The sequence below is a fragment of the Notolepis coatsorum genome, assembly GCF_963971535.1.
Source record: "Notolepis coatsorum genome assembly, chromosome: 1".
In the NCBI taxonomy this organism is placed as follows: Eukaryota; Metazoa; Chordata; class Actinopteri; order Aulopiformes; family Paralepididae; genus Notolepis; species Notolepis coatsorum.
In genome coordinates this window covers 1,332,103-1,476,281 of record NC_140165.1, presented here as the reverse complement: position 1 = coordinate 1,476,281, position 144,179 = coordinate 1,332,103, and the positions used below count along the sequence as shown (strand labels likewise).

General features: G+C 44.8%; 3 protein-coding genes across 3 annotated transcripts in view; all 3 read right to left on the bottom strand.

The window, feature by feature from the left end:
• Positions 1-26,401, bottom strand: part of prkag3a (protein kinase, AMP-activated, gamma 3a non-catalytic subunit) — a gene marked incomplete at its 5' end in the record, with an annotated part of 36,415 nt that extends 10,014 nt beyond the window's left edge. Inside the window, 8 exons of the mRNA XM_084329024.1 lie at positions 1,939-2,104; positions 7,257-7,383; positions 10,451-10,505; positions 11,076-11,121; positions 16,459-16,517; positions 18,453-18,534; positions 19,287-19,387; positions 26,365-26,401. Of these exons, the coding sequence (XP_084185150.1) occupies positions 1,939-2,104; positions 7,257-7,383; positions 10,451-10,505; positions 11,076-11,121; positions 16,459-16,517; positions 18,453-18,534; positions 19,287-19,387; positions 26,365-26,401 (673 nt within the window). The remainder of the gene's footprint in view (positions 1-1,938; positions 2,105-7,256; positions 7,384-10,450; positions 10,506-11,075; positions 11,122-16,458; positions 16,518-18,452; positions 18,535-19,286; positions 19,388-26,364) is intronic.
• A 13,347-nt stretch (positions 26,402-39,748) lies between these two features.
• Positions 39,749-65,718, bottom strand: cnppd1 (cyclin Pas1/PHO80 domain containing 1). The gene is made up of 8 exons (XM_084334849.1): positions 65,552-65,718; positions 62,631-62,733; positions 60,147-60,228; positions 57,216-57,336; positions 50,202-50,330; positions 47,801-47,862; positions 46,882-46,999; positions 39,749-41,095 (listed from the first exon to the last, which is right to left on the bottom strand). Exons 1-8 carry the CDS (start codon positions 65,612-65,614, stop codon positions 40,403-40,405), a joined length of 1,371 nt encoding a protein of 456 aa, XP_084190975.1. The 5' UTR covers positions 65,615-65,718; the 3' UTR covers positions 39,749-40,402.
• A 13,006-nt stretch (positions 65,719-78,724) lies between these two features.
• On the bottom strand, positions 78,725-142,352 carry abcb6a (ATP binding cassette subfamily B member 6 (LAN blood group) a). The gene is made up of 18 exons (XM_084316380.1): positions 142,221-142,352; positions 139,121-139,307; positions 134,771-134,863; positions 132,461-132,653; positions 129,096-129,217; positions 127,114-127,223; positions 126,794-126,859; positions 126,475-126,600; positions 124,702-124,778; positions 123,011-123,074; positions 119,596-119,681; positions 110,224-110,281; positions 109,385-109,489; positions 106,657-106,831; positions 103,224-103,336; positions 85,581-85,675; positions 82,257-82,325; positions 78,725-81,644 (listed from the first exon to the last, which is right to left on the bottom strand). The coding sequence occupies exons 1-18, from the start codon at positions 142,260-142,262 to the stop codon at positions 81,488-81,490; spliced, it is 1,938 nt and encodes a 645-aa protein (XP_084172506.1). The 5' UTR covers positions 142,263-142,352; the 3' UTR covers positions 78,725-81,487.
• Positions 142,353-144,179: the final 1,827 nt, after the last annotated feature.

Sequence of the window (144,179 nt, the reverse complement as noted above, 5' to 3'; positions counted from 1 at the left end):
ACAAAACAGCACAACGTAGAATCATATTAGCACGGACGGTGCTGGGAGTCAAAGAGAGAGGTAACCTATAGTAGCCTGAGTCGGGGAGAAGAAAACACAAGTCAACGCTGGGAGTAAAATGTCAGCGTGGTAACGGAACACTGCTGGAGCGGAGTCAACCTCCCGTCAACTGTTGATATTAAACACCGCAGCAGCAGGAGGTCTGAACACGGTCCATTTAGAACGCTGTCGTCTTCGTGATTGATTGATTTGATCTACAGCCCCCCCCCCCCCCCCCCCCCCCGACCCTATAGGTTACCTAGGTGACCGTGCCTTTGAAGTTACCACTCTGACGCTGTGGAACTCTCTTCCTGTCGGCATATTATATATACGTTCTCCGCAGTCTCTTTAACCCTTTCACTGCCACACACTACCCAAAGGGTTAGCCCTCTTCACTGCGCACCATACGGAAGGTTAACCCTTGCACTGCCACGCGACGAAGGGTTAACCCTTTCACTACCACACTACAGACGGTAGTGAAAGTGTTAACCGTCTGTCGTGTGGTAGTGAACGGGTTAACCGTCTGTCGTGTGGTAGTGAAAGGGTTAACCTTCTGTCGTGTGGTAGTGAAAGGGTTAACCGTCTGTCGTGTGGTAGTGAAAGGGTTAAAAAGCAGCCGAAGATTAATTTATTCAAACTGGCCTTTGTTTTGTTCTTTTTTATGTTTTTGTTAAAATTCTTTGTTGCTCTTTTAAATTATTTTTTACTTATTTTTTACACTTTTACTCTTTGTGAAGCCCTTTGTGACTCTGCTCCGTGAAAGGTGCTTTACTAAATACACTTTACTTACTTATTTACTCTATCAATTGATAAATGTCATATTTAAGCCTCGTCTTTCAAGTTTCAAGTTTGTTTATTATTTGTCACAATACAGAATACTTTATGATGAAATGCTTATTTCTGTATGAGCCCCTGAGAGTGTGCTACATACAGTAAAAAGAAAGTAAGTTTAAAAAAAAAAAAAAATTATTAAGAAGTAAGTAAAAGTCAGCGGCTGGGTGGCGTAGCGGAGATTGTGCTTGTCACCAATGCAAGAGACTCCGGCCTCAAATCCGGGTGTCAGCATTGCCACCGGCTTGGGCCAGTCGTCATACTATCTCAATTGGCAGAGTTAGCGGGTGGAAGTCGATGGGTGGGGATTGGACGTTGTGGACAGCGACTCCTACAGGTCGGTTGGGGGACGCCTGCACAGCAGAGACAGGAAGTAGCGGGGGCAGTGTGAGCCTCCCACGCGTTACTCCTTCTATTCGAAGCCTAACCGGTTCATGCTTCCGCGTTCACGTTTTGCGCTCTGATTGGCCACTGATGTTTCTGGTCGCACCAATCGTGTGACGGCAAGTTCTTTCGCCGGTTAAGCTTAGGCACTCTTTCGAAGTTGGTTAAGGTCAGAGTTTGTCTTAGAGCAGGGCGATAGAACGCCAGCCCTGATTCCAAACTCTAACCTTAAAGGATAACTCCACTATTTTGGGAAATTAGCTTATTTAACATCTTCCCTGGAGTTAGACAAGAAGATACATACCTTTTTTGTCTCTGTGCGTGCATTTTAGCTTTGGGAATAGATGCTCCGTTAGCATAGCTTAGCTTCATCACTGGAAGTGAGGCAGGACAGTAGCCTTACAGTGCCTTACAGTGTATTGCAAGGTCTGACATTGACCAAACTTGATATGCATGACCTTGGTGGGCTCTAGGTCAACTCCTGAAAAGGGGGTCAATGTCAGACCTTGCAATCAAAAGTTAGGGGCGCACTGAAATTATGGCAAGGGTTATTAGCCCCCTAACTTTTGATTGCAAAGTCTGACATTGACCCCCTTTTCAGGAGTTGACCTAGAACAGCGAGGTACAATGCAGAAATGAGATGGGGTTAAAAAGTTAAGGTAGGGTGCAAATGAGGTGGGCTACCTTGCTCATCCACCACAGGAAGCGCAGACACCCCTCGCTCTACGAAGACACACAGGGCATCGTAGATGGAGGCCGTCTGTGGGACCATGGCGATGTTGTGGAAGGTTCCTATCGCTAGCTCCTGGATCGGCCTCTGCATGAACCGGGGCTTGGGAACCGTCATTCCCTGCGGAGGGAGAGCATCCAAGACGTGGAGAAGATAGATAGATAGATAGATAGATAGATAGATAGATAGATAGATAGATAGATAGATAGATAGATAGATAGATAGATAGATAGATAGATAGATGAAAACTTTATTGCCATTTCAACACATGGTTGATTGGGATTTGTCTTGGTGCCAAACATACAGTACATACAGTATAAAAACACACAAGAATACATGCGATGCAATCCCCACAATAGAAGTATTACACAAACAATAAAAAAAATTCTACAGTACCTAAAATAGCTCAGTGTTCCAGTTTAAAGTGCATATTGCCTTAAAGTGCCTGTCCGCTGGTGCTAGCCCTTGTTGTGCAAAGTGCCTGAACATTTAGGGCTTGAGTTCAGGTGACGGACAACCTCGGGATATGTACTGTTTTTAAAACGAGATGTCCTACAGCTGAGACTTTGGAGTCTTCTACCGGAGGTAAGGGGGTTAAAAAGGTCGTGAGCAGGGTGAGAGGGGTCACAGATCACCTTCTTCCCTTTCCGCCTGATTTGTGTGGCATATATGGAGGCCACAGAAGGGAGATCACAGCCAATGATTTTTTGACGCTGTGCGTACAGTCCTTTCTAATTGTAACAGCAGTGATGTACCTGAACGATCGTTTATGAACTCGTTCATATTTTGGGGCGACCGTGAACTGAACGTAATTGTGAACACGTTCATTCTCGGCGCTCTATCACAGTATAACTTCGTTCAAAAGTGTGTCAGATTTGGGACGGTCGCGTGCGCCTTTTTCGGGTGCGGGGGGAGGGGTAGGGGGGGGGGGGGGGGGGCTTTTTGGGGGGTTTTGGTGATCAAATATTGAACTATAATAATCAGTGCAGGAGCTCACTTATCCTTGAAAGACACTTTTATCACCGACTTAAAAGGCCCATACATCTCCATAAACGTTCAGGGGGGAGGGAATAAGTGCTTACCCTACAGACCCCAAGAAGTGCTGTATATTCTGTATTGTTTAATATAAATGCATTTTTTATTCCAATCCCGATTTGTATTTGAGATTCCCAAATCCCATCGGACTTGACTTCTTCGTGTCCCTCAGTGAGTGCAATACCAGCATTCGACTGTATGCGCCACAGCGCCACAAGAGATGTTGGAAGCCGGTATTGCACTGGGAAGTGATGAGTGCTTCAAATAGTTTTGACTTCAGGAGTTGACTGTATTGTTTATTATTGGTTATTACTAGGGAATTTCTTTGCTCCCGATCATGTGATTTTGAGTATCTGCCGATACCGATCTTTCCCGATCCGATCTTTCACATTAGTAAGTTAACCAATTTAACGCATTTTTGTCAGAAACAGGCGAAGCGAGACAAGCCCCCCTGTTGCCTCAATAGCCCCAGTCGAGCGCGGCGGCTCACATTACATTCACCCTGAGCCCCTGAGAATGCACATTAGTATACATTCACAGTGTTCGACTTACGTAATGATTTGCTCCATTTTGGTCTGAAACGCCGACGATAATCGTCACAAAGCGAATGTTGACGTTATCCAGGTGAACGTTCTTCATTCAAGCGAGGCGTTGCAATCAATACAGCTGCTTGGCAAAGCACCAGCCGCCCAGTCCCCCGTTCCTTTGCTCGCTCTAGTCAACATAACGTGACGTATTAGATTGGTCGTGTTGAACGCAGCTCTGTTCTTTCCTCCACGTGGAACGTCCGCCTTGCAAACATTGCAACTGGCTATTGGACTGGCTTCGGTTTCAATTTTTAAATGCTTCCAAACTTCTGACATTTTGTCTAGCTGCTCCGAGTCATCAGGTGGACCTGCCGGTGTTGCGGGAGCGACGCGTTGCTATTTACGCCTCCATAGAGCTCCATTATACCTTTTAGTCAGGGGAGTGTCATGGTTTCTCCATAGAGCTCCATTATACCTTTTAGTCAGGGGAGTGTCATGGTTTCTCCATAGAGCTCCATTATACCTTTTAGTCAGGGGAGTGTCATGGTTTCTCCATAGAGCTCCATTATACTGTTAGTCAGGGGAGTGTCATGGTTTCTCCATAGAGCTCCATTATACCTTTAGTCAGGAGAGTGTCATGGTTTCTCCATAGAGCCCCATTATACTTTTAGTCAGGGGAGTGCCATGGTTTCTCCATAGAGCTCCATTATACTGTTAGTCAGGGGAGTGCCATGGTTTCTCCATAGAGCTCCATTATACTGTTAGTCAGGGGAGTGTCATGGTTTCTCCATAGAGCTCCATTATATCTTTTAGTCAGGGGAGTGTCATGGTTTCTCCATAGAGCTCCATACCTTTTAGTCAGGGGAGTGCCATGGTTTCTCCATAGAGCTCCATTATATCTTGTAGTCAGGGGAGTGCCATGGTTTCTCCATAGAGCTCCATTATACCTTTTAGTCAGGGGAGTGCCATGGTTTCTCCATAGAGCTCCATTATACTGTTAGTCAGGGGAGTGTCATGGTTTCTCCATAGAGCTCCATACCTTTTAGTCAGGGGAGTGTCATGGTTTCTCCATAGAGCTCCATTATACCTTTTAGTCAGGGGAGTGCCATGGTTTCTCCATAGAGCTCCATTATACCTTTAGTCAGGGGAGTGTCATGGTTTCTCCATAGAGCTCCATTATACCTTTAGTCAGGGGAGTGTCATGGTTTCTCCATAGAGCTCCATTATACCTTTAGTCAGGAGAGTGCCATGGTTTCTCCATAGAGCCCCATTATACCTTTAGTCAGGAGAGTGCCATGGTTTCTCCATAGAGCCCCATTATACCTTTAGTCAGGAGAGTGCCATGGTTTCTCCATAGAGCCCCATTGTACTTTGTTAGCACAGTAGCTCACGCAGGTAGGGGGAAACTGTACTGCTGATTGGCCCGAACGCGGTATGTTTATAAACCAGGAACCCGTCTAACCCGTCGTACCCGTCGTACCCATGTTACGACCAAGCCTATGTGACTTGCCCTAAGGCCTCAATTGTCACAGGAATGTGGCTCGTTTACCCCGGTAGGCCTTGGTTGTAGCGTGGTGGAAAACAGGAATCGGACAGTGTGTCAATCACAAACCACCAATTAGTGACACCACACTTAAACCACCATGTGAATATACACCACAGACAGCACTGTAGTTCTCAGGTATCTGAGACATTAATCACTGCAGAGTATTCTTGTCAGTACGGTACGCTTATACATGTTCCAACGCAGCCGTTCTGAGATCAGTAGTCCAAAAAAACTACAAAACGAGACATCCACCATTTGAAAAATCAGATCACAACACTTAACAATTGCCGGCAAGTGATACTCAGTATTGCACATAGTCAAAGTTATTAGTTATTTGAATTTTGAATTTGAAATATTTTATTTCGAACATGTAAATAAATACAAACAATATAAAATCAAAAAAAATCATTCATCTCAAGAAATTAAATGGAACAAATATATATATAAATAAACAAAAGCAAAACATAACTCAATTTACATGTTCGAAAAGTAGGAAGAAGTATACACTTATTTAATCCTACCCTTTTTCCACTACTCAAATGAGTGTACTAATTTAAAACCTTACAAAACAAACAAATATATATATATATATATATATATATATATATATATATATATATATATATATATATATATATGCAAAACAAAAAACAAAAATTATATATGTAAAACATATATTTGGTTATCTTAACTCATTCAGCGCCAGTCACGATGATAGTCGGGGTAACTCGACGACTGTTCAGCGCCAGACCCGAGTGTAGGAGCCAATTTAGAAATGTCATGTGACTACTTATGTCAGCTGGGTAGAAGGCAGCTCCAGTGTTGTGAATGGAACCAGGGTAGTTAGTAGCGTTATAGTTTTTTGACCGTGCGAACAGCGATTTAACATGTTATGTTTTTCTTTTATTTATTAAATGGTAAACTGTGGTCCTGTCGTGCGCGTTCAGACTCCCGTTATTGACCTACTCTGCTTCAATGGTGTGCGAAACTCACAGACCTTCGGATATTACACCTACACCGAGTATAGTCGGGTTTTAATCGTTATATCTTTTATTAGCGATATCCATTCATTTTCATCCATCCAGCCTGATGTTATCGTTGGGAATGGGTCTGAGCTCGCAAAAGGGCAAATACCGCAGCCTTCCAGCTGGTATTGCACCCCATTGGGAATGGTGTTGTTTCTTTTCTGGGACGATCCGAGCCGTGCGGGCGGGGTTTAGGTGCTCAGGCGAGGTAGGCCTTTGCAACGATGGCATTGAACAGTGACCCCCGCCCGCCCGTCATTGTGTAACAGTCGGTAATGTGGTACGGACCTCCACGAGCAGTATTTGGAATGACGATCAGATAATTGGATTATTTCTTTTGCATTACATCAGATACAAGGTAAGATTCGATAATCAGGCGAAAAATGACAACGTGTTTAGTGTATTCCACTAAAGGGCTATTATCGCGGGGCGGCGTGGCTCAGGGGTAGAGCGTGTCGTCCAATGATCGAAGGGTTGGTGGTTCGAATCCCACTCAAGCCCATGTCCATCCCACTGCCGTTGTGTCCTTGGGCAAGACACTTAACCTACTTGCCTCGTATGAATGTGTATGCATGTGAATGAATGTTGGTGGTGGTCGGAGGGGCCGTAGGCGTTGATTATTCGCCACGCTTCCGTGAGTCTGCCTCAAGGCAGCTCTGGCTGCAATTGTAGCTTACCACCACCGGTATGACTGTGTATGAACGAATAATGGACTCTGTAAGCGCTCTGGGGTCTCTGGGGTGTCACAAAGAGCGCTATATAAATCCAATCCATTATTATTATTTATTATCGCGTCTTTTCCTGGGATGACTAGAAATCACCAAAATTATACTCGTATTCAAAACGGTATCAAACGGAAATGTACCAATGAAAAAACAATCCGTTTTGTGCATGTTGACTGGAAGCAACTCACTGACAATCGACAGGTGTATTAGACCCATAGCTATAATTTAAGATATATTTTTAAGCACTCGCAAATCTCGCAGTCCCCCCATTGATTAAAGCGGTGGCTTTCTAGCGCCATCTCGCGGATTAAGCTCCGGCGCTGAATGAGTTAAAGACTGAATCTGTAATCCAAACATAAACAAATAGCCCCACCACAAAAAAAGTAATAGTGACACATTTTAAGCTTTGCTCACAAATATGTGGAGGAACTTCAGGATCCTCTTGTGGGTCAGGATGTGTAAGACGTTCCCAGACGCCGGGTCAACGACTGGTAACCGGTGGATCCTGTTCCTCAGGAGGGAATAGACGGCCTCAAACAGGCTGCGGAGAGAGGGGGGTGGAGTGATGAGGAGAGGAGAGGAGGAGAGGAGGGGAGAGGAGAGGAGAGGAGAGGAGAGGAGATGAGAGGAGAGAGGAGGAGAGGAGAGGAGAGAGGATGAGAGAGGAGGAGAGGAGAGGAGAGGAGAGGAGGGGAGAGGAGAGGAGAGGAGAGAGGAGGAGAGAGGAGGAGAGGAGAGGAGAGGAGAGGAGAGGAGAGGAGAGGAGAGGAGAGGAGAGGAGAGGAGAAGAGAAGAGAAGAGAGGAGGTCAGGAGAGGAGAGGAGAGGAAAGGAGAGGAGAAGAGAGGAGAGGAGAGGAGAGGAGGGGAGGAGAGGAGAGGAGAGGAGTGGAGAGGAGAGGAGGAGAGGAGAGGAGGGGTGGAGTGATGAGGAGAGGAGGAGAGGAGAGGAGAGGAGAGGAGAGGGGAGGAGGGGAGGGGAGAGGAGAGGAGAGGAGAGGAGAGGAGGGGAGAGGAGAGGAGAGGAGAGGAGAGGAGAGGAGAGGAGAGGAGAGGAGAGGAGAGGAGAGGAGAGGAGGGGAGAGAGGGGGGTGGAGTGATGAGGAGGAGAGGAGAGGAGAGGAGAGGAGAGGAGAGGAGAGGAGAGGAGATGAGAGGAGAGGAGAGGAGAGGAGAGGAGAGGAGAGGAGAGGAGAGGAGAGGAGAGGAGGGGAGAGAGGGGGGTGGAGTGATGAGGAGGAGAGGAGAGGAGAGGAGAGGAGAGGAGAGGAGAGGAGAGGAGAGGAGAGGAGAGGAGAGGAGAGGAGAGGAGAGGAGAGGAGAGGAGAGGAGAGGCAGAGAGGAGTGGAACAGAGCTCGCCAACTAAAAGGCTGTTGTGGATGAAACTTGCCACATAGGCTGACAGCAGGTCAGGGACATGATTCCTGGAATATTATAATTAAAGGTCAAAATGTTGAACTTCATAACTCCTACGTCATTAGTCAGATTTCCACAAAGATATTGACCAATGGACATCAAAAGGGGGTGTAGAACAAAGTCAACAATGTTATGTACTGATGTATGCTGATGATACAGTGATCTTTACACACGGTCAAACCACAGAAGAGGTTGCAACAGAATTGTCTAATGTCATGGTGAATGTCACATCCTGGCTTAAGAACAGCTGTTTACAATTGAATGTCTCTAAGACTGTCTGTATGTTCTTCTCCAAGGGCCACAGAGAAGTTGCAGAGCAGGATATCTTCATCTCCGGTCAGAAATTACAGGTAGTATCAGAATATAAGTACTTAGGATTACACATAGACCCAAACCTTAGCTTAAAAAATCACATAAAAAAAGTCTGCAATAAGGTAAAGTTCAGCCTATCAAACTTCAGGTACATAAGAAACTTCCTTTCAACCGAGGCAGCAAAGCTATATTTTCATTCAATGGTTCCTTCCCACATCACATACTGTTTGATAACCTGGTCCAATTCACATTCCACCATTCTGAAACCACTTCAATCACTATACAAACAAGCAATACAAATTCTAGACAAGAAACCATTCAGGTACCATCATTGTCACACTCTAAAAAAATATAATCTACTCAGTTGGGAAAACCTGACCCTATATCAAAACGTCTGTCTAGTTTTTAAAATAAAGTGTGGATTGGCTCCTCCTCCTTTGTCCGGTTTCATCAACCTCAAGTCTGCCTCAACCAGGAACACTAGAGGTGCGGCAAAGGGGGGACTGTACAATCCCTTTCAAAAAAAGTGTATTCGGCCAGGCCGTCTTCTCATACAGAGCATCCCACCAATGGAACTCAATTCCTCAAACAATTAGAGTGTCCACATCATACAATTCATTCAAGTGCAGGGTTAGGGAATGGCTCATTGAAAACCAGAACTGTCAACACTGAGGTGTCTGTGTGTGTATGTGTGTGTGTGTGGATATGGTGCGTCTGTCTATGTCTGGGTCTCTTAATATGTCATGATGTGCTCTGTCCTTGTGTCCATGACTGTATTGTGACCTGTATCCCTATCGTATGTCTATGTGCTTTTGTTGTGTTTTTTTTTATTCTAATGTTATTTATCTTGATTTTATTCTGTTTTTATTGCTAACCCTTTTTTTTACACAGGATTTTAGCCTGTACCTTCTGGCAGGGGGACTGCCAATGGAAATTAGCCTTTTGGCTAAAATTGGGTGCATTTACATCTGTAAAATGTTTTATTAACTGTCCCCCTTGAACAAATAAAGTAAACCTAAACCTAAACAGCTGTTGGGCCAATCAGAAAACGTGCAGGATATGTCCACATAGGTACCCGACACATACCCTGAAAGTTTAATTCAAATCGACCACGAGGGGACGCTACATATTAAAAAGGAATGGGCGTGGCACAAATCAGACTATAGATCAAACCGTTTTTGTCCAATCATTATCAAAGTCACAGGATATGGGGCGCCAGGGTGGCACAGCACGTAACGCACTTTTCTTTAATCTTTTTCCCCCTTCTTTTTCCGTTTTTTTCTCCCCTCCCAATGTTAGTCGTTATGACAATTACCAATCCCCTTCCTGGTCGTTGCGCACTCTACCCCCTACCGTCGGTCCGGGAGGGCGGAGACTATCACACGCTTCCTCCGATACATGTGTACCCAGCCCACCGCTTCTTTTCACCTGGCAGCGCGGACTCTCACTGGGGGAGTGTAACGTGTGGAAGGGTCACACTACCTCCCTCCAGATCCTTCCCTCGCTGTGCAGGCGCCCCGACCCGGACCCACCCACCGGCTTTCCCACCCGCTGACTCTGCCAATTGAGTCAGTATGACGGCCGGCCCAAGCCGGAGGCAACGCCGACAGCCGGAGTCGAACCCGGTGTCTCATGCGTTGGTGACGAGCGCAATGTCCGCTGCGCCACCCAGCCGCCCCGGGAGAACTTAACCTTCTAATGATGATGCTACAACAATGGCTACCGGCCACTGAAATTGTGGTCGAATTCTAAGAAATAATTCTGAGAAAACATTACAAAAGAAACTAAAAAGAAAAAACAACTAACACCTTTGAAAGAGTTCAAAGCGACACGCGTGTGCGTGTGCGTTAGTGGCGGCTGTGTGCAGAGCTGCTGACCCACCTGGCCTCTGGAGGGACGCTGATTAGGATGTTATTGGAATACCGCAGGTACACGTCTACAGAGAGGGAGAGACACACACACACACACACAGGGATGTCAAAAGTGCCACATTTACGCCTCAATTCCCCACCCATTTGTACAATTAGTGCCTAACCCCGATCATTTAACGGCGATACTTGTACAAACGGGTGGGGAATTGAGGTGTTAAATGGGGCACTTTTGGCTTTCCATACTTCAGCGCGGTTTACTTTGAAATAGGGATGTCCGATATCATCGGCCTACCGATATTGGCATTAAAATGTGATATCGGAAAATATCGGTATCGTTAAAAATATTTTTTTTTTTTTTTTTTTTTTTTTTTTTTTTTACATTTCTATAACCTTTATTTACCCAGGCAAGCAAGTAAGAACCAATTCTGATTTTATTTATTGTCAAAAGTATGCATAATGTTGTGTTAATTCCACAACAAGAGATATGTAATGTTAATTACCTGAAATTATTCAGTTTTCTGGGGGGGAAACCCTGCATATATCGGTATCGGAAATTAAGAGTTGGACAATATCGGTATATCGGTATCGGTAAAAAAGCCAATATCGAGCATCCCTACTTTGGAAGGAAGTATCACCTCGCCACGTCTCGATCTTGTGATTCTCCAGCTCATAGATCTGAACCTGTAGAGGGCGGCAGAGAGCACACGACGGGTATCAGGTTAGAGAACGGAACTCGTTGACGCCCGAATAGAGAACGCAAAACGAGAAGAAAACGCTCGTTCGGCGCTTAAAGGGGGGAGTTTTGCCCAATTTAAGAATTCATACAGGCCATAATAATGCAGGACCTCTTTAGAGACGTCTTTATTTGGCATGCAACAACATGGGACATGCAATGGGCGGCACACACACACAGGAATACACACACACACATGCATTGTCTTTCTCAGGGTCGCCGATTGAGCTCTGTGCTTAACCCATCCCCTCGTCCTTCCCCCTCAAGGGCAGGACAGGGCGTCGGCGAGGGCCGCGCCCGGGGACCAATCCAAGTGCTCCTGCCCGTCTTCGTCAGGGACGATGGGGAGAACCCTTGCGAGCACTGGGGAGAACATGCAAACTCCACACAGAAAGGCCCGGGGGATACCCCCCCACCTGGGTACCTGGCAACGCGGCAACCTGGTCCCCAAGTGGGAATCTAACCCTGGACCTTCTAGCTGTGAGGCGACAGTGTTAACCACTACACCACCGTGCTGCTATTCCTGTGGTCTAAAGCAGCCTATGTTTGTTTAAAGTGGTGTCTAGTAGTGAAGATGTAGTGCCAGGGAGTTGGTTTAAAGTGGTGTATAGCAGTGAAGATGTAGTGCCAGGGAGTTGGTTTAAAGTGGTGTATAGCAGTGAAACTGTAGTGCCAGGGAGTTGGTTTAAAGTGGTGTATAGCAGTGAAGATGTAGTGCCAGGGAGTTGGTTTAAAGTGGTGTATAGCAGTGAAACTGTAGTGCCAGGGAGTTGGTTTAAAGTGGTGTATAGCAGTGAAACTGTAGTGCCAGGGAGTTGGTTTAAAGTGGTGTATAGCAGTGAAGATGTAGTGCCAGGGAGTTGGTTTAAAGTGGTGTATAGCAGTGAAACTGTAGTGTCAGTGAGTTGGTTTAAAGTGGTGTATAGCAGTGAAACTGTAGTGCCAGGGAGTTGGTTTAAAGTGGTGTATAGCAGTGAAACTGTAGTGCCAGGGAGTTGGTTTAAAGTGGTGTATAGCAGTGAAACTTTAGTGCCAGTGAGTTGGTTTAAAGTGGTGTATAGCAGTGAAACTGTAGTGCCAGTGAGTTGGTTTAAAGTGGTGTATAGCAGTGAAACTGTAGTGCCAGGGAGTTGGTTTAAAGTGGTGTACATCAGTGAAACTGTAGTGTCAGTGAGTTGGTTTAAAGTGGTGTATAGCAGTGAAACTGTAGTGCCAGGGAGTTGGTTTAAAGTGGTGTATAGCAGTGAAACTGTAGTGCCAGGGAGTTGGTTTAAAGTGGTGTATAGCAGTGAAACTGTAGTGCCAGGGAGTTGGTTTAAAGTGGTGTATAGCAGTGAAACTGTAGTGCCAGGGAGTTGGTTTAAAGTGGTGTACATCAGTGAAACTGTAGTGCCATGGAGTTGGTTTAAAGTGGTGTATAGCAGTGAAACTGTAGTGCCAGGGAGTTGGTTTAAAGTGGTGTATAGCAGTGAAGATTTAGTGCCAGGGAGTTGGTTTAAAGTGGTGTATAGCAGTGAAACTGTAGTGCCAGGGAGTTGGTTTAAAGTGGTGTATAGCAGTGAAACTGTAGTGTCAGGGAGTTGGTTTAAAGTGGTGTATAGCAGTGAAGATTTAGTGCCAGGGAGTTGGTTTAAAGTGGTGTATAGCAGTGAAACTGTAGTGCCAGGGAGTTGGTTTAAAGTGGTGTATAGCAGTGAAACTGTAGTGCCAGGGAGTTGGTTTAAAGTGGTGTATAGCAGTGAAACTGTAGTGCCAGTGAGTTGGTTTAAAGTGGTGTATAGCAGTGAAACTGTAGTGCCAGGGAGTTGGTTTAAAGTGGTGTATAGCAGTGAAACTGTAGTGCCAGGGAGTTGGTTTAAAGTGGTGTATAGCAGTGAAACTGTAGTTCCAGGGAGTTGGTTTAAAGTGGTGTATAGCAGTGAAACTTTAGTGCCAGGGAGTTGGTTTAAAGTGGTGTATAGCAGTGAAACTGTAGTGCCAGGGAGTTGGTTTAAAGTGGTGTATAGCAGTGAAACTGTAGTGCCAGGGAGTTGGTTTAAAGTGGTGTATAGCAGTGAAACTGTAGTGCCAGGGAGTTGGTTTAAAGTGGTGTATAGCAGTGAAGATGTAGTGCCAGGGAGTTGGTTTAAAGTGGTGTATAGCAGTGAAGATGTAGTGCCAGGGAGTTGGTTTAAAGTGGTGTATAGCAGTGAAGATGTAGTGCCAGTGAGTTGGTTTAAAGTGGTGTATAGCAGTGAGACTTTAGTGCCAGTGAGTTGGTTTAAAGTGGTGTATAGCAGTGAAACTGTAGTGCCAGTGAGTTGGTTTAAAGTGGTGTATAGCAGTGAAACTGTAGTGCCAGTGAGTTGGTTTAAAGTGGTGTACATCAGTGAAACTGTAGTGCCATGTGAGTTGGTTTAAAGTGGTGTACATCAGTGAAACTGTAGTGCCAGGGAGTTGGTTTAAAGTGGTGTATAGCAGTGAAACTGTAGTGCCAGGGAGTTGGTTTAAAGTGGTGTATAGCAGTGAAACTGTAGTGCCAGGGAGTTGGTTTAAAGTGGTGTATAGCAGTGAAACTGTAGTGCCAGGGAGTTGGTTTAAAGTGGTGTATAGCAGTGAAACTTTAGTGCCAGTGAGTTGGTTTAAAGTGGTGTATAGCAGTGAAACTGTAGTGCCAGTGAGTTGGTTTAAAGTGGTGTATAGCAGTGAAACTGTAGTGCCAGGGAGTTGGTTTAAAGTGGTGTACATCAGTGAAACTGTAGTGTCAGTGAGTTGGTTTAAAGTGGTGTATAGCAGTGAAACTGTAGTGCCAGGGAGTTGGTTTAAAGTGGTGTATAGCAGTGAAACTGTAGTGCCAGGGAGTTGGTTTAAAGTGGTGTATAGCAGTGAAACTGTAGTGCCAGGGAGTTGGTTTAAAGTGGTGTATAGCAGTGAAACTGTAGTGCCAGGGAGTTGGTTTAAAGTGGTGTACATCAGTGAAACTGTAGTGCCAGGGAGTTGGTTTAAAGTGGTGTATAGCAGTGAAGATTTAGTGCCAGGGAGTTGGTTTAAAGTGGTGTATAGCAGTGAAACTGTAGTGCCAGGGAGTTGGTTTAAAGTGGTGTATAGCAGTGAAACTGTAGTGCCAGGGAGTTGGTTTAAAGTGGTGTATAGCAGTGAAGATGTAGTGCCAGGGAGTTGGTTTAAAGTGGTGTATAGCAGTGAAACTGTAGTGCCAGGGAGTTGGTTTAAAGTGGTGTATAGCAGTGAAACTGTAGTGCCAGGGAGTTGGTTTAAAGTGGTGTATAGCAGTGAAACTGTAGTGCCAGGGAGTTGGTTTAAAGTGGTGTATAGCAGTGAAACTGTAGTGCCAGTGAGTTGGTTTAAAGTGGTGTATAGCAGTGAAACTGTAGTGCCAGGGAGTTGGTTTAAAGTGGTGTATAGCAGTGAAACTGTAGTGCCAGGGAGTTGGTTTAAAGTGGTGTATAGCAGTGAAACTGTAGTTCCAGGGAGTTGGTTTAAAGTGGTGTATAGCAGTGAAACTTTAGTGCCAGGGAGTTGGTTTAAAGTGGTGTATAGCAGTGAAACTGTAGTGCCAGGGAGTTGGTTTAAAGTGGTGTATAGCAGTGAAACTGTAGTGCCAGGGAGTTGGTTTAAAGTGGTGTATAGCAGTGAAACTGTAGTGCCAGGGAGTTGGTTTAAAGTGGTGTATAGCAGTGAAGATGTAGTGCCAGGGAGTTGGTTTAAAGTGGTGTATAGCAGTGAAACTGTAGTGCCAGGGAGTTGGTTTAAAGTGGTGTATAGCAGTGAAACTGTAGTGCCAGGGAGTTGGTTTAAAGTGGTGTATAGCAGTGAAACTGTAGTGCCAGGGAGTTGGTTTAATCGAGGGATACCCAAACAGTTTGACACAGAGGGCCAATCAATGGCCACATGGGGGGGGGGCGGGTCAACTGGACAATGATTGACTGACTCATCACAAACCCCGGGCCAATCACAACCGTCGCTTTCCTCTGACAGACGTTGTTTGTCCTCGGAGAGCCAAGAACAATGTTGTGGAGGGCGGGCCAAGCGGTATAGCATCACAACTCAGTGATGTCAACTTAGTAGCACACAGGGGTGTAAAAAGTACACAGAAATTATACTTAAGTGAAAGTATGGGTAACGTCTGAAAATCGTACTCAAGTAAAATTCAGAGTATCTGGCTAAAAACACACTTTAATCCCCGCTTTCTAGTCTTGCACACAGTGGCATTATTTCAGTAAAAGGCAAGGTATGGCGAGGAGGGATGGAGGAGGGGGGGGGGGGTGAAGGGGGGGTCTCCCCTTGGTGGATTTTTTTTGTCAAATCAGTTGTGCAATAGTCACTTTTGGTGAGTTGTTTCTATACAATTCAGTTATATGACACTTTGGTATGACACAGGACTACACAAGCATTTTTAGTATAGAAATGTGTCAACAGACTAAAGCAGGGAACCACAATATTTTGCATATGAATTATGCAGAATGTAATATCATAACTGTCTATAACTTTTCTTGCAATTGAGCCAATTTTCCTTAGGTACGGTTTTGAGGTGTGTGTTCAGCAGAATGTAGAATCAAAAACACATTCACAAAAAGTATGGGTTACTGAATGCTGAACTTTGATTAAAAAATGTCCCTATGTCCATTTTCCTTTTTTTGGGGGCATATTTCAGTTAGTCACAGTAAAAGTCACATAGTAAAAGTGAGATAATTGACAATATCAAAACATGCTAGGGCTGTACCGAATAGTTCGAAGCTTCGTTCATAATGTTGACATTCGAATTCTAAATCAACATAAAAAATTGTAATAAAAAAAAAAAAAAAAAAAAAATTATTTTATTTTTTTAAATGTTATTTGCCAAGGTTGGCGAGTGCCATACCAGAACGACGCCCCTGCTTGCACAGCATGGGTATGGGCGGGTTAAATTTCCATTGACAGGGATTTGATTGGCTGTTTTTAAATAAAGCGCGGCCGCAGGATTAATAACGTTAAGCGTTAGTTCAACCAGAGAAACAAATATACTAATTAAAATAGTTGGACCTGCGAGATTTGTACTTTGTACTTTGTGTAGGTCTGCTTTTTAAATGTAAGGAGTAAAAAGTATCTTTTTTCCCCCTTTGAAATGTAATTGAGTAAAAGTACAAGTATACAAACCTAATAACACTCGCGTAAAGTACAAATCCCCCAAAACAGTACTTAAGTATTGTAACGAAGTACAATTACTCAAGTACTTTACACCCCTGGCACAAAGCATGGTTTAACCTGAACACAAGGAGGTTCGCTGTGTCCAGACTCCAGACACTCACCAGGGGGGACTTGTAGTAGCGATGGAGAATGTTGATGAAGTCTGTGATGGTGAGCATGCCTGTGGGGCGGCGACAGAGAGACAGAGAGAGAGTCATCACCACAGACTCGTAGAGACCCACTTTAACCACACAGTGTGGCTGGACATCGCTGTGTGTAAATTGTGTAATTGAAGTCAATGATGTAACATTTTACATAATACATTATTCAGGGTTCCCACAGACATTGCGAAATGAAATTCAAGGGCTTTCAAGTACTTTTCTAAGCACTATTTTCCATTTTAAAAGGATACGATTCACTTTTAAATGCTGTTTTTATTGAAAAGAAAATGGGATCCAATAGGTATGGCTTAAAAACCAATTTCTGACAATTAGTTACACTTTAGATTAAAAAAGTATATTTCTTGATTGAGAACAATTTGATCATGGATGAACAAAACATTCAATGCGAATGGTTGATTTGAATTTCAAGGACTTTTTAAGCACCTTGTTAATTTTTTTTCTGTTTTCAAGGAATTCCAGGCCTTGACTTTTTTAGTTTTTTTTTAACAAAAATCAAGCACTTTAAGCACTTCAAGGACCTTGTGCAAACCCTTATTATAGCAGTGGCTCTCAAACCGTTTTTGTGTCAAGGACCCCCAAATTCATACATAATTGGCCAAGGACTCCTGTTTGATAAGATCTTGTCCCAGGGACCCCAGTCTGACAAGATATTTGATGTCACATTATGATTTAATCCAGAATTCCATAACTGTCTATATTGTAGGTGGAGAGATAACAGAGGAGAGAGCAGAATAGTAATTATTTTTTGTTTGTTTTTGATCCACTTTTTCTCCTATTTTTCTATTTTCTCCCATCCCAATTCCAATGTGCCAATTCTCCCCTCCCCTGTCTTGAACGTTGCTCGCATATGCCCCCCACTGGCCGGTTGTAGCGAGGATAGAAGCCTTGCATCACGTGTCCCCTCCGACCTGTAGGAGTCGCTGTCCACAACGTCCAGATTACCACCCGTCGACTTCCACCCGCTAACTCTGCCAATTGAGTCAGTATGACGGCCGGCCCAAGCCGGAGGCAACGCCGACAGCCGGAGTCAAACCCAGTGTCTCTTGCGTTGGTGACGAGCGCAATGTCCGCTGCGCCACCCAGCCGCCTTAGAATAGTCATTCTTATACATTCATTCACTGTACTAACTTCTAGCGAAGAATATATTAGTGAGATTAATTCACATAATTAGTGAAATTAAAGGTGTTATAGATAACATTGAGCCACTAGGTGTCGCACTAGAGCGCCAGCGTGTCATCTATCCAATCAGGTGCTATAGATAACATTGAGCCACTAGGTGTCGCACTAGAGCACCAGCATGTCATCTATCCAATCAGGTGCTATAGATAACATTGAGCCACTAGGTGTCGCACTAGAGCACCAGCATGTCATCTATCCAATCAGGTGCTATAGATAACATTGAGCCACTAGGTGTCGCACTAGAGCACCAGCATGTCATTTATCCAATTAGGTGTGTTCCACGTGAGGAAACAGGAAGATACAGAACAGGGGATACATGCCTACAACATGTAAACAACAACATTCATTTTGGACCCGCAACACTTAAAAAATATTATAAAGTCATTAATCAATCATTTTGGGGGGAAAAGCAATACGTTTATTCTACACCTTTCTAAAAGATATGTGGATGTATTATTTATTTTAAATAATTCTCTACATAACATTTTTATCTATAGCACCTTTAATTAATTCATATTCAACATTTTCCCCCTAAACCGGACACCACCTTGATAACTACTGCACTATAGTACACAGTATGTCCTTGTGAAACGCCATCATGGTTTCTCCACCATTTCTCGGCCACTATACCATGTGACCACCACTATACCATGTGACCACCACTATACCATGTGACCACCACTATACCATGTGACCACCACTATACCATGTGACCACCACAATAGCCCGAAACCACAGTAATACTTCCATCTTACCCACAAACCTCTGCAACTTGTTGTCCCATAAAGGCGCGGCCCTCAAGCCATTCTCCACCAGTGCGAAAAAGGCTGTCTTGACCTGCGGACACAATAGAATTCACACAAACAATCTCCTTAACCCTTTCACTGCCACACTACAGAAGGTTAACCCTTTACTATCACACCGCAGACAGTTTAACCCTTTGTCGTGTGGCGTGTGTGAAAGGATTAATTTGCCCCGGGGCTTTACGAGAGTGCCAGTGTCGACGCTTTGCTGCAGCTCTCGGCTCAGGACAGGACGACGTACGTGTTAACCCTTTCACTACCACACTACAGAAGGTGAACCCTTTCACTGACACACTGGAGAAGGTGAACCCTTTCGCTACCACACTACAGAAGGTGAACCCTTTCGCTACCACACTACAGAAGGTGAACCCTTTCGCTACCACACTACAGAAGGTTAACCCTTTCGCTACCACACTACAGAAGGTGAACCCTTTCGCTACCACACTACAGAAGGTGAACCCTTTCACTACCACACTACAGAAGGTGAACCCTTTCACTGCCACACTGGAGAAGGTGAACCCTTTCGCTACCACACTGCAGAAGGTGAACCCTTTCGCTACCACACTACAGAAGGTTAACCCTTTCGCTACCACACTACAGAAGGTTAACCCTTTCACCACCACACTAAAATAGGCACCTGTACTTGTGTTGGTGGTTATCAAATATGACCAGAACATCCGCTACGCTCTCACCTGTAGAGTGGTATCAAATATGACCAGAACATCCGCTACGCTCTCACCTGTAGAGTGGTATCAAATATGACCAGAACATCCGCTACGCTCTCACCTGTAGAGTGGTATCAAATATGACCAGTTTGCAGCTGGTTGGAATGACGTCGTAGCAGCAGTGAGTTTTCATGAAGTTCATGTAGACAGCGGCGTCTTCTCCTGAATAAGAGGCGGGGCATAAAGACAGCAGGTCATTAACCCTTTCACTGCCGCGCGACAAAGGGTTAACCCTTTCACTGCCACGCTACAGAAGGTTAACCCCATTTACTATCACACTACAGACGGTCGTGTGTAGTGTGATAGTAAAGGGTTAACCTTCTGTAGTGTGGCAGTGAAAGGGTTAACGGTTGGCTTTGAAAAACAAGAGATCTCGTTTTTGGCGTTCAATGGGTTAAAGGAGACGTGGATCATAAAGACAGCAGGGGACACATTATCACAGCAGCTCAGTGAAGGAGACGTGGATCATAAAGACAGCAGGGGACACATTATCACAGCAGCTCAGTGAAGGAGATGTGGATCATAAAGACAGCAGGGGACACATTATCACAGCAGCTCAGTGAAGGAGACGTGGATCATAAAGACAGCAGGGGACACATTATCACAGCAGCTCAGTGAAGGAGACGTGGATCATAAAGACAGCAGGGGACACATTATCACAGCAGCTCAGTGAAGGAGATGTGGATCATAAAGACAGCAGGGGACACATTATCACAGCAGCTCAGTGAAGGAGACGTGGATCATAAAGACAGTAGGGGACACATTATCACAGCAGCTCAGTGAAGGAGACGTGGATCATAAAGACAGTAGGGGACACATTATCACAGCAGCTCAGTGAAGGAGACGTGGATCATAAAGACAGCAGGGGACACATTATCACAGCAGCTCAGTGAAGGAGACGTGGATCATAAAGACAGCAGGGGACACATTATCACAGCAGCTCAGTGAAGGAGACGTGGATCATAAAGACAGCAGGGGACACATTATCACAGCAGCTCAGTGAAGGAGACGTGGATCATAAAGACAGCAGGGGACACATTATCACAGCAGCTCAGTGAAGGAGACGTGGATCATAAAGACAGCAGGGGACACATTATCACAGCAGCTCAGTGAAGGAGACGTGGATCATAAAGACAGTAGGGGACACATTATCACAGCAGCTCAGTGAAGGAGACGTGGATCATAAAGACAGTAGGGGACACATTATCACAGCAGCTCAGTGAAGGAGACGTGGATCATAAAGACAGTAGGGGACACATTATCACAGCAGCTCAGTGAAGGAGACGTGGATCATAAAGACAGCAGGGGACACATTATCACAGCAGCTCAGTGAAGGAGACGTGGATCATAAAGACAGCAGGGGACACATTATCACAGCAGCTCAGTGAAGGAGACGTGGATCATAAAGACAGTAGAGGACACATTATCACAGCAGCTCAGTGAAGGAGATGTGGATCATAAAGACAGTAGGGGACACATTATCACAGCAGCTCAGTGAAGGAGACGTGGATCATAAAGACAGCAGGGGACACATTATCACAGCAGCTCAGTGAAGGAGACGTGGATCATAAAGACAGTAGGGACTCAAAGTTGTGAGCGACGCACTGCTCTGTTGTTCTATGAGGTCATTTAGAACTGTGTACTTTGTAAAGAAACTCAAAAAGTGTTAACACTTTGAGTGCCAGCGACGAGATTTATCGTTAGTTCGTGTCAACCGTTGAGTGCCAGCGACGATAAGTCTTGCTGCTTTTTTTTTATTAGCGATTTATTTGAATTCATATTTCATCAATCTAGTCTCACGTTAGTGCTGCAAACTCTCTCTGAGCTCCATTGGGAAAATACCACCCCCTATCGTCTCTCCGGTTGTACTGCACCCCATTGGATTAGACTGAATGAAACACATGGGGGGGGGGGGGGAAATCCAGCTTCCTCATTTTACTTCTCGGGCAAACCACCCGAGAGGATCAGATTAATTGCGGACCCCAAAACAGCGTGGAATATATATTTCCAGTATCCAGCGTTGGATCAATAAACGCGATCGATATTTGGAATGGCGATCAGGAATTGGAATAATCTTTTTGGAGAACATCTGATCTTAGGTAAGGAATCTATTTTATTAGGATAATCAGAACTTTTTTCACAGAGATATCAGCGTGTGCCATATGTGTGTGTGTGTGTGTGTGTGTCTGTGCGATCAGGAAATAAGAGATTCGATTTTTCAGCCCGCTTATATAGCGTGCATAAGTACACATATACTATCGATAATCTAGCGTTTATTTGAAAACGATTAATAAATAGGCCGAAAAATTACAACGTTTTTTGTGTATTCCAGAATATTCCAGTAAAGGGCGTTTATCACAGAATCTTTATATTTTCCTGAAACTTTAAAAAAACTAGTTTTTCAAAATGGTATAAAACGGAAATAAACCGATTAAAAAAACAATCCGTTTCGACAATGTTGACTGCAAACAAGTCATTGATAAGCGACGGCCAGATTAGACACATAGCCATAATTTAAGACATAGTTTATGCGTTTGCAAATATGAGAGCTCTATCATTGAAGTGGACGCTGGCATACGGAGCCCTTTAGTGCCCTGCATGGCTGGCATCCAAAGTGTTTTTTTTTTTATCCACTTTTTCTCCCATTTTTCAATTTTTCTCCCATCCCAATTTTCATATCGTCCAATTCAACCCTCCCCTGTCTTCGAACGCTGTTTCTTGCCTCCCACAAGCCGGCTGCAATGTGGACTAAGTCATACATAGCACGAGTCCCCTCCGGTACTCGAGGTAACAGCAGTCGCATCTTTCCACCTGCGCAGCGTGATCTTTCAGCGTCAGGGGTCTGCGCTTTGGAGGGGCGCCGCCCCCATCGCTTCTTGATTCTACTGCGCAGGTGCACCAACCGAAATGTAGGAGTCGCTGTCCACAACGCCCGATCCCCACCCATCAGTTTCCCTCCCCGTAATACTGCCAATGTGTATTACTGTGGACGACCAGCTAAACTGAAAGCAATGTTGAGAGCGGGGCTCGAACAGGAGGCATCCTGTTCGAGCCCAGTCTCCAGCATTCGTTGCGAGCGCCTTGCCCACTGCGCCACGTAGCCGCCCTACTGGCATCCAAAGTGTTAAGAGCGATGCACTGCTCTGTTGTATGTTAGAACTTTGTAAAGAAACTCAAAGTATTAACCTGTTAAGCTGTAAGGTCCCCCAATTGGGGGACCCTGCTTTTCTTTATCATAAATTGATCAATAGAGACCGTATTAGATCCCCATGTGGGGTATCATTGGAAAGCCACACTCATTGGCTACAACCCTGTCCAAAAACTTTCGAGATTGCCAAACGATTGACGGAGCTAGAGCCCCTGGAGGTCGGGGGTGGTAATGTGTACTTTGGTGCACGCCTCACATACCGGTATGTAACTCGAGAACCGCTGAATGGATTTTGTCACCTGAAAGGGCAATGACTGGCAACAAATAATTATGTCGTGAGGGGCCACATGTTAACATGTTGGATGTTAAGAGGTTAATGTTTTTTTTCTTTTTAGCCCAGAGTAACGACCATAACCCTATCAAAACAGCAGTCAAAGTGTATATTTAAATTTTTACCGATGTTTTATAAGATTTATCGAAAATAAGAATTTATCGAAAAAATGCTAATATCTCTTTTATCGTAAAACCGTGAGGAAATGACTAAATCCAGATGTATCCCTGCCATTGGAAAGAGGAGCCTTTCCCCTATCCATAGATGTATGATTTGGCCATAATAAGGTCAAGTTCAAGGTCAAATATGAATCTATAATTAAAATGGATTATCATTTATTACTGTATCTACAAATCCTTCTGTTTAATCATCTTCCCTTTATTCATTTGCTTAGATTGTCCGTACACTTGATCTTAAGAAGGTGGTGAATGAGCTCACTGAGCCAAATCAAAAGAACCTCAATGTTCTCATGGTGTTATTCACCGGCCCAGATGCAAAAATAAATCATAATTTATATTCTCCTTTGTTTCATTACAATTTACTCAAGCATAGTAACAGACACAATATTGCTGACACTGGAAATACATACCCCCAAGTCCCTAGATGTTCCTAGATACCAAGAACATGCAAATTGACCTTGTAGAAGTGGAGCAATCTTCCATACCTTTAGGCAAGAGTTCTTAAAATAGGGCTACAGCTTAACAGAAGACATGGATCATAAAGACAGTAGGGACTCAAAGTTTGAGAGCGATGCACTGCTCTGTTGTTATTGTATATTAAAAAATTTTATTGAACTATTTTATCACACTTTTTACTCTGTTCTATTTTATTATTTTTAGTATTGCCTATTTTTAAACAGAATCAAACCGCACTTACTCTGTCTATTCTATTTTATTATTTGTATTACTGAATGAAACGGTAAACAGAAAGGCCTATTGGGATGCTAGATCCTAATGTGAAACACTGTGATTTACCTCACCTTGCTACCTCTCTATCTTTTTTATGCTCGCTTATGCCTGTATGTTTTACTGCTGTGAAGCACTTTGAACTGCAATTTCTGTATGAAAAGTGCTATACAAATAAAGTTATTATTAATAAATACAGTAGGGACACATTATCACAGCAGCTCAGTAAAGGCGACACTCAGTTCACACTGCAGGCAAGAGTGGCCAAAATCTGATTTATTTTGCTCACATGCAACTCAGATCTGTTTTCCTAACACGAGTGTGAACGGCACAAGTCACACGGAAGCTGATCTGTTCAGTTCCGGTTTGGGTCACGACCGTCTCACTTTCATAACGTGGCTCTAAAACAGATACAGGTCAGATTTTTTTCTGACAGTCATGTCAGAATTCATGCGACTTTCACGTCACTCTAGATCAGCGGTTCTCAAACTACGGGTCACGACCCAAAGTGGGGTCGTGGTGGGTGCGTGTATATTTTCCCCAACGGAGTTTCACTTCCGCGTTCGGTTTGCGCGATCTGATTGGCCACTGACGTTTTTTTCAGTGCCAATCGCGTTACTCCTAACAATCGCGCCAGCAGGCTGTTACCCTAACCCTAACCTTAACCAACTAACCCTAACCCTAACCTTAACCAACTAACCCTAACCCTAACCTTAACCGTTTCCCGGCCAACCACGGAGATGTCCGTGGCAAGGTTGTTTTGGCTTTTATTCCATTGTAATAAACTACTCGATGTCACCGAGCAGCACTGCAGAAGTACCCTACTCTTTGAATACGAAAAAGTGCATTACCGGCCAGATCCTCTTAGGGGCGCTATCTCGATAATGCAGTGTTCCCTGTGGCAGAAGTTGTTTTGTTTTTTCTGGATCTCCAATGTAGTTTTCTACTAACATGAAGCGATGCCTATAGCCTGTTGCACGGAATACGTTTTGGGACGCGGATTTCAGTGTGCAGTAAAGGAATATATGATCAGGCAATGGACATATCGATCTACGAGATGGCGACCGATAACTGGGAAATCCTTTGGGGGATCCAACCGGCCCACGGTAAGATCTTTTTCACGTAAATGACATGCTGATCAGGCCTCGTTATGATAGCCATCGACCCGATCAGCGAATGTGGCTACTGAGGCTAACGCGGTTATTGGTAATCAATAATCAGAAACGATGTCCCCCGCCCCCCCCTTTCATGCATTCATGGTGGACCATCATATCGATCATATGCAGTTTTATTTTTAACTCTAGCTTCTCTATAGCCGAAATGCCATTGGATTTAACGTTACTAGCTTAGCGCCCTGTATCTCGCCTTCCAGGAAATATACCAGCCGAAACCCCTTATAGCGCTTATATTCAAGATGCTATAAAATGAGAACGTATTGATGAAAAAATTATTTCTTTAAGTCATTTTGAAGGGACGGTTTATGGTCTCAATTGACAATGAGAATGGACAGATAGCAATACTATAAAGTATAGATTTAGCTCTACAAACAGCCTCACGGACTATGCAAGTCTGTTTAGAAATGCTGGCCGTTTAGCGTGAGATTAGACGGATCCAAGTGGCCGGGAATGTGTTAACCAACTTCGAAAGGGAGCGACTTCGAAAGAGTCGCCAAGCTTAACCAGTTTGTTAGGAGTAACGCGATTGGCGCTGAGAGAAACGTCAGTGGCCAATCAGATCGCGCAAACCGAACGCGGAAGTGAAACTCCGTTGGGGAAAATATACACGCGTCGTCGTGGGTAGGTGACAGTGAAAATAAAAAGAATTTGAAAAATACAAATAAAAATCTTTTTGTTTTGTTCTGGCAACATATTTTGGCTAGATATGCCTCGTTTTATAAATGTGTATTGATAACATAGTGCCGTAATTAGATCTAATAAATATGCATGATCAAGTTCAACAACGTGTGCTTTTATTTTGATATTCCTCAATTCCACGTTGAAATTGGGGTCGCCAAAAGATCTTTGAGAACCCCTGCTCTAGATTTCACATTCATCACAATTCTGCGCTGGCGGGAGTCACTCAAAACAAACATGGAAGACAGCAGTGAGGGAGGTGGTCAGTGGAGGGACAGTGAGGTGTTTAGCTCACATAATGTTTATTATACATAATAATAATATTATCTGGTCAACTTATAAATTAAACCATAAACTGTGACTTCAGTGTCCCTCCATGTTTACTCTTTAATCTTTGTTATTGTTCATGTTGCGCTGCATGCGGGGTCAGAGGTCAGGGGCGGTGACCGGTTCACACTGGAATCTGATATTGGACATAAATAGAATAACAACAACAACGTGAACAACAGCCAAACAAAAGAAATCGGATCCGAGAGATAATAAATCAGAATCGAGCACATAAAACTTGCAGTGTGAACGCAGCCTGTCGACACACGCACACAGACATGCGTAAAAGCACACGAGACATGTATGTACGCACTATGCGGAGACACACACACACACACACACACACGGTGCTTCCTATCTCCACCACCTGCAACCTGCAGTTCCTTCTTCCTCCCTCGGAACAAGACCTACGGGATCAAAAGAAGCGGGGGGGGGGGGGGGGGGGGGGGGGGGGGCAAAACGGGCTGTTTTGAAACCCACAAACGGATCACTCATTTTGCCCTGGTCCCAACTAATAACCCCCCCCGCCCCCCTAACTATTATAAGTATCCTATATATATATAGCAAGCCCCTACCGGTATCAGGAGATCCATGGTCCAGTCTGGCTTCCATGAAACGGTTCTGGCTAAGGGAAAAACAGAACGGAACCCAGAACCTGCTTCAGAGCGTATCTCCGGTCTCTCTCTCTCTCTCCGGCTACATGCATGGACCTCGGTTAGTCCTTTCTCACAACACAGCAGCAGTCTGGTCTATATTAGGAGCAGCGACTCTCGAGTGGTATGCAGTGTAGGCCAGGGGAACAAGGGTTGGGTGGGGGGGGGTCTGGCACAGGCACTATGTGGGAGGGACACTCCGTAATGCCTCGCATGGTTCATGTCATTCTCTATAGTAGTTCTACGCTTGCAGGCTTGCATGACGCTTGTTTACCATGGAGCTTTCCCCCCCCCCCCCCCCCCGCACCTACTGTACAGTTCCCTCCCCCTCGTATGTATATATTCACTGTTAGGATCTGTTTAACAGTACTGTATATTTGCATATCTCGTATGTCACAAATGTAACGGTACTGTATAGCTGTAGGTCATAAATGTCATGATTAGATTAGATGATTAGATTAGATTCTTATATCTGTATGTCGTCATAAATGTCATGAGTTGAAAATGGGGGACCCTGATGTAAACGAGACGAAAGTCTTTCTCTGGTCTGCATCCCCTTAACAATTGTGTGTATTGAGCCGTACTGTATTGTACCCATTCTGCCAATCTGTTAAATAATTTTTTTTCAATCAATCAATCAAACGGCGTGGAACAATCTCCAGTCCGATCTGAAGATTTTCAAAGCTAACACTGAATGTATTTAAGGCTGACGGTGAAGCCTATTGTATAACCACGTTGTCTGTGTGCAAATGTTTTATCTGACCATTTTGTAACATTACTTTTATCTGTAATGTCTCTGTGTGTATGTTGAAACTTTGTGTCGCTGCTATTCTTGGCCAGGTCTCCCTTGTAAAAGAGATCCTGGATCTCAATTGGGACAAACCTGGTTAAATGAAGGCTAAATTAAAAACCTACTACTACATCATGTCCGTCTGTCCAGCATATTACTTATCCAGTAAATAAGCCTTCCCGACTTATTTTTGTTGATATATTAACTCGTGTATATATATGAAACACTGTGGTCTCTCTTCCTGCGCGGTGCCCTGGGGGGGGGCTTTAGAAACCTGGCATTCCCAGCTCTGAGGGTCGAGGCCTCGGTTGCCTCAGCAAAAAGGAACGACGACCCCCGCATGCTTTTTTGAGAACGTTCTGTTCGGCACACAGCTGTTCTTCTCTCCGCTCCTTCTCGCCAGATCGCTGAGTCAGCGGTTCACCTAGAACCTTTTTTTACCGTTTGGCAAACGCCTATAAACAGAGGGACGCTCTGTTCTCGCCCCCCCCCCTACAGAGTCAGGACAGAACGGTGAACTTCTGAGACGTAATGATGATTTCTTATTACGGTTACCGTCTGTAGTGTGATAGTAAAAGGTTAACCTTCTGTAGTGTGGCAGTGCAAGGGTTAACCGGCTGTTGTGTGGCAGTGAAAGGGTTAAAACACTGCAGGAGTGTTTTCACACTGAAAACACCCGACAGTGTGAAAGGGTTAACCTTCCGTGGTGTGGTAGTGAAAGGGTTAACCGTCTGTAGTGTGGTAGTGAAAGGGTTAACCTTCTGTAGTGTGGTAGTGAAAGGGTTAATCTTCTGTAGTGTGGTAGTGAAAGGGGTTAACCTTCTGTAGTGTGGTAGTGAAAGGGTTAACCTTCTGTAGTGTGGTAGTGAAAGGGTTAATCTTCTGTAGTGTGGTAGTGAATGGGTTAACCTTCTGTAGTGTGGTAGTGAAAGGTTAACCTTCTGTAGTGTGGTAGTGAAAGGTTAACCGTCTGTAGTGTGGTAGTGAAAGGTTAACCTTCTGTAGTGTGGTAGTGAAAAGGTTAACCTTCTGTAGTGTGGTAGTGAAAGGGTTAATCTTCTGTAGTGTGGTAGTTAAAGGTTTAACCTTCTGTAGTGTGGTAGTGAAAGGGTTAATCTACTGTAGTGTGGCAGTGAAAGGTTAACCCTCTGTAGTGTGGTAGTGAAAGGGTTAACCTTCTGTAGTGTGGTAGTGAAAGGGTTAATCTTCTGTAGTGTGGCAGTGAAAGGGTTAATCTTCTGTAGTGTGGTAGTGAAAGGGTTAACCTTCTGTAGTGTGGTAGTGAAAGGGTTAATCTTCTGTAGTGTGGTAGTGAAAGGTTAACCTTCTGTAGTGTGGTAGTGAAAGGTTAACCTTCTGTAGTGTGGCAGTGAAAGGTTAACCTTCTATAGTGTGGTATTGAAAGGTTAACCTTCTGTAGTGTGGTAGTGAAAGGTTAACCTTCTGTAGTGTGGTAGTGAAAGGTTAACCTTCTGTAGTGTGGTAGTGAAAGGGTTAACCTGTAGTGTGGTAGTGAAAGGTTAACCTTCTGTAGTGTGGTAGTGAAAGGTTAACCTTCTGTAGTGTGGTAGTGAAAGGTTAACCTTCTGTAGTGTGGCAGTGAAAGGTTAACCTTCTGTAGTGTGGTAGTGAAAGGGTTAACCTTCTGTAGTGTGGTAGTGAAAGGTTAACCTTCTGTAGTGTGATAGTGAAAGGTTAACCTTCTGTAGTGTGGTAGTGAAAGGGTTAACCTTCTGTAGTGTGGTAGTGAAAGGTTAACCTTCTGTAGTGTGGTAGTGAAAGGGTTAACCTGCTGTAGTGTGGTAGTGAAAGGGTTAACCTTCTGTAGTGTGGTAGTGAAAGGTTAACCTTCTGTAGTGTGGTAGTGAAAGGGTTAACCTGTAGTGTGGTAGTGAAAGGTTAACCTTCTGTAGTGTGGTAGTGAAAGGTTAACCTTCTGTAGTGTGGCAGTGAAAGGTTTAACCTTCTGTAGTGTGGTAGTGAAAGGTTAACCTTCTGTAGTGTGGTAGTGAAAGGGTTAACCTTCTGTAGTGTGGTAGTGAAAGGTTAACCTTCTGTAGTGTGGCAGTGAAAGGGTTAACCTTCTGTAGTGTGGTAGTGAAAGGTTAACCTTCTGTAGTGTGGTAGTGAAAGGTTAACCTTCTGTAGTGTGGTAGTGAAAGGTTAACCTTCTGTAGTGTGGTAGTGAAAGGGTTAACCTTCTGTAGTGTGGTAGTGAAAGGTTAACCTTCTGTAGTGTGGTAGTGAAAGGGTTAACCTTCTGTAGTGTGGTAGTGAAAGGTTAACCTTCTGTAGTGTGGTAGTGAAAGGTTAACCTTCTGTAGTGTGGTAGTGAAAGGGTTAACCTGTAGTGTGGTAGTGAAAGGGTTAACCTTCTGTAGTGTGGTAGTGAAAGGTTAACCTTCTGTAGTGTGTTAGTGAAAGGTTAACCTCCTGTAGTGTGGTAGTGAAAGAGTTAACCTTCTGTAGTGTGGTAGTGAAAGGTTAACCTTCTGTAGTGTGGTAGTGAAAGGGTTAACCGTCTGTAGTGTGGTAGTGAAAGGTTAACCTTCTGTAGTGTGGTAGTGAAAGGTTAACCTTCTGTAGTGTGGTAGTGAAAGGTTAACCTTCTGTAGTGTGTTAGTGAAAGGTTAACCGTCTGTAGTGTGGTAGTGAAAGGTTAACCGTCTGTAGTGTGTTAGTGAAAGGTTAACCTTCTGTAGTGTGGTAGTGAAAGGTTAACCTTCTGTAGTGTGGTAGTGAAAGGTTAACCTTCTGTAGTGTGGTAGTGAAAGGTTAACCTTCTGTAGTGTGTTAGTGAAAGGTTAACCTTCTGTAGTGTGGTAGTGAAAGAGTTAACCGTCTGTAGTGTGGTAGTGAAAGGTTAACCTTCTGTAGTGTGGTAGTGAAAGGTTAACCTTCTGTAGTGTGGTAGTGAAAGGTTAACCTTCTGTAGTGTGTTAGTGAAAGGTTAACCTTCTGTAGTGTGGTAGTGAAAGAGTTAACCTTCTGTAGTGTGGTAGTGAAAGGTTAACCTTCTGTAGTGTGGTAGTGAAAGGGTTAACCCTTCTGTAGTGTGGTAGTGAAAGGTTCACCTTCTGTAGTGTGGTAGTGAAAGGTTCACCTTCTGTAGTGTGGTAGTGAAAGGGTTAACCTTCTGTAGTGTGGTAGTGAAAGGTTAACCTTCTGTAGTGTGGTAGTGAAAGGGTTAAAAAGCAGCCCCCCCCCCCCAGAGGCATTCAGTCATGTAACCTGGGGCACCAACCAAGGCAGGGAACACAGGGGGGGGGGCTGCTGCAACAACAGCAGAGTGTGTCGACAGCTCGCTCACAGATGGAGTATCAATCAATATGAAAAGGCACAAAGCCAGTAATAACTATTTTGGGATGGCAGTCTATCGCTCGAGTAGTATCACTGTAGTATCACAGTAGTATCACAGTAGTATCACTGTAGTATCACAGTAGTATCACTGTAGTATCACAGTAGTATCACAGTAGTATCACAGCTGTATCACTGTAGTATCACAGTAGTATCACAGCTGTATCACTGCTGTATCACTGTAGTATCACAGTAGTATCACAGCTGTATCACTGTAGTATCACAGTAGTATCACAGCTGTATCACTGTAGTATCACAGTAGTATCACAGCTGTATCACTGTAGTATCACAGTAGTATCACAGCTGTATCACTGTAGTATCACAGTAGTGTAGCAGGGTGGATTATCCCTGCTTCGTGGGAACAGGTGTGCACAATCACTGGCTAGAGAGACACAGTAGAGCTCTGTCTGACTGCACCTCCGTCTTTGAGTCTGGAGCTTCAACTGGCAGTGTGAGTGGATGGGGCCCGGGATTTACCAACCTGGTCTGGTACTCTGGTCTTCCTCCCCTGCAGCAGGGCGGCCAGCAGTACTCCCCAACACGCTCCCACTTCCCCCAATTACTCCTGTAACCCTCCCACACCTAGTGACTGAATTGTGAATAAATAACTTGGTACCCTCCCTCAGTGACACTAGAAACCTTACAATAAAAAGGGAAAGGTGGAATAGGAAGGGGTTAATTGTATTAACGTTACCCACACCAAAAGAGTTGTTAAACGGCTCATGAATGGACACGCACACAGAACTCCCATCTAATTCTTTAATGCTAATTATACTGGTCAGTTACAAAGAGTTAAAAGCACTGGGTCGAATAGAATGAAATCTTACTATTACCCAATTTGTAACTCAATACCTTATGTCCACATATATTCTACACACACCTCTGTGTTAGTGCCAGGAATAATATACTTTAATGCATTTGACTCATCGCCCACGTCTGGGTCAGTACCATGTATAAGACCTCTAGTCTGTAACCTCCCCACTGGGGAAGGGGGAATTAGATGGGAAATTATTATTAAAGACACAACACGTTATCACACTCAAAGGAAATTAAAAAATGTGGGCCCACAATACCAAACAAGAGTCCTATACTAATGCCGGCATATATTGTTGATGGGGTACCCCTATGAACTGTAGTTAGCAACGTTAACTTCGCCCGCAGGCCGCATCACACTGTGCAATAAGATCCTGGGCACCGAAGCCCTAATGTACTCAACCAAGATGGCGGCCTCGCCACGCCACCACCGTCCGGATAGCAAGATGGCGTTGAACGCTCTCGGCACGGGCGCTAGCAAGCGGGGCTGGAGCAGAGGGGCAGAAGCTGGCTGAGAGCGTGTGCTGGGTGATGGCGACCTCTGTTGAAGACAGCCGGTGCAGCGCCGACGTTGACTGGTTGTAGACTGCTGGTGCGGAGTCGACGCGCATCCATACCTTGCCCTCACTGACACTGAAGCTACACTCTGGGTCCCAACAGCCCTCCTGCTAGCCGTGCTATATAATAACGCAGGGTGTCTCTAAACACCGGTCCTCTTCACGCCACGCTGGCGGGGCACCGCACTAGAGGGGATATCTTTAACTTAAGCCACAGTTGGCTATACCGCCTTTCTTCTAGGATAACTCGTTGTATATCACTAGGGTTATTCAGTGGGGGAAACATGCAATGCTCCACTACGATTACTTTTATAGGATAACCCGTCACATACTCAAGTTCAGTTCGTCCGCCCGTGCTTCACAACGGGGCTCTCCGAGACACGTCTGTTCACAACAAAGTCCAGACTCGAAGAGGCTCGTTCTTTCCCCTTCCGTCTCCATCCTTGCCTCCTTCCCATCTCTCTCGGACACTCTCTGCCTGCCACCGCCCCCTGCTGGTACCGCCAACTAGTCACACAGGGAAAAGAATGGTAGAGTATGATCCAGTAATCCTGTTCATAATCCATATTCCAGCGAGTAGAACAAGGAGGAGCCTGCGTCATTGTTCGAGGGAATATTAATGGAAACGAATTAGAATGTCTTGGTGCACCAGGGGAGATAAAAAGGCAAGTCAGCACTTCTGAATAATATTTTCAGGATGCTACAGTAGTATCACAGTAGTATCACTGTAGTATTACAGCTGTATCACTGTAGTATCACTGTAGTATTACAGCTGTATCACTGTATCACTGTAGTATTACAGCTGTATCACAGTAGTATCACTGTAGTATCACTGTAGTATCACAGTAGTATCACAGTAGTATTACAGCTGTATCACTGTAGTATCACAGTAGTATTACAGCTGTATCACTGTAGTATCACTGTAGTATTACAGCTGTATCACTGTAGTATCACAGTAGTATCACTGTAGTATCACAGTAGTATCACAGCTGTATCACAGTAGTATCACTGTAGTATCACAGCTGTATCACTGTAGTATCACTGTAGTATCACAGTAGTATCACTGTAGTATGACTGTAGTATGACTAGTATCACAGCTGTATCACTGTAGTATCACTGTAGTATCACTGCTGTATCACAGCTGTATCACTGTAGTATGACTGTAGTATCACAGTAGTATGACTGTAGTATCACTGTAGTATCACTGTAGTATCACTGTAGTATTACAGCTGTATCACTGTAGTATAACAGTAGTATCACTGTAGTATGACTGCTGTATCACTGTAGTATGACTGTAGTATAACAGTAGTATCACTGTAGTATGACTGCTGTATCACTGTAGTATGACTGTAGTATAACAGTAGTATCACAGCTGTATCACAGTAGTATCACTGTAGTATGAATGTAGTATCACAGTAGTATCACTGTAGTATGACTGCTGTATCACTGTAGTATCACAGCTGTGACTGTAGTATCACTGTAGTATAACAGTAGTATGACTGTAGTATCACAGCTGTATGACTGTAGTATCACAGTAGTATGACTGTAGTATCACTGCTGTATCACTGTAGTATCACAGCAGTATGACTGTAGTATCACTGCTGTATCACTTTCACTGTAGTATGACTGTAGTATCGTTGCTGTATGACTGTAGTCTGTGTTTTACAACATGTTGATCAAGTTACATTGGCTGGAAGACAAATCTCGATTCTAAAAGATGGTCTCAAACAGTTTTCATTTATATATATATATTTATTTTTTATTAAGGTCGAGTATTTCTACAGATTTGTACACGTGTATTTTACACGGCTTACAAAAGTAAAGGAGATCATGCTGGTTCAGATTTCAGGTGCTTTTCATCAAGTCAACAGACGGCTCGATTTCCAGAAAATAAAAACAATTGCATCCCGGGGACCAAACTGCCTTTTTTTTATTATAAGAAATGTAAAAACAAGTCTTTAAATGTGTCCGTGTAAAAACAAGTCTTTAAATGTGTCGTGTAAAAACAAGTCTTTAAATGTGTCCGTGTAAAAACAAGTCTTTAAATGTGTTGTGTAAAAACAAGTCTTTAAATGTGTCAAGTGTAAAAACAAGTGTTTAAAACACCACTAATCCCCAGACGGTACAATCGCTTTACTCTGTGGGGCATAGGGTTGGGCATCGTTTGGATTTGAACGATTCCGGTTCAGATTCTCCATTTCGATTCCTGTTCTAAACGATTCTCGATTGCGATTCTTTGAGGTGCAGGTCAAAACAGGTCACAGCTTATTTCACAGGAGATTTTTTTTTTTTTTTTAGAAAAATCTAAAAGAATTTTCATACTATTCACATTGTCAGTTGACTTGATAGTTTAATTTGGTTGCTGTACTGTAACTAGGGTATTAATTAACAAAGTAAATATATATATATTTTTTTTTTAAGAATCAAAATTAAGAATAGAAATGCAAATATTCCAGAACCGGTTCCTATTAGAACCAGTTCTCGGTGCCCAACCCTAGTGGGGCAGATACCGTTATTTGAAAACGGTGTGATTTCTCAGAGACAGGGAATAGGACTGCTGCTTTGAAGAGGAAAATGAAATTGGGAGGGATTTCCGTCATCTTTGATATTATGGGATGTACCGTAGGTGCAGTTATGACCGCTTGCTCCCGTCTCAAGAGTGCCGTGTCGCGTCCACACGCCGAGGTTACCAGGGACGCACCGATCAGACGCCTCCAGTCCCGGTATCGATACCCGGGCTTGGGGTATCGGCCGATACCGAGCACCGATCCGATCAATTACTTTCAAGACTTGGACCGTCGATTTTGGAGTCAATATCACGAAGAAAATATTAGATATAATACATTTCTGGCACCTTTCTTGGTATGGTAATTTAGTATCTGCTAAGTTCTCCCATACCGATGTTTCATCTTCAGCCTAGTATCGGTGCATCCCTAAACGTTAACAAATGCAAATTCATCTCATGCTGCCCTTCAAAACAGACATGGGCAAGTGCTGTTATACCATCCACCCCCCACCCCCCCCCAAAAGAAACCCCAGCAACTAAACAAAACACAGAAAGAATTTTACACCCTGGTTATCTAAAACTCAGCCTTTTTCCCCGGATACAGATGATGCCTCACGCAGAGGGAAGGAAAATTATAATTATAATATCATTTATTTTAAAAGGTGCTATAGATAACATTTATGTAGAGTAATCGTAATTTTTTTTATTAAATAAAAAAATACATCCAGAGATTTTAGAAAGGTGTGGAATAAATGTATTGCTTTTCCCCACCAAAACATTATTGATGAATGAATTTTATCATTTAATAAATGTTTGCGGGTCCAAAATGAATGTTGTTGTTTTCATGTTCCCGTGGAACGCACCCGATTGGATAAATGACACGCTGGTGCTCTAGTGCGACATCTAGTGGCTGAATGTTATCTACAGCACCTTAAAAAAAGAAGGGAAAAAAAGGAAATATCTTTCTTAATCTGTCTGGGCAAACTGTTATGTTGATATTCTCTGTTGTGCAAATATGAACTCTTAAAGAAAACTATTCACCAAAATTTGCAAATACAAGATCCACGGCATGTTATGTTAATAAATAAAAAACCGAGCGAAAGCAGACTGTTCTAGAAAAACGAGTTCTAGATAACGAGGGGCAGTGCAGTCTTGGGTCATATTCGCACGGCTGCCATTTTGCTCTTACGTCACGCTCGGGATTCCCACTCCCACCGGGGAACCCCAACCCGAGCGTGTGGCGGCGAGAGCGAAACGGCCGGGCCGTGTGAATGCGGTGCATCGTTGGGAGAGAGGTATAGAACGGAAGTATGACGACGTTAGCCTAACTCCCCTTTCATATTAGGAAGCGTAGAAAACAACCCTAGTTGTTCAAAATGTCCGTGAAAAAAGTCCGCCTTCTTTGTCCTCGCTTGAGTCTCCTCGCTGGTCGAGGGAAAGAAGGACTCGGGGACAACCCCCCCCCCCCCCCCCTAACGCTTCCTTTTCGACGGTAATGACGGCGGTCATCTCAGTGCTGGTGGCGGAGGTCGCCCCCTGGTGGCGCGTGTGAGCGGCGGAACGCGGTAAACCTATAATAACTAAGGCTGAGAGACCACTTATCCATTTATCAATAATTATCGATAACTGCGTGAAATCGATTAGTGGCGTCACTTATCGATTTTTTTGCATGTGTAAACAATAAAAAAAAAGTATATAAGTTTAAAAAACCTTTTTCTTAAAAAAGAAAAAAAACGTATTTAACGTTCGTTTGTGTGTGTGTCGTGGGCCAACTACAGCATCGCAAAACCTAGTGAGTGCACATGACACACACGAACTAACGTTAAATAAGTCTTTTTTACTTTTTAAGAAAAAAGTTATTTTTTTAATAATTTTTACACATGCAAAATATTTTAAAAAAATCCATATTTATCGATAATTGTGTCCCGATTTATCGATTCTTCCAAATGGCATATCGTCTCAGCCTTGATAATAATGCTTTGGAAAGTTGTCATAAAAAAGATGCGTCGAGGAACCAGATGTCTTGTTTTTGTCCTACAGAGTAAACGGGCCCTCTACCTTCATCAAAACATGTCCAGGGTGCCGCCTCACGCGCCTTGAGGGACGCCCCGAACACCGAATCCTAAACGCTATCGGGCCGATACAGAGATCCATCGCTTTCACTTATCAGTATAGACTACTCGATTCACTGAACAAAGATCATTTAAGATATAAAAACACCACTTCTCTCCATTATTAGAAAAGACCAAACGTGCTTCTGTGTGTTTAAAAAAAGCAGCAAATCGAGTTTGCTTTGTGTTCTCTGGCACGTTGCGCGCGTGTCTCTCGGTATCAGATTTCTATTATGGTGGAGGTTCTCCGACACGCCCGTCTTCTGGCGTCGTGAGGGAACTTAGAATAGAACTTAGATAGAACCGAACGTCCCGTTAATAATGAATGGCTACTGGCCACTGAAAGCTATGCTGGACAAACATTCCAAAAAGAAATTTAAAAATAAAAAACGTCCACCCGAAAGAGCTATAAAACAACGTCCCCGATACTCAACCAAGAAGCACCACTTCACCGACATGTCAAGTAGCAAAGCTATATTATTATAGCCAAGTTATTAACAAAACTCATGACAAAAAGTCCCCAAGCCAAAAAAATAATCAAAACTTAACTTTCCAATGCAGACGGTAAACAGACCGTATGTGCGGGCAAGGAAAACATGCCAAAACCTCTCACCAAACCAGGAATCTCATCAAGGTTACAACCAAACCCAATAGTCACACCCTATTTACATTCAATTTGACCCAACTACTATCAAGTAAAACATGAGCTCAGATACGGAGGGCACCGGCTCTCAGAAACCAGGGCAATATAGTCTCAATATTCCTCCTCGCTCATCTTGGTGCGAGTTTCTGTTCTCTCGTCTTTTGGGACGATTCTGCCGTCTAGATTCATAAACGAAACATGATTACGTCCAATTTTTTTCAACAAAAAAAAAGAATCTGGAAGAGGTCAAGTTGAAAATGACAAGTTTAAGCTTCGACACTGTATCACACTTCGCCCTGCAGTCCAATATGACAAAGATGATGATGATGACTGGTGGTGGTGATTCTCCACAGGTGATATGGTTTGACGTTACCTCATACTGCCACAGCCCAACTTCTTCATTATGTACGGCGGAAACGGCAAGAGCCGTTCATTCTTACAACTCTCATAATAGGGCTGGGCGATAAAACGATAATTATCGCGATATATTTTAATAATCTATATCGATCGATAATACAAAAAAAATATCAATAAAAAAATATATATATATTATTTTTTTTTTTTTTGTGTGACCTGCAACAGGGCAGTTTTAAAACCAGAGACAGTGGACAGACTTGTCTTTCTTGCCTGCAACTTAAAGTAATGGCTTTGCTTGTCCAAATGACAATACTGACCAAATTGAGATACATTTTTCTCTTGTCCATTTATTTTGTTTGCTTTCTAATTTAAAAGCAGAGCTAGTCTCCAGTCGCGATTCACGGTGCACATGTGCAGTGGTTTGTCCACCAAAAAAGCACCAGAGGATAGAAAATAAACTAGCAGAGCCAGAACTGTTCAACTCCCCTGGAGCCACAGCCAGCAGAGAAGCCGGTTCACTTTCGCTTTCAAACCAGCTGCAGCCTGAGAACTGGAGTGCGAGGGGCTGTAACACTAAAGATGGCGGCAACGACAAAGAATTGCTGCAAAATAAACATAAATCAGTTTTTTTCTTTTTTATACTTATAACAATATCGATAATTATCGATATCGAGTGATGTAACATGATCATATCGTTATCGCGATATCATTTTGGGCCATATCGCCCAGCCCCATCTCGTAGTGATGCATCGTGAACTGTAAGAGCCACATTTGCCCCTTTCAACTCGAGCCGTCGTTTCAAAGCTCCTCGTACAAAAAGCCTCTCGATCGCTCGTCCGTTAAAGATGTACGTCGCCCGGGTTTGTAAAAGTAGAGCAAAAAGGGAAAACGTATTATATGACGGAGCGGACAGTGACTTAAACACTAGTAAGAGCCGGGTTCAGCTTCCGGTCCATCGCCACGACAACCGGTGAAAGGCGTTATACGGCCGCTTGTCGAGATCCGCGGTCTTGTGCCGCGACTGCTGCTAGGCAACGGTTACCATGGTGATGTCGCGCGCGGGGGGGGGGTGTTGGGAGGACATAGATGGTTATTTTCAGCCAACGCTTAGAATCTAGAGCAGTGTTTCTCAACTAGTGGGTCGCGGGGCCATTTTGAGTGGATCGCGGATGTGTGTGTTAAAAAAAATATATATGAAAATATAAAAAAATAAATCTTTTTTATTTCCACTACCTATCTTTGTGAAAGTGGCTTCTCAGCTCTGGTCCAGCTGAAGACAGAGCAGAGGAACAGATTGGACATTGAGCATGACCTCCGAGTTGCTTTGTCTACCATCACCCCAGACTTTGAGACTCTTGTCAGGAGCAAACAACATCCCCAGTTATCCCATTAGTTCCCTGGGATGTAAGAAGTCTGCTAAGAAGGATAATTATTTATTATTTTATTTCATTGTGTTTTTAGCCCTTAGTTGCACTTCTGTTGCAACCCCAGTTATCCCATTAGTTCCCCCAAACTTAAGGTGTGTTATGTTAAGCTAAGAGATCTGCTAAGAAGCATATTATTTATCATTATTTTTAGGGATGCTCGATATTGTTTTTTTTACCGATACCGATATTCCGATATTGTCCAACTCTTAATTTCCGATACCGATATCAACCGATATCAACCGATATATGCAGGGTCCCCCCCCCCCCCCCCCCCCAAAAAACTGAATAATTTCAGGTAACTAATAATTTCACTGGATATATATATAACAAATATTATTATTATTATTGTTTTTTTTTTTTAAACCGATACCGATATTTTCCGATATCACATTTTACTGCAGATATCGGCCGATAATATCGGACATCCCTAATTATTTTATTTCATTGGGTTTTTAGCAATAGTTGCACTTTTGTTGCACTTTTTTGTGTTTTATTTCATGTTTTTAAAGATTGTGTATTACTGCAATTTTTTTATTTTTTTACATAAATCATAAAGTGGTTCAAAATGTTGTGTCGCGACTTAATGACTAAGGAAAATGTTGGGTCCCGAGGGTTGAGAGCCACTGTACTGTAGACCAGTTGAGAACCACTGCTCTAGAGCAGGGGTTCCCAAACTTTTCAGGCCAGGGCCGAGAAAATAAGGCGTCAGAGAGCCGCGGCCCAATGCACATCGTCTGGCTTTTTTTTTTTTTTTTTTTTTGTCATGCGACCGATTTTTTAAGCCAAATATCACTTCAATCCTATTAAGTTAGTTCAAGTTAGTTATTCATTTATATGTGCTATTTATGAGAGGGCTAACTTGTTGCAAAATAATAATGATAATAATAATAGCCTCATTAAAATACTATTGTTGCTTCGGTTGTTTTCAGCGTTTTATGTGCATAATCTGTTATTTAGTTTGAAATGTTCGTTGAAATAAGTAGATTTTTCGTTTTTGTTTATTTATTAAGTTAATATAAAACCATATAGTCACATTTTAGAATACTATAGAATAGAATTTTAGAATACAACTAGAAACACTGTCCTGGCCTGCTTCTAAGTTCAGTGGCCTGACAAAAAAAAATAAATAAAAAAAAAATAATAATAATAAAAAAAAAAAAAATGTTTTTATTTTTATTTTTTTTAAATCATCTCGCGGCCCATCCGTGGCTGCTCGCGGCCCACCTTTGGGTCGCGACCCCGACTTTGGGAACCACTGCTCTAGAGGAGGGGGGGCGTGGGGGTAGCACTAGCAACGTGACCCGTTAACAAAAGGACGCAGCCAAACTCAGTGAAATCAGTGATGGTGGTCGACGGCGGCGTGCAGGGAGGGGGTTGGGGGCGTGGCTCTAGCCGGGCATTAGCAGAGTTTGGGCTTTGTCCAGAGGCAGGGCAGGATGGGCTCCGGGTGGTGACAGCGCCCCTGCAGGCGGAGAGGAGGCATGCCCCCGACGAGGTGAGAGTGCAGGCCCGGGGGGGGGGCGCCGAGGAGGCCGCCGGCGGAGGAGGAGGACAGCCACGGTGTGCCGCCCTGACGAGCGGCCCGGTGCCGCGGGGCGGAGCGAGGCGAGGAGGAGGAGGTGGTGTTCCGGGGTGTTCCGCACTGAAGAGGAGGGAGGGAGCCCAGGCAGCCGGGGCAGAACAGGGAGCCGACCGTCCAGCCGCGAGGAGGACCGCCGGGGTCGTCGTCCTCCGGGTGGATGTGACCCAGCGAGGTGAGCAGGGAGCCCCAGAGACACAGGATGGAGGTGGGGGAGGAGGAGGAGGGTGAAGGGTGCTGCCGCTGCTGCTGGTCCATCCCGACGTCCCGGCTCTCGTTACCCTGCAAGCAGCAGGGGGCCGGGGTGGGGGTCGGGGTGGGGGGCTCCGGGTGCAGGGCGGCCGCGGTGGTCTGGACGCGGGTGGGGATGACGGGGGCCGGAGCCAGGGGGACCAGCAGGGGCTGATGATGATGAGCGGTGGTCCTGGCGAGGCTGAGCTGGTGCAACACGGCGCTGGTGGCGATCAAACCGGCGACGCTCGTCAGGTAGACCAGGCCCAGCATACACGCCACCTGGTGGAGAGAGACACGTCAACACAACGTCAACACTGGCTCTATTTTCAGGTAGACCTGGGCCCCGTTCCCCGTACCTGGCTAACTGAGTTAGCCGGATAATTTCCAGTATAGCCTGACTTAAGCCAGACCTTTCCATTCCCCGACGCTCGATTGTCTAAATCACCATGGTAACAGATCAAAAAGTTTGAGCCTGGTCGAGAGCAGGGTTAAATTCAGTTAGCTGGATGAACCATGGCCACGCCCCCGCAAATAAATGCCAGCTCGCTTCCTGAAATGATTCTCACAGTCTAGATCTGCATTATACCATTCTGAATTATGTTCTTGTGCTTCATTCTTCTAGAGGGGGCTTTTGAAATGTGAAATAGACCCAAAATGCTGATACTAAATTCACGTTGTCCTAAATAATGCACGTTATATATACCGTGGCGCTCGCTAGGTGCGATGTACACATTATGTGGTTATTTTAACAACGCGCAGCATTGCAAATGTGAATCCCGCTGGGATATTTTTAATGATTGAAACCTATCGCTCGTTTGGCTCCGATTCCTTTCATATTCTCCGCTGTGGGAGCGCCTGGATTGTGTTTCATTCAAGCATAAAATTGAAGTGTCTATGCGTGGATTGTGGTTTTTGTGGATTATGAATTACGAGGAATCTGAGGATTGTTGAATTGTATCATCACTCACACGTTGTTGTGATATTGTAACTGGGATTAATGCATTCGAGAATAAAGAGATAAAACTTCATTCAAAAGAAAAATATTCTAAACACGGGTCTCTTGTCCATTGATGGATACACAATGAATATATCCCGTCTGGCACAGTGGTCCAACGGCCACTGTTCACTCCTGGCAAGCGGGCGACCCGAGTTCGAGACCCCGCGTTTCCAATATAATTTTTTTGGAATATAATATTAATGATTATACGCAAAAGTAGCCTAGTTTTAAGTTAGAATATTATAAATCTACATGCATTGAGGATGTCATTCTTTATATAGCTCTCAACGTGCACCAAATTGAATTATTCCTACATTGCAAAAAGAAGGAAAAGACTAGGAGAAGTGGGATTCGAACCCGGGCCGCCTGTGTGAAAGTCAAAAGCAGAAACCGTTACACCACAGGGCAGATAAGTAAAAGTTCCACCATACATCAATCAATGGGTAAGAGAGCCGTATCCTTATTCTGTATAACAGTTTAACTAATTATTTTCGCTAGCAAGATCTCATTTGATTATCCATTCCATAAACCTACTGCCAGCAGGCAAGTTTAAAGAAATATAATCTGATTGATTGGGGTAATGAGGGACTTAAAATTAGCCTATAGATAACGCATTTAACTTGTCGGCGAGGCTATTAAGCCGTACTGCAATCTGTTAATAAAGTTTTAAATCAATTAATCAATCAATGTCGTTAGAAAATCAGGATCTCTGCTATCGATACGTGCTGGCTTTTCAACTGAAGCGGCCGCGCGCACTTATCCTGGGTCTCAAGTCTGGTTCGAGTTAACGAGACTGAATCCACCTTCGAGGAACAGGAAAATCCCGGCTTCAAACATCGGGTTAACTGAATCTGGATAATGGGACTCTTGATCGACTTAGTTGAACCAGGTACGGGGAATAGGGCCCAGAGGCCCAGCATACACGCCACCTGGTGGAGAGACACGTCAACACTGGCTCTACTTTCAGGTAGACCAGAGGCCCAGCACACACGCCACCTGGTGGAGACACGTCAACACCTCTACTTTCAGGTGGACCAGAGGCCCAGCACACGCCACCTGGTGGAGAGACACGTCAACACCTCTACTTTCAGGTAGACCAGAGGCCCAGCACACACGCCACCTGGTGGAGACACGTCAACACCTCTACTTTCAGGTAGACCAGAGGCCCAGCACACACGCCACCTGGTGGAGAGACACGTCAACACCTCTACTTTCAGGTAGACCAGAGGCCCAGCACACACGCCACCTGGTGGAGGAGACACGTCAACACCTCTACTTTCAGGTAGACCAGAGGCCCAGCACACACGCCACCTGGTGGAGAGACACGTCAACACCTCTACTTTCAGGTAGACCAGAGGCCCAGCACACACGCCACCTGGTGGAGAGACACGTCAACACCTCTACTTTCAGGTAGACCAGAGGCCCAGCACACACGCCACCTGGTGGAGAGACACGTCAACACCTCTACTTTCAGGTAGACCAGAGGCCCAGCACACACGCCACCTGGTGGAGAGAAGACACGTCAACACCTCTACTTTCAGGTAGACCAGAGGCCCAGCACACACGCCACCTGGTGGAGGAGACACGTCAACACCTCTACTTCCCCTCCACGTTGGAAGAAACCACAGTTGCTATGAGCAAAAAACAACAACGGTTGCTATTATGCGTTGATATTATGAGAAATATATCAACAAACATAATCATTTGACGTCTTATCACTGGATCTTGCCTCGCTTGTTGACGTGTTGTTTTGTTTCCTTGTCTATCCGTTGGTTGTTTATATTTTCTGTTTATTCTATACTTTAGAACTCGTCTTTGTTTCTAGCTGCGACTTACTGTGAAGCTCTTTGGTCATGTCTAAATGGAACAGTGATATCACGTGTTCCCAGTGTTTCACCTGCTCTACCACGGCACAGAAATTAGGCATTTTCTTTAGAGCGTGGTAACCAATGGTTACAGGCAGCCATGTTGGAAGAAAAATAACTACATTCAGCATTCTGTGCAAGGCCTCTATTACAGAGTTTTTTTTGTTTGTTCCGTATGCCTGTAATTTAACTACATTCTTTCAATCAGTCTGTATAAATGAATACTTCCGAGCGAGGGCGCCGCTATAATCAGTCGAGTTTCAAACCAAATACACACCTGGGTTTACATAGACGCAGTGGTGCAGTGCTCATCGTGGGACGCGGTAGGACACCGCTCCACCTCCTGTCTGAGCAGAAGCACGCGCACACAAAAATGCGTTCCACAACTTTCACTCGACTCGTCGTGCCGTGCACAAAGTACCTGGCTACTTGTCTTTGCATAACAAAGAACGAGAAGAGCAAAACCAAAATACAAGCCCTGTACCAATTGGTGGGGGTTTGCTTGAGCTGTGGAACCTCTCACTATATGTGACAAATGGTCCCGACTGGAAGGATGAGACATTTCTTAAGTTGTGCTTCAGAAGGAAACTGTCCTCCTCTGGAGATACGGGTGTTGTACACAGGGCTAACATTTTCAACAAAGGCAGATATTGATTAAATAGCTTTGATAAAGCAGGTCTCACTGTACCCAGTGGTGGGGGCTTGCTTTGAAACCACTCGGTTACATTGTTCATTTAGTTTGTATTTACTTTTCTAGTTTAAGCTAATTCAATTAAAGAAATTGTAACTACAATATAACTACAATTACATTTAAAACATTGGTTTGTTTTTCCACCATATCGGTTGACAATATAATTTCTTTATATATTGAAGGCTACATCCTGCTACCTTATGCAGCTTCTCTATTTCAAGGCAATATTTACAAAAACTGAAACTAGTAATTTCCTATACAAACATGTTTCCTACTATTTATGCACATAATAATCGTAATGCTGGTCGGAGCTGTTCTGTGCGCAGGCGAGGGGACATTTATGCGCATGCGTGCGTGACGTCATTAAAACAGTGCAACCCCTTATGAAATCACCACTGCATAGGGATCTGAGTGAGGGGTCAACATACACACCTAGGTTTACACAGGGATCTGAGTGAGGGGTCAACATACACACCTAGGTTTACACAGGGATCTGAGTGAGGGGTCAACATACACACCTAGGTTTACACAGGGATCTGAGTGAGGGGTCAACATACACACCTAGGTTTACACAGGGATCTGAGTGAGGGGTCAACATACACACCTAGGTTTACACAGGGATCTGAGTGAGGGGTCAACATACACACCTAGGTTTACACAGGGATCTGAGTGAGGGGTCAACATACACACCTAGGTTTACACAGGGATCTGAGTGAGGGGTCAACATACACACCTAGGTTTACACAGGGATCTGAGTGAGGGGTCAACATACACACCTAGGTTTACACAGGGATCTGAGTGAGGGGTCAACATACACACCTAGGTTTACACAGGGATCTGAGTGAGGGGTCAACATACACACCTAGGTTTACACAGGGATCTGAGTGAGGGGTCAACATACACACCTAGGTTTACATAGACGATCTGAGTGAGGGGTCAACATACACACCTAGGTTTACACAGGGATCTGAGTGAGGGGTCAACATACACACCTAGGTTTACACAGGGATCTGAGTGAGGGGTCAACATACACACCTAGGTTTACACAGGGATCTGAGTGAGGGGTCAACATACAACATTTAAGTACATTTTCCAGGTTTTCCTAATGACTGGAAACCAGGAGGAGTGGGATCCGGTACCTTGTAGGGCTGAGCCCAAACGTTCAAACCTTCGAACCTTCGTTCGTTATGTTGGCATTCGAATTCTAAAAAACATTAGAATTTTATATTTTTAATAAAAAAAATTTAATCTTTTTTCATTCTGGCTTTTCTTTACAGTTGCAGATAAAGATTAGGATACACTAATATTATAGTATTAAAAGAAACTGATGAGTTATATTCTACTGAAGCGTATTGCTGCCACACCAGAAACCGAAAAAAATATTCGTATCACGTTATAACGTGATAACTTCTTGTTTTAACATAAAACGTTTCACGTTATAACGTGATAACTTCTTGTTTTAACATAAAAGTTTCACGTTATAACGTGAAAATCATGTTTGAATAAGGAAACGGTGTGCGCCGTCTGCATGATTTTTTCCGTAGCCGTAGTTTGCGAAGACGCTCTCTGATTGGCTAGCCCGCGTACAGCGAAGACCCTCTCTGATTGGTTTAGCTCCGACGGGCTCTGGGATAGAAATGTCCGCCGTGTACACACAAGATTGTTCACACATTACATATAATATTCTCCTAGAATACATATTTATGGACCACCAGCCCTGATTCCAAACTCTAACCATAACCCACTTCGAAAGAGGGCCAAAGCATAAGCACTTCGAAGCAGAGAATATATATATGTAATGTGCCGCACATTATTATGTGCGTCGGACATTTCTATCCCAGAGCCAGATTCCTTCTTCCTTCTGTACAGCCCCATGCATTTTAACACCCTTCTAGTGTACGCATACTCATCACAATATCATCCACCGTGCTCAATAATAGCATAATATCGCCATGTCTCAACCCAAGCATGAAGTAGAATTTAATCAAATCACGTACACGAGCCATAATTCCTAAATGTTCCGGTCTCGCAGACGGCGCACATCGTTTCCTTATTCAAACATGATGTTCACGACGTGAAACGTTTTATGTTAAAACAAGAAGTTATCACGTGAAACGTTTTATGTTAAAACAAGAAGTTATGTTATAACGTGAAACTTTTATGTTAAAACAAGAAGTTATCACGTTATACGGATATATTTTTTCTGTTTCTGGTGTGGCAGCAAAAATACGCTTCCGTAATATTCATTAAAGAAAGTTGATTTAATTGATTTAGTTGGGCTGGGGCTTCTCCCTGGGCTGGGTCTGGAAAGTTGATTTAATAAAAAAAAAATTAAAAGACTCATTTAAACAGATTAATCACTTTATTAAAATTGAGGATTTAGTTTGAGGATATTTATTAAAAAATAATAATAATAAAATAATTTTTTTTTAAACAAAGGTTCAAACGTCCGTTCGAAAAACCCTGACGAAGTTGGAATCCCAAAAGCGGGCTTCGGGGACGGCCTCAGTACCTTGGTGACGTGCAGGTAGAGGGCGGTGAGGGCCTGCCTCCAGGCGGCCTGCTCCAGCAGCACACACAGGTCGGTGTAGGTGAACCAGCCGCGCCGCGTGCCCTGCCGCTCCGCGATGCTGCCACCAGAGACACAAGGCAACATTAATTACTCAAGGACTTTCAAGGACTTTTTTTTTTTTTTTTTTTTAAAGAACAATCCTATATTTAGGTCTTAAAACCAATTACCGACAATTAGTTAACTTTAAATAAGAAAATGCAATTTCTTGATTCTGAAAAATTGTATCATGGATGAACAAAACTTTGAATCATGGATGAACAAAACTTTGAATGCGAATGGTTGATTTGAATTTCAAGGACTTTTTAAGCACCTTGTTAAAAAATTTGCTGTTTTCTAGGAATTCCAGGCCTTGAATTTCTTTTGCCAAAAATCAAGCACTTTAAGCACTTCAAGAACCTTGTGCGAACCCCGATACTTCAACGTGACTCGATTCACTGTTTGGACACAGAAGCCAGTTCTATTGCACAACTGTTTTCCAGATTCTAAAAGAATAATAATTTCAAGTTACTTGGGAGGGTTCTCTTGTTGATTTAGATTGCCAAGTTTTTTTCCATGAAAAACCTACACAGTGCAGCTGAAGTTTCTTTTATTAGTTGTCATAAAAAAATACAGAATACTTTTATATGAAATGCTTCTTTCCGTTTTGCTCCCGAGTGTGCTAGATAAAAATAGATAAGTATAAAATAGAAAGTCAAAAGTACGTAAACAAGTGTAAACAAAAGTGGTACGAGTTGTAGTGCAAATCTCTTTACCGATAAATATAAAGTGTTAAAGTGTCTAAAGTGGGTGCTACAGTGAGCTGTTTATTTGAAGCTTTACACATTAGTGTGGAGCGATTGGTGTCGAGACGACCACCTACCTGGTTTCTAGATGAGCCAATAAGTCAAAGAAGTCACTGGGCTCAGTGAACAGACTCCACTCCTGTTGAGACAAGGAACACAGGGTTGACGTCAAGGACATCGTGTGCAGACATCAGGTGTTGTTGCCATGGAAACACACACAATCACTCACGCTCTCCGACACGCACTATTTAAACAGGACCACCTAAAAGCCTCTCTGTACAGCATCGTGAGGCGCCTCCTCCACGGAGAACTCGTCGTCCATAAACCTTTATTAGATACGTCTCTCTGGTTTAGTTTGGAGTTTACCCTCAGTTCCATAAGGTCATTTAACTCGACAACAAATCCAATATTTCAAGACACACGTCTGTTGCGTCGTGTCAAGACGGCGCCCAGGCGTCGGTATCATGGTTATCTGAAGTAAAAATAAAGACAATGGTTTACACTAGGGTGGGGCTGGGCGATAAATAGATTTGATCGATTAATTCGAATTCATGATTTAGGACGATGTTTAAAAATGAAAATCGATTTTCACTTAATTGTTCTTTTATTTAATATTTCTTTTCTTTTTCTCAAGAGTCACCTTTTATTTGACAAAAAGTGATGTTTGGTGAAAGTTAGATTTGCACTTTATTAATCCCAATAGGGAAATTCATTCTTGTTTGATGATCAAGAGGCACCTGCTGCAACGTCCCTCATATGGGACGTTTTTCGGATTTTTTGCAACCGGCACTTTTATATATATTGTAATACAATATATATATCGAATTGAAGGCGAATTTGTCGATAGCGGCAAAATCCAACAAAATCCGTTCAGCGGTTCTCGAGTTACATGCCGTTACTTGTGCAAAGTACACGGTATTGCGCAAAGTACCACTCCCGACTCAGGCTGCAGTAGTTCCGTCAATCTAGATCCGATCTCGAAAATGATTGTGGATCGTTGTAACCAACAAGTGTGGCTTTCCAATGATACCCCACATGGGGATCTAAATTAAAAAAACAAAAAACACAAAGAAACACGAAAACAGGAAGAGCAAAACAGCCGAATTAATTGAAGTCTATGAGAAAACTGAGTTTTTCTTTGTACACAGTTTACCAAAATCACTCCTAATCCCTCATTTCCGAATGGATCTTTATGAAATACTACCTCTGGACTACTAACTACTACAGAAAAACTTGAGTAACACGTTTTTTTACAACTCAAGTTCAGACCTATGGCACTCTATTACGTTAGCACTAAAAGTGAATTTTTTTCAGACTTCAGAATGTCATCTTTCAAAAGAGACCAGGCTCATGCATGTGCTATAAGTATAAAGTATGTTGTTTTGGTTTGCAAAAAAGTATGCAGTCCTCAAGTTCAAGTTAAAAAATTGCCACTTTTCTGCCCGCTTGTTAAAGTTGGGTGAAAAAGCAAGTTATTGCACTATTAATCCCAATAGGGACATTCATCTTTGTTTAGCAACCTTTTATATTATATATATATATATATATTATTATTATAAAAAAAATGTAAGTGAAGATTTTTGAAAGTTAGGTTTGCACTTCAATTCCAATAGGGAAATTCATCTTAGTTTGATAATTGTGTCAAATAAAAACAAAGCTTATTTGAATGATTTCCTTGGCGTTTCTAGTTTTTTTAAGAGAAAGAAATCGATTAAAATCGTAAATCGGATGTGGTGTGAAAAAGTCTGAGATAAAATTTTTTAGGCCATATTGCCCCCCGCCCTACACTAGGGATGGGCGTGACTAATCCATTACTCGCCGTTTACACTGAACGCCAGTGTTTTTTGAGGGTGCTCGTTACAAGGAGAGTGTAACAAAAAAACAAGAGTGGCTTGTGGTTTGTGACGGCGGCCCACCGGCTACTAGTGTTGTCACGATACTGGAATTTCGAACTTCGATACGATACCTTGAAAAGTATCGATATTCTATACCATTTTCGATACCACAGGGAAAAAGGTTCAATCTTAAATGTAAAAAAATATATATATATATTTTTTTTTAATACATTTTGCTTTTGTTGCTGGTTTATTCTCCTCAGCTTCTCTCTGGTACTATAAGAGAAGATAAATATAACACTTTTAAAACCCTTTGTTTATCTTTAGATCACACATTTAAAAATAACTGTTCATCTCACTTCAATCATTTTTATTGCAGAACATGGTATTTTCTCAAGCAGACAGATGTAAACACTAATCTGTGTTGCATCTACCTGACAAACTGAACTGTTTGTATTACAGTCATATTCCAACTTAACGCACATTTAAAAAAAAAAAAAATGAATAATTAAATATCGATATTTCGGGAAATGAGTATTGAAACAGTTTTAAATATTCAGAATCAATATGTATCGATTTTTCGATATTTTTGACAACACTACCGGCTACACATCAGAGCAGAATGCCACCCGACCCGACTTACAATGGCGTTGAGGAAATTCATCTCCAGGGCGTTGACCGTCTGGACGTCCAGCTTCCCCGCCGCGCCCCACTCGTCGTTGAAGACCTCCTCGTCCTCTCCCTCGTCGTACAGGTACTTGCTGGCAACCATCTGTGTGGGACAGTCGAGGAGGTGGTCAGAGTATGTGCAGCGTTTCCGTTAGCCGGTAATTACCGGTATTTGACCGGCAAAATCTGTTGAAGTCCGACATATTTAATCTCTCCGGTCATAATGTCCGGTGAAAATAATTCCCTCTAAACACAATTAGATTATTTGAATTGTATTAAAATAGGCTAAAATTAAATAGCCTATGCGATTAACAAAACAATCATTACATTTGTCGTTGCTTCACCAAGCAGCCGGTCTAATAATGACATCCTGTTGTCAGCGCGAGCTGGCTGCTGATATATTTGCGAGAAGCATGGCTTGGCAGGGTGCAGTACTCCAATTCAGCCATTGGCCATTCAGCTGTTGGGTGGGGGCGCTGCTGACACCGCTGCTCTGCTCTGCCTGCTCCATGCTTCACGTAAATATATCAGCAGCCAGCTCGCGCTGACAACATGATGTCATTATTAGACCGGCTGCTTGGTGAAGCAACGACAAATGTAATGATTGTTTCGTTCATCGCATAGGCTATTTAATTTTAGCCTATTTTAATACAATTCAAATAATCAAATTGTGCATAGAGGGAATTATTTTCACCGGACATTATGAGCAGCACCAAGTCGTTGGGAGGTGGAGATATACATCACGGCGCAAACCCACGATAATGTTGCCGTCTCTCTCTGCCAAATTTCTCAGTTCTTCGCTTGATATAATTAATACAAATGTCCAATATAACGGAATTCGTTAGCTCATAAAAATGTGATTATAACAGACTGCTGTTTATTAAGGTCGGGCAGACTGCCCACCGACACCTCAAGTCGGCAGCAGCACGAAGTCTCGAGGGACTTATTTTATTTGGAATATATTAATGACTGTATATACGCAAAAGTAGCCTAGTTTTAAGTTAAAATATTATAAATGCCTTGATGATGTCATTCTTTATATAGGCCTATAAATTGTTTTTAAGCTCAATAAACTCTGACCGGAATTTATCCCATTTGTCCGGTAGATTGAAATCTACCGGACACTCAGACCTGCAAAACAAAATTCTAACGGAAACCCTGGTGTGCACACACACACACACACACGACGAGATGACCAGTCAATTAAGGCCTCGCACAGAATGTTTGTGTGGTTGTCTTTCAATGGCGTAAACACTTTGGAAAGAAAATGCCTAATTTCTGTGCAGTGTGGTCGAGCAGGTAACACACTGGAAAAGCCCGGTTACTGTGACTTGTTGACGAGATCCAGTAATGACACCACATTCTTAACAGTTTTGTTGATAAACACCATTGTTTCGCACATAGCAACCGCAGTTTTCACATAGCAACCGCAGTTTTCACATAGCAACCGCAGTTTTCACATAGCAACCGCAGTTTTCACATAGCAACCGCAGTTTTCACATAGCAACCGCAGTTTTCACATAGCAACCGCAGTTTTCACATAGCAACCGCAGTTTTCTTTTCCAAAAATTGCCATTCGGAAGATTTCGTGAAAGGGAGTAAGATGTGGCCGTTATGGGTTTTTAAAAACAACAATGTTTTTACGATGATGTTGAGGAATATTTGATATGATCATAGATGATATGATGATGATGATAAGAAGAGGTGCTTGAACCGCCGACCATAAAAGAGCTCCTTCTACTTTTTGTGAGTGTTCCACTCTGGTCCGACTTCGGACCACTAAAAAGGAGGCCTTATCCGGAATGTTTAGAATGATTGATTGATGCCCATTCGGTCTCCGTGTTGGCGGAAACAACGGTTGCCATGTACAAAACAACGGTCGCTTAAATCATTTGGTGTTTTATTACTAGACAGTAATGTCATGCTTCTCCGGTACCACTGCACAGAAATGGGGCGTTGTCTTTTTTTTTAATCCACTTTTTTCTCTTCTTTTTCTATTTTTCTCCCATCCCAATTTACCCGTGCCAATTCTCCCCTCCCCTGTCTTGAACGTTGCTCGCATGTGCCCCCCACTGGCCGGTTGTAGGGAGGATAGAAGCCTTGCATCACATGTCCCCTCCGATACACGTGTAGGCAGCCCGTCACATCTTTTCACCTGCCAGCGCGGACTCTCATTTGGCGAGGAGTAACGTGTGGGAGGCTCACACTGCCCCCCGCCATTTCCTGTCTCTGTTGTGCAGGCGTCCCCCAACCGACCTGTAGGAGTCGCTGTCCACAACGTCCAGATTACCACCCATCGACTTCCCACCCGCTGACTCTGCCAATTGAGTTAGTATGACGGCCGGCCCAAGCCGGAGGCAACACCGACGGCCGGAGTCGAACCCGGTGACTCTTGCGTTGGTGACGAGCGCAATGTCCACTGCGCCACCCAGGTGTTGTCTTTTGAAAGTGGTTGCCAGCCAGTGGTTACAGGCAGCCATGCTGGAAGGAAGAACTTCACACAAACATTTCGTGCAAGGCCTCCATTGACCACCATTTAACCAGCGCTAAAACAATCACTTTAAACTAAATGTCACTTTAAAAAATGGAAAGTCACTTTAAAAAGGAAGGAGGTACTGTATAGTATAGATACATTAACACTTTGAGTGCCGTTTGCAGTAAACATGTACCATGTATTTTTTTTATACCATTTTGAAAAACACTCGTTTTTTGAAAGTTTCCGAAAATTTCAGAAGATTCCGTGATAATCGCCCTTTACTGGAATACACAAAACACGTAATTTTTCGGCCCATTTATGAATCGGTTTCAAATAAACGCTAGATTATCGATAGTATATGTGTACTTATGCACGCTATAGAAGCGAGCTGAAAAATATATTCTCTTATTTCCTGATCGCACAAACACACACACACATATTAGACGGCGGGCCGAAGGTCTCTAGAGGCTTCCGTTAATGAAATGATTGATCTGGTTAAACAGACTATATGTTATTGTAATATGAACTACATAATATACTATAATAACACATTTCCGTTTGTTGGCAACGGTTGTTGGGTCATATCTTTATGAAATTAATGTGTTGATAAGATAAAAACTACCTACGTTTGTGAAAAGGGGCGTTGCTGCGGAACCAATCAAAACGCGTTACAACGTCAGGTGACTTGATTTCTCCCAATGACATTCCTCAAGCTCCGGAAACTAGGAAGTAAATTTGCGACTTGTCTGTTGACAACACTGGATAGCTCTGCATCGGTAAGCTCTCAATACTCATATACATTACTATTGAAATGCATTTTTACTTAACTCTACATCATTATTCAAACGTGATAGGAAGTTATGAGTCATCAGCTGTTTATATGCATCCGTTTTGACTTCCGATTACACAAGTCATTGGAAAATATTGTAGCCAGCTCACAGACTAACGTTACGTTAGCATTTTAACTTTCTCAGATAGCAATCTAACATTACGTTAGTGTAAATCAAACAACTCTAACCCAATACTAATAATAGTAACTTGTTTCACATTCTTGCTGTGTGTTACACTATGGTATAGCGGTATGTGTTGTTGCTTGTGACGTTGTACTGCTACATATCTATTTATGACATACCAGATTTGTAAATACAGTACTGTTTGTCACAAGACGTTGTCACAACAGTTACATATGTACAAAATATACTGTCTCATAAATATACTCTTCCAATATATAAATATACATATAAATATATTGTTTTAGATGCTGTTGTCACTATGAATTACAAATGGGGGGCCCTGATGTAAACAAGACAAACGTCTTTCTCTGGTCTGTATCCCCTTAACAATAGTTTGATATTGGATGGTCCCCGTGCTGTTGTTTACTGTCTATCTGTATGTCATGTATGTAATAATGAATTGAAAATGGGGGACCCTGATGTAAACAAGATGAAAGTCTTTCTCTGGTCTGCATCCCATTAACAATTGTGTGTATTGAGCTGTACTGTACTGTACCCATTCTGCAATCTGTTAATATGATGAATAACGTTATCTATTGTAGTAACAATGTTCCAAAATGTATTGATTGTTTTTCTGTTTCCCCAGATGCTCAACCCTGGACCACACGACAGATATATTCTAGGCCTAATTAACCCTAGCCTGAGGGTTCTATAGTAATCAATCATGCAAGCTCAAAGATTGAGCTCTTGAGGTGACTGCTCTATATCAAGAACCATTATCAGAGTGGCAACTGCAGGACCTGTATTTCCCAAAACAATGAATATCATGATTGAATGAGAGGCCATGGTAAACAGCACAGTGAATAAACAATGTGCAGTCCCTTTATATATTGTTCTGGATAGAAGTGGGGCCAGGATAATCTGCAAGAGCTCAACTTTTGAACAAGGATGGTCTCACATAAGCTGTCCGGGGACGACTCACACAGCTCTCTACTCTCTGGGCCCTGGACTGGACACCCCTCCACTGTACTAGTTACACATTACACACATACAAATGACAATAACACTATGTAACAACCATCAAATGCACTCACAGCACACACATCCACACGCACACACTCACTATTAAACAAACAACTGACTGCAGCACCCACTTTAGAACACCTAAACACACTTTATATTTATTGGCAAAGAATTTGCACTACAACCCATACCTCATTACACCTTACTGTAAATTGTACCTCATCCCATTTCTGCATTGTACTGTATAGTATATTGTATTGTAACTCAGTTACTTTTCTACTCTGCATTGTACATTGTATGTATATATTGAACAATTGTCTACGTACTTGACTTCTATTTTATACTTATCTATTTTTATCTAGCACAATCTCTGGAGCAAAACAGAAAGACGCATTTTATATAAAAGTATTCTGTACTTCTGTATGACAACTAATAAAGAAACTTGAACATCAAAAAATCAACATTCTGTTCTCTATGCCAGGCTAGATCTGTCCTTGACTCATGTTACAGGATTAATACACACTTTATACACAAATTGCATATAGCATTCTCTTTGGTAGCATTCATTCTGTGTTTATTGTGTCATACTGGGGAATAATATTCATATTATTATGTCCTATTGGGGACATAATTTAAAATTCTGAGCAATTCAATCGTTTTTTTTTTTATGGAGAGGACGTCTGACATTAATTGAAAACTGTATTAACAGATTGCAGAATGGGTACAATACAGTACAGCTCAATACACACAATTGTTAAGGGGATGCAGACCAGAGAAAGACTTTCATCTAGTTTACATCAGGGTCCCCCATTTTCAATTCATCATAACATATATGACATGCATGACATACAGATACAGTAGGCCTACTGCTACATCTATACATTTAATTATGACATACCAGATTTGCAAATACAGTACTGTTTATGATACAAAGAGTCCAGAAAACAATTGCAGATGGGATGCAGACCAGAGAAAGACGTTTGTCTTGTTTACATCAGGGTCCCTCATTTGTAATTCATAGTGACAACAGCATCTAAAACAATATATTTATATATTGGAAGAGTATATTTATGAGACAGTATATTTGCAGTCCAGAGAAAGACTTTCGTGAGAGACCAACAAAGTGAGGTATGTAAAAACTTGGAATCAAATTGTGGTCGTAGATCTAACGTTAATATCACGTTAACAATCTAATGGCTAGAAAGCTCACCTGACGTCGATATGGCTTAATACAGTGCGAAATACAATCTTATATTAAGAAACAAAACACAAGTTGAACATAGTTTTGAACGTTTTATTACAATAGTATTTAGGTCGGACCGTCGGATCTAACGTTAATATCAACCATCTAAAGCTCATCTGTGACGTCGTTATGGTTAATACAGTGCGAAATACAATCTTATATAGTAACAAAACAATACACAAATTGAACATAGTTTTGAACGTTTTATTACAATAGTATTTACTGTCATGTTGCGATGTATAATACAGCTAGCGTTCCAGTCAGATTCTCCGTTCTTGTTGACAATTTTGGGGTCCGTACTTCCCGTTTCTGTATCCTGATTGGTTTATCAGCTAGAGGTGTCCCAAGATATGCATGAGCAAACATTGAATCTAAATGCAAGATTACGAACACCGATGACCAACAGACGGCTGGCCAACAAACGTATTTTGACTCAACATAATAATTAGATATTACACACAAAGAATTGTGTAGTCTGCCAACATGGATCAATCAAGTTCACTTTAGACTGACTCTGCCTCCCATCTATATGGCACACGCTGATATATAGGTGAAAATAGCTCCGATTATCCCAAGACTGGTAAAATAGATTCCTTACCTCAGATCAGATGTTCTCCAAAAAGATTATTCCAATTCCTGATCGCCATTCCAAATATCGATCGCGTTTATTGATCCAACGCTGGGTGCCGTCTCCGCTGTTGATGGTGGGCAATGACTTCGATTGTCTCCGGTTACTTGTCTGACAAGTAAAATGTGGAAGCAGGACTTATTTTTCTCCATGCGTTTCATTCAATCCAATCCAAAGGGGTGCAGTACCATCCGGAGAGACGATAGGGGGCGGTATTTTCCCTGTTAAGAGTTCAGACAGATCCCCACTGGTAACGTGAGGTTAGATTGATGAAATATGAATGGAAATCGTTAATAAAAAAAATAACGATTAAAAAACGGCATACCCCGTTTTTGGCACTGAGCGGTTGGCATGAAATAACGAATTATGCCGTGGCTGGCACTCAAAGTGTTAAGAGTTAAAATTGTAAATTGTATAGTAGTGTACATAGGAACCATTTTCTTTTTATCATGACCATCCGCATTTCACTGTATGCCCTGGTATGTATGTGACAAATAAACCTCTTGATTCTTGAGTGTTGTGTGTGTATACTGTATATATATATATATATATATATATAGTTACAGTAAAAGCCTGCCATCAGGGCCAAAATGAGGCGTGGACAGACGACACGGAACACTTGAGCCCCGTTTTAGAGTGACCTTTGACCCCCGGCGCACACATACCATGGAGATCAGGAAGAGGTCGGAGGAGGAGATCTTCTGGAGGTACTCGGGGTTCCTGTGGCGCAGCCTCTCGATGTAGACCAGGGCGAGCATCATGGCGCACGGGGAGATGCACGCCTCCCTGGAACACAACCACCACACCAGGGTTTAGGGCTGTGCCCAATGTCATTTTTTTAACTTTAAACTTTACTAAACTAAATCCTCAATTTGAATAAAGTGATTAATCTGATTAAATTGGTCTTTTTCTTTTATTAAATGAACTTTCTTTAATGAATATAACTCATCAATTTCGTCAACATAAATAATCCAATAAGGGCACGGTTGGTATGAAAGTGACGGTGACGTCTTATAGTATAATATTATAATATTAGTGTAGCCTAATCTTTAACTGCAACTGTGAAGAAAACCCCCTAAACAGATTGAATAGACAAAGAAAATATATATATATATATATATATACACACACACACGTATATATTATTATTTTTAATTAAAAATTAAAAACTCTAATGTTGATTTAGAATTCTAATGTCAACATTATGATCGAAGCCTTGAAGCATTCGGTGCAGCCCTAGCAGGATTACAATCTCCTCGTTAGCAAAGTATATTTCTGCATATTCCAGGAATTTGTCCATTGCTTGACATAAACACTAAATCAATCTGGCCATTTTTAAAACATTTTAAAGTTAATAAGAATATGTGTGGTTGATTTAACCCATCATTAACTATTTAAGAGGAGTGAACATCCATAGTCCGGCCCCCAGGGACCAGGGACTCCAGTTCTAATGCCAGTGCCTTGCTCAAGGGTGACGTAACAGGAGTCTATTTTCAATTATACAACGGCATGCAAATTTCTCTATTCTGATTGGCTGAAACAGTCATTTTACACGTCTCTATTGGCAACAATTCCACGCTGCTGGCCCAGGACCCGCCCACAACCGAACCACATCACATCACTCCGCCGGATCACAAGAAGGTGGACAATAATCTTTACAAATGGATATGTTGATAGCGACTAAACGACTAAATATCAAGCGATTCTGTCACAGTGAATGTCTTAGTCGTTTAAACAATGTTGGATGATGTAATTGATTAGTCTTGAATCATTCTGTAACAAAAGAAAAATCGCGGATTGATTGATTGATAAATTTTCAATTTTTTTTTCAATTTCTTTTCCTTTCGACTGTCAGCGCTCGCTCTAGTCTCCACCCACCGCCACACACCCCCCCACACACACACACACACTCTGCCTGCAACGCGGGGGATAGTCAGACTGAGAGAGAGAGCTGGGTGCTGCGCTGTTCTAAGTGAGCATGGCCTATTGAGTTGATTGATTGATTGCTAATTTTATTACTGTACGCTTGGTTTCCAACTGGTTAAGTTTAGGCCCTCTACAGTAGGTTTAAAAAAATAAATAAAAAAATAGGGCGAAGAAAACGTTTTTTTCCTATAGGGCAAAGAAAACCTTTTAATTTGTTTTACCTACCTTCTATAGAAGCATCTAAGAATGAAGTTCTATGGAAAGTAGGTCTGCATTCCCTTAACAATTGTGTGTATTGAGCCGTACTGTATTGCACCCATTCTGCATCTGGTAATAAAATGTTCAATCAATCATTCCAATAATACACAGTTGGATGTGTTAGTTGGTTGGATGCACTTCAAGCTGCTTCCACATGAGGCAACTTCTCTCAATCATTCCAATAATACACAGTTGGATGTGTTAGTTTGGTTGGATGCACTTCAAGCTGCTTCCACATGGAGGCAAATTGTCTTTTTTGTAGTTGTGGGAACTACTTTTTCTGGCGGATGGTTTTTTCAATAAATCTTCGATTAATGTGTGTTTATTATATAGAAATAAGGTTGGATTAATGTGGCAGTTGTATAAAAGCTTTACACCACTTGCAGTCGTGATTTGTGAACAATAAACCATGCCTAGGGGGGTCTAACGACCCTCGGCTGCGCCTCGGGCTTAACAACCACCCCTAGGCATGGTTTATTGTTCACAAACCACTCCTGCGCGTGATGTAATGCTTAAGTGAAGTGGAAGAGAGGAGACGAGAGCTGAGCCCTATGAGTGGGAGGAGCCAGGGCGGGCGGGGCTGTGAGTGAGTGAGTGAGTGAGTGAGTGAGTGAGTGAGTGAGTGAGTGAGTGAGTGAGTGAGTGAGTGTAGCTCCCACCGACAGCAGCTAGCATGTGTCACTATTGAAACCATTTCAAATATTTCAGTTTCGATACATATAGAAAAATCATTAGTTGTCAAATGCAGGAGTGTGTAGCCAGCATGCACGTCTCTTTATGGTGTGGGAGGAGGAAACCGGAGAACGCTGTACTCCGGTTTCCTCCTGGTTCTCTGGTTTCCTCCGGGTTCTCCGGTTTCCTCCGGGTTCTCCGGTTTCCTCCTTGGGTTCTCTGGTTTCCTCCTTGGGTTCTCTGGTTTCCTCCTTGGGTTCTCTGGTTTCCTCCTGGTTCTCCGTTTTCCTCCTGGTTCTCCGGTTTCCTCTGAGTTCTATGGTTTCCTCTGAGTTCTCCGGTTTCCTCCTCCCACACCATAAAGAGACGTGCATGCTGGCTACACACTCCTTCATTTGACAACTAATGATTTTTCTATATCGAAACTAAAATATTTGAAATGGTTTCAATAGAGACACATGCTAGCTGCTGTCGGTGGGAGCTACCCACACACTCACTCACTCACTCACTCACTCACTCACAGCCAGGGGGCGAAATCAAATAGTCATGTGAAAACCGAAAATCATGATCCAATTCTGAGCGGAGTTCTCACTCGCTGTCCCCCCCCCCCCCATGTGCTTTAATGTATCAATGTACTATTTCAAGGTGCATGTTTAGTATGATAACGATATGATAGTATAATAAAGTATAGTTGGGAACAGCTTGGGTTTCCACTCTGCTTTAAACACACAAGAACAAACCTGGCGACATGGGCAGCATATTTCTTGTGGAGTTTTCGTATCGGGCTCGGAGCGGACTTCTGCAGGAACTCAACAGCAATATCTGTGACGAAAGGAAGTGGAGCGAGTCAAACAAGGGGCAGGCTAGCATGTGACGTGCCAAGATAAGAGGAACTGTACTGTCCGTGTTACAGGGAGGTTAGCGTGTTGCGACGGTTACAGCATCGCAAAGGGATAACAAAACTAAAAAAACTACATAATATGAAAGTCAGTGGTTAACTTTAAAAACAACACTGGTGGGTTAGCTAGCCAGTCTTCATGTATGTGTACATGATGTTGCTCAAGGTAAATTGAGCAACACACACGTGACCCAGATATAGTCTAGTATTGCACACCGGCATTTCTTCAATAATAATAATAATAATAAACCACATTCACACGGTGGTCATTTAGCTCTTATGTCATGCTCAGGTTGGGTTTCTTGCCACTGGGGAACCTGACCTGAGCATGACATATTTAAGAGCAACATGGCAGCCATGTGAATATGGAAGGACTGTCACTGAACCCCCCCCCTCCAATATGGGAGGCCCCAGTGGGAATCTAACTCCCAACCCTGGAAATGTCAAAACCATGTTTCAAGTTTCTTTAATAGTTGTCATACAGAAGAAGTACAGAATACTCAGAGTGCCAAGCACATTACACAGGACCACACATTTTATTTTCAAAAGGCCCATCTAAAGCTTTTGCCTCGTCCCTGCTGCAGGTAACAGAGGCCTTGCATGGGGGGGACCCTGATGTAAACAAGACGAAAGTCTCTCTCTGGTCTGCATCCCCTTAACACTTTGACTGCCGGAAAACGCTTTAACACGTCATTCCCGGCCATGCTCAAGTTGCCGGAGGACGCTCGTCCTTATATCAATATTTAAAAAATCTGCGATCGGATTCATATTTCCCCTCCGCTGGCCTGAGATCCACCAGGAGGACCCACTGAGCTCTCTGGCGGTTCAGGAGCGCCATCTGGTGGCCGATCGGCGCAATCGCCAAACAGGAAGTGCTATGGAGGTTGTGCTGGTCGGCCAAATTACTTCCGGGCACTCTGTTTGGCTACCGGGATTCGATCTCGACACAATACATAGCGATCGATTGCCAATAACTCGATAAACAACATGATTTGGACATATATACTATTATACAAGCTGGAAATGGACCCGATATTTCTACATACCATAATAGGTAAATGACTGTTCCGCGCTCATCGCCCCAACGGGGCGAGGATACGGTAAGATTCAGCGTTATTTTTGATCGTATTCCATATAAACTGTTATGATGAACATATCACCCACACTAGATGAATGATATAACGCTGCCCACGGAATTATAAACGATCCCCGCCCATCCGGTCATCATCAGATCATACGTAGATCATTCTAGAAGTACGTCCAGTTGAAATTTTTTATATCGCCCCGATTGCCATCAAACTGTATTTCATCATCAATATAATGCATTTGGGGCTATATATCACGTTCTGGAGAAAGCTGCAGAAAGAGATGAAAACATACTTATACATTAGACCATACTTTACTATGAATATGTGAATGAAAAAGTTTAACGTTGCTACACAATGAACAATACATATAGGACTTTGAATGGGCCCTAATAATGGCAATGTAGCAATAGAATTTAAAAAGTTATAGCCCTGCAAAGAAGGGGAATTTCTCCATAGACAAATAGCGCTGGCAATCCACAGTCATTTTCCGGATTTCTGGCCGGCACCCATAGTGTTAACAATTGTGTGTATTGAGCCGTACTGTATTCTACGGTTTGTACCCATTCTGCAATCTGTTAATACAATTTTCAATCAATGCACAGAAATGTGTGTGTAGTTCTTTATTCCAACCTGGCAGTGTCTGTAACCATTGGTAACTAAATTCTAAATAAAATGCATAATGTCTGTGCAGTGGGTAGAGTGGGTCAAACATTGACCAAGCATAAATATTACAGTTCCCCCGTGACTCATTTACAAGATCTGACACAAATGAAATTACATTTGTGTTGATGTATTCTCATAATATATCAACACATAGCTACCGTTGTCTCTTCCGACATGGAGGGGAAATGGGCCTTTGAATGAATTAATGGGCATTTTTATTAACAGATTGCAGAATGGGTACAATACAGTACGGCTCAATACACACAAGTGTTAAGGGGATGCAGACCAGAGAAAGACTTTCGTCTTGTTTACATCAGGGTCCCCCATTTTCAATTCATAGTGACATTTATGACATACAGGTATATAGTACTGTTACGTTTGTGACATATATGATATGCAAATATACAGTACTGTTACCCAGAGATCCTGACAGAGAGTATATACATATGATGGGGAGGAGACTGTACATTAGGAGTGGGTGGGAGAAAGAAAATATATATACATACGGTGGGGAGGAGACTGTCTATATTATGGTTCACAATCAAAAAGTGTCAAATGTAGATAACGTCCATCACCTGTAACGGGGCACGAGAGGGCGTCCAGGGAGACGTCTTGGTCCAGGCCATAATACAGTCGCTTCCTGACTCTCTCAGACAACTTCTGGTGTCCAGGAATGAACTGTAAACGACAGATTGATTGATTGAAACGTGTATTAACAGATTGCAGAATGGGTACAATAAATACAGTACGGCTCAATACACACAATTGTTAAGGGGATGCAGACCAGAGAAAGGCTTTCGTCTTGTTTACATCAGGGTCCCCCATTTTACATTCATCATAACATATATGATACGCAGATACAGTACTGCTACATCTATACATTTATGACATACAAGATATACATATACAGTACTGTTTTTATGTGTACAAAAGGAGTCTGAAAAGAGAGTATATACTGATTGATTGAAAACTTTATTAACAGATTGCAGAATGGGTACAATACAGTACGGCTCAATACACACAATTGTTAAGGGGATGCAGACCAGAGAAACACTTTTGTCTTGTTTACATCAGGGTCCCCCATTTTCAATTCATCAGGACATATGACATACATGACATACAGATAGACAGTACTGCTACATCTATACATTTATGACATACCAGATTTGCAAATACAGTACTGTTTGTGATACAAAAAGAGTCCAGAAGAGTGTATATACATTTGACGTAAAAACTGTACATTGGGGGAGGTTGGGTAGGCGGGGTAGGTGGGGGGTAGGAGGGGTGGGGGGGAACACTGTACAACTGTACAAGCAAAACTGTACATTGGAATATTGACAAAACCATACTTGGTCATTTACTGTACATTGAGGGGGTTGTGTTAGGACATTTACATGGGACAGTTTCGAATTGCAGTCTCCCGTAGGTGTTCTTTGAGTGTTTTTGAAAGTGGGTAGTGATTCCCATTCCTTTACAGCTTTGGGTAGGGCGTTCCACATTGATGTGGCATAATTGCGAAACGTGTTTAGTCCCTTGTTTGAGCCGAATCTGGGTTTAACATGATTTGTGGAGCTCCCTCTGGTGTTGTGATCGTGGTATTGACTGACCTTTGGGAAGTATTTTGACATGTACATGGGTACCTTGGTCGTGTAGTATATCTTGTAGACCAGGCCCATTGCAAGTTGCTGTACTCTGTCGTCTACTCTAAGCCATCCTAGGTTGTCAAAGTGGGCAGGGGTGAGGTGGGTTCTAGGGGTAAGGTCAAGCATACATGCATACTCTTCCTAATTTATGCAAATGACATGTCGTCAGCCTGTGACTGCAACTTGTTCCTGTTTGCGGACGACTCAGCCCTGCTGGTCTCTGACAAGAACAAGTTGCAGGTTGAAAAAACCCTCACTACGGAACTAGGCAAAATCTGCATATGGCTCGCTGATAACAAACTATCATTACACATGGGCAAAACAGAGTCCATTCTCTTCGGTTCAAATAACAAACTCAGCAAGACCGACGGCTTCTCAGTTACAGTGGGTGACAATATTGTCACAAGGAAAGACGAAATTACCTACCTGGGTTCCATCCTAGAGGCAAATCTTTCTTGTGACAAAATGGCATCCAATGTAATAAAAAAAAGTCAACCAACGAACTAGATTCTTGTACCGGATCTCCTCTCTGGTAAACAAGAATACCCTGAAGACTCTGGCAGGAGCACTCATTCAAGGGTCAGACTATGCGTGCACCTTATGGTACCAAAGCACCTCAAAGGCACTAAAAAACAAATTACAAACATCTCAAAACAAACTGGTCAGACTACTACTTGACCTGAACCCCAGAACCCACCTCACCCCTGCCCACTTTGACAACCTAGGATGGCTTAGAGTAGACGACAGAGTACAGCAACTTGCAATGGGCCTGGTCTACAAGATACACTATACGACCGGGGTGCCCATGTACATGTCAAAATACTTCCCAAAGGTCAGTGAATACCACAACCACTACACCAGAGGAAGCTCAACAAATCATGTTAAACCCAGATTCAGCTCAAACAAGGGACTAAACACGTTTCGCAATTATGCCACAACAATGTGGAACTCCCTACCCAAAGCTGTAAAGGAATGTGAATCCCTGCCCACATTCAAAACCGCTCTTAAAGAGCACCTACGGGAGGCTGCAATTCGAAACTGGCCACCATAAATGCCCAAAACCCCCACCACCTCCTAATAGACAGTCTCCTCCCCACCGCATGTATATATTCCCTCCCCGCCGTATGTATATTTCCCTCCCACCCACCCACCCCCTCCTAATGTACAGTCTCCTCCCCATCATATGTACATACTCTGTCAGGATCGAGGGGTAACAGTACTGTATATTTGAATACTGCTTGTCACAAATGTATCAGTACCAAATACCTATATGTCCCTATGCCATAAATGTCATGTATGTTGTGTATGTCATAAATGTCTATATGAATTGAAAATGGGGGACCCTGATGGAAACAAGACAAACGTCTTTCTCAGGTCTGCATCCCCTTAACAATTGTATGTATTGAGCCGTACTGTATTGTACCCATTCTGCAATCTGTTAATAAAGTTCTCATTCATTCATTCACACATGCCAATTGTCAACAATATGAAAGTTAAACGTTAAACACTTACAGTAGCTTTAGATGATGTTGTTGTCAACACTGGTTATTATTCCTGTCTGTTTTGACAGTAGCTAGCTAAGCTAAGCTAGCTATCTGGTGTAGTAAGAGTTAGTTAGATCAACTGGCTGATTTTTTTTTTAAAGAAACCACTAAGGTTAGCATCATCAAGCCTGGAACTAATGAAAACCATCACTACCACCACCACGACGACAGATATCAGTTGTATTAATCTAAATAATAAACTAAACAAGAGGATAGCTAGCTAGAAGCTAATCATTCTTTCTGATGGGAGGGGCGACGTCATAATAACAAGGCGTTGGTTGTCTGGTGTTCTAGGTCCAAATAACATACCGTAAACTCCTGGAAATCGGAGAATTGAAACGTGCTTTCGTTAAACAACGCGTCGAAATCCATGCTGTCTGTCTCTATTTGAACATCAGTCGGCGAGACGAGTTGCTGCAGCTCAGGAGGTCAGGAAGCACTGCTTGTCCTCTTTATTTTCCCTTCAGGCCCCTCACTGCTGCTGTGTGACCACGCGCCCTGACGTACTGCGACGTACTGACGTCACTGCTGCGTGCAGGCGGGGAGGCGCGCAGGCGCAGTGCCACGGGCTGCCTGGTGGCGGCAATACTAGTATGCAGCTGTAACCTCGTTCCCAGCTTTATCTGGTAAAGCACTACGGCCGAAAGTGTATAGGGAGTCCCATAGATATCTATATATAGATATCTATGGGGAGTCCCGTCCCGCCCGCCCCTGAAATCACGACAGGTGCTCGTGAAAATGCACTCCCCCCAGAAACAACCTCGCTATCGCCTCCCTCGACAGTTCTTGTGTGAATTGCCCAGCCCTAACTTGGCTAACTAAATGACCTCGAAAATGGAACAGACACTTCACACGTTTCTATAATTGTTTTGTTGAAAATGTCCGCTGATAACTCCATTGTCTTGTTTTCGAGATGTACGAGTGTCTGCTTGTTGTTTGTTTCCCTGGGGACTATAAACAGATGAGGGGGTGCCCGCAAACCGGAAAGCCTGTAGCCGGTATTTCTGTATTTCCGATTAACACTTTAGGAGGCATAGCTTTACCAGCCTAATGCAGCTGCAGAGCCAGCGGCGCTCTTGATTGATTGATTGATTGATTGATTGATTGATTGATTGATTGAAAACTGTATTTAACAGATTGCAGAATGGGTACAGACAGTACAGTACAGCTCAATAGCATCACACCTGGACAAGAGGCAGGGGAACTATGTGAGAATGCTGTTCATCGACTACAGCTCAGCATTCAATACCATAGTCCCCTCCAAACTCATAGCCAAGCTCAGGGACCTGGGCTTGCCTTGAACTATGACCTCTGCCAGTGGGTCTTGGACTTCCTGACGGGCAGACCCCAGGTGGTGAGAGCAGGCAACTGCACCTCCTCATCCATCACTCTCAACATGGGGGCCCCCCAGGGCTGTGTTCTGAGTCCCCTCCTCTACTCCCTGTACACACATGACTGTGTGGCACAGCGGAACACAATCATCAAATTAGCTGACGACACAGTAGTGGTGGGCCTGATCTCTGCAAACGACGAGAGGGCCTACCTGGAAGAGGTCAAGGTCCTGGCGGGATGGTGTCAAGAGAACACTCTCCCTGAACGTCAGCAAAACAAAGGAGATGATTGTGGACTTTAGGAGGTCGGGGGTCAGGGACTACAGCCCCCCCAGCATCGACGGGGCACCGGTTGAGAGAGTGAACAGTTTTAAGTACCTCGGAGTCCACATATCCGAGGACTTGACATGGACCATCGGCATATTTAGACCACTTTTACTGGGGCACGTGCATCAGTTGACATCAGTTGTGCCCCAGTAAAAATGTCCCCAGAAAAATAATAATAATAATAATTATTATTATAATTTTTTACTTCGCTTTCAAATATTATAGTGAAATATTTTGCACTGTTGTCGCATTTATCTTGTTGAAATCCTCCAACAGGCTCTTTTTTGTAAGTTGACTGCTTTGCACACCCCTATGATAGCTAATACATTGCTGCTGGCGGGACAAAACCTCCTAACTCCATTTACTTTTTTTTCTTTTTTTATCAACTCAGTAGATCATCCTCCATGTGTGTGTGGTTTTACAAAGTCTACACAATGGGAAAGCATTAAACCAATCATCTGCCTAAACCTCGTAACTCTATTCGCCCTCAAATCTGTGTTCGTTTTTTTCATCTGCTGAAAAGTTGGGTTTTTGGAGTTATGAGGTTTTGTCCCGCCAGCAGTGACATGGTACATCCCATGGTGCTCAGCTGTCAGCAGTCAGCTGGCCTCGCACAGTTCACAGGTAATCACACAGTGGTTGCATTCTGTCATGATGGCAACCCCGCTAAGAAAGTTAAAGCAAAGGAAATTCGGGCATTCCAGCCGTCATGGACAGACTACGGGTTTGTGTGTCAGAAGGATCGTGCTGTGTGTACTTATGTTTAGAAAATGTAGTTTAGCGCCCCAGTGGCGAACCACATAGCGCGCTCAGCCGCGACACGGGCGACCCGGGTTCGATTCCCGAATCCGTCGTTATTTCCCGGATGTCTTCCCCCCACTCTGTCTCCCATTTCTCCTCTGTCTCTCCCTACTGGACTGCCCAGTAGTAATAAAGCGATAAAAAAACACCAAAAAAAGAATCCTAAAAAAAGCATCAAAAAAGTTTCAAAGATCAGGCGGATCAGGCAGAATCTATTAAACGTGCCATGGCCAGGTATGGGAAGCAAGCCAGCACCCTCAAAGTGTTCACGACTGCTAAAAACTACGCAACTGAAGCAAGCTATCGCATCGCATTGTGGGGCGGCGTGGCTCAGGGGTAGAGCGGGGCGTCCAATGATCGAAGGGTTGGTGGTTCGAATCCCGCTCAAGCCCATGTCCATCCCATTGCCGTTGTGTCCTTGGGCAAGACACTTAACCTACTTGCCTCGTATGAATGTGTATGCCTATTCATGCCTCTTTGAACTGCTGCGGTCAGGCAAGCGATACCGGAGTCTCATGGCAAGCACAGAGAGACTCAGAAGAAGCTTCTATCCCCAGGCCATCAGGATGCTCAACGAACAATAACACTATGTAACCATCAAATGCACACAGCACACACATCCACACGCACACACTCACTTTAAACAAACAACTCACTGCAGCACCCACTTTACCCACTTTAGAACACCTAAACACACTTTATATTTATTGGTAAAGAATTTGCACTACAACCCATACCTCATTACACCTTACTGTAAATTGTACCTAAATTGTACCTCATCCCATTTCTGCTTTGCACTGTATAGTATATTGTATATTAGTATATTTGTATAGTATATTGTATGGTAACTCAGTTACTTCTACTCTGCATTGAACATTGTACATATGTACATACTGAACACTTGTGTCTACGTACTTGACTTCTATTTTATACTTGCTATACTTATTTTATTTTATACTTATCTATTTTTGTCTAGCAGTCTCTGGAGCGTAACAGAAAGAAGCATTTTGTATAAAAGTATTCTGTACTTCTGTATGACAACTAATAAAGAAACTTGAACTTGAAAATACACACAATTGTTAAGGGGATGCAGACCAGAGAAATACTTTGGTCTCAGGGCAGCGCCACCCACCCAATCATAGCTGTCAGCCATCCCGTTTTTCCCGGGATTGTCACGTATTTCAACCTTCCTTCCCGCCGTCACCTCCGTGACGACAGGTGGCAGCAGTGTAGATTAGAACGTTTGCACAGGAAGTCAGACCGGAAGACGGTTGCTACCCGAAGAAGAAGAAGACCAGCGACCGGCTAAAGGAGGGGTAATGTATTACATTCTACAACTACCTAGAAAAAGGCAGAAAAGTGATACCGGCAAAGTGGGGTTGTTCCCGGAGAGCTCACTCTCGGCCGTGGTTTCTCAGTGTATAATGTATGGTGCTCTCCCTCAACATGCGAATAGGGTGAGACAACACCATTCTTTAGTCCAAATAATACCCTACTTTATACTATATTATTGTCATTCGTTTAATGTAAAGTCAGTCTTACATTGGCACTGCTTTAATGTTGCATTTACCCATAATCCATTGCTGTATTAGACGTGCCAGTATAACTTTTGTAATATGAATGAAGAGCAAATGTAAAGTGAATCAATACACAATGAAATAATATCTTTATTGTTACGGACAGTGTCCTTATGTGTATATATATATATGGGGGTTATGTATGTTATCTGTTGTGTGTGTGTATATAGGCATGTTTTGGTTGTTCTGTTTTTGTCTCCCTCCTGTGTAACATATCCCATTCTCAGGTGTCTCCCAGTTGCAGCACCAGCAGCCAGCTGGTCAATCAGCAACTCACCCCAGTGCAACGGCAGGTGAGGCTGATCTGCAATCAACATCCACTCTCCCTTTATATATCCCATGTTGTGCAGTGTTAGTTAGCTCTTTTGGCTCATTGTGGTGGTGGGTGTCTCTCTGGTGATAATTCTGTGTGTTGTTAGGTATATAGAGCAGTGGCTCTTCAGAGGTAAAAGCTCTGGTTCTTAGGTATATAGAGCAGTGGCTCTTCAGAGGTAAAAGCTCTGGTTCTTTGTATAAACAGGTAAGCTATTAATTATGTGCTGCCTGCGTGGACCAAACCCTGTGTGGGGTATATATACTGTTGGCCCTGTTTTGCCATTTGCCACTCTGTGTGGGGTATGTATATTGTTGGCCATTTTAGATTCATCCTACACTGAGCTATATGGTTAGAGTGGTGATTCATCCTACACTCTAAGCATTGGGGTTAAAGTGGTGTTCATCCTACACTATGAGCTACATGGTTAGAGTGGTGTTTCTTTATATAAACAGATAAAAGCTCTGGTTATTAGGTATATAGAGCAGTGGCTCTTCAGAGGTAAAGGCTCTGGTTCTTAGGTACATTTGGTAGAGCTGGTGAAAGCTCTGGTTCACTTCATTGTTTTGGTGTTCTTTAGTTTGCTGTACATTTCTGTATTAACCCTTTGTATATTTGTTTCCCTTGTGTCACCCAGCCTATGGTGATTGCTTTTCTTTGTATTAATCTTTTGTTTCGCACACAGGGACATTGAGGACAGGAAGATACCCTGGGTCTACATTTTGCATCACGTAGGTGACCTGATGTTAAAGACACCAGCTTTAGAGTGAGCACCACCACCTGTACTTTTGGGCGTGCAGCGCCTGTAAAGGGGGGTGGGTTTTCATTTCCTTTTACTATTTTATTTGGTGCCACTAGGTAGTCCTCCTTGCTCTCTGTGTTGCTGTGTTTTTGTTCATTTGTGAAATAAATACTATTATTTTGCAAATTGTTTCATGGTTTTGTGTCACTGCACCCTCACCTAACGTGTCTGTGGCCTTGTGTTGCGTCCCCTTACTGGGGTGCGTAACATTTATCTATATCACATGTCAAAACTACTTTAACCCTTTGACTGCCACACTGCCACGTGACAAAAAGGGTTAACCCTTTCACAACCACACTACTGAAGGTTAACCCTTTCACTGCCACACTACAGACGGTTGTCCCTGCATGGTGGCAGAAATGCAATTGGGGAAACCCAGAAACAGCCCTTTCCTCCATGAACTATAAACGTTTGTATCGTGTCATGATATTAGGAAATATATACAAAGACAACACAAACACTCACCCTATCACCCACTTTACTCACTTTAGACACTTTAACACACTTTATATTTACTGGTAAAGAGATTTGCACTACAAGTCATACCTCATTGCACCTTACCCTAAGTTTGTACCTCACTGTTACTCTTTTTACTCTGTATTGTATATTGTGTATATATGTATATTGACTGAACACTTTATTTGACGTACTTTTGACTTTTTCTATTTTACACTTTTCATCTATTACTGTATGAAGCACACTCCCAGGGGCTCATACAGAAAAAATCATTTCATGATAAAAGTCATCTGTATTTTACTATGACAATTAGTAAACAAACTTGAAATTCTAAAGAATTGTCTACCATGGAAACCCTGCGGACAGCTGATTGGAGAGAGGGGGGGGGGGGGGTTGGTCCTTGGTTTCAGCTTGCAGCTGTCAATCATGGGGCTTGGTTATAAATAATGTATCCGACAACATTCGAGGCGATAACAGGGCCTTGCAGTTGCTGGGTCGTAATTCATATTATTACTCCTATAGTTTGGCAGTTTGACCTTTGATCTTGAGAGAATTGCGCGCTATAGGCAGGTGCGCCCGCTTTGGACGGATTAATTTGCACAAACTCTAATGAACCCTTTCACTACCACACTACGGAAGGTTAACCCTTTACTATCACACTACAGACGAAGGGCTAACCCTTTGTCGTGTGGCAGTGAAAGGGTTAACCTTCTGTATCGTCGCAGTGAAAGGGTTAACCATCTGGTAGTGCGGCAGTGAAAGGGTTAATTCATTACGGCGCACAAGCCGCTCCGACGCCTTCCAATCAGCAGCGACCCTTCCCATCATGCACCTCACCTCACCTCATGCACCCTTCCCATCATGCACCTCACCTCACCTCATGCACCCTTCCCATCATGCACCTCACCTCATGCACCCTTCCCATCATGCACCTCACCTCATGCACCCTTCCCATCATGCACCTCACCTCACCTCATGCACCCTTCCCATCATGCACCTCACCTCACCTCATGCACCCTTCCCATCATGCATCTCACCTCACCTCATGCACCCTTCCCATCATGCACCTCACGGCTGCTTACGCTCCTCTACATTGGACATTTAATTGAATGCCGCTGCAGTGCTAGACGTGGCTGCTTTGGGTCGGAACGGACCGTGACTTTGGTCCATCAGGCACGTGAGAGGGATCAGAATCAACAGGGCAGGACGGGACTAATGATTTATGAATATATATTTTTTTTTATCCACTTTTTTCTCTCCTGTTTTTCTCAGATTTTCTCCCATCCCAATTTCGTCGTTATGCCAATTCCCCCCTCCCCTTCCTGGTCGTTGCTCGCATGTGCCCCCCCACTGGTCGGTCTAGGGAGTCCTGAAGTCTATCAGATGCTTCCTCCGTCACGCATAGGAGACGGCCAGCAACCTCTTTTCACCTGCCAGCGCGGACTCTCATTGGTGAAGTGTAACGCGTGGGAGGTCACACTACCTTCAACATATCCCTTCTTTGCTGTGCAGGCGCCCTGACCGACCTGTAGGAGTCGCTGTTTACAACGACCAGAATACCACCCCACCGGCTTCCCTCCCGCTGACTCTGCCAATTGAGCCAGTATGACGGCCGGCCAAGCCGGAGGCAACGCTGACAGCCGGATTCGATACCAGTGTCTCTGCGGTGGTGACGAGCGCTTAGACCGCTGCGCCACCCAGTCGCCCCTTATTAATTTTTTTTAAGTGAATTTCTATTCATACGTATTTTAGCCACCAGTTGTGCAGCTATAGTTTAAATGTACTTTGAATGAACCCTTACAACCCAATTATGTAACAAGATGAATACCCTACTAATAATAAGCACTTCTGATTGGATAGTAGTAAAATATGTGGGGTATTTCGAGTGGGCATAAGGTACATTATTTACAGGGGCAGATGGTGAAGGGCTTTGTAGGCGAGAACCGGGATGTTGGAGTTGATTGGCGGGCCGGCGGGGGAGACAGGAAGCCAGGGGAGGTCTTGTGACTGAGGTGATGTGGTGCCAGGATGTGGTGTGAGTTAGAAGAAGCCTGGCAGATGCGTTCTGGATATTAGCTTACATCGTGACTCAGGGCACCAGACCTCATGACATCTCTATAACCTTGCAAACAAATACTACACGAGTAATGATAAATAAATAATGACGTGTGCGTGTAGGTGTGTAACTTTAGGACACATCAATAAATACAGATGCTGGGCTCAGATGTGTGTGTGTGTCACAGTTCAAACTGGAGAAAACATTAATAACTTGGAATGAGAACATTTAGAGGTTGAGGTACTGCTGCCTCACAGCAAGAAGGTCCTGGTTCAGTGGTTAGTACTGCTGCCTCACAGCAAGAAGGTCCTGGTTCAGTGGTTAGCACTGCTGCCTCACAGCAAGAAGGTCCTGGTTCAGTGGTTAGCACTGCTGCCTCACAGCTAGAAGGTCCTGGTTCAGTGGTTAGCACTGCTGCCTCACAGCTAGAAGGTCCTGGTTCAGTGGTTAGTACTGTTGCCTCACAGCAAGAAGGTCCTGGTTCAGTGGTTAGTACTGTTGCCTCACAGCAAGAAGGTCCTGGTTCAGTGGTTAGTACTGTTGCCTCACAGCAAGAAGGTCCTGGTTCAGTGGTTAGTACTGCTGCCTCACAGCAAGAAGGTCCTGGTTCAGTGGTTAGTACTGCTGCCTCACAGCAAGAAGGTCCTGGTTCAGTGGTTAGCACTGCTGCCTCATAGCTAGAAGGTCCTGGTTCAGTGGTTAGTACTGTTGCCTCACAGCAAGAAGGTCCTGGGTTCAGTGGTTAGCACTGCTGCCTCACAGCAAGAAGGTCCTGGTTCAGTGGTTAGCACTGCTGTCTCACAGCAAGAAGGTCCTGGTTCAGTGGTTAGCACTGCTGCCTCACAGCTAGAAGGTCCTGGGTTCAGTGGTTAGCACTGCTGCCTCACAGCAAGAAGGTCCTGGTTCAGTGGTCAGCACTGCTGCCTCACAGCATGACAGTCCTGGGTTCAGTGGTTAGCACTGCTGCCTCACAGCAAGAAGGTCCTGGTTCAGTGGTTAGCACTGCTGCCTCACAGCAAGAAGGTCCTGGGTTCAGTGGTTAGCACTGCTGCCTCACAGCAAGAAGGTCCTGGGTTCAGTGGTTAGCACTGCTGCCTCACAGCAAGAAGGTCCTGGTTCAGTGGTTAGCACTGCTGCCTCACAGCAAGAAGGTCCTGGGTTCAGTGGTTAGCACTGCTGCCTCACAGCAAGAAGGTCCTGGTTCAGTGGTTAGTACTGCTGCCTCACAGCAAGAAGGTCCTGGGTTCAGTGGTTAGCACTGCTGCCTCACAGCAAGAAGGTCCTGGGTTCAGTGGTTAGCACTGCTTCCTCACAGCAAGAAGGTCCTGGTTCAGTGGTTAGTACTGCTGCCTCACAGCAAGAAGGTCCTGGTTCAGTGGTTAGCACTGCTGCCTCACAGCAAGAAGGTCCTGGTTCAGTGGTTAGCACTGCTGCCTCACAGCAAGAAGGTCCTGGGTTCAGTGGTTAGCACTGCTGCCAGCAAGAAGGTCCTGGTTCAGTGGTTAGCACTGCTGCCTCACAGCAAGAAGGTCCTGGGTTCAGTGGTTAGCACTGCTGCCAGCAAGAAGGTCCTGTGTTCAGGAGGCCTATTCTGTGTGGAGTTTACATGTTCTCCCTGTGTTTGTGTGGGTTTCCTCCATGTACTCTGGTTTCCTCCCACAACGTGACACACATGCATGCTGGGTACATACTGTACATGTTCTGGTTCAAGATTGTGAACCTAGGGGCGACACCTTGTGAGCAAAAGCTGAACTACACGGATAGTGAACATGCCAGATAATACAGAGGCACTGGGCAGGCTGCCTGAATACTTTCGACAACAAATGTTTGTTTCCGTGTCTCTGATTGGCCCGCACGTTTCTGGTCATGTGACATGTGCGCCAATCGTGGGACCGCAAGTTTCTACACTGGTTAAGCTTAGGCGCTCTTTCGAAGTTGGTTAAGGTTAGAGTTTGTCTTAGAGCATGGCGATAGAACGCCTGCCCTTCTTTCGACGGTTAAGCTTAGGCACTCTTTCGAAGTTGGTTAAGGTTAGAGTTTGTCTTAGAGCATGGCGATAGAACGCCAGGTAGTTTGCAGGCTGTTAGACCCGGAAATAGACGCAGAACTTGCTGTCCCACGATTGGCGCACATGTCACATGACCTGGCCAATCAGAGCGCAAAACTCGAACGCGGAAACAAACATTTGTTGTCGAAAGTATTCACGCGGGCAGGCTATCTGACTACATAGAAGACCAGATCTAAGGTTTGTAACGAGTAAACTGTCAGCACTTGGCTGAGCCAACAGAAGATTGATTGATTGATTGAACATGTTATTAAGATTGCAGAATGGGTACAATACAGTTACGGCTCAATACACACAATAGTATTGGATGCAGACCAGAGAAAGACTTTTGTCTTGTTTACATCAGGGTCCCCCATTCAATTCATAACATTTATGACATACACGACATACAGATATACTGTTACATCCAGACATTTATGACATACAAGATATACAGTACTGTTTATTTACAGACAGAGTTTCTAAAAGAGAATATATACATTTGAGGGGGAGGGGGGACTGTACATTGGGGGGGGGGGGGGTCAGTTTCAAATGGCTGCCTCCGGTAGGTGCTCTTTGAGAGCGGTTTTGAAGGTGGGTAGGGATTCACATCCTTTTACGGCTGTGGGTAGGGCGTTCCACATTGTTGGGGCACAATTCCGAAACGTGTTTAGTCCCTTGTTTGAGACGAATCTGGCATTGGACATGATTTGTGGAGCTCCCTCTGGTGTTGTGGTCGTGGTATTCACTGACCTTTGGGAAGTATTTCGACATGTACATGGGTACCTTAGTGGTGTAGTGCATCTTGTAGACCAGGCCCATTGCAAGTGGCTGTACTCGGTCTAAGAGCAACGGTCTACTGTAAAACATTTAGGCCTACCGATTTGATTTTTATTTGGAAATGACAAACGCGTCATAAAAACAAATTATCATGACCAATTTGTATTCCTGAGGATATGACACTTATTTCCAAGGTGGTCCTCGATGGAAGACATAAAAACATAAAAACACAGCACATTATAGCTAGAGTTCCAGTACCCCCGTCTACTCTAGCCCTGGAATCTGATTTTCTGCCCTATGGCTGCTGAGCAATTTTGCTCTTCCAATAGTTGAGCCTTTACCGGTTTTAAAAATGCTTTTAGTCTGACTTTGCTTGATAGGCAGAGAGGTAGTTCATTCCAAAGTACAACACCTGTGTAGAAAAAAGGAGCTTCTTGCCATCTTACTCCTAGCTTTAGGAACACTGCGAGACATAATGCTATAGCTCTGGTGTTATGATCGCGTAGCTCTCTTACCATAACCACATGACCTTTCAAATATTCAGGGGACCTGTCGTTAACAATGATATACATGTGGTTTAGCTTTAGTTGTTTTACCCTTTTATCTACCGGTAATAGTCCTATATTACCTCCATTAGGCTCCTTGCCCCCTCGACAGATGCCTTCAAATCTAGACTCAAAACCCACTTCACTTCTACCTATTAGCTTTTCCCGATGTTCACCGACTCATGCCCTGTTTTCCTGTGTGTCCTCCCGTAAAACTGAGATGTGATTGTCGTCTAGATCAGGGGTTCCCAAACTTTTCAGGCCGGGGCCCAGAAAATAAGGCGTCAGAGAGCCGCGGCCCGATGCACATCGTCTGGCTTTTTTTTTTTTTTTTTTTGCCAGGCGACCGATTTTTTAAGCCAAATATCACTTCAATCCTATTAAGTTAGTTCAAGTTAGTTATTCATTTATATGTGCTATTTATGAGAGGGCTAACTTGTTGCAAAATAATAATGATAATAATAATAGCCTCATTAAAATACTATTGTTGCTTCGGTTGTTTTCAGCGTTTTATGTGCATAATCTGTTATTTAGTTTGAAATGTTCGTTGAAATAAGTAGATTTTTCGTTTTTGTTTATTTATTAAGTTAATATAAAACCATATAGTCACATTTTAGAATACAATAGAAAAGAATTTCAGAATACAACTAGAAACACTGTCCTGGCCTGCTTCTAAGTTCAGTGGCCTGACAAAAAAAATTTAAATAAAAAAAATAAAAAATAAAAAAATAAAAAATAAAGAAAATGTTTTTTTTTAAATCATCTCGCGGCCCATCCGTGGCTGCTCGCGGCCCACCTTTGGGTCGCGACCCCGACTTTGGGAACCACTGGTCTAGATGTATCTATTGTGTATCCACCCTCTGTACAGCACTTTGGTTGACATGTGTATCTATAAATCAATCTGATTGATTGATTGATATGTGTCCTGAGAGGGGCGTTTAACATGCATCTACACACATTGTCCTGTGCAACCTGCAGTTATATATATATATATGTGAAAGGCACCATGGACAAAGACCTACAGGACATGAGGAACTGAGGCTACAAGCGTATAGTGAGTCAGACAGGGCAACTGATGTAAGTGAAATACAACAGAAACGCACATATTACAGGATATACATCTACTGCAGGTAACAAATAACATCAACTACAGGAGACGTTAATAATAATACAGCAATAATAATAATAATAATAATAATAATAATAATAATAGGGTAAAGCTAGGTTTATTCAAGGATGTATGAATGCTGACGGCGCCAAACTGTTCCAGTCTTGTTTTATTACATAAATAATATAGGCCTCTGTGTGGAATTGATATTTGACGGCTACCGTTTTGGGGCCAGTTCTGTCAATATTTAGTTTGAGGAGGTTCTTTGACTTTGATCTGAATTTCAGCTCAACTACTGTATATCTGATGCGTGCATACTACTATTATGCAATAAAAAAAAATAAACAAAGAAAACACATAAAATAGCCCATTTTATTTTTCAGAAGTACAAAGAAATACAGAATATTTACAAAATGTAATCATGGACAGTGTTTAGCCTACTTATTATTGTAATACTCATAGATAATAACAAAAGAAATAGGCCCAGGCCTTGGTCATTTGGCCTATGCTCTCTTTGTTGGTTGTCTACCGAGTGCCTAAAATGTAAAATGTACTTAATAAATTACATCCATAAGACCAGCACACAGGATAATACTGGCCCAGGATAATACCCTGCTCTCTAAATATCAGTATCGGCCATTGAAACCCATATCGGTCGACCATTACTTTGTAGTCTGGAGCCCCTAAAAACAGAGGGATACCAAACCATGACCCAACATACCGAGACAGACAGAACATTTTCCCTTTCCAGTCTATATGGCTTCATTAATAATTAAAGGAGGGCTTCAGAGTGAAAATATTAATTATTTCACAAGAAAAATAAGAAATCTATAGGAAATATTGTTAACGTGATAATGTATTTGTACCCCACCAAAGTCCTCTGGCGCCCCCCACTGGCTGAGAACCTAATAACGAAGCCTCGTTCATCTGTATAGAGATGGTGCCTAGTGATCTTTTAGTGCGAGTGCACACTTCTCTCTTACAAGGTTTCACAAAAATCAGCAAGTTGTGCATTCTTCCTTTTCATCCCTTCGTTTCCTGTAAATTAGCTGTTATTTACTTCTCGACAAAGCAGTTAAATTCACACAAACCCACACTGGCTTGGTACACCCAAGGTATAGATTATACAAATACCACTACTGCAGTATGTAAACAAGATAACAGTACTTTCTTAAATCAACAGCGGCAACAATAGCAGCGTATAGAAAGGCAGTGAGAACCAGGGACGTTTCTATTTCAGTTTTTCTGGGGCCCGAATGCAAAATCTTGTTTAGGCCCCCCCCCCCCCCCCCCCTATCTCAAGCCGATACAACATCGAGTTGACTAGCTAACATCCATTTTATTCATCTTTTCTTGTTTGTACGTAATGTTTCGTAGGCAAAGCCACATTCTGCTTTCTAGATCAACAAATTTGAGCCAAAAAAGAAAAAGAAATAAACAAAGAAATATATATGAGGGTGTTACGGGGGCCCCCCCTGGTGGTTACAGGGGGCCCTATGCAACCGCGTATTCCGCATAATAGCAAGACACGGCCCTGATGAGAACCAGCAGAGTATATTGGATGGAGTCTACGGTGTATACTGGTGTTACTTATGCGTTTATAAATGTACTATATAACCTCCACAACACATTTAAGTATCTCTGTCCTCAAGACATTGTGGATCCCAAGTATTGATAGAATAGAACCACAACAAAAAAGATAAAATGGCTACGCTTGTCTATATACTGCCTTTAGTTAGTAATGCGCTTAAGCTATACTGCTTAGTTTTCAGTGCAGGTACACCAATACCCATACCAATATTGAGTATTAGCCTGATATCAGGCTAAAATAACCTATAACTGGATACTCTGTTATCGATAGCTTGGCAGTTTCAAGTCCCCCTTTTTTTTGCACAGCCGAATGTCGCCAGGTGGTGCAATCATCTGTGAGATGATTCTCCCCCGGTGATGTCGATAACACAAACATTTAAAAAGGTACACTTCAACAGAAACCTAAAGTTACAGCGTCGTGGAACAGTGGGGCCGCGATGGTCTTACGGGCGGAAACACTGAGCCTCTCTACACGACGGGAGAAGAAGTAACATGTTTCAGTGAGCGTCAGCTCCTCGTGTGTGAGAGAGAGAGGACATGTTTCTCTATAGTGGCTCAGGCTATAATAAAAAAAATTCACACGGCAAAGAAATCTCCATCTCAACAAATAACTTGATCGTGTATTCGGTCTTAAAATCGGACCTTCTTCAAAACAGGTGGAAAATATGATGTCAACAGGGCGGCGAGATGATTACAAATCTTGTGATTGAAGGATCAATAAAAGAGGGTGGGGCTTGAGATCATAGGTCAATTAGCCTGTTTCAAGGATTTTCTGAAAACAATATACAACAAACAATATAAAGATATTGTCAATTGAACAAGGTACAAGTGAAACCGTCTTACACAATTGATTCTCTCTTATTTCCTGAAAGGAAGACTTTAAGACTTATTAATAAGATGGAGACTTCTTTCTTTTTGCAGTGTAAAATCCCTGATCTAAGTTAATATTTTGATCGCTTGTTATTTTTCCTTATGTTTCTCGCAAAGATACGATGGGAGACAAAAGGTAAACCGACCAAATAACATATCTTTACCGGAGCTTGGCAGCCTTTAACCCTTTCACCGCCGCGCTACCAAAACGGTTAACCCTTTCACTGCGGCGACACACGGAGGGTTAACCCTTTCGACCGTTGGTTGTGTGATAGTAAAGGGTTAACCTTCTGCCGTGTGGCAGTGAAAGGGTTAAAGGCCTAATCCGTGATTGTAGTATGACCTTTTTTTTGGATTATTATATTTATTATATTATTGGATACATTTTTTTAATACATCTTTTATCTGAAATGTATGGTCCGTGTCTCCGATACAAGGTCTGGCAGTAGGAGACAGCTGAACCCGGGTTTTACCAGGCTTGTGAGGTCGTAACTCATAACAGGTTTCTTTACATTGGTAATGTTTAACCCTTTCACTGCCGCACTACCAAAACGGTTAACCCTTTCACTGCGACAACACACAGAAGGTTAACCCTTTCACTGCCACACGACGGCCGGTTAACGGCGACCGTCGGTTGTGTGATAGTAAAGGGTTAACATTCTGTCGTGTGGCAGTGAAAGGGTTAATGAAACAGTGGAGTCAATCACACCTGTATTCAGAGTTATGATGAGTTAAAAAAAAAGAAGAAGCTAAAAAGCAGATTTTCCAACTATGTGTCAAACTCGAGAACATTTTGCGAATATATATACCCAACGGTTTGGATAGTCAAATTAATTCTGGTTTCACAGCAATGACTCGTGAATATACAATACAGATATGTAAATGATAGAAATGCAAGCAAATCAGCATATTATGTTGAACAGACAAGTCTTTTTTTTGGTAAAATGTCAGTTCAAATCCTGTCTGAAACCTCATGGCGTCAGTCTGAAACCTCATGGCGTCAGTCTGAAACCTCATGGCGTCAGTCTGAAACCTCATGGCGTCAGTCTGAAACCTCATGGCGTCAGTCTGAAACCTCATGGCGTCAGTCTGAAACCTCATGGCGTCAGTCTGAAACCTCATGGCGTCAGTCTGAAACCTCATGGCGTCAGTTTGAAACCTCATGGCGTCAGTTTGAAACCTCATGGCGTCAGTTTGAAACGTTAACGCTTCAGTTTATTCATTTCTGGACTTTCTGCACACTTCTGTTTTCTCACGAGGCGACAATCCGCCCGGCGACCGCCGTCTACTCTGTTCTACTCCCTCAATATGAAACGACAACAACAACAAAAAAAAACATGAATAATTTAAAAGGTCTGTTAAAACAACCAAGACCTCAAACATCACAGCAGACAAATACCTTAAAGTGCAAAAACAAAAAACCTCACGAGGAGTCTCTCTCTCCAGAGTGTCTCCTCCCCCCGTTACAAATCTTTGGTTCTATAAAAAAAGGTACCTTCCCTCTCGTCTCGTCGACTTCTCGCGGCTCGGTCGGTCTCGTAAAACAACACGAGAGTGTTCCTGTAGACCGAACTCGACTGATCCACTTTAGAGTACGACAGAGTTTCGAGTCAGAAATCTATAGAGTTGTGAGAATCCAGGGAGCTCAGTGACCGGAGTGTCCTGCGGGGGGCGCTGCAGGCTGTAGCTTCTCGGACTTGCAGTCTTTGGCTTCCGTGTTGTCGGAGTCGAGGTCCTGGGCCTCTTGTTGCTTCATCCACATGTCTGCGTACAGACCGCCTTGGGCCAGGAGCTCGTCGTGTCTTTGGGATATAATTTAGAGGAGGAGAAGTTATGTAACTTAGTAGGATGCATAGATGGAACGGCTGGTGACAGTTTGAATGAATGATTTTTAAATGTTTTATACTTTATTGTGTCAAAGAAGTCACTTTACATTTACAGTAGGTATAGTATGTGTACACACATACACATACATAACTGCACATATCCATACATACATACACACACAAATGTACATACGCATATTTAAAATTCTGACACTTTTCTTTTTTTACCCATCACCCATACAAAAACAAAAGACAAAAACACATAAACAAAAGGGGGAGTACCAGTATAGATCCTGGACTGGTAAACCTATCCATCCATCCATGGTATACATCTAATATCCATCTAATATCTAATATCCATCCCTACTCCCTAAAAATAAAAAGGCTTGAATTTTCATTATAGGTGTAGGCCTATGGGGTGTTCCCCAACAATTGAGTAGTAGATCAAAGATAGCTCTCTGCCTACTACTACTACTGCTACTCTAGTTTTCTATTACTGTTTCATGTTACTTAAATCATTAAAGAATGAATGACTTAAGTGTCATTCATGCCGGGGCCTGTTCCTTCAGAATAAAAGCATGCGCTCACCTTCCTCGTTCAGCGATCTGGCCCTGGCTGACGACCATGATCTGGTCTGCGCCAATGATGGTGGACAACCTGGGGGGGGGGGCCCAAAGAAACGAAGTAGATGAGAGACTGGACTGATTTCCTTAACCACGGCTTAGTTTTGAGAAATGTAAAATCACATCATTAATTCTAAGTAAGATATTGTATTTATAATACATTTGGTAATTTGGCTGAACGCTTTTATCCAAAGCGACTTTACAAGTTCTGTACGACAAGTCAGCGGGAAGGAAGGGTGCGACTCTTATCCGCTGAGTAACAATGTTCATCAAACAGTGCTGAGACTTGGGTGCTTGCAGTGTTGAGTGCATAGTAGTACAGTAGGTAGTAATATAGGCAAGGAAGATTAATTAGTGGAAGAGTGCGTGATAGTATGTCTTTTTGCATGTCAACTAATAAAGAAACTTGAACTTGAAACTAGAAGACGGTAAGAAGGTTAGTGTTTTTTTCTCTCTTCTTCTTTCATTCTACAGTCAGAGAGACTCAGACTCAGCTTCTTCCCCCAGGCCATTAGAACACTGAACACTGAACTGTCCACTCACAAGTACACACAGACACACACACACACACACACACACCACTCATGCGGCAACCGCTAAAAAAAATCACTTTAAACAAAATGTCACTTAGGGCGGCTAGGTGGTGCAGTGGGCAAGGCACTCACCACCAATGCTGGAGACGCTGGGTTCGAGCCCAGCTCTCCACATTGTTTTCAGTTTGGCTGGTCGTCCGCACTAATACACATTGGCAGTATTAGGGGGAGGGAAAACGGAGGGGTGGGGATCGGACGTTGTGGACAGCGACTCCTACAGGTCGGTTGGTGCACCTGCACAGTAGAATCAGGAAGCGACGGGGGCGGGGCCCCTCCTCCAAAGCGCAGACCCCCGACGCTGAAAGATCGAGCTGAGCAGGTGAAAGATGCGACGGCTGCTACCTCGAGTATCGGAGGGGACTCGTGCTATGTATGGCTTAGTCCACATTGCAGCCGGCTTGTGGGAGGCAAGAAACAGCGTTCAAAGACAGGGGAGGGTTGAATTGGACGATACGAAAATTGGGATGGAAGAAAAATGGGAGAAAAAGTGGAGAAAAAAAAAATTTCACTTTAAAAAATAGAGTCTTTAGAAACACTTTAAAATAAGGAGGTACTGTATAGTTTAGATACAGTAAGAGTTAACATTGTAAATTGTATATTGCATAGTAGTGTATAGAACCAGTTTCTCAGGAACCTAGCATGTCTTTTTATTTTTTACCATGCATATCTTGTGTTTTATCTATAAAAAATGTCTATGCCTATTTTATTCTATTTTATTATTGTATTTTGCACAATCAATGCGGGCAAGACCACCCGCATTTCACTGTATGCCCCTGGTATGTATGTGACAAATAAACCTCTTGATTCTTGATTTCATATATTGATTGAAGATATTGATAATAATATATTCCTATATTGATCCCCTTGGGGAAATTCAGGAAATAGGAAATATTAATAATTCTTTATATATATATATATATATATATATATATATATATATATATATATATTTTTTAGGGCTGTCAAAATTAATGCTTTAACTTGAGATAAATTTAAATTATTTAAAGCATTAAAATAAATTAATCTAGATTAATCTATGGAGTGAAAAATCTTCAATCTTAGCACCGCGGATATAAGAAAGCGGTCTTTAAAGCTGAGTCAACGTTGATGGTTTTGTTGAACATTTGTATTTCACAGGAGAGACACTGTATTCAAAGGAAGCCATTAAAATAGTATTTACATTAATTCCATGATTTTACTCAAGTAAAAATCTGTTACAAGCTTCGGTCTTAAGTAGAAAAATGCTATTTTTTTATCTAGATTAATTACAGAAAATTGTGATTAATTATTAAAAAAAATTGTGGTATTTTATTGCTTTATTGGACATGGGCCCGGCAGAGAGGGAGGATGGGAGGAGATATGGGGGGAGGACATGGGCCCGGCAGAGAGGAAGGATGGGAGGAGATATGGGGGGAGGACATGGGCCCGGCAGAGAGGGAGGATGGGAGAAGATATGGGGGGAGGACAGAGGCCCGGCAGAGAGGGAGGATGGGAGGAGATATGGGGGGAGGACATGGGCCCGGCAGAGAGGAAGGATGGGAGGAGATATGGGGGGAGGACATGGGCCCGGCAGAGAGGGAGGATGGGAGAAGATATGGGGGGAGGACAGAGGCCCGGCAGAGAGGAAGGATGGGAGGAGATATGGGGGGAGGACATGGGCCCGGCAGAGAGGAAGGATGGGAGGAGATATGGGGGGAGGACATGGGCCCGGCAGAGAGGGAGGATGGGAGGAGATATGGGGGGAGGACATGGGCCCGGCAGAGAGGGAGGATGGGAGAAGATATGGGGGGAGGACAGAGGCCCGGCAGAGAGGAAGGATGGGAGGAGATATGGGGGGAGGACATGGGCCCGGCAGAGGGGGAGGATGGGAGGAGATATGGGGGGAGGACATGGGCCCGGCAGAGAGGGAGGATGGGAGAAGATATGGGGGGAGGACAGAGGCCCGGCAGAGAGGAAGGATGGGAGGAGATATGGGGGGAGGACATGGGCCCGGCAGAGAGGGAGGATGGGAGGAGATATGGGGGGAGGACATGGGCCCGGCAGAGAGGGAGGATGGGAGGAGATATGGGGGGAGGACATGGGCCCGGCAGAGGGGGAGGATGGGAGGAGATATGGGGGGAGGACAGAGGCCCGGCAGAGAGGGAGGATGGGAGGAGATATGGGGGGAGGACATGGGCCCGGCAGAGAGGGAGGATGGGAGGAGATATGGGGGGAGGACATGGGCCCGGCAGAGGGGGAGGATGGGAGGAGATATGGGGGGAGGACATGGGCCCGGCAGAGAGGAAGGATGGGAGGAGATATGGGGGGAGGACCGGTCCGGCAGAGAGGGAGGATGGGAGGAGATATGGGGGGAGGACATGGGCCCGGCAGAGGGGGAGGATGGGAGGAGATATGGGGGGAGGACCGGCCCGGCAGAGAGGGAGGATGGGAGGAGATATGGGGGGAGGACATGGGCCCGGCAGAGAGGAAGGATGGGAGGAGATATGGGGGGAGGACCGGCCCGGCAGAGAGGGAGGATGGGAGGAGATATGGGGGGAGGACATGGGCCCGGCAGAGAGGAAGGATGGGAGGAGATATGGGGGGAGGGAGGACATGCGGCAAAGGTCGCCGGGTCCGGGAGTCGAACCCGGGACGGCCACGCGTTGCACCGCAGCGCAGTTACGTTTATTTTCTCGATGCATGTTCCATCTCTTTACCTGTGGGCCACGACGACCGTGGTCCGGTTGGCGCAGACCTTGGCCAGGGAGGCCTGGATGTTCCGCTCCGTCTGCGTGTCCAGTGCCGACGTGGCCTGTTCGGGGGAGGAAGGGCATCTTTCAGGGAGGACACCATGTTGTAAATCACATTTATCATTTAGCTGACTGTTTAAAAAAAAGAAATTCTTATCTTTTCCCCCCTTCTTTTTCCGTTTTTCTCCCCTCCCAATGTTAGTCGTTATGCCAATTCCCACTCCCCCCTTCCTGGTCGTTGCGCACTCTACCCCCCTACCGTCAGTCTGGGAGGGCGGAGACTATCACGTGCTTCCTCCGACACATGTGTACCCAGCCCACCGCTTCTTTTCACCTGGCAGCGCGGACTCTCACCGGGGGAGTGTAACATGTGGAAGGTCACACTACCTCTCCCAGATCCTTCCCTTGCTGTGCAGGCGCCCCGACCGAACTGTAGGAGTCGCTGTTTACAACGACCAGGACCCACCCTCGCCGGGTTTCCCACCCTCTAACACGGCCAATTGTGTCAGTATGGACGGTCGGCCAAGCCGGAGGCAACACAGCTGGATTCGATCCCACTGTCTCTGTGGTGGGAGACAGACGCTTAGTCCGCTGCGCTACCCGGCCGCCCCTATCATTTAGTCATTTAGCTGACGCTTTTATCCAAAGCGACTTACAAGTTCTGTACGACAAGTCATCAGGAAGGGCACAACTCTATCAGCTGAGTAACAATGTTCATCAAGGTGTTGAGTGCTACAGTGTAGGTTAGTTTATTAGAACAAGTGCATAACAGTAAGGTTAGTTAGTGTAACTGAGGGGTACAATTCCCTGACTGTATTGTTAGATATGATACTTACTACCACTACCTCTTGTACTTTAGACTCTGGCCACCCAGTACTAGGCATAAATAATTATGGTAAACACTCCCACGTAGATGAAACGATCCAACACAAATGTACCAAGTCGAAAGTCTGCGTTTAATAATAATTAATACATAGCAAAAGGTATGTAGAGCAATCACTTAATTACATTTATGATTTGAAATAGGATGCACTTTTATGGCAAATGAGTATTCGTTGGTATATCAATAGAGAACGTCCAATCTCTGGTGGCGCAGGCGGTAAATATACAACCTGGAATATTTAAGGAATAATAGCAATGATACTTTAATGATTATAGAACTGGATACACTAGGGGGGGGTTCCGGTCGCTTGTAAGACAACTGGAGAAGGGGGGGGGGGTAGAGTCTGGCTGTATCCGTCTGGCCGAGGGTATCCTGGGAGAACCCACGGTTGTGCGGCTCGGTGCCTCAGCGATCCTCGATCCACAGATGAAAGCAGTTGGACTCTCTGTGGGCCGGCTTCCTCCGGTCCACGATGGAGAGACGTGAAGCGACCTCGTCGTGTAGAGCGTCTCCTCACCTGTCGTCCTCTCCGGGGGGGGGGTTTCCAACACACGGCAGTGTTGGTCTTTATCCATAGAATAATCACTGTATACAAAGCATAATCCGTGCCTGGGAAGGCGGGCTGTCGTCGGTAGAATAATCCGGTATGCAGGTCCACTCGCTCGTCGGCTCTGGGGTTCCTCGGGTGCAGCCTCACATGGGGTCGGCCACCCTGGATAAGCAGCCAGTTCTACCCGAAACGATGGGGGTACTGACTACGATAGTATTCTCACCGCACGAAGCACTACATATGAATAGACTATTATTAGCTTAATAGACTACGTCCAACTCGACGATATAGTGCCAAATATGACTATTCAAATATTAATATACACGATGTCTCAATACCGATGGTAGGCCGAACTTGGCCTTACTCCCACACGTGGCGTCGCGGGGAGGCTTTACGTCTGTCACTCTATTGGAGGGTAAGAAACTGGACTAAAAAAGGAAGTCCTACTTTAGTAGCGCAGTATATATACGCACTATGAACAAATAGTACCATTAGTGGTGCGGTAGCCAGATTCCTACGCGGAACTAGGACTTGTTCGTACATGTTGAGCGGTACGTTTGAACTGGGTCTGGGGGGTATGGCAGCCTGGCACCAAGGTCTCGACCAATAGTAGAATGGAGACTATTATGGGATGTTCAGTAGGCTAGAATGGATATTCAATGCATATTGTACAAGGAATATACAAGGGATATCAGGGAATATTAGAGAATATACAAATACAATTAAATATATATATATAAATAAATATATATATTCGGTTTAATCTGGCCCTTCACAACAGCCACCCCCTGATTGGTCCCAGACCTAATCAGTTAAGCAGAGACAGATTAATCGCGTTGTCTATTTACACATAAGGGTTTGCTGTAGGGGTCAGTCAACTTCACAAAGTCATAGGGTTATAGGGTCATGGTCATCATCGATTGTGTCTGGGAGTCGGGGCAGTTCTATGAGCCTCGCCACGGGACGGGTGTAAGTGCGACCCTGGACAAGCACTTCAGCTGCTCGGACCTTGCCGTCGGCACCGGTGATCACTTTGCTTACGCGGCCGGCCGGCCACATAGCTCTGGGCAGTGATTGATCAACAATCATGACGACTGTTCCTTCTGTCAAATTGTCTCTCTCCTTTACCCACTTCTGGCGGGTCTGTAGAGACGGTAGGTAGTGCAGTAAGAAACTGCTCCAAAACTTGTTGGCTAATACTTGGCTGTACCTCCACATTCGTCGGCCGTTCGCTTCTTCAGGCCGGTACATTGTCTGGGGTAACGCGGGATCTAGCCGCCCCATCAGGAGTGTGTTGGGGGTAACTGGGTCGATATCCGCCACATCGCTGGAGACGTAGCCGAGGTGCTTAGAGTTCAATACTCCCTCAATCTCCGTGAGGACTGTCATTAGGACTTCTTCTGCCACAGTCTGGGCCCCAAGTACTGCGTACAGGGCTGTCTTTATGGAACGCACTTCCCGTTCCCAAGTACCATCGAAGTGGGGTGCGTTTGGGGGGTTGAATTGGAAGTCAATCTGTGCTGGAGCGAGGTGGGTCTTAAGTTCTGGGCCCATAGCTTGGAAGCTCTCTCTCAGCTCTCTTTCGCCGCCTTTGAAGTTTGTCCCATGATCGGACAATAGTGTAGACGGTCTTCCTTTCCGTGATGTGAATCTACGGAAGGCCATAAGGAATGAGTCTGTGCTCATGGTCGGGAGAAGCTCGATGTGTATCGCTCTGGTGGTCATGCATTTGAATACAATACCCCACCGCTTCTCGGTTCCTCTTCCTTTCTTTATGTGCAGCGGGCCAAAGCAGTCCATACCCGTTGAGTGGAATGGCTTGTCACCGATTCAGAGGCGACATGGAGGAAGGTCAGCCATCCTTGGTATGCTGGGCTGCGCGCGCCACTTGCGGCAGTCTAGACATGTTCGCTGGAAGCGTCGTACCGCCTCTCTTCCTTGTAGGATCCAGTAACGACGTCTGATCTCCGCGAAGACTCTTTCTGCTCCTGCGTGATGTACATCCTCATCGTATTTCTTTATAATCAGCTCTGTGACCTTGTGTCGGCTGTTCAATACGATCGGGTATTTAATGTCATCCGGTAGATTGGGGGCTCTGCGTAGGCGACCACCCACTCTGATGAGGGTATGAGCGTCGCTCTCGGGGGCCAGATGAATTAATATGCTGTCGGATGGGACGGGCTTTCCTCCCTGTAGACAGGCCAATTCATCGGGGAACGAGTCTCTCTGGGCTCGCTGCAGTAGAAGCAATTCTGCTTCCTCGTAGTTAGCGGCTGACATTTCAGCGGGGGACTTACACTCCGGGTGGTGCCGCAGGAATGTCCTTTGTTGTGCACTCTCTATGGTAGTGCAATCATCTATGTTGGGGTCTGCGGAGATAACAGTGCTCAATCCACAGAACATAGGTTTCTTATTCTCAGCCTCCTCTTGACTTGCTTCCCTCGGGATAGGCGTGGGCCACTCTCCTTCCGGGAGCTTTAGGAATGCTGGGCCGTCACTGTAGACATTGCGACGGGTGAGGTCATCTAGGGGCATTCCCCGGGTGATGACGTCAGCTGGGTTCTGTTTTGTATCAACGTAGCGCCACTCTGTTTCTCCGGTTAACTCTTCGGTTAAGTCTTGAATCTCGGTGACTGACTCCCACGAAGACTTTGTACTTGCATGAGTCCGATTTGATCCAGGCGAGTACTGTCGTGGAATCTGACCACAGGATTGTTCTAGACACCGGTATGGTGAGCTCACGTTGGATGAGCGTGGCTAGGTGCGCTCCGGCTAGGGCTGCGCAGAGCTCTAGACGTGGGATAGATTGTTGCTTGCGTGGGGCTATTCTCGAGCGGGCGAGGACAAATGCTGTGTAGATCTCTCCCCCCTCTTCTTGGGCCCGCAAGTAGGCTACTGATCCGTATGCGACCTCTGAGGCGTCACTGAAGACGTGTAAGTCCATTTTACATGTCTCTGGCCTCACCGTGGGTGGGAAGTAGCTTCGGCGCATATTAACGCCTGGGAGTGAGTGGAGCTCCATCTCCCACTCTCTCCAGGTGGATATAAGGTGTGCGGGAATGGGGTCGTCCCAGCCCTGGTCCTTGTCCCACAATGCTCGTACAATCATTTTTGCCCTGGTGGTGTACGGTAGAATACATCCTAGCGGGTCATATTGTCGGGCGAGTGTTGTGTACACACTCCGTCTGGTGGTCGGCGCCGCCGCCGGCCTTCCCTGCTCCGTAGTCAGGGGCTTGTGTCTGTAGTGAAGCGAATCTGTTTTGAATCGCCACACCAATCCCAGGGTCATCTCCTGGGCTTCTCCCGGGATTGTAGCCATCCAGGTCTCGCTGCTGGCTGCCTTGTCCTCGGAGGAGAGGCTGCGCAGTACTTGCGGATCGCTGCTGGCCCACTGCCTGAGATCAAAGCCGCCTTTGATCAATGAGGCGCAGAGTTTAATCAGGAGAGCCTCGGCTTCTTCCTGGGTTGAAAGGCTTTGTAGACAGTTGTCTACGTAGCAGCTGTTCTTTACGCTGTGTCGGACCTCTTCGTCCGCTGCTGGGTCCTCTGCTACATGTTTCTGTAGTGCAAATGTAGCACAGCAGGGGCTGCACGTCGTTCCGAAGGGGAGGACTTCCCATTGGTAGATGGCTGGGTGCTCATCTCCTGGCTTCTCTCTCCATAGGAACCGTAACAGGGGCTTGTCCTCCTCTACTAATCTCACCTGCAGGAACATTCCTTTAATGTCCCCGCTGATGGCCACCTTTTCCTGGCGGAAGCGGAGTAGAACGCCGAGTAGGGAGGGGCCGAGGGTGGGACCGGGCAGTAACTCTTTATTCAGATTTTGGGATCCGATCTGGTAGCTGCAGTTAAATACTATGCGGTCTTTACCGTTGTGATGGACCTTGTGGTGAGGCACGTACCACGATTCGGTGGTCTGGTCAGCCTCTTTAATGTCCATCTTTGTGACGTGTCCCGCTGTGATGAGCTTCTCAATCTCGGCGCGGTATACACTCTCTTGGGCGGGGTTCTTGGCTAAGCGCCGCTCCGTGTTCAGCAGGTACCGTTCTGTGGCGTCTGTCTTGGCGTGGAAAGTAGGCATTCCTTCTCGCCGCAGGAGTGGCGTGGCGTATCTCAACACGCCGTTGACCGGGACTCTCTTGGTCCCTGTCTCGAGGAGGTGAATGGCGTAAATGTCATCTTTAGAGCGAATGTCTTTCTTTCCGTTCTTAAAGGGCATTTGTTCCAAGGTCCATAGCCGCTCTACGTGTTGCAGGAGTGCGGTTTCTCCCTCTGTGACTCGGGAGTGGAGACATCTAGTGGCTGTACTTCGGTTGAGAGATTTGGCGAGCGGGCCTTGGAGAGTCCATCCCAAACGGGTCTCGACTGCTGCAGGACAGCCTCGGGGTCCGGTATGAACCCGGTCTATCGGGACAATGAGGTCTGCATGGTCGGAGCCTATCAACAGGGTCGGCATAGCATTGTCTATGAGCGGGATCGGTAACTTGCGCAGATGTGCATATTTCTCCATCAGCTTGGCGACGGGGTATGTGTACCGCGACAGTCCTATTTCTTGGCTGGTGAAAGCGTCTGTAATCTGGTACCGTCGCTCAGGCTGGCCGCTTGCTGCGATAGAGAATGAGACATTCTCGCCCTTTATCGTCTTCAAATCTCGTCTTATTGTCCGAATTGTCATTTGGGTTTCGCTTCCCCGCAGCCCTAGCTGGGCCGCAGCGGAGGCGAGCAGAAGGGTCTTCTCTGACCCGTCATCGAGGATGGCGTAAGTGTCCAGGACTTTATTCTGGTAGCTTAGTGTCACACGCACTACTTTTAGGAGTACTCGGGCTCCACTGCTGCTGGCGGGATCGATGTACATGACGCTCGCTTTGCTGCTGGATGGTGCGGGTGAAGGGCGCCGTCTGTTACTGTCGTGAAGTATGTCCAGATGGGCTCCATCGCACTTGGTGCACCTTTTCTTTAAGCGGCATTCGGCTGCCATGTGTGAGCGCGCACAGCGAAAACAGCGCTTGTTGGACTTTATCCATTGACTTGCTTCCTCCGCGTTCAGCTTGGGGAAGGAGTCACATTGCGCTAGCCAGTGTTCTTTCTCACAGTAGGGGCACACTATCTTCCACTTCTCCGTTCTGGAGGGGGTACTGTGGCTCCTGCTGCTCGGTACTGACTCCGATTGGTGCATCACAGTCACCGATCTTCTTCCATCATTTAGTCGTCTGGTTCCTTCTCTGGAGCCAGGGGTGCTCCGTCCGAATGTATCTAGCCGTAGGCTGCTGACTTCTCTCGCCAGGAAGTCTGCTAGATCGAGGAGGTTCGGTTCGGGGCCATTCGGGTCTCGGTGGTCTCTCTGCCGCCTAAAACGCTCCTGTCGAGCGGGCGGCAGCTTCTCCAAGATCCTTTCCACATTTGAGTTGGCGTAAAGTTCATGCCTCCCCTTCTCTCTCTGCGCTCCCAACATCCCTACCAGGGACTGCACTCTGATGGACAGGTCGTCCAGTGCTCGATTGTCTATTGCTGGGGGTAAGCGGTCGATGTGTCGGATCTCCTGGATCACGTAATCCCATATGCGCCCATACCTCTGGTCCAATGCTACCAGCGCTGCTGTGTATGGGGTGGTGGAAGTCGCGTAGGCGAGCGCTATATTATGTGCGCGGGGTACCTTTAAGTGCTTCAGTAGGATGGCGTATTTATGGCGTTCATCCAATACATCCACCAACATGGTCTCCAGACACATGCGGAGTTCTGTATACTAGGCCCGGTTCTCTTGGATGAAGTCGGGTACCATAGGCGTGCCAATGTATGACGCTGACTGTGGATACATCGGCGAGCGTTGGGGGAGAGGCCTCCTAGGCGAGTCTCCTCCCGCTCCTTGGTATGGGCTGGTACCGGCAGTGTACCATGGCCCGCTTGTCCAGGTGCTGTTCCTCGGTGCGGGTCGTGCGTCGTGCTCACCCGTGTATAGAGTCGGGGGTCTGTAGCGCAGCTCCGCGGGAGTATAGCCTGGGCTGTACCGGACCTCCTGGTCCGGTAGAGTACTGTGCTGTCGTCGGGCGCGGTTCTCCTCCTCTTCCTCTTCGTCTTCAGTTAGGTCATCCAGTGCTTGTAGTCTCTGGTTTAGCCTCTCCACAGGATATGCTGCTCCTTCCCGGTTGCTAGGTCTCGCTTGGACCGGTGGGGGGAGGTGGTCTGTGGGGGGTATAGACCTCGTCTGTTGGTCAAGTTCAGGGTTGTTTACTCGGCTAGGGGATGCCGCCCTGGAGGTGTGTCTAGACGAGTTCCTGGAGCCTCTGGCGGAGGGAGAGGGTGTTGTCCGTCTGATCAGCTGTTCTATTAGTTGCGCTTGCTGTCTGTCGCGCTCTGCGTCCCGTAGAGCACCAGCAGCTGCTCGCTGGCTGTCTGCTCGGTCTCGGGCCACATTCTCTTCCATCTGAATGCGTCTTATTTCTAGACGTATATGCTCTTCTTCGCTCCGCTGCTGGATCTGCAGTCGGTCGCGTTCAGCAGCGGCGTTCAGGCTGATGAGGAAGGCCTGCTGTAGGGTCCTCTCTGCCTCGCTGGGAGAAGGCGGTTGTATAGGGGAGCCTTCCCTCGGGGTACTCCTTGCGGAGCCTTGGAGCTCTATCTCCACGGTGCTCTCCCCGTCTTCTTCCGTGCCGAGTTCTCTCTCGGTAGCGTTGTATTCCTCCCGGGACTCATCGGGGACTACTTCTTCAGTACTGGCGGGGTGTGAAGTCATGTCTGGTTCCCACTGGTCCCCACCGTGAGCTTGGTCAGTTACATTAGAACCCGTAGGGGCCTCTATGGTCGGGGTAGTCTGGGCGTTGGGGTTAGACATACTTTTACTTTCTAGTTTTACCGCGTTTACTGTTAGTAGAAGACTAGGTTGTTGACTGACAGCGTAAGCCTCTAAGTACTGAGGGAGCCGTCGTTCGCGCTGCGGGCGTTGGTTAGGAGGATCGTTTCGTGGAGTGTTCATCATAGGCCATTTCAATATTAATAACACTATATTAATATTACACTAATTACCCTCCGGCTCGAAGGACCAATTGTAACTGAGGGGTACAATTCCCTGACTGTATTGTTAGATATGATACTTACTACCACTACCTCTTGTACTTTAGACTCTGGCCACCCAGTACTAGGCATAAATAATTATGGTAAACACTCCCACGTAGATGAAACGATCCAACACAAATGTACCAAGTCGAAAGTCTGCGTTTAATAATAATTAATACATAGCAAAAGGTATGTAGAGCAATCACTTAATTACATTTATGATTTGAAATAGGATGCACTTTTATGGCAAATGAGTATTCGTTGGTATATCAATAGAGAACGTCCAATCTCTGGTGGCGCAGGCGGTAAATATACAACCTGGAATATTTAAGGAATAATAGCAATGATACTTTAATGATTATAGAACTGGATACACTAGGGGGGGGTTCCGGTCGCTTGTAAGACAACTGGAGAAGGGGGGGGGGGGGTAGAGTCTGGCTGTATCCGTCTGGCCGAGGGTATCCTGGGAGAACCCACGGTTGTGCGGCTCGGTGCCTCAGCGATCCTCGATCCACAGATGAAAGCAGTTGGACTCTCTGTGGGCCGGCTTCCTCCGGTCCACGATGGAGAGACGTGAAGCGACCTCGTCGTGTAGAGCGTCTCCTCACCTGTCGTCCTCTCCGGGGGGGGGGTTTCCAACACACGGCAGTGTTGGTCTTTATCCATAGAATAATCACTGTATACAAAGCATAATCCGTGCCTGGGAAGGCGGGCTGTCGTCGGTAGAATAATCCGGTATGCAGGTCCACTCGCTCGTCGGCTCTGGGGTTCCTCGGGTGCAGCCTCACATGGGGTCGGCCACCCTGGATAAGCAGCCAGTTCTACCCGAAACGATGGGGGTACTGACTACGATAGTATTCTCACCGCACGAAGCACTACATATGAATAGACTATTATTAGCTTAATAGACTACGTCCAACTCGACGATATAGTGCCAAATATGACTATTCAAATATTAATATACACGATGTCTCAATACCGATGGTAGGCCGAACTTGGCCTTACTCCCACACGTGGCGTCGCGGGGAGGCTTTACGTCTGTCACTCTATTGGAGGGTAAGAAACTGGACTAAAAAAGGAAGTCCTACTTTAGTAGCGCAGTATATATACGCACTATGAACAAATAGTACCATTAGTGGTGCGGTAGCCAGATTCCTACGCGGAACTAGGACTTGTTCGTACATGTTGAGCGGTACGTTTGAACTGGGTCTGGGGGGTATGGCAGCCTGGCACCAAGGTCTCGACCAATAGTAGAATGGAGACTATTATGGGATGTTCAGTAGGCTAGAATGGATATTCAATGCATATTGTACAAGGAATATACAAGGGATATCAGGGAATATTAGAGAATATACAAATACAATTAAATATATATAAATAAATACATATATTCGGTTTAATCTGGCCCTTGACAACAGTTAGGGTTAGATCATTTTCCCCCCCATTTCAGATAATGGTTGAAGAAGTGCGTCTTTAGTCGACGGCGAAAGATTGGACGGGTTTCGGCTGTCCTAACTGGGGTGGGCAGTTCGTTCCACCATTGTGGGGCAAGGACTGAGAATAGGCGGCTTCTCCTTGATGACCCTCAACGGAGCTCAGATAGGAGTAGGTCTGAGGCGGCCAGAAGATGCAGAGCGTAGGGGTCTTGAGGGTGTGTAGTTAGAGACCATTGACCGGAGGTAGGCGGGAGCCGTTCCCTTTGCCGCGCGGTATGCTAGGTCGAGGGCCTTGAAGCGGATTCGTGCAGCAATGGGGAGCCAGTGCAGGTCCCTAAGAAGTCTGTGGCCAGCAGGGGTGTAAAGTACTTGAGTAATTGTACTTCGTTACAATACTTAAGTACTGTTTTTGGGGGATTTGTACTTTACTCGAGTATTATTAGGTTTGTATACTTGTACTTTTACTCAATTACATTTCAGAGAAAAAAACAACAAAACTTTTTACTCCTTACATTTAAAATGCAGACCTACAAAGTACAAAGTACAAATCTCGCAGGTCCAACCATTTTAATTAGTATATTTGTTTCTCTGGCCGAACTAACGTTAACGTTATTAATCCTGCGGCCGCTCTTTATTTAAAAAACAGCCAATCAAATCCCCATCAATGCAAAATGAACCCGCCCATACCCATGCTGATTGGTCCTTGTGCAAGACTAGAGGGCGGGGATCTTTGATTACCGTACTTTTCGGACTATAAGCCGCGGCTTTTTCCCCCATTTTTCGACCCTGCGGCTTATATAACGGTGCGGCTTATATGTTGAGAGAAACGGGGTTGATTCAATGTATGTGATGTATAGATTGGGGGGAGATGGTAGCATGTAACGGTGCCAGAGAGGTCGAAGTGCATGCTGACGGTGGAGGCAGGAGACGGTGGTTCAGTAGAGCAGGGTGACTGAATAGCAGCACACTGAGCAGGGGATGTTGACATTCCGATCTAAGACACAACATTGATAAGAGCGAGTGTGGGCCCAGAGAGCAGGAGGGAGAGGGGTGACATCCTTAAAGAAAACAGTAGAAACTGCGTTTTGATGTGTGTAAAGGTTAAACACGGTTGTCATGACAGCGCGTCGCATGACAACCAGGAGAGGGGCGGGGGCTGTCGTTGCTATGACAAAGATCTATAAGTCGAACAGTGTTTCCGAGTGTAAACCAGACCAAGAGCGGCTAAGGGCAGACTACAATCTGACTAGGACTGAGAGACTCTCTCCTTTCATCGAGAGGGGGGGGGGGGGGGGGGGGAGGAAGAATGACACATCATCATTAGCTTCGGCTAACGCGAGGAGGGTTTAGGCTAAAGACCAGGCCTGACCACCATTGGACTGAATAGCAGAGGGACGATAGACTGAACACACCGAAAGATCATTAGAATAGACTTTTCAAGGACAATACAATCTGTTAACATCTGAGCTGAGGCATCTGTTTATAAAATAAACAACGCTTCTCCTTGTAAGGTATTACGCTGTGTCAAAGTGTCGAATTCTTACAAAGGTGGAGAATTATTATGGTTTGCGGATCGTACTAGCGGGGAGAGATAAGGATTATATCAGCCAGTATCTGAGACGTCAGGACCATTAAAATTACACAACGCAGAGGAATTGGATGGAGAGAGGATAACACAAGAAGACGTGGTACTGGCCAGATTGATCAGGATCTAACAATGTGGACAAAACCCGAAAATCGAAATATTGCTTTTTTTACTGCATTGAAATGTTATTTATCTATTCCCTTATTTACTTAATACAACTTGTAAATGAGTTAATTCTTGTTATTTGTCCGACAGTATTGTGTCCCAATGGGAGTCATTCTCTGTAGAGGTGGGAACTTAAAGCTCAATATAAGAACGGCCATGCACCACCAACCACAGAATCGAGAAAGAGCAATCAATCTGTCAATCCTTTCCGTGTCCGGGCCGGGTGAGGTTTCCCGTGTTGAGTCAAATTAAGCCGCAGGCTCCACTCCTTACATATGGTAATTAAACATTAAAACACATGCGGCAGGCGGTTAGGTGGCCGAGCGGAGATTGCGTTCGTCACCAACCCCGGAGCTGTGAGCTGGATTCGCCTGTTCGAATCCAGCTCACAGCTCCGGGGTTGTCACCAGCTTGGCTGGCCGTTCACACTAATACAATTGGCTGTATTAGAGGGTGGGAGAAGCTGGCGGGGTGGGTCCGGGTCGTTGTAAACAGCGACTCCTACAGTTCGTTCGGGGCGCCTGCTAAGCGCGGATAGGACCTGAGGGGGATAGTGTGATCCTCCCACACGCTACGCCCTCTCAATGAGAATCCGCGCTGCCAGGTGAAAAGAAGCGGTGATTGGCTGGACGTGTGTCGGAGGAAGCACGTGGTAGCCTCCACTCTCCCAGATGATCTGACTGTGGGGGGTAAGTGCGCAGCGACCAGGAAGGGATTGGGAATTGGCATACGACTAACATTGGGATGGGAGAAAATCGGAGGAAAATGGAGGGGGAAAAAAAAACACATGCGGCTTATAGTCCAGTGCGGCTTATATATGTACACATCATTCAATTTAGCTGCTGCTGATTATAGTCAGGTGCGGCTTATAGTGCGAAAAGTACGGTAAACACCTGCTATCAGAAGAATAGACAGTCAGAGTGACAAGCTACAGAAGATCGTGAGTGATGAAGAGGACGAAACGGAACATTCCATTGCCCCGGAATATTTTTTATTTTTAACTTTTTAGTACTTAGAGGAAAACCCCAACATTTTGGGAAATTAGCTTATTTGCCATCTACCCTGGAGTTAGACAAGAAGATACATACTTTTTTCTTCTCTGTGCATGCAGTAGGAGTAGGAAGACGTTGGGAACTAGGCTAATGGAGGAACCTACTTCCAGTGACTGACGCTAAGCTAGGCTAACGGTGCGCGTCTTCCTACTCCTACTGCATGCACAGAGAAGAAAAAGGTATGTATCTTCTTGTCTAACTCCAGGGTAGATGGCAAATAAGCTAATTTCCCAAAATGTTGGAGTTTTCCTTTAAAGGTCAACCTCCACGTTGTATTTTTGTTCAATAAACAATGTGGACTAGGCCAACAGTGGCTTTCATGAAGAAGGGGAAAAAAAAGTATTGAAATTGACCCAGTTTTAGCGTTTTTATCAAACATTTTGTCTGCCCAACACAATCACCACGCACGTGCATATTTTAATCAATGGTTCATAACGTGCGTGTGTAATCGAAATGATCGTCACAACAGGTGCAGGGCACCAGGGGGCTCACCAGGGGGCACTGAGAGTCACACAGCTAGTGGCAGGCAGAGAGCCTTGCTACTAGGCCTGCCGCAATAAGCAATAAATCGATTAATCGGCGCAATAATTAAAATGAATGCAATGATTTTGACGGGCGCAATTAATTGCTATTTGCGCGTTTGTTTTAATGAGGCGGAACCAGTACCCCTTGTCAGTCACTCTCCGTGTGGGGGGCGGCTGGCCTTACTACAGAGTACAGCACGGGAGCTCCGTGGGGCACTAGCAACGCCACATAGCTTAACTACATTTCTCAATAGTGTTGCTCCTTTTAACCAAGTAGTGTTCTTTGTAGTGTAGCTATTTTTAGACCCAAGTAGTTACTCGCTACTGCCCGGAGAAACTGGACTGCTAAATAAAGATTAAAGATCTAGCGTTGATGCTATCAACATTAGCTAAATAGCTAACAAACGAAATACAACGTATAGCATAGCTAGCTACAACACAGAATAACGTTAATACAATTACATGCATCATTGTTTACAATGAACAGGTAGGGCTAGTCAAAGGACTGGACACGGGGACAAGTTAAACATGAATTAATTTATTATAACAGGTAGTTTCGAGTCGTGCCTACGCACCACAGGGCTACTATTCTATTATATACGGCTTTGGCGCTTCCTCCTCATCGTTGATTGCCTGTAGTAGCTGCATCTAACGTTAAAACTAACCTAAAGTTATAGTTGTTCACCAACAATCTCAACATTTGTTTTATCATTAGCTCAAAAACACAGAACCGGACGAGACAAGTTGTCCGCTCAATACGTTCTGCTAGGATAATAACAACAATACTTCCGCTCCGGACTGGTGGGTGGGTTTCAAAATAAAAGTCTAAAACACCGGAAAATATGTTTATTTTGTACAGCGTTTTCCTCCACGAGTACTCGAGTAGTCGAGTACATCATGTGATCAATCGATCTGGATTATTTTTGCCCATCCCTAGTTTATCCTGTGCTGAAGTCTCCATTCCAATAGAGATAGTATATATTTTGGTGTTTATTTGATTATTGTTTCACTGCCTTTTTATTTATTACGTTTCCACAGTTTTTTCCTCATACTTTATTAACATTTTGTACATGGTACCGCAAGGTACATTCATAATAAATGTACATGTTAAAAGGATGATACAAAAAGCCAGACGGAGGGCTTGTTTCCACTTTCAGTTTGTTTTATAATAAACAATCAAACTGAGCATTTTTTTTATTTAGGATATTTAAAATATCTTCCAATGTTAAATAAAGGTTTATTGCACTTTGAAACGGTTTCCTTGCATTATTATGCTATTATTATATTAGTAAAAAAATAAAAAGGTTAATTGAAAACTTTTGGGAAATACATTTCTCAAAAAAAAAATCTCTCAAAACCGCAATAATATCGCTTATCGCAATATTTTCTGGGACAATTAATCGCCCAGCAAAATGTGTTATCGTGACAGGCCTACTTGCTACCATAGATATATGCTTGCTACTACTAGCCGAATGAAATGTATCTGTTTCACCTCACTATTGCTCCGTGATTATAGCCATCCATCCATCTCTAAAGCTAACCACTATTTGTAAAAGCCACAACCACGTTACCATATTTGTAATAATGTAAATCAGTGTCGTTGTACACATATTGTGTTTATAACTAGGGCTGACCTTCTAAGCTTTTTTTGGCAATCGAAGCTTCGGGGCCGAGCTTCGATTTTAATTCGAAGCTTCGAAAAAAAATTAAAAAAAAATTAAAAAAAATATTTTTTTTTAATATTTTTTTTTTATCTTATGTTGTGGGACTTGTACAGCACTTTCGTAAACGTTGTTGTTTTTAAATGTGCTCTATAAATAAAGTGGGTTGGATTAATTAATTAAGTAGCCCCTTTCGTGACTGACGCATCCAACAAGGTTTCACTCGGCTGTGTGATTTAATTCAAGGTGGATCGCTGTTGTCGTTTGAACAACTTCAGATTTCATGGGAACTACCAATCCCCCAAATCAAGAATGTTTAAGATGAATGAAGTAAGATTTTGATTATTTGAAATATGGCCTGTGTAGACTAAACTATGCACAGAATTATGTCAGTCTACAAGGTCCGGATTCTACATGGTCCGGCAATGTAGACCTTGTAGACTCCACTACAGACCAATTATCAGTGAATGTTCATGCATTTTTAAGAAGGGCAACTTCCACAAAAAAACAAAGAACTCACCAAAACATCTCAGTAGCACCTTATCTAAATGTTATATTTCATATATGGAGATTCATATTTATTTATGTATTGCATGCATTTCTACATTTTATTTCCTATTTTGTTTATTCATCCCAGTATCTTTCTTTCTTATGTGTGGAATTCTACAAGGTGCGCGCACACACACACACACACACACACCTACACACACACACACACACACACACTTACATTTAGTCATTTAGCTGACGCTTTTATCCAAAGCGACTTACAAGTTCTGTACGACAAGACAGCAAGAAGGGTACAACTCTATCAGCTGAGTAACAATGTTCATCAAAGTGTTGCGTGTTACAGTGTAGGTTAGTTTATTAGGACAAGTGCATGACAGTAAGGTTAGTCACGGTTAGATTTTTTTTTTTTTTTTTTCATTTCAGATAATGGTTGAAGAAGTGAGTCTTTAGTCGACGGCGAAAGATTGGACGGGATTCGGATGTCCTAACTGGGATGGGTAGTTCACACACACACACACACACACACACACACACACACACACACACACACACACACACACACACACAAATCGAAGTAAAAAAAAAGAAAAATTGATTTTTTTTTTTTTGAAAAAACCCTTTTTTTTTTTTTTTTTACTTCGATTTTTTTTTAATGTTCGAAGCTTGTGCCATCGAATCGAACGTTCGAAGCTTCGAAGCATTTAAGACAGCCCTATTTATAACGTTAGTAGATAACATAGCTTAGCTTGGTAGCTATTGTGCTAACAACATATCCCGACATCCGGCTCGCTGGCCGGCATGAACGGCCGACCCAAAATGGTTCTCTCCTCTCTGTACACCCCGTCCCCACGGGTGCCCCTGCCGGGGGGCCCATGGACGCGACGGCGGCGGCAGCCGTAGGGTGCTCGAGCCCGTAAAGGCTAGTGTTACACGATAGCTATGAGCTAACTATCGCTGCGGGCTCCGGCGGCCGCAGTTGTCGAGTCCACAAGCTCCTCCGCGGGGACGGGGGCACACAAAGAGGAGAGAACCACCCGCAGGGACGGCGGGCTATAGGCTAACGTCAGTGAGTGTAGTGGTCCCGAGTCGACTGTAGCAGGGACGGCGGAGATATAGGCTAACTGTGATGCACTGAGTGAGCCACCATTGATCTAGTACTATGACCCGGACGGACATAAGGCATACGTTTCCTGAAGTGACGTCACGGCCGTGCTAGGTGCTAGCGTCTGATAAGCTTTTAGATTCGGCTCATTAATATGCACCTGTTGTCCTGTTGTGACGTCGGCGTTTGATAAGCTTTTTTGATTCGCGCGTGCATGTTATTCGTGCGTGGACCTTTTTAACTCTTTCAGAGTGGCATTTCCGGTGTCAAATGGAAAAAAATAAATAATGAAATTATATACCAATGATGTAAACTACCCATAATTGATCAGTAGGGTTTAACCTGGAGGTTGGGCTTTAAGTACATTTAAAAGTAGAAACTTTTTGAGTGACTGGGGCGGGGAGGGGGTCACAGTATTCAGTAGGATTTTTTTCCAATAAAAATACATATAAAAATTAAAATAGCTATGGAAGATCACATGTTTGACAGTCCATTTGATGTTCATTACAATCGACTGCAGGGTAATATGAAATGCCATGCGGCCTCGAAAATTGTAAAATGTTTCATAAATCATTTAGCAAGAAATCTAAATGTTTACATTTTCTCATCAACTTAGGACAATTGGGAAGGTTGGGCTCAGACAACCGGAGTCGAGGTGCTGTCTTCAAAAACATCTCTCTGGTAGAAAGAATAAAATAGAAATACTTTTTTCTAGAGCAGAGGAAGCCAAGTGGAGCGACTGGCACCTCCTTTCCATAATCAACTCGGACAATAAAATAGTCTGACCATTGTTATGGTCCTATAACTAATCGCAGGATAAATAAGACTATAAATATCAGTATATTCAGATATGTCCAGTTCTATACCGTCTGATTTATAATTCAGATTCCGGATTCAGATTCCTTTAATAAGCCATAATTATTGGTAATTGTTTCGGCAATTACAGTGTATGCATTTTTCCATAAATCTTTTTTTCACATAACAGCAACAACAGACACAGGACAAAGACAGTGCAGTGAAGGATTAATCATTTGAATAAATAATATATAAAGTGTAGTAAAGTGCATAATGACATAAATAATGACGTCTTACCTCGTCCAGCAGGATGATCTGAGGTGCTTTGAGGATGGTTCTGGCGATGGCTACCCTCTGCTTCTCCCCTCCGCTGAGCTTCAGACCTCTCTCGCCCACCTGGGTGTCATAGCCTGCCGGGGGAGACGGACGGACAGACAGATCAATCAATCAATCAATCAAATTTATTTATATAGCACATTTAGACATGACACTTGTCAACCAAAGTTAGGCAACATTCAAAAATGGTTCAGAGACAGGGAAGGAGAATATAACTTAAGAGGGAGAGGGAATCTCAAACAACCAATGGTACACACCACGCTGAAAAGCATGTGCATATCGGTGTGTGGAGTGAAGTTGTGGAATAATTTACCCGAATACATCAAACTGAGTAAACATGTGGCACAATTTAAAAAGCAGCTAAAAAAATACACATTAGAGAAATACAGAAATGAGTATTGAGGATAAACAAAGTTATGTTATATTGTGTATGTAGTGCTGTACTATATTCACTGCTGTCAAGTGAATCAAGTTTTTTCTTTTAATCTTTTAATATAAGTAAAAGTATATTCTATATTGTAATATACTAAATTATGTTATATCTAGTAAAATTAATGGAAGAACAAATATAAATGTAAGGGGGTAGGGATCAATAAGCTTAGCTTCCCTCTACTCCTTTTTTGGACATGTCTGCTAACCAAACACATTGCTCTTGACCTTTTGTTTATAATTCTTTTTTTTACATTTTTTTAATGTTTTATTTTTTAATGTTTTTTAATTTGTTGTTATGATTGTTTGGTTTGACGGAACAAGATACCGTGAGTTGTTTGGAGAAATATGGAGAATAACATGTTCAAAAATAAACATTTCATTCATTCATTCAAAGTGCTTCACATAGCTAAGAACAAAGAAAAGTATAGAATAAACAGAAGAAGAAAAAAACAACAACGGATAGACAAGGAAACAAAACAACACGTCAACAAGCAAGGCAAGAGTCAAAGTGAGTCAGGGAAGGCCAGGCAGTATAGATGGGTTTTGAGTTTCGATTTAAAAGACTCGATGGAGGGGGCAGATTTTATGGGCATGGGGATGCTGTTCCAGAGGTCAGGGGCTGCGACCGCAAAAGCATGCCCTCCCTTAAGACTTGAAATTAGACCTACAGTACGGGTGGTTAAGAGACCCTTGTCAGCCGTTCTGAGGGCCCTGACGTTGGTATATAGGGGGTGAGGAGGAGGTCTGCTAGGTAAACAGGGGCCTTACCATTAAGGGCTTTGTAGACCAATAGGAGAACCTTGAATTCTGTTCTGTAGCGCACAGTGAATGGAGGCAAGAACAGGGGTGGGTCCTTCTGCTCAGGACAACACTGTGTGCCACAGGTGTAATACCAAGGCTAGGTCTAGATAACTAGCCAAACCAATGCTTGTTGTTTGAGAGGACTCTTCAGATATTCTTTAAATGAATGATGAATCAATGAATTTATTTATATTGCACTTTTCTAGACATTCAAAACGCTTTATGTGAGCGCATGCTTTACCAACTGCTCGCCTGTTTTTACTGCAACACTACTATCCCCGACATCGAAGAAGGGAGATCCCCCTTGAATGGCCCTTCTAAGGTTTCTCTCCTCCACACTGCCTGTGGTGCATTTTTTTTCCTATTGCTGGTTTTAGTGAGTTTTTCCTTACCTTCGTGTGGGGTCTGGGAGTGTTGCATTTATATAAATCTTTTTGGACTTTATGGTGTTTTGTTCTTGACCTATTGTGATGTTTCTTCTTGACTTGTTTAAAGAAGACGTGTCCGGCCCATGGGGACATTAACGTGTGTTGTCGGGCCTTACAAATACATTTGATTTGATTTATAAATGTAGGGTGGAAATTGCCTCCTTCCAGATTAATGTGGTTGGGGAATCAGTACGCCTATAATAACCATCTACGAAATCCTAACATCAAAAATATGGACAATAAACAATGTTTAATATCTTCTAAGTCAGGCCTTTAAAACGGTACTGAAAACATCTGGTATCATCCTATAACCTTGTCTGTTACCATCAGGGAAGCCTGTGATCCATCGTTTATAATGTCTACGTTTTTATTTTCAATACATGAAAGAAAATATGATTTGAGAGATATTTGTAAATTTACTGTTCAAAAAGCTAAGAAAGGGATTAAAAGGAGGTGTATTTCTATTATTGGGGTTAACTTGTGGAACAATGCTGATATACAGTTAAGAATTAGTCATTCGCTTTTGGTTTTTAAGAAAATGGTTTGTAAAGCTATTTTTGAAAACTACAAAAGGTGAATAATACTGTGTACCTTTTTCTTTTAGAATACGGTTTTGAAGTCTTAACTGTAAAATCAAATATTGTTAAATTATTGTGCATATTGTATTGTGTGAGATGATGACTGAATAAACTACTACTACTACTATCTATAACCTTGTCTGTTACCATCAGGGAAGCCCATGATCTATAATAATAATAATAATAATAATAATAATACATTTTATTAGGTGGCGCTTTTCAGTACAACCACAGTCTGACACCTGGGAGCCGCCCAGTACAACCACAGTCTGCCACCTGGGAGCTGCCCAGTACAACCACAGTCTGACACCTGGGAGCTGCCCAGTACAACCACAGCCTGCCACCTGGGAGCTGCCCAGTACAACCACAGTCTGACACCTGGGAGCCGCCCAGTGCAACCACAGTCTGACACCTGGGAGCTGCCCAGTACAACCACAGTCTGACACCTGGGAGCCGCCCAGTACAACCACAGTCTGACACCTGGGAGCTGCCCAGTACAACCACAGTCTGACACCTGGGAGCTGCCCAGTACAACCACAGCCTGCCACCTGGGAGCCGCCCAGTACAACCACAGTCTGACACCTGGGAGCCGCCCAGTACAACCACAGTCTGACACCTGGGAGCTGCTGCCCAGTACAACCACAGTCTGACACCTGGGAGCTGCCCAGTACAACCACAGTCTGACACCTGGGAGCTGCCCAGTACAACCACAGTCTGCCACCTGGGAGCCGCCCAGTACAACCACAGTCTGACACCTGGGAGCTGCCCAGTACAACCACAGTCTGCCACCTGGGAGCTGCCCAGTACAACCACAGTCTGCCACCTGGGAGCTGCCCAGTACAACCACAGTCTGCCACCTGGGAGCTGCCCAGTACAACCACAGTCTGACACCTGGGAGCCGCCCAGTACAACCACAGTCTGACACCTGTTGGCCACTGAGCAACTCCACTGGAGCAGTTGGGGGTTAAGTGCCTTGCTCAAGGACACTTCAGCGGTCGGTGTTCAGGGGATGGGAGAGAGTTATTAATTCACGTCCCCAGCCCAGATTTTTGTCCCCTGCCGGTCCGGGGGATCGAACCAGCGACCTTGCGGTCACAAACCCGCTTCTCTAACCATTAGGCCACCGCTGCCCCTCCATGACCCTGGGTCCGTTACCTTCAGGGAAGCCCATGATCTTGTCGTGGATGTCTGCGGCGGCCGCCGCGTCCTCCACCTCCTGGTCGGAGGCGGCGATGCGCCCGTAGCGGATGTTGTCGCGGATGTTGTCGTTGAAGAGCACCGTGTCCTGGGGCACCACGCCGATGTGGGCGCGGAGGGACGCCTGCTTCACCTGGAGGCGGGGAGAGAGCGACATTTCTTTATTGGGAATAATAATAACCCCCTGGAGATGAAACCATCTCGTTTTCAAGGGGGTCCGCAAAGACAAAGACACAGAGTCATTTGACAATCTTATAGAACAAAAACAACAAATAACAAAACAAAAAAGACCAAACCAAACAGAAACGAAAAACCACAGAGTAAGCAACGCCAGCCAAGAAAATACAAAATAAAAAAAGCATACAACAGTAACAACACAATGACAAGAACATAAACTGCAACAACACCAGCAATGGTTCTCTTATTATGATATTGAGGTCCAAAGTGTAAGCAGGTGGTCTCACCGTGAGAGGACAGCAAAGTTTTAAACAATTTAAAAGACGATGTTGAACGGATGTGGACAGGTAGCTTATTCCAGTCGGATGGAGCTTTAAACATAAAAGATTTTTTGACCAGCTGATTTAAAGGTTTTTGGAACCGAAAAAAAAAAGTGTTGAGTACAATGACAAAGTTGATAATTAGAAGTGAAAGGTAGGGATGTCCGATATTATCGGCCTACCGATATTGGCATAAAAATGTGATATCGGAAAATATCGGTATCGGTATTTTTTTTATTTATTTCTTTTTACATTTCTATAACCTTTATTTACCCAGGCAAGCAAGGAAGAACAAATTATTATTTTATTTATTGTCAAAGTATGCATAATGTTGTGTTAATTACACAACAAGAGATTAATTACCTGAAATTATTCCGTTTTTTGGGGGGGGAAACCCTGCATACCGTATATCGGTATCGGTTGATATCGGTTGATATCGGTATCGGAAATTAAGAGTTGGACAATATCGGTATCGGTAAAAAAGCCAATATCGAGCATCCCTAGTGAAAGGTATACTGTTTAAGGTATTGAGGATAATTAAAATTAAAACAGGGAGCAGGTCGACGATGAACGCTGAGCATGTGCCGTATGTAAAACACAGTGCTGGGTACACGCAGGACCAACCAGTTCAGTGTAAAACAGTGGTTCTCAAACTACGGGTCGCGACCCAAATTGGGGTCGCGGGTAGGTGACAGTGGGGAAAGTAAAAAAATATAATAATAATCCTAAATAAAATGGGGTCATGGTATGAAAAAGTTGAAGAACTCCTGGTGTTCTAACTAGAGGGCACTGGCTAGAGAGCACACCTCCACCAACGGTTAACCCTTTCACTGCCACACTACATAAGGTTAACCCTTTCACTACCACACTACATAAGGTTAACCCTTTCACTACCACACTATAGACAGTTAACCGCCTGTAGTGCGGTTGTGAAAGGGTTAACAATTTTTCCCGTGTGGCAGTGAAAGGGTTAACCTTCTGTATTGTCGCAATGAAAGGGTTAACCCTTTGGTAGAGTGGCAGTGAAAGGGTTAACATACCAGATTGCCAGGTCCACATCGTGGATCTTAAAGTATACCAGTCTTTTTGACATGTGGGTTCCAAGTAGGGATGTCCGATATTATCGGCCTACTGATATTGGCATTCAAATGTAATATCGGAAATTATCGGTATTCAAATTTGTAATTTAATTTTTTTTAACATTTATTTAACCTTTATTTACCCAGGCAAGCAAGTAAAAACAAATTCTTATTTTATTTATTGTCAAAAGTATGCATACTGTTGTGTTAATTCCACGACAAGAGATATGTAATGTTAATTACCTGAAATTATTCATTTTTGGGGGGGGGGGGGGGGGGGGGGGGTATCGGAAATTAAAGAGTTGGACAATATCGGTATATCGGATATCGGTAAAAAAGCCAATATCGAACATCCCTAGTTCCAAGTCATTCTTGCCTTGATACAAAAAAATCAAGGCGGCATTCTTTTTTCACAACCGTTACTGAAAACGTCATTTTAAAAGTTACAATTATTATTTAAAAATGTTTTGGAATCTCCCAAACGTCGTTGGCGGAGGCAATGATCACGAGAACAGTCCCGTTAAACTAAAGAAAAACAGAAAAGCGGGCGGCTACGTGGTGCAGTGGGCAAGGCGCTCACCACGAATACTGGAGACGCTGGGTTCGCCTGTTCGAGCCCAGCGCTCCACATTGCTTTCAGTTTAGCTGGTCGTCCGTACTAATACACATTGGCAGTATTAGGGGGAGGGAAACTGATGGGTGGGGATCGGGCGTTGTGGACAGCGACTCCTACAGGTCGGTTGGTGCGCCTGCGCAGTAGAATCAAGAAGCGACGGGGGCGGGGCCCCTCCAAAGCGCAGACCCCCGATGCTGAAAGATCGCGCCGCGCAGCTGAAAAGATGCGACTGCTGTTACCTCGAGTATCGGAGGGGACTCGTGCTATGTATGACTTAGTCCACATTGCAGCCGGCTTGTGGGAGGCAAGAAACAGCGTTCGAGACAGGGGAGGGTTGAATTGGATGATACGAAATTGGGATGGGATAAAAATTGAAAATGGGAGAAAAAGTGGATAAAAAAAAGAAAAGCATCTACCGTACTGATCTGTGTTTTTATGATGATGATTTTTTTTTTATTATTAATCACGAGGTGGATTATGTCCCGGATGGATACCTTGGAGATGTCCTGGCCGTCGATGCGGATGCAGCCTCCCTGGACGTCGTAGAAACGGAACAGTAGCCTGATGATGGTACTCTTACCGGACCCGGACTGGCCCACCTGGTGCGCAGAACAGAACAGAACAGAACAGAACAGAACCACACCGATGTCGTCAAGAAAACAAGTCATGGAGAGAGAGAGAGGAAACGAGATGAGGCAGGAAGTTAAAACCGAGTTAGTCACTTACAAGTCCACTAGTTGAAAGTCTATATACAGTACGTATATACAGACACTATATTTCTCTTAAAACACTGAGTGAGTTACAAGTCATCTGTAGTAAACACTAGGGCTGACCTTAGAATTTTTTTGGAATTCGAAGCTTCGGGGGCCGAGATTCGATTTTAATAAAAAAAAAAAAATTAGAATTTAATAATAAAAAAAAAAATATTATGTTGTGGGACTTGTACAGCACTTTGTCACTGCTGTAAAGTTTAAACCTTTTTAAATCTTAGACAAACAAAACACTTTGCTTTCATGAAATATTGTAAGCAGTCATTTGAGGCTTTATAAAAGCAGCACAATGAACACAAATCTGTCGGTGCCGAGTCCGACCTCATCTTAAATAACAAACAGCATTGCTTGTTGTAGTTAACAAGGAGAGGCAGAGTAGATTTTGCACCAAAAAAATTCTAATAATATATATATATTTTTTAATATATTACATTTTTATTTTCATATTCGAATCCCATGCCCATCGAACAAAGCTTCGAAGTATTTAAGACAGCCCTAGTAAACACTAGTAGTAGATTTCCACAAACTTGCATCCATGCTGTAACGTTACTGTCCAGACTCACCAAGGCAACAGTGTGTCCTGGCTGCACGGTGAACGACACATCCCTGAGAATCTCCTTCCTGTAGCACAAGAAGAAACACAGAAACCAAGATTAGTACCATCGGTGATTCCCATACATAGATTTGTGGCCGAGCACAATATCATTATTATCAATATCACATAACACAGGCCCACCGCAAACAGGTTTCCCCAAACGCGTGTAGCCTATTCAATACTAAAGTTATATCATACTTTATGTATTCAATACTAAAGTTATATCATACTTTATGTATTCAATACTAAAGTTATATCATACTTTATGTATTCAATACTAAAGTTATATCATACTTTATGTATTCAATACTAAAGTTATATCATACTTTATGTAGTCAATACTAAAGATATATCATACTTTATGTATTCAATACTAGTTATATCATACTTTATGTATTCAATACTAAAGTTATATCATACTTTATGTATTCAATACTAAAGTTATATCATACTTTATGTAGTTAATACTAAAGATATATCATACTTTATGTAGTCAATACTAAAGTTATATCATACTTTATGTAGTCAATACTAAAGTTATATCATACTTTATGTATTCAATACTAAAGTTATATCATACTTTATGTATCCAATACTAAAGTTATATCATACTTTATGTATTCAATACTAAAGTTATATCATACTTTATGTATTCAATACTAAAGTTATATCATACTTTATGTAGTCAATACTAAAGTTATATCATACTTTATGTATCCAATACTAAAGTTATATCATACTTTATGTATCCAATACTAAATGTTGTGAAGGGCCAGATTAAACCGAATATATATATTTATTTATATATATATATTTAATTGTATTTGTATATTCTCTAATATTCCCTGATATCCCTTGTATATTCCTTGTACAATATGCATTGAATATCCATTCTAGCCTACTGAACATCCCATAATAGTCTCCATTCTACTATTGGTCGAGACCTTGGTGCCAGGCTGCCATACCCCTCAGACCCAGTTCAAACGTACCGCTCAACATGTACGAACAAGTCCTAGTTCCGCGTAGGAATCTGGCTACCGCACCACTAATGGGACTATTTGTTCATAGTGCGTATATATACTGCGCTACTAAAGTAGGACTTCCTTTTCAGTCCAGTTTCTTACCCTCCAATAGAGTGACAGACGTAAAGCCTCCCCGCGACGCCACGTGTGGGAGTAAGGCCAAGTTCGGCCTACCATCGGTATTGAGACATCGTGTATATTAATATTTGAATAGTCATATTTGGCACTATATCGTCGAGTTGGACGTAGTCTATTAAGCTAATAATAGTCTGTTAATATATAGTGCTTCGTGCGGTGAGAATACTACCGTAGTCAGCACCCCATCGTTTCGGGCAGAAAACTGGCTGCTTTCCAGGATGATCGACCCCATGTGAGATTGCACCCGAGGAGCCCCAGAGCCGACGAGCGAGTGGACCTGTATACCGGATTATTCTACCGACGACAGCCCGCCTTCCCAGGCACGGATTATGCTTTGTATACGTTGATTATTCCATGGATAAAGACCCCCGACACTGCCGTGTGTTGGAACCCCCCCCCCCTGGAGAGGACGCAAGGTGAGGAGACGCTCTGCAAGACGAGGTCGCTTCACGTCTCTCCTCCGTGGACCGGAGGACGCCGGCCCACAAAGAGTCCACCTGCTTTCATCTGTGGTCCAAGGATCGCCGGCGCATTGAACGGCACTACAGTGGGTTCACCTGGGATACCCTTGGCCGGATGAGGCAGCCGGACTCTACCCCCCCCCCCCTTCCTACTCCTGTCGGCTTACAAGCGACCGGATTAACCCCCCCTAGTGTATCCAGTCTATAATCATTAAAGTATCATTGCTGTTATTCCTTAACTATTCCAGGTCGTATATGTACCACCTGCGCCTTCAGAGATTGGACATTCTCTATTGATATACCGACGAATACTCTTGCCATAAAAGTGCATACTAATTCCCATTCATAAATGTGATTGATTTGATTAAGTGCTTGCTCTACACACCATCGCTGTGTAGAAATAAAGACCTATTTCTAATTCGTACATTTGTGTTGGATCCGTTTCATCTACGTGACAGTGTTCATCATAATATATTTATGCCGAGTAACTGGGTGGCCGAATATTAAGTACAAAGGTAGTGGTAGTAAGTATCATATCTAGTAATACAGTCAGGGAATTGTACCCCTCAGTTACAATTGGTCCTTCGAGCCGGAGGGTAATTAGTGTAATATTAATATAGTGTTATTAATATCGAAATGGCCTATGATGAACACTCCACGAAACGATCCTCCTAACCAACGCCCGCAGCGCGAACGACGGCTCCCTCAGTACTTAGAGGCTTACGCTGTCAGTCAACAACCTAGTCTTCTACTAACAGTAAACGCGGTAAAACTAGAAAGTAAAAGTATGTCTAACCCCAACGCCCAGACTACCCCGACCATAGAGGCCCCTACGGGTTCTAATGTAACTGACCAAGTTCACGGTGGGGACCAGTGGGAACCAGACATGACTTCACACCCCGCCAGTACTGAAGAAGTAGTCCCCGATGAGTCCCGGGAGGAATACAACGCTACCGAGAGAGAACTCGGCACGGAAGAAGACGGGGAGAGCACCGTGGAGATAGAGCTCCAAGGCTCCGCAAGGAGTACCCCGAGGGAAGGCTCCCCTATACAACCGCCTTCTCCCAGCGAGGCAGAGAGGACCCTACAGCAGGCCTTCCTCATCAGCCTGAACGCCGCTGCTGAACGCGACCGACTGCAGATCCAGCAGCGGAGCGAAGAAGAGCATATACGTCTAGAAATAAGACGCATTCAGAGAGAAGAGAATGTGGCCCGAGACCGAGCAGACAGCCAGCGAGCAGCTGCTGGTGCTCTACGGGACGCAGAGCGCGACAGACAGCAAGCGCAACTAATAGAACAGCTGATCAGACGGACAACACCCTCTCCCTCCGCCAGAGGCTCCAGGAACTCGTCTAGACACACCTCCAGGGCGGCATCCCCTAGCCGAGTAAACAACCCTGAACTTGACCAACAGACGAGGTCTATACCCCCCACAGACCACCTCCCCCCACCGGTCCAAGCGAGACCTAGCAACCGGGAAGGAGCAGCATATCCTGTGGAGAGGCTAAACCAGAGACTACAAGCACTGGATGACCTAACTGAAGACGAAGAGGAAGAGGAGGAGAACCACGCCAGACGACAGCACAGTACTCTACCGGACCAGGAGGTCCGGTACAGCCCAGGCTATACTCCCGCGGAGCTGCGCTACAGACCCCCGACTCTATACCCGGGTGAGCACGACGCACGACCCGCACCGAGGAACAGCACCTGGACAAGCGGGCCATGGTACACTGCCGGTACCAGCCCATACCAAGGAGCGGGAGGAGACTCGCCTAGGAGGCCTCTCCCCCAACGCTCGCCGATGTATCCACAGTCAGCGTCATACATTGGCACGCCTATGGTACCCGACTTCACCCAAGAGAACCGGGCCCAGTATACAGAACTCCGCATGTGTCTGGAGACCATGTTGGTGGATGTATTGGATGAACGCCACAAATACGCCATCCTACTGAAGCACTTAAAGGTACCCCGCGCACATAATATAGCGCTCGCCTACGCGACTTCCACCACCCCATACACAGCAGCGCTGGTAGCATTGGACCAGAGGTATGGGCGCATATGGGATTACGTGATCCAGGAGATCCGACACATCGACCGCTTACCCCCAGCAATAGACAATCGAGCACTGGACGACCTGTCCATCAGAGTGCAGTCCCTGGTAGGGATGTTGGGAGCGCAGAGAGAGAAGGGGAGGCATGAACTTTACGGCAACTCAAATGTGGAAAGGATCTTGGAGAAGCTGCCGCCCGCTCGACAGGAGCGTTTTAGGCGGCAGAGAGACCACCGAGACCCGAATGGCCCCGAACCGAACCTCCTCGATCTAGCAGACTTCCTGGCGAGAGAAGTCAGCAGCCTACGGCTAGATACATTCGGACGGAGCACCCCTGGCTCCAGAGAAGGAACCAGACGACTAAATGATGGAAGAAGATCGGTGACTGTGATGCACCAATCGGAGTCAGTACCGAGCAGCAGGAGCCACAGTACCCCCTCCAGAACGGAGAAGTGGAAGATAGTGTGCCCCTACTGTGAGAAAGAACACTGGCTAGCGCAATGTGACTCCTTCCCCAAGCTGAACGCGGAGGAAGCAAGTCAATGGATAAAGTCCAACAAGCGCTGTTTTCGCTGTGCGCGCTCACACATGGCAGCCGAATGCCGCTTAAAGAAAAGGTGCACCAAGTGCGATGGAGCCCATCTGGACATACTTCACGACAGTAACAGACGGCGCCCTTCACCCGCACCATCCAGCAGCAAAGCGAGCGTCATGTACATCGATCCCGCCAGCAGCAGTGGAGCCCGAGTACTCCTAAAAGTAGTGCGTGTGACACTAAGCTACCAGAATAAAGTCCTGGACACTTACGCCGTCCTCGATGACGGGTCAGAGAAGACCCTTCTGCTCGCCTCCGCTGCGGCCCAGCTAGGGCTGCGGGGAAGCGAAACCCAAATGACAATTCGGACAATAAGACGAGATTTGAAGACGATAAAGGGCGAGAATGTCTCATTCTCTATCGCAGCAAGCGGCCAGCCTGAGCGACGGTACCAGATTACAGACGCTTTCACCAGCCAAGAAATAGGACTGTCGCGGTACACATACCCCGTCGCCAAGCTGATGGATAAATATGCACATCTGCGCAAGTTACCGATCCCGCTCATAGACAATGCTATGCCGACCCTGTTGATAGGCTCCGACCATGCAGACCTCATTGTCCCGATAGACCGGGTTCATACCGGACCCCGAGGCTGTCCTGCAGCAGTCGAGACCCGTTTGGGATGGACTCTCCAAGGCCCGCTCGCCAAATCTCTCAACCGAAGTACAGCCACTAGATGTCTCCACTCCCGAGTCACAGAGGGAGAAACCGCACTCCTGCAACACGTAGAGCGGTTATGGACCTTGGAACAAATGCCCTTTAAGAACGGAAAGAAAGACATTCGCTCTAAAGATGACATTTACGCCATTCACCTCCTCGAGACAGGGACCAAGAGAGTCCCGGTCAACGGCGTGTTGAGATACGCCACACCACTCCTGCGGCGAGAAGGAATGCCTACTTTCCACGCCAAGACAGACGCCACAGAACGGTACCTGCTGAACACGGAGCGGCGCTTAGCCAAGAACCCCGCCCAAGAGAGTGTATACCGCGCTGAGATTGAGAAGCTCATCACAGCGGGACACGTCACAAAGATGGACATTAAAGAGGCTGACCAGACCACTGAATCGTGGTACGTGCCTCACCACAAGGTCCATCACAACGGTAAAGACCGCATAGTATTTAACTGCAGCTACCAGATCGGATCCCAAAATCTGAATAAAGAGTTACTGCCCGGTCCCACACTCGGCCCCTCCCTACTCGGCGTTCTACTCCGCTTCCGCCAGGAAAAGGTGGCCATCAGCGGGGACATTAAAGGAATGTTCCTGCAGGTGAGATTAGTAGAGGAGGACAAGCCCCTGTTACGGTTCCTATGGAGAGAGAAGCCAGGAGATGAGCACCCAGCCATCTACCAATGGGAAGTCCTCCCCTTCGGAACGACGTGCAGCCCCTGCTGTGCTACGTTTGCACTACAGAAACATGTAGCAGAGGACCCAGCAGCGGACGAAGAGGTCCGACACAGCGTAAAGAACAGCTTCTACGTAGACAACTGTCTACAAAGCCTTTCAACCCAGGAAGAAGCCGAGGCTCTCCTGATTAAACTCCGCGCCTCATTGATCAAAGGCGGCTTTGATCTCAGGCAGTGGGCCAGCAGCGATCCGCAAGTACTGCGCAGCCTCTCCTCCGAGGACAAGGCAGCCAGCAGCGAGACCTGGATGGCTACAATCCCGGGAGAAGCCCAGGAGATGACCCTGGGATTGGTGTGGCGATTCAAAACAGATTCGCTTCACTACAGACACAAGCCCCTGACTACGGAGCAGGGAAGGCCGGCGGCGGCGCCGACCACCAGACGGAGTGTGTACACAACACTCGCCCGACAATATGACCCGCTAGGATGTATTCTACCGTACACCACCAGGGCAAAAATGATTGTACGAGCATTGTGGGACAAGGAACAAGGGGGGGACGACCCCATTCCCGCACACCTTGCATCCACCTGGAGAGAGTGGGAGATGGAGCTCCACTCACTCCCAGGCGTTAATATGCGCCGAAGCTACTTCCCACCCACGGTGAGGCCAGAGACATGTAAAATGGACTTACACGTCTTCAGTGACGCCTCAGAGGTCGCATACGGATCAGTAGCCTACTTGCGGGCCCAAGAAAAGGGGGGAGAGATCTACACAGCATTTGTCCTCGCCCGCTCGAGAATAGCCCCACGCAAGCAACAATCTATCCCACGCCTAGAGCTCTGCGCAGCCCTAGCCGGAGCGCACCTAGCCACGCTCATCCAACGTGAGCTCACCATACCGGTGTCTAGAACAATCCTGTGGTCAGATTCCACGACAGTACTCGCCTGGATCAAATCGGACTCATGCAAGTACAAAGTCTTCGTGGGAGTCAGAGTCACCGAGATTCAAGACTTAACCGAAGAGTTAACCGGAGAAACAGAGTGGCGCTACGTTGATACAAAACAGAACCCAGCTGACGTCATCACCCGGGGAATGCCCCTAGATGACCTCACCCGTCGCAATGTCTACAGTGACGGCCCCGCATTCCTAAGACTCCCGGAAGGACAGTGGCCCATGCCTATCCCGAGGGAAGCCAGTCAGGAGGAGGCTGAGAATAAGAAGCCTGTGTTCTGTGGATTGAGCACTGTTATCTCCGCAGACCCCAACACACTCCTGATGGGGCGGCTAGATCCCGCGTTACCCCAGACAATGTACCGGCCTGAAGAAGCGAACGGCCGACGAATGTGGAGGTACAGCCAAGTATTAGCCGACAAGTTTTGGAGCAGTTTCCTACTGCACTACCTACCGTCTCTACAGACCCGCCAGAAGTGGGTAAAGGAGAGAGACAATTTGACAGAAGGAACAGTCGTCATGATTATTGATCAATCACTGCCCAGAGCTATGTGGCCGGCCGGCCGCGTAAGCAAAGTGATCACCGGTGCCGACGGCAAGGTCCGAGCAGCTGAAGTGCTTGTCCAGGGTCGCACTTACACCCGTCCCGTGGCGAGGCTCATAGAACTGCCCCGACTCCCAGACACAATCGATGATGACCATGACCCTATAACCCTATGACTTTGTGAAGTTGACTGACCCCTACAGCAAACCCTTATGTGTAAATAGACAACGCGATTAATCTGTCTCTGCTTAACTGATTAGGTCTGGGACCAATCAGGGGGTGGCTGTTGTGAAGGGCCAGATTAAACCGAATATATATATTTATTTATATATATATATTTAATTGTATTTGTATATTCTCTAATATTCCCTGATATCCCTTGTATATTCCTTGTACAATATGCATTGAATATCCATTCTAGCCTACTGAACATCCCATAATAGTCTCCATTCTACTATTGGTCGAGACCTTGGTGCCAGGCTGCCATACCCCTCAGACCCAGTTCAAACGTACCGCTCAACATGTACGAACAAGTCCTAGTTCCGCGTAGGAATCTGGCTACCGCACCACTAATGGGACTATTTGTTCATAGTGCGTATATATACTGCGCTACTAAAGTAGGACTTCCTTTTCAGTCCAGTTTCTTACCCTCCAATAGAGTGACAGACGTAAAGCCTCCCCGCGACGCCACGTGTGGGAGTAAGGCCAAGTTCGGCCTACCATCGGTATTGAGACATCGTGTATATTAATATTTGAATAGTCATATTTGGCACTATATCGTCGAGTTGGACGTAGTCTATTAAGCTAATAATAGTCTGTTAATATATAGTGCTTCGTGCGGTGAGAATACTACCGTAGTCAGCACCCCATCGTTTCGGGCAGAAAACTGGCTGCTTTCCAGGATGATCGACCCCATGTGAGATTGCACCCGAGGAGCCCCAGAGCCGACGAGCGAGTGGACCTGTATACCGGATTATTCTACCGACGACAGCCCGCCTTCCCAGGCACGGATTATGCTTTGTATACGTTGATTATTCCATGGATAAAGACCCCCGACACTGCCGTGTGTTGGAACCCCCCCCCCCTGGAGAGGACGCAAGGTGAGGAGACGCTCTGCAAGACGAGGTCGCTTCACGTCTCTCCTCCGTGGACCGGAGGACGCCGGCCCACAAAGAGTCCACCTGCTTTCATCTGTGGTCCAAGGATCGCCGGCGCATTGAACGGCACTACAGTGGGTTCACCTGGGATACCCTTGGCCGGATGAGGCAGCCGGACTCTACCCCCCCCCCTTCCTACTCCTGTCGGCTTACAAGCGACCGGATTAACCCCCCCTAGTGTATCCAGTCTATAATCATTAAAGTATCATTGCTGTTATTCCTTAACTATTCCAGGTCGTATATGTACCACCTGCGCCTTCAGAGATTGGACATTCTCTATTGATATACCGACGAATACTCTTGCCATAAAAGTGCATACTAATTCCCATTCATAAATGTGATTGATTTGATTAAGTGCTTGCTCTACACACCATCGCTGTGTAGAAATAAAGACCTATTTCTAATTCGTACATTTGTGTTGGATCCGTTTCATCTACGTGACAGTGTTCATCATAATATATTTATGCCGAGTACTGGGTGGCCGAATATTAAGTACAAAGGTAGTGGTAGTAAGTATCATATCTAGTAATACAGTCAGGGAATTGTACCCCTCAGTTACACTAAAGTTATATCATACTTTATGTATCCAATACTAAAGTTATATCATACTTTATGTAGTCAATACTAAAGATATATCATACTTTATGTATTCAATACTAAAGTTATATCATACTTTATGTATCCAATACTAAAGTTATATCATACTTTATGTATCCAATACTAAAGTTATATCATACTTTATGTATCCAATACTAAAGTTATATCATACTTTATGTATCCAATACTAAAGTTATATCATACTTTATGTATCCAATACTAAAGTTATATCATACTTTATGTATCCAATACTAAAGTTATATCATACTTTATGTATCCAATACTAAAGATACATTGTACTTTATTTACTTTTCAGAGGTCAGTTTGAAAAACAAAACCGGGTACATCTTTAATTAAGATGACGAGCGATGCCTCAATCGTGCCAAAACACTAAATAAATGAATGAATAAGAACAGAAATCTGTTCTCGAAATATTATATAAGTAGCCGTGTGCTCTGTCCTCCTGAAGAAAAACCTACCCTTCGGTGTAGCTGAAATGCACGTTTTCAAACTCCACTTTACCCAGTTTGTAGAGGAAGTTGCCCGCGTTGACGTCATCGAACACCTGCAAGTAGGAGCAACACATCGACAAGAAGAACACATGAAGCACAACGGAGGGAATAAACACACACACCAATCAGGGCTCCGATAAAGTTGAATCTGGTTAGTTCAGTTAGGATGTCTGTTTATTTTATTGACGTCCGTTTATTTTATTTGAGATTCTCTAACCCCCCGTCTCGGTCTCTCCGAGTGGATGTATCGAGCGATACTTCTACTGGATCCGAGCGGTTCCTTGGGGAATACCACTGATACTTTGAGATCTTGACTTTTACCAGTTATCTTATTTTCATACCAGTGCTCGTTTCCTATGCTTTCTTGTTATCGTTTTTAACTCTATTTATTTAAACGTGTTTAATGTTCTTATGTACCTTAGTAACTATTGCTACCATGTATGTATGTATGTATGTATGTATGTATGTATGTATGTATGTATATAATTTTTGATCCACTTTTTCTCCTTATTTTAAAAATGTTCTCCCATCCCAATTTCGTGTTTTTCCCAATTCTCCACTCCCCTGTCTTGAACGTTGCTCGACTATGCCCCCCACTGGTCGGTTGTAGGGAGGATAGAAGCCTTGCATCACGTGTCCCCCTCCGGTACACGAGGAGGCAGCCTGTCACATCTTTTCACCTGCACAGCGCGGACTCTCAGTGGCGAGGTGTAACGTGTGGGAGGCTCACACTGCCCCCGCTACTTCCCGTCTCTGCTGTGCAGGCGTCCCCCCAACCGACCTGTAGGAGTCGCTGTCCACAACGTCCAAATCCCCACCCATCGACTTCCACACCGCTAACTCTGCCAATGAGTTATACGACGGCCGGCCCAAGCCGGAGGCAACGCCGACACCCGGATTCGAGACCGGAGTCTCTTGCATTGGTGACGAGCGCAATCTCCGCTGCGCCACCCAGCCGCATGTATGTATGTATGTATATGTGTTAGGTATATATGCATATGTATATATGGTGTTAGTGAGTCTTTCCATATCTTCATTGGGGAAAGTCTGCAAGTGTTGCATATCTGGATTTTATGGTGGTTTTGCTTTTGGTCCGTTGGTGTTTCTTCTCGCCTGTGGAGCCCCTGGGGGAAATGCCTTGGGGTCTCTGGCTATATAAATACATTTGATTTGAAATTTGATTTGAATAAAGACATTCTTAAGTCGACTAAGACTTAAGCAGGTAAACACACAGAAATAAAATACATATAGAAATAAATTAGCCTAAAACTAGATATACAGGTAAATAGACAAATAAATAAAAAGGTATGTATACTGTGCACAGTGTGAATACATAGACGGATACATACCCAGACACATACACACAAATACAGATAGACAGATACACAATGCAGTACGGTGCCACTGCAGAATGCCATTCACATTTCAGAAGGCATGGCTTGAGTTAGTATAGGTAACAAAGCCTTAAGTATAGACAAGAGTTCAGAGTCTGTACGGTATGGAGAGTGTGAGAGAGAGAGAGAGAGAGAGAGAGAGAGAGAGAGAGAGAGAGAGATTATTGCTTACCAGACACGTACTTGACTAATCGACTAACAAAGTCTAAGACTAAACCACTTGATTAATCAACAAACAAAGTCTAAGGCTAAACCGATCGATTAATCGACTAACAAAGTCTAAGACTAAACTGATTGATTAATCGACTAACAAAGTCTAAGGCTAAACAATTGATTCATCAATTACCTAAGGCTAAACGATTGATTCATCAATTAACTAAGGCTAAACGATTGATAAATTGATTGATAAACAAAACATCCGATTGGGCAAAAACACCAGCTGCCTGCATCAATACCCAATCAGATGCTTTTGGCCAAGTGCTGTTCTCGGGGTTAAAAAAACTAAGACCACCATCACGTTCCTCAATGTGCAAAACCAGCTGCAGATCAGAGGCTCCTGGTTCCTCTGAGAGACTGTGGTGTGGTAGTGAAGGGTTAACCACCTGTAGTGTGGTAGTGAAAGGGTTAACCTTCTGTAGTGTGGTAGTGAAAGGTTAACCTTCTGTAGTGTGGTAGTGAAAGGGTTAACCTTCTGTAGTGTGGTAGTGAAAGGTTAACCTTCTGTAGTGTGGTAGTGAAAGGGTTAACCTTCTGTAGTGTGGTAGTGAAAGGTTTAACCTTCTGTAGTGTGGTAGTGAAAGGTTAACCTTCTGTAGTGTGGTAGTGAAAGGTTAACCTTCTGTAGTGTGGTAGTGAAAGGGTTAACCTTCTGTAGTGTGGTAGTGAAAGGGTTAACCTTCTGTAGTGTGGTAGTGAAAGGTTAACCTTCTGTAGTGTGGTAGTGAAAGGGTTAACCTTCTGTAGTGTGGTAGTGAAAGGGTTAACCTTCTGTAGTGTGGTAGTGAAAGGGTTAACCTTCTGTAGTGTGGTAGTGAAAGGTTAACCTTCTGTAGTGTGGTAGTGAAAGGTTAGCCTTCTGTAGTGTGGTAGTGAAAGGGTTAACCCTTTGTCGTGTGGCAGTGTATGGGGTTAACCTTCTGTATTGTCTCAGTGATTTCTTTTTTTTTTACAATAAAGTTTCATAAAAATCTTAGTCAAACCTTTAGTATTATGGATATTAAACATGCTGGCAGAGTACATGCATCCATGTTGTCGTGAACATTTTAATTAAATAAAGAAATTCCCTATCCATAGTCGCCGTGGGAAAAAAAATAAAAATAAAGTGTGGCAGTGAAAGGGTTAATGGACTGAGCAACAGAAAGGGGGCAGAAAGCTCAGTGCACTGCTCGCTGGCCTCCCGGCTACTGCCACCAAGCCTCTTCAACTCATTCAGAACGCAGCGGCCCGCCTGATCTCAAACCTACCGAGGTCGGCCCATGTCACCCCACTTCTCAGGGACCTGCACTGGCTCCCCATTGCTGCACGAATCCGCTTCAAGGCCCTCGACCTGGCATACCGTGCAGCAAAGGGAACGGCTCCCGCCTACCTCCGGTCAATGGTCTCTAACTACACACCCTCAAGACCCCTACACTCTGCATCCTCTGGCCACCTCAGACCCACTCCTGTCCGAGCTCCGGGAGGGTCATCAAGGAGAAGCCGCCTGTTCTCAGTCCTTGGAACGGACTTCCCACCACAGTTGGGACAGCCCAAACCCGACCAATGTTTCGCCGTCGACTAAAGACACACTTCTTCAATCAATATTAAAAAAATTTATAATTTCAAAAATGTCCTCTAATGCACTCTTCCTAATATACTAACATACAGTCGACACTGCTCAAGTTTGAACACTGTTACTCGGCTGATAAGAGTTGTGCCCTTCCTTCAGAACACTTGTAAGTCGCTTTGGATAAAAGCGTCCGCTAAATGACTAAATGTAAAACATGCGTTACCTCCTGGTCCTCCTCGAAGAGCTTGAACATGCTCTCCATGTCGATGAACGAATTCTGGATCATTCTGTGGCGACAAAAGAATTCCATTCATGAGATTTTATTCACGAAGCCATATTAAAACAACCATCGTTGACCAAAACGCTGTACTGTCGTGGCAAAGTGTTAAACAACAACAACATATACATAGAACATGAAACAGAGAAAACACACACACAAAATACAGACTCAAAGGCAAATTAATAAGAAAATAGCTAATGGGCGGCTAGGTGGTGTAGTGGGCAAGGCGCTCGCCACTAACGCAGGAGACGCTGGGTTCGAGACCAGCTCTCGGCGTTGCTTCCGGCTTGGCCGGTCGTTCATACTAACACAATTGGCAGTGTTAGGGGGTGGGAAAGCCGGTGGGTGGGGATCGGACGTTGTGGACGCCTATTCTTTATTCCCAGCGGAAGAGTGCTGCCGAGTGCTTCCGCGTTTTCCCTGATTGGCTGCGACACGCCCCGCGTAGCCGTAATCCCTGATGTTTTTCATTCGACGCTTAGCTCAACTGGTACGCCGCCGTGCTGTGGAGCCTGCGGTGTGGTTGGTCACAAGTTTGAATCACTTCAATAATTTTTTTTTCTCGCTATAAACGTGCATTCTTCCGCTGGTTAAGTTTAGGCATTATTTCGGAGTTGGTTAAGGGTAGGGTTAAGTTAAGGTTAGGCATTATTTCGGAGTTGGTTAAGGTTAGGGTTAAGTTAAGGTTAGGGAGGGTTAAGGTTAGGCATTCTTTCGGAGTTGGTTAAGGTTAGGGTTAAGTTAAGGTTAGGGAGGGTTATGGTTGGGCATTATTTCGGAGTTGGTTTAGGTTAGGGTTAAGTTAAGGTTAGGGAGGGTTAAGGTTAGGCGTTCTTTCGGAGTTGGTTAAGGTTAGGGTTAAGTTAAGGTTAGGCATTATTTCGGAGTTGGTTTAGGTTAGGGTTAAGTTAAGGTTAGGGAGGGTTAAGGTTAGGCATTATTTCGGAGTTGGTTAAGGTTAGGGTTAAGTTAAGGTTAGGTTAGGGAGGGTTAAGGTTAGGCATTATTTCGGAGTTGGTTAAGGTTAGGGTTTGTCACAGAGAATGCCTGTCTGTCTTTCTTGACGTGGAGGATGCAGCCTATTTCCGCACTGCCGCTCTCTCGCGGTCACATGGGCGTCATGGCCAATCAGAGAAACGCGACGCACTCTTCCGCTGGGAATAAGCTACACGCGTTGTGGACAGCGACTCCTACAGGTCGGTTGGTGCGCCTGTACAGCAGAATCAGGAAGTATCGGGGGCAGCGTGAGCCTCCCACGCGTTACTCCTCGCCACTGAGAGATCGAGCTGTCTGGTGAAAAGATGCGACAGGCTGCCTCCTCGTGTACCGGAGGGGACACGTGATGCAAGGCTTCTACCCTCACTACAGCCGACCAGTGGGAGGCATGGTCTAGCAACGTTCGAGACAGGGGAGGGAAGAATTGGCACAGTGAAATTGGGATGGGAGAAAAAATAGAAAAATATTACAGAGGGTTAACCCTTTCACTACCACACTACAGAGGGCTAACCTTTCACTACAGGTTAACCCTTTCACTACCACACTACAGACTGTTAACCCTTTCACTACCACACTACAGACGGTTAACCCTTTCACTACCACACTACAGACGGTTAACCTCCCTCCTGCCGTCTCACCTGTAGTAAGTCCCGAACCAGTTGAGGGGTGTGTACAGCTGGATGATGTAGGTGCCGAAGAGGACGAAGTCTCCCACCTGGGAACAGAGACGTGGAAAAGTGAACCAAAACTTCATAAACAAAACACGCCACCTGCCGGTCCAATACTATACCGCCATCATCCAAAGCATCAAAGCTCACCTCACCAATCACAGTCTGGTACGGTTCTGCACAAAAACACTCCATTCAAAAACGTCAGCGCATCATAAACAAGGCCTCCAAAATTATAGGGTGTGACCCCCCCCCCCTGGACTCCACCTTCACCTCCAGCACAACCACCCGCACCAGAAAAATTGCAAAAAGTCCCCTCCCACCCAGCACACCCCCTGTTCCAGCCCCTCCTACCCTGCACACCCCCTGTTTCAGCCCCTCCCACCCAGCACACCCCCTGTTTCAGCCCCTCCCACCCAGCACACCCCCTGTTTCAGCCCCTCCCACCCAGCACACCCCCTGTTTCAGCCCCTCCCACCCAGCACACCCCCTGTTTCAGCCCCTCACACCCAGCACACCCCCTGTTTCAGCCCCTCCCACCCAGCACACCCCCTGTTTCAGCCCCTCCCACCCAGCACACCCCCTGTTTCAGCCCCTCACACCCAGCACACCCCCTGTTTCAGCCCCTCCCACCCAGCACACCCCCTGTTTCAGCCCCTCACACCCAGCACACCCCCTGTTTCAGCCCCTCCCCCCCAGCACACCCCCTGTTTCAGCCCCTCCCCCCCAGCACACCCCCTGTTTCAGCCCCTCCCCCCCAGCACACCCCCTGTTTCAGCCCCTCCCCCCCAGCACACCCCCTGTTTCAGCCCCTCCCCCCCAGCACACCCCCTGTTTCAGCCCCTCCCCCCCAGCACACCCCCTGTTTCAGCCCCTGCCCTCAGGTAGGCGCTTCAAGTCCATCCTTTCAAAAACCACCCGCTTCAAGGACAGCTTCTTCCCAACCGCCATTCAGACCCTGAACTCCCTTGGCCCGATATCCCATAATACCAGCATCTGCATAGTCCTAGATTCAAACTAACTGGCGTTCGTTCACACATCGAAACTTGAGCTGTACAGTTTCATAGAAATAAGATGTGAATTCGAATTTTATTCTATTCAATTTCTTTTACTTTTGCTCCCATATTTACCGGGAATTGAACCCGGCTCTCTGTGGTGGTCGGCGGCGAGTGCTTAGACCTCTACACCAGGGGTTCCCAAACTTTTCAGGCCGGGACCCAGAAAATAAGGCGTCAGAGAGCCGCGGCCCAATGCACATCGTCTGGCTTTTTTATTGCCAGGCGACCGATTAAGTTAGTTCAAGTTAGTTATTCATTTATATGTGCTATTTATGAGAAGGCTAATTTGTTGCAAAATAATAATGATAATAATAATAGCCTCATTAAAATACTATTGTTGCTTCGGTTGTTTTCAGCGTTTTATGTGCATAATCTGTTATTTAGTTTGAAATGTTCGTTGAAATAAGTAGATTTTTCGTTTTTGTTTATTTATTAAGTTAATATAAAACCATATAGTCACATTTTAGAATACAATAGAATAGAATTTTAGAATACAACTAGAAACACTGTCCTGGCCTGCTTCTAAGTTCAGTGGCCTGACAAAAAATATATATATATATTTATATATATATATATATATATATATATATATATTTTTTTTTTTTTGGAAATCATCTCGCCCACCTTTGGGTCGCGACCCCGACTTTGGGAACCACTGTTCTACACCATGTTCTAGGCTCAGTACCTTAAACTTGCCCTCCGTGACAAAGTAGGCACAGAGCAGGGAGCCGGCCAGCAGGCCCGACCCGATGATGATGTTCTGGGTCTGGTTCAGGAAGGCCAGGGAGGCTTGGGTCTTCCACTCCGACGCCTATAGGGGGCAGGAGAGAGGGCAGTAGGGTGCAACGTAAAAACATCACCAGCACAAGTATGAATGACTGGGCTACGGGGGGAACAGGAAACCCATGTTTTGTAACCATTCCTTAAAATACCCATTGCACAATATAACTGACGGTTGTGTAGAAACAGAGAATGGGACTTTCAGACGGCTACTTTTCGCTTACCTGGTATTTCCGAATGAGGTCTTCAAAGCGACTGACCTCGTAGTGCTCTGCGTTGTAGTACTTCACCTGTCGAGGAAACGGGGGCCGATTTAAAATAATTTTTTAAAGACTTTGACCGAAAAAGATATCAAGCCAATATTATTACTTTGGACTTCTCAATAGAGGAAATGAGTTCTTTAGCTAAACGTTATAGAACAATGTTTCATCTTGTCCATTTCTAATATTATAAAAAAAAAAAAAAGAAGGAAATTCAAGATTCAAGATCGTTTATCGTCATGTGCACAGTTGCACAGGAGGGGGGGGGTCAAAGGTCAAAGTACCGTCTCAAAGTTCAGCAGGGAGTCCACGGCCTTGGACTTGGCTGCGTTGTCCTGCGTGTTCATGTCTCGCCGGTACTTCGTCCTCCACTCCGTGATGATGATGGTCAGCGCTGCGGGCACAGACACCGACGTGAGCAGAGACGTCCCGTATTATCACACGGCAGCGACACACAGAGACGTGATCAGAGACGTGAGCAGAGACGTCCCGTATTATCACACGGAGACAGAGACGTGAGCAGAGACGTCCCGTATTATCACACGGAGACACACAGAGACGTGAGCAGAGACGTCCCGTATTATCACACAGAGACACACAGACGTGAGCAGAGACGTGCCGTATTATCACACGGAGACACAGAGACGTGAGCAGAGACGTCCCGTATTATCACACGGAGACACAGAGACGTGAGCAGAGACGTGCCGTATTATCACACGGAGACACACAGACGTGAGCAGAGACGTGCCGTATTATCACACGGAGACACAGAGACGTGAGCAGAGACGTCCCGTATTATCACACGGAGACACACAGAGACGTGAGCAGAGACGTCCCGTATTATCACACAGAGACACACAGACGTGAGCAGAGACGTGCCGTATTATCACACGGAGACACAGAGACGTGAGCAGAGACGTCCCGTATTATCACACGGAGACGTGAGCAGAGACGTGCCGTATTATCACACGGAGACACACAGACGTGAGCAGAGACGTGCCGTATTATCACACGGAGACACAGAGACGTGAGCAGAGACGTCCCGTATTATCACACGGAGACACACAGACGTATTATCGGCCCATATTGGCATTAAAATGTAATATCGGAAATGATCTGTATAGGTTTAAAAAAAATTATAATAATAATTTGTTTACATTTATTTAACCTTTATTTACCCAGGCAAGCAAGTAAGAACAAATTCTTATTTTATTTATTGTCAAAAGTATGCATAATGTTGTGTTAATTCCACGACAAGAGATATGTAATGTTAATTAGCTGAAATTATTCAGTTTTTTAGGGGGGAAACCCTGCATATATCGGTATCGGTTGATATCGGTATCGGAAATTAAGAGTTGGACAATATCGGTATATATCGGATATCGGTAAATATCTATGGTAGAGAGGGGGCCATGACAGGTAGGATATCTATGGTAGAGAGGGGGCCATGACAGGTTAGAGATCTATGGTATTGGGGCACCCAAGTGGCGAACCACGTAACGCGCTGCGTCGCGGCACGGCCGACCCGGGTTCGATTCCCGGACCCGGCATTCTTTGCCGAATGTCTCCCCCCCTGCTCGGTCTCCCGTTCCTCATCTCTCTCTCTCTCTCTCTCTCTCTCTACCGGACTGCCCGGTAGTACAAACAAATAAGAAAATCGACCAAAAACATAATAATTAAAAAATTTAATTAAATAAAATAACGTTTTCATTCATTCATGACTGGTTAGGCTCTAGAGATCTATGGTACAGGACCATGATTGGTTGGAGATCCACAGATGAAGCCTTTAGTTTTCCTAACCATTTTGTCGCGACGAGAGCACGGTGATCTCACGTGTCATTGGAATTCATGAGGAAAACCAGGCTGCTGTTCCGTTTTATGCCGCCAGGAGGCGCAAAGTCGACGGGCGGCGGTCTGTTGACTTCCTCATTCATCACTGTGCCTTTTGTGTTGCTAACAGGAGAGCAACGTTGGGACGGCGCGAGACAGAGAGACACTTGTTTATTGTGAATTGAAAATACGCCGGTAAAGTGGTGAGGAGGGAGACTCGTTCATTCAAGTAAGCTATAATACAGTATATAATATGGCCACCACCAGACATATTCTCTCCGTGAAATTGCATTTATCGGTCGCGCAAAAAGCTTTTTTTTTTTTTTTTTTTTACTTTGAAAAATGGTCACTTCCGCCTCAGTACTCGGCTACAGTTGAATGAAAATACATGGATACATATGCGTGGCAGAGTGGGTGTACCGACTGTACCACTCACTGAGGTAGAGGGCCATGCAGACGAAGATGATGAGGCCGAACCAGGCGTTGAAGTAGGTGACGAAGTAGATGATGGAGATGACGATGTCGGCGATGGTGGGGAAGATGCTGAACACGATGTAGCTGGAAGGAAACAGGAAGGAAGCCACGTGGTGGAGGTGTAACGATGAGACCTCACAACAACCATCAGATTCGATTACGACTCTTCAAGCAACGATTCAATGCGTCACGAAATCTCTTCAATTGATCACGATTCAATTCGATTAGATACATTTTCTATCAGTTAATTCCCCCCCCCAAAAAAATTTGAATACACAAATGTGGCTGCAGGGGGAACTGATTCACTCGGCATGAATGGACTATGTAAGGGATAATGTATAACAACGAGGTCATTGTCGCAAAATAATTGACCGACACGGAGTTTAAAATACCGAGCCGCCTCGGCGAGGTGTTTTAAACGTCAGTGAAGGTCAATTATTTTGCGACAATGATCGAGTATAGCTATACATTATCCCGCTTATTACATGGCTAACTTACTAACAATATACCTAATTCATTTTACATCGACTCGCAACAGTAACACTGGTTCTGGCTCCGCTGAGTGCTCGTCGCTCCGCCCCCCAGCAGCTTCCCCGGCAGCCGGCAGTTTGCACTGATGTCAGTGGGCTTGATTGCGAACAGCTGCGCACAGCGGTCATTATTGTGGGCTTGATTGCGAACAGCTGCGCACAGCGGTCATTATTGTCTGATAACTGACCTCTGACGCGCGCTATTGACCAATCACAAGCAAGCATTTCGGCGAATGTGAAAACGCCATGTAATAAAGGTCAATAAAAACAATACACCAAAAAAATTATTATTATTATTATTTCGATTCTACCGTTACTGGAGTTTCTTCAGTGCTTTCACAGGGTGTCAGGGTTTCAACAAGTTTAAAATTTAAAAGGAACACGCAGACTTTTTGGGAAATTCGCTTATTTGCCATCTACCCTGGAGTTAGCCATAGTGGGGCGGTTAAGCAAACTAATTGTAGCATTTTATGAAAGAAGCATGAAACTTTCAGCACATCATCTACATACCCCAAGGTTTGATTTCAGACGTGGAAACACTTTCAGACTGACCTCTGGTTACCTTGAGGGGTCATTGACCTCAGCATTGCATTTTTCCACTTTTCGTCCCATTATTCTCCTTTATAATAATATATAATTATGTTTGTTAAAATGGCAGTTTTGTTCTAATGAAGACATTCACTTGCTCAGCCATGGCCTTGTCGCCATGTGTCAGTTTGTTGCATGATTTTACTGCAGTAGACCAGCAGAGGGCAGTAGCCTGAAAAGAGTGCACATGAGAGAAGAGAAGAGATTTTGATGTATGGGCAGGTGAGAATTTGTATCATGTTCTTATTGATCAAATACTATTTCTAGCTGTTGATGATGGATGAAATGTTGTTGATGAATGAAATGAAATTAAATACAGTTAGATATCTAGCTAGCAACTAGCGAGCTAGCTAGCCATTGTGCAATGTTAGCCAATCCACCTCCAACCTCTTCACCATTAATTCCTCCAAAGAGCTAGCTACGACACTCTTCAGCAATTTGATGCAACACTGTGCCTGCATCATGTCAAAACGCCATATCCTGATTGATCCAGCCCAGCCTTCTACATCTAAGGAGCTGCATTGCCCCACTAACTGGGAACTCTGTGCTCTCTGCCAAGTGGAAACAAGGGAAGCTTTGCAATGCCCTGCCCGCTTGCCTGAATGCCTTCTACAACAGAACTGCGTTTCCGCGTCTCTGATTGGCCAGGTCATTTCTGGTCATGTGAAATGTACGCCCAATCGTGGGACCGCAAGTTTCTACACTGGTTAAGCTTAGGCGCTCGTTCAAAGTTGGTTACGGTTAGAGTTTGTCTTAGAGCACGGCGATAGAACGCCTGCCCTGATTCCGACGGTTAAGCTTAGGCGCTCGTTCGAAGTTGGTTAAGGTTAGAGTTTGTCTTAGAGCAGGTCGATAGAACGCCAGGTAGTTTGCAGGCTGTTAGACCCGGAAATAGGCGCAGAACTTGCTGTCCCACGATTGGCGCACATGTCACATGACCTGGCCAATCAGAGCGCAAAACTTGAACGCGGAAAAACGCAGTTCCGTCGTAGAAGGCATACACGCTGCCCGCTCAAGCAAGCCACCGCTAGGCAGTGGTTATGTGTCATTGGCCAGGCATCTTCTTGAATTTCAAGAATTTGGACAGATACCCGCTGAGCTGGACCTAAACAGGCCCACCAAGTTACTGCTGCTAGCCTGTACAAGCTACTGCCCCTGACCTCCAATCAGCACTGCATGCCTGAAGCGGCCCCTCCAACATTTGAAGAATGGTGCCTACAGCGAGTCAGGGAAAGTGTGCATTTTGACTACTGGTTGAAAACCTTACCACTTGAGGTCCTCATGCTCATATAGGTCAGATCACTGTGGGAGGGCAACTCTCAGCTCTATGTGGAAACCCTCACACAGCTACTACCCTGGATGTTTGCTCTGGACCACACTCACTACTCCAGGTGGCTATCATCAGTGCATGTCCGTGACATGATGGTCCTGTCTGATAAACATCCAGCCATCCTGGAGGAGTTCCGTGTTGGAAAGTTTGTTGTGCATAAAACAAGTCAAAGTATTAAACTTAATACTTAAAAGTATTAAGTATGCAAGAAAAAGGCATGCTCATGTTAGGCCTCACTAATAATGTCATTGTAGGGCAGGTACTACTTACTACAACTAGGGTAGGTTAAGAGATGTCTCAACTGTTCAATCAAATTTAACACGCATATTGTTGAAAGTCCCTTTTTGAGTCTTTGTGTTTGTGCGAGGTGTGTTTGTATGACATGAAACCCAATTGCCATATATCCTATACAGCTGATTTAATCTATTAAAGCACTTTTATGATGACCAGTGGGTTCCACAACTCTTCTTTTTGATATAATACCTTTGTGCCTGCAGGAAAAAAGTTGTTTTTGAGAGGTAAATGTGTACAGCCTCCGACAAGTTCCAGAGGTCAATTCAGAAGTGTTTCCACGTCTGAAAACAAACGTCATAGAGACTTCATATAGAAACACTGTAGAAAGTGTCATGCTTCTTTCATAAAATGCACAATACCTTCCATATATGAGCTCATCTGCCCCACTAACCACCAAGCAGATACAGACAGACCCTTTTTTTCTCTGTGCTGCGTGCATCAGGCTTAGGGAACAGTCGCGCCGTTAGCCTAGCTTAGCGTCATTCACAGTCACGAAATACACCGATGGAAGATGCCCCCCCCCCCCCCCCTAACGGTACCTGAGCAGGCTGTTGATAGAAGACCCCCCCCCCCCCCTAACGGTACCTGAGCAGGCTGTTGATGGAGGAGGTCCCGCGGTCGATGCTCCTCAGGACGTCGCCCGTCTTGCGGCCCAGGTGCCAGCGCAGGGACAGGGCGTGCAGGTGGGCGAACAGGCGCACCTGCACCACGCGGTTGGTGTACTGCTGCACGCGGATCCACAGGAAGGAGCGCAGGTTGCTGACGAAGCCCGACGCACCTGAGAGGAGACGGAGAAAGAGACACGGTGAGACCAGAGGAGACGGAGAGACCAGAGGAGACGGGGAGACCAGAGGAGACGGAGAGACACGGTGAGACCAGAGGAGACGGAGAGAGAGAGACGGTGAGAGAGACGTACGCAGAGTAGAGCTGACCCCCAACGTTCAGACCTTCGTTCGTTACGTTGGCATTCGAATTCTAAATCAACATTTGAATATTTTTTTATATATATATATATATATATATATATATATATATATATATATATATTTATATATTATATATTAAATATATATATAGTCTATTCATTCTGTTTAAACCAATGGGGTTTTTCTTCACAGTTGCAGATACAGATTAGGCTACACTAATATTATAGTATTAAAACTGATGAGTTATATTCATTAACACATTGGGCGCCCATCATTATACCCAGTCTGCCACCGCTGTAAGCCTATGGAGATGTTTACCTTCTTTGCAGGGCTATAACTTTTTAAATATTATAGCTATATTGACATTACTATGGCCCATTCAACATCGGGTATCTATCGTTACGGATGTGGGAACGTTATATTTTTTCATTCATACATTGTTGTGTTAATACCGTCTAGAATATATAAGTATGTTTTTAAGGTTTTCTGCTGTAATTCCAAAAACGAGTTATTGGCGTTTCTTTCCTATACACGCTATATTAAAAAATTCAAATGTATATGATCGGTATACATTATGCTTCATCATGCGTGAAGGAAAGGGGGGGGGTCGTTTATAATTCCTTGATCGTCAGTAATGGCTTTATTTAGTATGGGTTGATATGTTGATCAGATGGTTTGCAGTGAAATAAATAAACAATCAAGCTGAAAATAACGTTAGTGTCCTCTTACCGTTCACCGATGAGACTGGAGGAAAAAGATCCCAATTATTTGACGCCGATCTCCTACATCCATTTCCGGTTTGTATGGCGCAAATACACGCCGAAATCATATCGATTATTGCGTTTAGAAAGCGATCCAAATGCACTATAGTGTTTGTCTGGATCCACGTAACAAGATATTACTGCCGGAGGGATTTCCTCGATGCACCAGCGGCACTTCCGGTTTTGGCGAGAGTGTAACTCGCCCGACCATCCACCAGGCGGCGGTATTGAGGCGTTGCAATCTCATACAGGGTGCCGCTGCAGTCCCGGAGGGAGGCTGGATGAATTATGAATGCCATGGCGAAAAAATGAAATATTGATCCCAAAAACGATTTACGCCGTTGTTGGCGTTCAACGCATGGCGGGCAAAAACGACGAAAGTCGTTTTTGGCGACCAATGTGTTAAAGAAAGTTGATTTCATAAAAAAAATATTTGTATCAGATTAATCACTTTATTCAAATTGAGGATTTAGTTTGAGGATATTTAGAATTTTTTTTTTTATTCAAAACGAAGGTCCGTTTGAAAAACCCTGACGAAGTCCGAAGCCCAAAAACAGGCTTTGGGGTTAACAGCTCTAACGCAGAGAGAGAGTCGGTCTCACCTGCTCCTCCTCCCTGCATGAACTTCAGCAGGAAACAGCTCTAACGCAGAGAGAGAGTCGGTCTCACCTGCTCCTCCTCCCTGCATGAACTTCAGCAGGAAACAGCTCTAACGCAGAGAGAGAGTCGGTCTCACCTGCTCCTCCTCCCTGCATGAACTTCAGCAGGAAACAGCTCTAACGCAGAGAGAGAGTCGGTCTCACCTGCTCCTCCTCCCTGCATGAACTTCAGCAGGAAACAGCTCTAACGCAGAGAGAGAGTCGGTCTCACCTGCTCCTCCTCCCTGCATGAACTTCAGCAGGAAACAGCTCTAACGCAGAGAGAGAGTCGGTCTCACCTGCTCCTCCTCCCTGCATGAACTTCAGCAGGAAACAGCTCTAACGCAGAGAGAGAGTCGGTCTCACCTGCTCCTCCTCCTACCTGCATGAACTTCAGCAGGAAACAGCTCTAACGCAGAGAGAGAGTCGGTCTCACCTGCTCCTCCTCCCTGCATGAACTTCAGCAGGAAACAGCTCTAACGCAGAGAGAGAGTCGGTCTCACCTGCTCCTCCTCCCTGCATGAACTTCAGCAGGAAACAGCTCTAACGCAGAGAGAGAGTCGGTCTCACCTGCTCCTCCTCCCTGCATGAACTTCAGCAGAACGTAAACACAGACTGTGGTGGCCAGAGTCCTCCAGGTGCTGCCATCCGTCAGCTCGTTCACTGAGAGAGAGAGAGAGAGAGAGAGAGGAGAGAGAGAGGAGGTGAGAGAGAGAGAGGGGGGGGGGGAGAGGAGGTGAGAGAGAGAGAGAGAGAGAGAGAGAGAGAGAGAGAGAGAGAGAGGGGGGAGGGAGAGAGAGAGATAGAGAGAGGAGGTGAGAGAGAGAGAGAGAGAGAGAGAGAGGGGGGGGGGATACAGGAGAGGTGAGAGAGATTTGGGGAGAGATAGAGAGAGAGAGAGAGATTTGGGGAGAGAGAGAGAGACAGAGACAGAGACCAAGAGAGAGGGGGGAGGTGAAAGAGAGAGACACACACAGAGAGACAGAGAGGGATACAGGGAGAGAGAGGGGGGTGAGAGAGATACAGGGTGAGAGAGATACAGGGAGAGAGAGAGATGGGTGAGAGAGATACAGGGAGAGAGATACGGGGAGAGAGATACAGAGAGAGAGAGAGGGGGATATGGGGGGAGAGAGAGATAGATACGGGGAGAGAGAGATAGATAAGGGGAGAGAGGGATACAGGGAGAGAGATACAGGGAGATAGAGAGAGATACAGGAGATAGAGAGAGATACAGGAGATAGAGAGAGAGACAGAAAGAGATGAAAGAAGACAAGCAGACATGTATTTGATTAGAAGATTCTTCTCTAGCTCAGGGTTGGGAATGTGAGATTATCTGCAGCCTGGGCATCTTAAACTCTTTAACTTCAAGTTTCACAAAGTTGATATTAGCCGACGTCTCATTGGAGGAAAACACACCAGCATCCGGCTTGATCCTCCGTTCAGCAAAGACCGTATATATATAACCATGACGTCGTACATTTTGCAAATCCCATTCATATTTTTTCGATGAGATTTCCATAGCGATTTACCATAGATAATGGGGAACAGTTTTAACGGTTTAATAACTAAGAAGTCAGTTCAGTGAGAGAACACCACTATACACGTATAACTATTCTGATCATAGGTTTAATAACTAAGTCAGTTATACAGTGAGAGAACATTATATATTCTTATAGTATGAAGACATTGATAGGTCTCTCACCTAAATTCTTATAGTATGAAGACATTGACAGGTCTCTCACCTATATTCTTATAGTATGAAGACATTGATAGGTCTCTCACCTATATTCTTATAGTATGAAGACATTGATAGGTCTCACCTATATTCTTTATTTTTTTTTATCCACTTTTTCTCCTCTTGTTTTTCTCAGATTTTCTCCCATCCCAATTTAGTCGTTATGCCAATTCCCCCCGCCTCTTCCTGGTCATTGCTCGCATGTGCCCCCCACTGGTCGGTCTAGGGAGCCCTGAAGTCTATCGGATGCTTCCTCCGTCACATAGGAGATAGCCAGCAGCCTCTTTTCACCTGGCAGCGTGGACTCTCATTGGTGAGGTGTAACGCGTGGGAGGATCACACTACCTCCCCCAGTTCCCTCCCTCGCTGTGCAGGCACCCTGACTGACCTGTAGGAGTCGCTGTTCACAACGGCCAGGACCCACCCACCGGCTTCCCTCCCGCTGACTCTGCCAATTGTGCCAGTATGACGACCGGCCAAGCCGGAGGCACCGCTGACAGCCGGATTCGATACCAGTGTCTCTGCGGTGGTAGACAGACGCTTAGTCCGCTGTGCTACCCGGCCGCCTTCTCACCTATATTCTTATAGTATGAAAACAGAGCTTTCAGTGTGGCAGCTCCCACCCTCTGGAGCACCCTCCCCGCAGAACTCCGCACCGCCCCAACTCTGGACTCATTAAAAAAACTGCTCAAAACCCACCTCTTCAACTTGGCCTTTAACCCCTAATTTCTCACTTTGTATGTTGTGTCTGTCCACTATGTTTGTTACTTTTGTTATAGCGACCTTGGGTCTTTCGAAAGGCGCTATATAAAATGAAGCTATTATTATTAGGGATGTTCGATATTGGCTTTTTTACCGATATCAGATATAGTCCAACTCCGATTCCGATATCAACCGATACCGATATCAGGGTTTCCGTTAGAAAAAATTGTTGCCGGTCTCCGTGACCTGCAAGATTTCAATCTACCGGACAAATGAGATTAATTCCGGTCATAGTTTATTGAGCTTTAAAACAATTGATAGGCAGGCTATATAAAGAATGTCATGTAGATTTATAATATTATTACTTAAAACTAGACTACTTTTGCGTATACAGTCATTAATATATTCCAAATAAAATAAGTCCCTCGATACTCCGTGCTGCTGCTGACTTGAAATAAAATAGACCGTGTATGTGGGCAGTCGGTCCGACACTAAACAGCAGTCTGTTATAATCACATTTTTATGAGCTAACAAATTCCGTTATATTGGACATTTGTATTAATTATATCAAGCGAAGAACTGAGAAATTTGGCAGAGAGACGGCAACATTATCGTGGGTTTGCGTGATGTATATCTCCACCTCCCAACGACTTGGTGCTGGTCATAATGTCCGGTGAAAACAACTCCCTCCAAGCACAACTTGACCACCCGAACCGTACCAAAACAGGCCAAAATTAAATAGCCCATGCGACGAACGATTCATTACATTCGTTTCATCGTTGCTCCACCAAGCAGCCGGTCCAACAATATCAGCGCGAGCCGGCCGCAGTTAGTTTGCAAGAAGCATCCAGCTGCAGACCCGCAGAGCAGCTTTCCAGGTCTGGGGACCGCACTGTGCCAGCAAAGCTGGTGGGTTCTGTGGGTCTGCAGCTGCATGCCTTCCGCAAATCCAGCAGCAAGCTCTCACTGACACAGCGTCGTCATTACCAGACCGGCTGCTTGGCGATGCAACGACAACAAACGCAATGATTGTTTCGTTCATCGCATAGGCCACCCAACTCCAGCCCATCCAAATACAATTCAAATAATCAAACTGTGCCCAGAGGGAACTATTTTCACCGGACACTATGACCGGAGAGATTAAATTTGTCGGACTTCAACAGATTTTGCCAGTCAAATACCGGTAATTACCGGCTAACGGAAACGCTGACCGATATATGCGGGGTTTCCCCCCAAAAACGGAATAATTTCCGGTAATTAACATTACATATCTCTTGTCATGGAATTAACACAACATTATGCGCTCAGCCGAGCGTACCACGGGTATTGCGCTACCTCCCCTGCAGGTTCTATACAACAAGAGGTGCAAATCCAGAGCCTGCAGGATAATGAAAGACCCCCACCACCCCAACAACAGCCTGTTTCAGCTGCTGAGGTCAGGCAGACGCCTGCAAACCCCAGCTACTAGGACAGAGCGGCTTAGGCTCAGCTTCTTCCCCCAGGCCATCAGAGCCTTGAACACTGAACTCTCTACACACAAACACACATGAGCACACACACAACACACACACTGTACACGCTCACACACTAGCAGCCACTTTAACATGAGCAAACACACACTCATGCTGCACACACTCACACTTATGGTCACTTTACAAAAGGAAAGGTCACTTTAAGAATAGTATAGTATAACTTGAGATTGTATAATATAGCATTGTATAGCAGTGTACATAAAGACCCAATGCCTCATCCGTAGCTAACAATGTATTGCGCTACCACAGGACCTAGCATGTCCTACCATGCTCTGTAAATAACTCATGTACAGATACCGATATGCCCTACTTTGATTACTTGTATTATTGCACAATGTCGTTCTATTGGATTCTTATTATATATTACTATTGTATTATGCACATCGTTGCGGGCGAGACCTCCCGCATTTCATTGTATACTTGTATGCCGTGACAAATAAAACTCTTGACTCGACTATACTTTTGACAATAAATAAAATCAGAATGAGTTCTTACTTGCTTGCCTCGGTAAGTAAAGGTTAAATAAATGTAAAAAAAAAATATATATATTGATTTTTTTTTAAACCGATACCGATATTTTCCGATATCACATTTTAAGGCCAATATCGTCCGATAATATCGGTAGGCCGATAATATCGGACATCCCTAATTGCCTACCGATATTATCAGCCGATATTGGCATTCAAATGTGATATCGTAAATTATCGTTATCGGTAAAAAAAAGAAATTATAATAATTTTTTTTTTTTACATTTATTTAACCTTTATTTACCCAGGCAAGCAAGTAAGAACAAATTCTGATTTTATTTATTGTCAAAAGTATGTATTGAACCCCCGCATATATCGGTATCGTAAATTAAGAGTTGGACAATATCGGTATATCGGTGTATCGGTAAAAAAGCCAATATGGAACATCCCTACTAATTATTATTATTATTGACGGGCCTCTCACCTATGTTCTTGTAGCAGATGGGCACGAAGACGTTGATGACGCGCTCCACGGCCAGCAGGGAGAGACAGAGCAGCACCAGCAGCTGGAGCAGCACGCTGCCGCGGGGCCACATGTAGGGCAGCAGGAGGCGCGTCTTCTTCTGGAAGCCCTGCCAGGTGGACTGGCTCTCTGCTGCCCCCAGGAGGGGCTGGGAGGCACAACACCAGACCAGACATGAATAACATGATACAATGTAATATATAATACAGTAGACATAAATATCATATGATACAATGTAATAGAATATAATATAATACAGTAGACATAAATATCATATGATACAATGTAATAGAATATAATATAATACAGTAGGCGTAAATATCATATGATACAATGTAATATAATAGAATACAGTAGGCATAAATATCATATACAATGTAACAGAATAGAATACAGTAGGCATAAATATCATAATGTAACAGAATATAATACCATAGGCATAAATATCATATACAATGTAACAGAATATAATACAGTAGGCATAAATATCATATACAATGTAACAGAATATAATACCATAGGCATAAATAACATATGATACAATATCATATGCAATGTAATAGAATATAATAGAATACAGTAGACATAAATAACATATGCCTCTGCTTTTTTGATGTGAAAAGTGATGCTGCACTTAGCACTGACTGAGAAAGTACATAATAGTTCTACTTTGACGTTTTAATGTTGGACCAAAGCATTGCATGTAATTAGAATACAGGCAAATAAAGGAAATTTAGTTTAAAGTACAATCTTGGCTGTCTTTTTCTCTCAACGCTTCAATAGGTAGATCTTTCCTTCACAAAAAAAAAAGTGATCTTGGGCTTAAAAAGGTTGGGGACCACTGCTCTAGAGTTAATTATATTGTTTACACTGCCTTTTATTATTATTTTTTTTACTTCCCCACTGTATGATAATTTTATGACCTGTATGTATCATGTCTTATCATGTACTATCACCATGTACCTGTACCTCCCCTCCCCCCTCCCCCATGCTGCTATGATGCCTGAATTTCCCCAAGGGGGATCAATAAATGAATATCTCATCTTATTTTTTTTTAATGTTTTGCATATATTTGTTATGTAAGGTTTTAAATTAATAAGGAATTACATTAATTTTGAGTAGTGGAAAAGGAGTAGGATTAAATACATGTATACTTCTTACTACTCCTGTTCGAACATGTAAATTTAGTTACGTTCCCTATTAAACTTTTTTTTGTTTATTTCATTGCTAGAGATGAATGATTTGTTTTCGTTTAATTTTGTTCGTATTTACACGTTCGAAATAAAGCGGTCAAATCAAATCAAAATGGCGGTACGTATACAGACAGCCATGGGATCTTGAGGCGAGACCCCTGTGAAAATGCCCATATCCATTTTTCCCCAGTAAAGATTTAGCTCAACCCATCATCACCCACACACAGACACCCATCACCCACACACACAGACACCCATCACCCACACACACAGACACCCATCACCCACACACACAGACACCCACAGACACACACACCTATCACCCACACACACAGACACCCATCACCCACACACACAGACACCCATCACCCACACACACAGACACCCACAGACACACACACCTATCACCCACACACACAGACACCCATCACCCACACACACAGACACCCATCACCCACACACACAGACACCCACAGACACACACACCTATCACCCACACACAGACACCCATCACCCACACACACACATCACCCACACACACAGACACCCATCACCCACACACACCTATCACCCACACACACCTATCACCCACACACAGACACCCATCACCCACACACACACATCACCCACACACAGACACCCATCACCCACACCCACAGACACCCATCACCCACACACACAGACACCCATCACCCACACACACAGACACCCATCACCCACACACACCCATCACCCACACACAGACACCCATCACACCCACACACAGACACCCCTCACCCACAGACACAGACACCCATCACCCACACAGACACACATCACCCACACACACAGACACCCATCACCCACACACAGACACCCATCACCCACACACACAGACACACATCACCCACACACAGACACCCATCACCCACACACACAGACACACATCACCCACACACACAGACACCCATCACCCACACACACAGACACCCATCACCCACACACACAGACACCCATCACCCACACACACAGACACCCATCACCCACACACACAGACACCCATCACCCACACACACAGACACACATCACCCCCACACACAGATACCATCACCCACACAGACACACATCACCCACACACACAGACACCCATCACCCACAGACACCCATCACCCACACACACAGATACCATCACCCATCACAGACACTTGAAGAGGATTGATGTAGGTCTGATAGTTATAGCTACGGTTTCTACTATTATTGAAAAATTCAATAAACAAATGTATATCAAAAGAAATTAAATAATTTTCTCAACTTTGGAGGGTGATTTCCCCCCCTTCTCCAGTGAGCCGGCGTGAGCCTCTAGTTTAATATGATGCCACTATCTTCACGCTGTCAAATTAATCTAATACATTTAAGTTTAAAGTCTATAAAACAAAAGAATGTGGGGGGGGGGGGGGGGGGAGAAAGGACAGAATACTTTCTGAAGGCAGTGTGTGTGTGTATGTATATGTATGTATGTATATGTGTGTGTATGTGTGTGTGTGTGTGTATGTATGTGTGTGTGTGTGTGTGTGTATATGTATATGTGTGTGTGTGTATGTGTGTGTGTGTGTATGTATGTGTGTGTGTGTATATGTATATGTGTGTGTGTGTATGTGTGTGTGTGTGTATGCATGTGTGGGTGTGTGTGTGTGTGTGTGTGTATGTGTGTGTGTCTGTGTGTGTGTGTGTGTGTGTGTGTGTGTGTGTGTGTGTGTGTGTGTATGTGTGTCTGTGTGTGTGTGTGTGTGTGTGTGTGTGTGTGTATGTATGTATATGTGTGTATATGTGTGTGTGTGTGTGTGTGTGTGTGTGTGTGTGTGTGTGTGTGTGTGTGTGTGTGTGTGTACCTGTCCATCGGTCTCCACGTCGTCCTCGTTGATGAGCAGCATGTAGGGTCTCCGTGGCAACCCTGGGGCGCGCAGGCCCACGAGGAAGAGCAGCCCGGTGCCGAGGTAACGGACCAGCCAGAGAGAGAACTGGACCTGAGGAAGAGGAGGAGGAAGAGGAGGGTCAGCCAGAGAGAGAACTGGACCTGAGGAAGAGGAGGAGGAGGAAGAGGAGGAGGAGGGTCAGCCAGAGAGAGAACTGGACCTGAGGAGGAGGAGGAGGAAGAGGGGGAGGAGGGTCAGCCAGAGAGAGAACTGGACCTGAGGAAGAGGAGGAGGAAGAGGAGGGTCAGCCAGAGAGAGAACTGGACCTGAGGAAGAGGAGGAGGAAGAGGGGGAGGAGGGTCAGCCAGAGAGAGAACTGGACCTGAGGAAGAGGAGGAGGAAGAGGGGGAGGAGGGTCAGCCAGAGAGAGAACTGGACCTGAGGAAGAGGAGGAGGAAGAGGGGGAGGAGGGTCAGCCAGAGAGAGAACTGGACCTGAGGAAGAGGAGGAGGAAGAGGGGGAGGAGGGTCAGCCAGAGAGAGAACTGGACCTGAGGAAGAGGAGGAGGAAGAGGGGGAGGAGGGTCAGCCAGAGAGAGAACTGGACCTGAGGAAGAGGAGGAGGAAGAGGGGGAGGAGGGTCAGCCAGAGAGAGAACTGGACCTGAGGAAGAGGAGGAGGAAGAGGAGGAGGAGGGTCAGCCAGAGAGAGAACTGGACCTGAGGAAGAGGAGGAGGAAGAGGGGGAGGAGGGTCAGCCAGAGAGAGAACTGGACCTGAGGAAGAGGAGGAGGAAGAGGAGGGTCAGCCAGAGAGAGAACTGGACCTGAGGAAGAGGAGGAGGAAGAGGAGGGTCAGCCAGAGAGAGAACTGGACCTGAGGAAGAGGAGGAGGAAGAGGGGGAGGAGGGTCAGCCAGAGAGAGAACTGGACCTGAGGAAGAGGAGGAGGAAGAGGAGGGTCAGCCAGAGAGAGAACTGGACCTGAGGAAGAGGAGGAGGAAGAGGGGGAGGAGGGTCAGCCAGAGAGAGAACTGGACCTGAGGAAGAGGAGGAGGAAGAGGGGGAGGAGGGTCAGCCAGAGAGAGAACTGGACCTGAGGAAGAGGAGGAGGAAGAGGGGGAGGAGGGTCAGCCAGAGAGAGAACTGGACCTGAGGAAGAGGAGGAGGAAGAGGGGGAGGAGGGTCAGCCAGAGAGAGAACTGGACCTGAGGAAGAGGAGGAGGAAGAGGGGGAGGAGGGTCAGCCAGAGAGAGAACTGGACCTGAGGAAGAGGAGGAGGAAGAGGAGGAGGAGGGTCAGCCAGAGAGAGAACTGGACCTGAGGAAGAGGAGGAGGAAGAGGGGGAGGAGGGTCAGCCAGAGAGAGAACTGGACCTGAGGAAGAGGAGGAGGAAGAGGAGGGTCAGCCAGAGAGAGAACTGGACCTGAGGAAGAGGAAGAGGAGGGTCAGCCAGAGAGAGAACTGGACCTGAGGAAGAGGAGGAGGAAGAGGGGGAGGAGGGTCAGCCAGAGAGAGAACTGGACCTGAGGAAGAGGAGGAGGAAGAGGGGGAGGAGGGTCAGCCAGAGAGAGAACTGGACCTGAGGAAGAGGAGGAGGAAGAGGAGGAGGAGGGTCAGCCAGAGAGAGAACTGGACCTGAGGAAGAGGAGGAGGAAGAGGGGGAGGAGGGTCAGCCAGAGAGAGAACTGGACCTGAGGAAGAGGAGGAGGAAGAGGGGGAGGAGGGTCAGCCAGAGAGAGAACTGGACCTGAGGAAGAGGAGGAGGAGGAAGAGGGTCAGCCAGAGAGAGAACTGGACCTGAGGAAGAGGAGGAGGAAGAGGGGGAGGAGGGTCAGCCAGAGAGAGAACTGGACCTGAGGAAGAGGAGGAGGAAGAGGGGGAGGAGGGTCAGCCAGAGAGAGAACTGGACCTGAGGAAGAGGAAGAGGAGGAGGGTC

Excerpts from the sequence above, each read along its gene's own strand:
- cnppd1 (XM_084334849.1), bottom strand. The coding sequence starts at position 65,614 with ATGGATTTCGACGCGTTGTTTAACGAAAGCACGTTTCAATTCTCCGAT. Across the intron at positions 57,337-60,146 it reads TATGCTGCCCATGTCGCCAG|GGAGGCGTGCATCTCCCCGT; the intron begins GTTTGTTCTTGT and ends GTTGTGTTCCAG. Across the intron at positions 41,096-46,881 it reads TCTACCTGCACGTCACCAAG|GTGGCGTGTATGCTGGGCCT; the intron begins GTACTGAGGCCG and ends TCTCTCCACCAG.
- abcb6a (XM_084316380.1), bottom strand. The coding sequence starts at position 142,262 with ATGCTGCTCATCAACGAGGACGACGTGGAGACCGATGGACAG. Across the intron at positions 127,224-129,095 it reads CTGCATGGCCCTCTACCTCA|CGCTGACCATCATCATCACG; the intron begins GTGAGTGGTACA and ends CTGTGCCCGCAG. Across the intron at positions 126,601-126,793 it reads ACCTCATTCGGAAATACCAG|GCGTCGGAGTGGAAGACCCA; the intron begins GTAAGCGAAAAG and ends TGCCCCCTATAG.